Genomic DNA, 121,896 nt, shown 5'->3' with positions numbered 1-121,896 from the left:
TAATTATTGTACTTATTACTTATAAGTACTTATAAGTAAGTTTTATTGTACTTATATTTATCCTTAAAGGGTATAGAGAATGATACTCTAGGTATTCACACTATAAAAAAAAAAGTCTTTAAGAACGTGTTTCATTTACAGGGGAAATAATAGGGGGAAGAGAGGATGAGCTGTTTTGATTGCAAGAGGTATAGTTTGAGAACATACTGTTAATGTAGCCAGCATTATCAGCTCATACCACCATGTACTCATTTCTGATAGAGTAAACACTAGTCAAAGAAATCTCAGCATAATGACTTTCAGCAAAAACCGTTATAATTTGTATTCCTATGTTAGAATGATATTCTTGTTTTACTAGCTACTTTAAATATTCAAGCTTGTTTTATTTTTTTTCAAGTTTTTATTTAAATTCTAGTTAGTTAATATACATGGTAAACTTGGTTTCAGGTGTAGAATTAGTGATTCATCACTTACATACAATACCCAGTGCTCATCACAAATCTCTCTCTAATGCTCATCCCCCATTTAGCCCAGACTGCACCTCCCTCCCTCCATCAACCCTCAGTTTGTTCTTTATAGTTAAGAGTCTTTTATAGTTTCTCTCTCTCTCTTTTCTTTTCCTGTATGTTCATCTGTTTTGTTTCTTAAATTCCACATATGAGTGAAATCATATGGTATTTGTCTTTCTCTGACTGACTTACTTCATTTAGCATAATACACTCGAGCTCCATCCACATCATTGCAAATGGCAAGATTTCACTCTTTCTGATGGCTGAGTAATATTCTTTGAGCTTGCTTTAGTTAAGTAATAAATGATACAGCTGTGTTTCTCAGATAAGTATTGATGAATAAAAAAGATATAAAAATGAATATACAAATAGATTAGCTGAAGAGAGAAGAAGGGAGAGAGAGAGAAGAAAGTAGGAGAGATTAAAACCAAAACGTAAGGATTTAAAAAAAAACAAACTCCAAAATTCCTATGGTAAGAGGTAATTATGAAAAAATTTTATTCAACTTGAATTGCCAAAACTTGGAAGCAAGGAAAATTCTTCCAGTAGGTTGGTGAATAAGTAAACTTTGATACATCCAGACAATATAATGTTTACTCAGTACTAAAAGGAAATGAACTATCAAGCCATGAAAAAGATATGGAGGAAACTTAAATGGATATTTAAGTGAAAGAAGTCAATCTGAAAAGGCAGCATACTGTATAATTCTAACTTTATGACATGCTGGAAAAGGCAAAACTAAGGGGACAGTAAAAAGATCAGTGGCTGCCAGGGGTTGGGGGTGGGGTAGAAATAAATGAACAGGCAGAGTGCAGGATTTTTAGGGCAGCGAAATGATTTTGTATACTACTACAATGTGGATACATATCACTATACATCTGTAAAACCCATAGAATGTACAATGCAGAGTGAACTCTAATGCAAACTGTAGACTTGGGGTGATGATGTGTCAATGCAAGGTTCATCAACTGTAAAAACATACCATTCTGGTGCAGGATGTTTATAGTGGGGGAGGTTGGGGAACAGGGAGTATATGAGAATTCTCTGTACTTTCTGCTCAATTTTGCTATGAACCTAAAACTTCTCTAAAAAGTGAAGTTTAATTAAAAATAAAAAAGAACTTAAAAAAAGAAAAAAAAAGAACTTGCTATGGTCATTGGCTTTCAACTATAATATGTATCATTTCCCCCAAATTCAAAAATACTACAGATGTAAGTAATATTTATCTACTTAACACTTAACTGCTTATTTTTCTCTCAAAAGCAAAATTAAAAAAATATTATGAGATACAAAAACAGTTTCATTAAAACAATTATCTAGCTTTACTTTTATTCTAAATTATAGCTTAATTTTGTTAAGAATTTAAATATTTTCAACCAAAATCTAAGGATTATCATATATAAAAGGCTCAGAGATACAATTAAAACCATTATAAATAAATTGTTTTGACATTTCACAATTGGAGACAGCAGTGTGATAAAACAGAGCATTGAACTTGAACTCTAGAACACCTGATCTGCCACTTGTCAACTAACAACATGTGGGCAAATTACCTAAATTCTGTTTTCTCATCTGTAAAACCTTGGAAATGGAATGCACATGAAAATGCTAGTACTCAGAAAAGGTCAAAAATATCATATCAACTGAAAATTCTGAATCAAATTTAATTTCTTTTATCATCAAAAGTTAAGATACATTTTCTTCAGTCTTAGGAATTTTTACTCTTAATATAAATTATCCCACGTCTTACAAATTTTATATATATAGCTGAAAGTTTCTTCAGTCATCACTGTCACTTCCTGATTCACTCAGCTGCAAATCATTTCCTAAAATAAAAAAAAATAGCAAAACTAGTAATTATTTAACATTTTCATATTTAATATATTTATTTTTGGATGAACATAAATATTATACAAAATGTAACACCGAGTGATCCCATTTAGTTAGCATTTTGTCATTAATAATCAGATTGCTTATTCTATAATTTAGTCACTTCATTAGTAATTTGAAAAATTAATATTGCTTGTAAAGAAAACATCAATCTTCAGCATAGTTTTAGTATCACCTGGCATCTCTTTTAGTCTTCTTTCACATACCAACACCACTTTTCTTTTTACCCCACTGATTTAATTACATCAGGAAATGAGAAAAAATGTGGTTTAGATCAGCCTACATCATTTTGAAGAGTGAAAAAGTTACATAATTTTTTTACATCAAATTCAGTCAAAACATTAAGTAGTATATTTTATTTTTATTTATTTATTTATTTTTTTTATAATATATGAAATTTATTGTCCAAATTGGTTTCCATAAAACACCCAGTGCTCATCCCAAAAGGTGCCCTCCTTAAGTAGTATATTTTAAGAGTAATTCATCATTGGTTCCTTTTGTAATTCATCAATGCGCTTACAGTAATGGAATTTATATTCCAGTGGGGGAAACAGACAGTAAACAAACAAATATATAATATGATGTCAAGTAGGGATAAATATTATGAAAAAATGAAGATTAGTGATGGAAGAGTAGTGGAAGGTGCTATTTTAGATATGATAGTTGTTGGCAGGTCTCCTTGAAGGATGACATTTGAACAGAGATCCAAATGTAGAGAGAAGGTCATAAAAATGTGGAAGGAGAAAAAAAAAAAAAAATGTGGAAGGAGAGTAGGTACTGTCCAGAAGGTAGGCCTCCTTGAAGGGTGACATTTGAACAGAGATCCAAATGTAGAAAGTCATAAAACTGTGGAAGGAGGGCAGGTACTGTCAAGCCTGAACAGGAAATACAAATATCCTAAGGCAGAACCATGCTTGTGTTTGCTGGCTGAAGTGGAATGAATGAGGAAGAGAATGATAGGAAATGAGGTCAGGAAGATGTCCAGAAAACCATGGTTTCTAGGTTATGATAAAAACTTTGGGTTTTGGTTGAAATGTAATGGGATTCATCAGAAAATTTTAAGCAGACAATTGACTTGAACTGTTTTAGATCAGTGAATACACTATAATACACTATAATCGTATCAGAGTTTCTCACATAAGAAATAATACTGGCTTTGATTCAGGTGGCTCAGGTGGAGGTGGTGCTAAGCAGTCAGGATTAAAATATAAAGATAGAACTTACAGGACTATCAAAAGTATTGGATTTAGGGCATGAGAGAAAGAGAAAAGTGAAGAATGATTCCTGGCATTTCTGATCTAAACAACTGGATGGTGGTATCATTTACTGAGATGAGAAATACCAGAGGAACAAGATTATGTGAAAAAATTACAAGTTCAATTTTCAACATGACACATTTGAGATACCTAGTAAATTTTCAAGTATATATGCTATGGGCAATTGGATATATAAGTCTGACATGGTAGAGGTTGGAGCTGGAAATAAAGATTTGGGAGTCACTGACTGCAGGGGTTTATTTGAAGATATGGAATTGGATAATATCATTTGGGTAGTAAATTACAATGGTTAAAAATATTCTTGTATTTTTAAACTAGTCCAAAATCAACAAAAAGCTGGCATATTTTGAAGTTAATACCCAGTTTAAGAGAAGTGGTTTCTAGGCCATATATAAGTTGTTGCAAGACAGCTCAGTTCACTGCATGAACTCCAGAACTATTACATTATTTGATAAAGAAATCTGCTAAAGCTTCTTTTGTGCATGACCATTTTATAATTTTTAAGGATTATGTTTCCATTTATTACACAACTATTGTACGGCATAAGAATGTTCAACTTGACACGATCCCCATAGTATGGGTTTCTTAAGTCAAACCCAATGTCCCGAGTTCTACTTTTGTAATAGACTTCATGCTGTATGGGTTATATGCATAGTATCACCGTGGTGTTGAAATATTCAGTTGACTTGAAGGTATCCAGATTAGCCTTTGAACATGACATACTAGTAAAGGAAATATATTTTCAATCAAAATGGTAACTGTGACTTGGAAAAAAGAGTTTACCCATAGCAAATGCATTCAGATTCCTAAGCCAGTGGTTCTCAATGACAGCAATACTGATCCCTTAGAGATGGCACAGAAATTTATTTGAAGTGTTGTTTGGATGATTTGTAGATTGTTAGTGGCATTTAGTGAGAGGGGAATTTAGGAATGCTAAATGTATTACAATGTAGGAACAAGTCTTACACAATAAAGAACTCTACCACATTGTGCAAAGCTTTTCAAAGTCCACTAGTATATTCATGTACCTGGAAGACCTGTTCGTAATTTTAAGGCTGGAACCTAATTTCAGTTTTATAAACTATTCTTTTGCACAGACTTAAAATTTACTGAAATTTAATGAACTATTATGTAAACTGAAAGAAGGCTTTACATTTTTTTAAATGTTACTTTAAATGTTGTAAGTAATGCTGCAAAACATAGGGTGCACATATCTTTTTGAAATAGTGTTATATCTTTATTTTAAATCTTTACTTCACAAAGATTTTTGTATTTGTTTTGGAAAACATATTAGTGATATGAATGCTTTCTAATCCTTATTTCAACAAGTTAAATAAAGATAAAAATTGTTGACATGGTGTGTTGAATGGTGTCTTGCTCCTCTCAATTCTAAATTTATTCATTAAAGATTTCAAAATATACTATAAAACTATAATAATCAAAACAGTATGGTACTGGCAGAGGAATAGACACATAAATCAATGGAACAGAATAGACAGCCCAGAAATAACTCCACATTTATATGGTCAATTAATCATGACAAAGAAGGCAAGAATATACAATGGGGAAAAATAGCCTCTTCAATAAATGGTGCTGGGAAAACTGGACAAATATATGCAAAAGAATGAAACTGGATCTGTTCTGTCATACAGCTAGCTAGAGTCAGTCATTTTCTTTATCATTATTAATTAACACAGTGAGATTAGCTTTAAATACACATAGAGTCCCATTTTCCTCCTGAGAGTATCAACCTGTATGCTTTTATTAAAAAGTATTTATTGAGCGGGGCACCTGGGTGGCTCAGTCGGTTAAGCATCTGACTTTGGCTCAGGTCATGATCTCACGGTTTGTGAGTTTGAGCCCTGAGTCGGGCTCTGTGCTGACAGCTCAGAGCCTGAAGCCTGCTTTGGATTCTGTGTCTCCCTCTCTCTCTCTGCCCCTCTCCTGCTCATGCTCTGTCTCCCTCTGTCTCAAAAATAAATAAAACATTAAAAAAATAAAAATAAATAAATAAATGTATTTATTGAGCATCTACTATGTATCAGGTTGTGTGCTAGGTGCTAGTACTCAATGATAAGTGAAAAAATAAACAAGACTGGTCTCCTCCTGCAGCTTAAATTTCAGAAGAAAGCAAATCACACAAAAGATATAAATTTATAATTATGACAATTGACATAAGCAAGATATTGCTCTGAAGTTCTGCAAAAAGGAGGATCTGACCTTGTCAGGAAGGTATCCTTGACAAAGTGTGTCTTGAACTGTATTCTAAAGGAGAAAAAGTTAACTACATGAAAAGAAGGAAGTGTTTCTGGCCGAATGAACAGCAGTGTATAAGGGCCCTCATATGGGTGAAAGGTTTGAGTATAGTGGCAAAAATTAGGTAAATGTTACTAGAACAAAAAAAGCAAGACCATTATGTTAAGATGTTTTGTCTCTACCATAGAAGAAATTACAAATGACACTTGATGCGGGAGTGGTTAGGGGAGATGACCCTCTGTTGTGAAAAGCCTGTATATAACTTTTCATTCCGCAACAACGTAACTACTGTTGACCAGAGGCCTTACCGATAATATAAGTCGTTAATTAACACATGTTTTGTATGCTATATACTACTATATGTGCTATATACTATATTCTTATAATAAATCAAGGTAAAGAAAATGTTAAGAAAATTATAAGGAAAAGAAATACATTTACAGTACTGAAAAAAAAATCTATTAAAAAAAAAAACCACGTAAAGTGGACCTGCAGTGTCCAAACCTGTGTTGCTTAAGGTTCAACTGTACTAGTCATTGAAAAGTTTAAAGCAGGAGGGGTGACAGATTATATTTGAATTATGAAAAGAGCAATATGGCTGCAATATATATAATGGATCAAAACTGGGTTTGAGTAGATAAGGGGGTGAACCAGTTAGAACATCACTGCAGAGTGAAATACAAGAAATACGGTAAGTTGAACTAGAGTAATAGCAGTGGAGATGCAGAGAAGTAGATGAATTTGAGAAATATTAAGGAGGTAAAATAAATAGGACTTGATGATGGATTGACTATGCTACAAAAAGGGAGAGGAAGTAAATCCTTATATACAATTAGGCTTCTGGATTGTATTATTATGAATCCTGCCTTTCACTAAGAGGAAACACAGTGAGCCAATGATTATAAGTTGGTTTTTGGACAAAGTGAATTTGGAATGCCTTTCCTAAAAGATGGTGTTGGACCTATCTGTTTCTAGAGCTCAGAGGACCAGGTCAGAGATGCAAATTTACAAGTTATCTATATGTAAGTATTGATTACAACAAAAATATGGAGGAGATTATCTAGGGAAAGAATGTGGAAAAAGGAAAGAGGGCCTAGAATTAAGCCTTGCTTGAGGAACTCCAGCTCTAATGATGGAGTAGAAGATTCTAAACTGGCAAAGGAGACAGAGAAAAGTATCTAGAGAGACAGGAGAAAAACCAATAAGACACAATGTCACAGTGTCAAAAGGAAAGGAATGATTCAACAAGCAGGTAATGATTAATTATAGTATCAAATGAATAAAGTAAGAGTTTTATTCTTTTAATCCAAATTTTAGATCAAAATCACTATGGCTCCACAGTGAATTCTTACTTTTCCAATTACTCATGTTTATATATACTTACTTAAAGTACTCATCAGAAGGCCACTGTTGTCATGAGATCTATTCCGGCCAGCATCCAGATCAGGAATCCTGCACTGTGGCATGGCAGACATGACAGGATATCCTGAGATATAAGTCCCTGGATCAGAAGGAGAGGATCTGCACTCTTCATCGTCTGAGTCACTGGAACTATCCTCACTACTTGAAGATGATGAACTTTTGGAATCCGATGAACTATCACAACTACTCATCTGGTCCATTAGACTAGCTTCTGCCTTCAGTTCTGAAAATAAAGCAGAAATTAATAGACAGGTTAAATAAATAATATTAAACATAGATATTAAATAAAGTAAATTTTGAATGTGTTAGCTTCTAAGAGACTGTTGATGAGGAATAAATAAGATATATATACATTTAGAGCATTTAAAGCATTTTACTTAAATTTTAAAAAATGTTTATTTATTTTTGAGAGAGACAATGTGAGTGGGGGAGGGGTAGAGAGAGAGGGAGACACAGAATCTGAAGCAGGCCTCAGGCTCTAAGCCGTCAGCACAGAGCCCAAAGTGGGGCTTAAACCCATGAGTTTTGAGATCATGACCTGAGCTGAAGTCAGATACCTAACTGACTGAGCCACCCAGGCACCCCTAAAGCATTTCATTTAAAAAGCTCCTCTACCACCAAAACAAGCCATACTTCAATGTTGAGATTAAGAAAATTAAAAGACATAGGCAGTGCCTAAATCGAAATACTACATTTTTATACCATTATACTTAAATATGTATGTAATTCAAATAAAATAAAGAATGTGAAAACTTAAAACTGTAAAAATGAAAATCTATTTTGGCAGAGACAATCCTCCAACTCCTCTTATCCTAAAATATATATAATGCAATGCAATACCTACAGATGAATTTCTTTTTTTTTTTTTTTCAGCTTTTTTGACATATAATTGACAAAATTGTATACATTTAAATGTACAACAGGCTTCTGGCCCTGGCATAAAGTGGCTCGGCCAAAAAAACCACTTTGCCTTGAACAAGGAATCTGGACATTCAGCGTGAACAGCTGAGTGATGCTGGGTGGACAGAGCTCCTGCCTCTATGATTCAGCAATTTGAGGTGGTCAGGCCGGACAACAGGGTCCTCACAGAGGTGTGTTGCAAGGATATTACCTCTGCCCTTTAGGCCAACCCCTCCCTGACCAAGCTTAGCCTTTACACCAAAGAGCTGGGTGATGCCGGTCTGCACCTGGTGCTCCAGGGCCTGCAGAGCCCCACCTCCAAGATACAGAAGCTCAGCCTCCAGAACTGCTGCCTAATGGAGGCTGGCTGTGGGGTTCTGCCCTACATGCTGCACTCAGTGCCCATCCTGTGTGAACTGCACCTCAGTGACAACCCACTGGCAAATGCAGGCCTGTTAGCTGCTCTGCAAAGAGCTTCTGCAACCTGCCAGTGGCCAGCTGTGAGCCCCTAGCCTTGGTGCTCAAGGCCAAGCAGCACTCCAAGGAGCTCATGGTGAGCAATGACAACATCTGCCAGGACAGCCCCAGAGCACTGTGCCAGGGCCTCATGGACTCCACCTGCTCACTGGAGGCGCTGATGATGGAGAACTGTGGTCTCACATAGGCCAATGGTAAGGATCTGTGTGGCATCATGGCCTCCAAGGCTTCAATGAAGGAGCTGGAACCGGGTGACAAGCTGGGCGACCTGGACATTGTCCAGCTGTGCCCCAGGCTGCTACACCCCAGCTCTTGGCTCAGGGCTCTATGGCTCTGGGACTGTGACATCACCACCAAGAGCTGCAGAGACTGGTGCCATGTCCTTAGGGCCAAGGTAAACCTGAAGAGCTGAGCCTTCTGGGCAATGCACTGGAGGACAGGGTGCCTGGCTGCTGTGTGAGAGCCTGTAAGAGCCTAGTTGCCAGCTGCATTCTTCATGGGTAAAGTCCTACAGCTTACAGCTATCTGCTGCCACCACTTCAACATGATGCTAACTCAAAACAGAATCTTGTAGAGCTGTAGATGAGCAACAACAAGCTGGGTACTCTGGCATTCAGGAACTATGCCAGGTCATGGGCCAGCCTGGCACCATGCTGTGGGTGCCTTAGCTGGGGAATGCAACTTGACTGAGAGTGGCTACCGCAGTCTGGCCTCCCACCCACTGGCCAACCACAGCCCATGCAAGTGGGACCTCAGGCGACAACTACATGTGTGACCCAGGCATCTAGCAGCTGATTAGAGCCTCCAGAAGCTCAGCTGTGCCTTGGAACGGCTGGTCCTGTACAACACCTACTGGATGTAGGAGACAGGACTGCCTGCAGGTCCTGGAGGGGCACAAGCTGAGCCTAAAGGTCATCTCCTGAATGGCCTCCTGGCCTAGCTCCTGCAACCTGCTCTCCTGATAGCCCCTACCTGGGCCCCTGCATGAGACTGGCTGCTCCTGGGGGTTCTCACTCTGGGTGTCCTAGCTTTGACTGAAGAGAAATATGCAAATCAATTGACTTCTGTGAGAGAACTTTAGACAATCTCTAACTATTAAAGCACTTTTTTTGGTAGGAGGAAAAAACCCAAAATGCTTTGGTAAACATATACATTGTGAAATGATTATTATAATTAAGTTAATTAACATATCCAACACCTCATAGTTTCTGTGTGTGTGTGTGTGTGTGTGTGTGTGTGTGTGTGTGTGTGTGTGATGGAAAACCTAAGATCTGCTCTCTTAGCAAATTTAGACACCATGCCACTGGCACAAAAATAGACACACAGGTCAATAGAACAGAATAGAAAACCCAGAATGAACCCACAGCTATATGGTCAATTAATCTCTGAAAAAGCAGGAAAGAATATCCAAATGGGAAAGAAGTCTCTTCAACAAATGGTGTCAGGAAAACTGGACAGCAACATGCAAAAGATTTAACTAGACCACTTTCTTACACCATACACAAAAATAACTTCAAAATAGATTAAAGACCTAAATGTGAGACATGAAACCATTAAAATCCTAGAGGAGAACCTAGACAGTATCTAACTTCTTTGACATTGGCCATGCAACTTCCTACTAGATGTCTTCTGAAGCAAGGGAAACAAAATAAAAAATAAACTATTGGGACTACATCAAAATAAAAAGCTTCTGCACAGCAAAGGAAATAATCAACCAAACTAAAAGGCAACCTACAGAATGGGAGAAGATATTTGCAAATGACATACCTGATAAAGAGTTAGTGTCCAAAATATATAAAGAACTTATAAAACTCAACATCAAAAAATCCCCAAATAAACCAATTAAAAATGGGAAGAATACATGAATAGACCTTTTCCTAAAGAAGACACACAGATAGCCAATGGACACATGAAAAGATGCTCAACATTACTCATCATCAGGGAAACATAAATCAAAACTACAGTGAAATATCACCTCACACCTATTAGAATGGCTAAAGTCAACACAAGAAACAAAAGTGTTAGTGAGGATGTGGAGACAGGGAGACCCTTGTACACTGTTGGTAGGAATGCAAACTGGTGCGGTCACTCTGGAAAACAGTATGGAGATTCATCAAAAAGTTAAAAATAGAAGTACTCTATGATCCAGCAATTGCACTACCAGGTATTTACCAAAAGAATACAAAAATATTAATTCAAAGGGATACATGCACCCCAATGTTTATAGCAGCATTATCAACAATAGGGAAATTATGGAAACAGCCCAAATATCCATCAACTGATGAATGGATAAAGAAAATTGTATGTATGTGTGTATATATATATATATATATATATATATATATATATGTGTGTGTGTATCTGTATATACGTATATGTATATACAGATACACACACATATATATATATATATAATGAAATATTACTGAGCCATAAAAAAGAATGAAATCTTGCCCTTTGCAACAATATGGATGGGGCTAGAGAGTATTATGATAAGTGAAATAAATCAGAGAAAGACAAATACCATATGATTTCATTCATGTGTAATTTAAGAAACAAAACAAACAATCATAGGGAAAAAAAGAGAGGCACAAGAAATATACTCTTAACTATAGAGAACAAAATGAGGGTTGCTGGAGAGGAGGTGAGTGTGGGGATGGATTAAACAGGTGATGAGGATTAAGCACCGGGTGTTGTATGTAAGTGTTGAATCACTAAACTCTACATCTGAAACAAATATGGGACCCTGCCCTACCTCTTGCCAGTATACCCTGCTGCGGAGCATCTCTGGGTGGTGGAGTGGAATCTCAGACCTGAAGAAAAAGGAGAGTACTTTCCCTGGTCACAAGTTGTCAGTGGGACTTCTGATCCATCTCTCTTGTTTTTCTTATCTGGGCTACCCTGGTGTTGTTGGACTTTTAATCCAGGGGAAGAATGAGCCTATCTGGAATACCTTCTATAGCTAAGTTGGGGGTCAAGACATACTGGCCTTGAACCATCATCATCTGGGAGGGGAATATTTTATCATGCCCTGACTCTACTATTCCTCTAGTCCTTCCTGAGTTCCCTAACCAGATGACCCTCCAATTTCTACCTTTCAGAGCTGGCCTTTGGTTGTCTTTTGCATTATTTCCAGAGTTTATAGTTTTACTTTGTAGGGAGAAGCAGGGAGTGATAAATCTATGCTGTCTTGTCCCACAATACATGTTAAAAAATTGAATTTATACAGAGTATCTGTTCTGTCAAAACAAAATAAAATTTTAATTTTATAAATAGAACATAATCTTCAAATATTTGTGAAGTAAACACAATTATAAAAAAAATCCATGGACAAAGAAGCAAAAAGATATTAGAAAATACTTCAAATTAAATGAAAATCAAAATGAAAATCTCTGGAATGCAGCTAAAGTACAGCTTAGGGTGAAATTTAAAACATGAAATGATTATATTTTGGGGGAAAAAAGACAGTCTCAATTAAGTGAACTAAACTTGTACCTTAAGAAGCTAGAAAATAAGAAGAGCAAATTAAAACCAAAGTAAGTAGAAGGGAAAAAATAGTAAAAGCAAGAACTAAGGAAAGAGAACAGAAAAAAAATAGTGAAAATAAACTGAAGGCTGATTGTTTAAGAATATAAATAGTATTGACAAAACTCAACCATATTTATCAAGAAAAACAAGACACTAGACATAAATTACTAATGTCAGGAATGAAACAGGTGACAGCACTACAGATCCTAAAGACATTAAATGGATAGGAAGGAATACTGTGAACCACTCTGTGCCCATAAATTTGATAAATAAGAAGAAATACACCAACTCCTTAAAAGGCACAAACTACTAAAATTTCTCAAGAAGAAACAGATAATCTGAATATTCCTAAACCTTCTAAAGAAATTGACTTGTAGTTAAAACCCAACCCCCATCCCAACTCCACACACAAATTTCCAGGCACAGGTGGCTTCACTAATGAATTCTACCAATCATTTAAGTTATAAATAATACCAGTGTGATACAAACTCTTCTGGATTATTAAAAAGAAAGGAATACTTTCCAATTTGTTACTTAAGTTGATAACAGAGTTTACTGATATCAGAACCCAACAAAGACATTACAAGAGAACACACACACACACACACACACACACACACCCCAATGTCCCTTATGAACACAGATGCACAAATTAAAAAAAAAATTAGCAAACCACATTTAACAATATCTAACATGGCTTTTAATCAGGAATGATTTTGTTCAGTAGGGGGACATCTGACAATATCTGGAGACATTTTTGGTGGTCACAACTGGTGGTAGAAGCCAGGGATGATGCTAAACATCCTACAATGCACAGGACAGCCTCTGACAATGTATTTTCCAACCCTAAATGCCATTATTGCTGAGGATGAGAAACACTACTATATTAAAAGTACAATACATCATGAACAAGTGGGGCTTTCTCAGGGATACAAACCTTCAAAAAATCAATCAATATAATTCACTATATTAAAAAATAAAAAGTAAAAGCTATCTCAAAACAGCAAAAAGAACATTTAACAAATTTCAAGTCATTCTTGATAAAAACTCTCAGCAAAAGAGAAGTAAAAGGGAGTTAAACTGATGAAAGACAGCTAGGAAGAATTTACAGCTTAAATCGTACAAAATACTAAGAGACTGTTTTCCTGCTAGTGTCAAAAGAAGGAGGTTTTTCACTCATACCACCTCTATTTAATATTGTATTCGAGGTTCTAATTGGTAGAGTAAGTCAAAAAATAAAATAAAAGCCATCCAGATGGGAAAGAAAGAGGTAAAACTGTCATTATTCACAAATGACATAATTGTGTATGTACAAAATCTGATGGTATCCACAAAAAAACCTATTAAAATAGTGAGTTTAGCGAAGTTAAAAGATACAGGAAAAATATACAAAAATCAGTTGCATTCCTATTGACTAGCAATGAGCAATTAGAAATTAAAATGATAAAATAAGAGCATTTTTTAAAGTTATTTATTTATTTTGAGAGAAACAGGAAGTTTTTTTATTTATTTTGAGTGAATGGGGGAGGTACAGAGAGAGAGAATCCCAAGCAGGTTCTGCACTGTCAGTGCAGAGAGCCCAATGCAGGGTTTGAACTCACAAACCATGAGATCATCACCTGAGCCAAAATCAAGAGTTGGACGTTTGACTGAGCTACCCAGGCACCCCAAAATAAAAGCATTTATAATAGCATCAAAAAATTAGGCTTCTGAAACCATGCAATTAAAAAGATAAAGTTTTCACCTCTCTCTCCTGTATCCTCTTTTTCCTCTTTTTTCCTATCTTGACATTTACTCTTGGAACTCAGCCACTATGTCGTAAGGAAGTCCTAGCCACCTGGAGCATAAACCATGTGTAGGTATTCCAGCTGACAACCCCTGGAAAGGTCTAGGCCAAAGCCAGCATCAAATTGGCAGACATTGTGAACAACTGAGCCCTCAAATAATTCCAGATGTTAGACTTCTTGTCATTCCTGCTGACACCATGTGAAACAACAACGAACTATTTCCACTGAGCTCTACACAAATTGATGATTTATGATCAGAAAATATGTTGTTATTGTTTTAAGCCCCCACCTTCAGATTTTTCTTAAATTCCTCATATTTGGAAACCATAAAACATAATTATAAATAATTGTCAAAGAGTTGAAGTTACACAGATATTTAGAATTCAACTATAGTGGGAGAGCTACTCATCTACTGATGCAGTTAAAGTGATACTCAGAGATATATTTATACTCTTAAATGAATACAAAAAGTAAATTCAACACAGATGAGCTTACCATCCAATTATATGAATAACAGAGCAAACTCAAAATGAGTCAAAGAAAGGAAGAATTTTTTTAAAGAGCAGACATTAGTGAATGAATAAACAAAGAAACAAGAAAAAAAAGGAGTTAAAATAATAGCTAATATTTTAACATTTCCCAGTGCCTGCTTTAGGCACATTATAGGTATTTCTGTATTTAATCTTCTCAACAACCCTAATAATTACCTCTATTTTACAAATGAGGAAACATACACAAAGAGAAATAAGAGGTTAAATAAATTTCCCCAGGCTATACAGCTGCTAAGTGACTGAGCCAGGATTTGAACTTCAACAGTCTGACTCCAAAGATGTCAGTAGTTACCTACTTATTTCTCTTTCTCTCCTCACCTGGCAGTGGATGTTAACAAATGTTTTAGTTACTGCCAAGCTCATAAGTGAAAAAAATATTCCTTAATTTTAAAATTTACATTTTGAAAGCACTAGTGAGTCTGATCAATTTTTCACATATTCATTGGCCCTTGCATATCTTAGGTTGTAAAACAGACTTAAATCCATATTGAAATTCTGCACGTGATAAAAAAGACTTTTTTCAAAGAAGACATACAAATGGCTAGCAGACACATGAAAAGATGCTCAATATCACTCAATATCAAATCAAAACTACAATGAGATATCACCTCACACCTGTCAGAATGGCTAAAATTAACAAGACAGAAAACAACGGATGTTGGGGAGGATGCAGAGAAAGGGGAATCCTCTTACATTGTTGGTAGGAATGCAAACTGGTGCAGCCACTCTGGAAAACAGCATGGAGGTTCCTCAAAAAGTTAAAAAGAGAACTATTCTATGATCCACCTATTGTACAACAAGGTATATACCCAAAGGATACAAAAATACTGATTCTAAGGGACACATGCACCCTGATATTTATAGCAGCATTATCAACAATAGCCAAATTATGGAAAGAGCCCAAATGTCCAATGACTGATGAATGGCTAGAGAAGATGTGGTATATATACACAATGGAATATTACCCATTCATAAAAAAAGAATAAAATCTTGCCATTTGCAATGACATGGATGGAGCTAGAGAATATTATGCTAAGCAAAAAAGTCAGAGAAAGACAAATACCATATGATTTCACTCATATGTGGAATTTAAGAAACAAAATAGATCAGTATGGGGGAAAGAAACAGAGGCAAACCAAGAAACATACTCTTAACTTTAGAGAACAAATTGAGGGTTGCTGGAGAGGAGGTGGGCAGAGGGATGGGTAAAATGGGTGAAGGGTATTAAGGAGGGCACCTGTGATGAGTACTGGGTGTTGCATGTAAGTTATGAATCACTAAATTTTACACTTGAAACTAATATTACACTATATGTTGATTAACTGGAATTTGAATAAAAAATTGAAAAAAATGGTTTTCATATCAGAAGAAATCATGTCTTTATATCATTTGATATATATATATCAATTATATCAATTGATATCAATAAACGGGTATCAATATACACTCTCTAACAATACCATATTTATTCTCTGTTAATACCTATTTATCCATACTCTTGGGGAGGGGAGAAATTTGGATTCTCATCTTTTTTTTTTAAATGTTTGTTTATGTATGTATGTATGTATGTATGTATTTATTTATTTATTTAGAGAGAGCATGCATGTGGGTGGGGGAGGGGCAGAGAGAGAGGGAGACAGAATCCGAAGCAGGCTCCAGGCTCTGAGCTATCTGCACAGAGACTGACATGAGGCTTGAACTCATGGACTGCAAGATCATGACATGAGCCAAAGTCAGATGCTCAACTGACTGAGCCACCCAGGTGTCCCTCATCTTATTTTTTAAACAAAAATCCCAGACAGCTCAAAGATGTGAATGTAAATTAAACCACAGAAACACTAGTACAACTGCCAGACATCTAGTCATAAATTTGAAAAGATGATTCAACCATAGCAATAGACATTGGCATAGAAGGGTCAGGAAAATATTTAAAAGAAGACAGTCTAGATAACATGCTATACAAACATCTCAAGGTAATTTCTTATATAAAATTAGACCTTGAAATCATTAAACCTTATAAGATGATGATAACTTATCCTCTAGAATCCAATGCTTCAATACAATGCTTTTATTAAGGTCTCTGCTAAAAAACAAAGAGGGATTTCTTCTTGCACTGTATTATTATTTGTTCTTCCAAGATTTTATTTAAATTCAAGTTAGTTAACATATAGTGTAGTATTGGTTTCAGGAGTAGAATTTAGTGATTCATCACTTAACATGTAACACCCAGTTCTCATCACAAGTGCCCTCCTTAATGCCCATCCCCCCACCCACTGCCCCTCCAGCAGCCCTCAGTTAGTTCTCTATAGCTTAGGGTTTGCTTCCCTCTCTGTTTTTATTTCATTTTTCCTTCCCTTCCCCTATGTTTTTTGTTTCTTAAATTCCACGTATGAGTGAAATCATATGGTATTTGTCTGTTTTTAAATAATTTTAAATAATGAGCAAATCCTCTTCCCCTTCAATATCTTGATTTTCTATTCCAGTATTTTATTATATACATGAATAGAATGACATCATAATTCAAATCCATTTCGGAATCAGATATGATATAATAATAAAATAAAATTCAAGATTCCTTGTAGAAACAAGGTTTTTAAGTGTGTATATTCTTTGCTGTTTGTAAAAAGAACACTAATATGTTGGGGAACTAATGCTATAGTGGGCCTAGAATGGAGCAAGTGGAATTGGAGAACTATATACAAATTATGAAAGAAAAGTGTAGAAGCAAATATACTTTGTAACCAGGTGACCAGAGTTTTACTCCTACCACAATTAGTATACCACAGACACCCAGCCTGAAGCTAGAAAAAAATAATGGAGATTTCAGTTTCCTTACTTTCAAAAGGACTATGCCTCCCTAGAAACACCTTCCTGCTGAGAAGTGAGCCGCAATTCAGAAGAACTTACTACATGTTATTACATCTCCTCACTTCCCTATTGGTCTAGTGACATCTTAGATATTTACAGTTTGGCTATAAATAAAATAACTTTGACAGAAAAATGCTGTGAGGAATTCAATCTAAATCATCGCAACTGTAAAAAAGAAACTCCAGTACAGATATCTAAACAGTCACTTTTTTTACCCTGGATAATAATAAAAGATATAAATTCTGTTCTACAGATATAGTCTTACTGACATAATACCCTAAATCATAAACTACATTCTTCCCCCAGAAAAACCCATTATTACAAAAAATATTATGCTCTCGATGACAGTTTAAAATCAGTTCTCTCATTAGGGCACCTGGGTGGCTCAGTCGGTTAAGCAACTGATTTGGGCTCAGATCATGATTTTGCAGTTCATGGGTTCGAGCCCTGCATTGGGCTCTGTACTGACAGTTCAGAGCCTGGAGCCTGCTTCAGATTCTGTGTTTTCCTCTCTCTCTGTCCCTCTTCTGCTCTCTCATACACACACACTCTCTCTCTCTCTCTCTCTCTCTCTCTCTCTCTCAAAAATAAACATTAAAACAAATTTTAGGGGCGCCTGGGTGGCGCAGTCGGTTAAGCGTCCGACTTCAGCCAGGTCACGATCTCGCGGTCTGGGAGTTCGAGCCCCGCGTCAGGCTCTGGGCTGATGGCTCAGAACCTGGAACCTGTTTCCGATTCTGTGTCTCCCTCTCTCTCTGCCCCTACCCCGTTCATGCTCTGTCTCTCTCTGTCCCAAAAATAAATAAACATTGAAAAAAAAAAATTAAAAAAAAAAAAAACAAAAAAAAAAAAACAAATTTTAAATCAGCTCCCTTGTTAATTAAAAATTTTCACCTAGTAATTCTTAATAATTTATTATAAGGGGAATTATATATAAACTTAGATTTTACCTCTTTCAATATCATCCATCGGAGATGCTGGGGACATTTTGTCTTCAGATGGAGAATGTTTTACAAGATTGGGAGTTCTAGCTGAATTCCGCATTTGTTGTTGCTGTTGCTCTATACGATACTGAATTTTACTACTTCCTTCAACTCTGTAATTCAGAATATCAAAGGTCAAAACAGGGATGATAGAAATTTAACAATTACAACTAACAAAGTTACTAAAATTGACCACTTATTCTTTTCTCTAGAAATCTTTAAAATGATATTCAAAAATTAAAGCATGAATTTAGTTCATTTTTTAACAAATAGTTATTTAACAAACACTTATTGAACTCTGCTATATGTATGGCATATACACAGATCCACTGAGGGAATACAGATGTGAATAAAAACAAAACTGCTCAAAATTGAAGAGATGAGACATACACAAATGACTAAAATAAACTGAAATTATACATAAGTGTATAAGTACAACATGCTCCCTAAATTCTAAAATTATCATTTGTTAAAGTCACTTCCATATTTAAAAAATTTTTTTTTAATGTTTATTTATTTTTGAGAGGAAAAGACAGAGCACGAATGGGAGAGGAGCAGAGACAGAAGGAGACACAGAAGCCCGACATGGGGCTGGAACCCACAAACCGTGAGATCATGACCTGAGATGAAGCTGAACGCTTAACCACTGAACCACCCAGGTGCCCCTCTTTCATATTTTTTATTCCTAACTTTAAGACACATTACTAAAGGAGATTTGTATACTTTCTTTTCAATGCTTTTGCGAACAGAGTATATAATACAATTATGCTTGACTTCTGTCTCTTCAATTGCCAATCACCCAAATCCCGTCAGTTCTTCCTTCAGAATATTTAGAACCTCACTGTTCTCTTCATTCCTACTTTCAAAAATTGTGGTTTATTCATTTTTCTGTTTCCCACATTGTTTCATTTTAGTCAGCTTGTTTGGTGGATTAATGTTTTAAACAAATGTAAGCATGCCAATCTACTTATACACAGGCACAGAAACAAATTACTGCTCTATTAAACAGATCCTACTCATTGGCTCCAAATAAGTCAGATATATCCCTGCTTTCAAACCTTGCCTACGACTTCATGTTCTCTCTGATCAATTAAATATTTTCTAAACTTTCCTACCAATAAAAATTACCTAAGCAGGAAGGGGATAATAAAAAAGAGCTTCCAAGGGTCCTTCCCTGATCTGAAGTTGAATTTGGAAACTCACATTTAACAAGTACCCATGATAAGCCTTATCAAGTATGTTTGGGAGGAAAAGCCCTAAATCTGTTTTTTCTTTCTTTTTGTAATTTAAATTCCAGTTAGTTAACATATAGTGTAACATTAGTTTCAAGTGTACAATCTAGTGATCCAACACTTCAATACAACAGCTTGTACTCATAAGTGCTCTCCTTAATCCCATCAGCTATTTAAACTCATCCTCCACCTACCTCCCATCCAGTAACTGTTTGTTCTCTATGGTTAAGAGTCTGTTTCTTGGTTGCCTCTCTCTTTTTTTGGCAATGATTGTTTGTTTTTAAATTCCACATATGAGTGAAATCATATGGTATTTGTCTTTCTCTGACTGATTTTGCTTAGCCTGATACTCTCTAGCTCCATCCACATTGTTACAAATGGCAAGATTTCATTTTTTTTGATGGCTGAGTAATATTCCATTGTGTGTGTGTATGTGTGTATATATATATATATATATATATATAATATTATATATGTTATATATATATATATATACACATTCCATTTTGTGTGTATATATATATACACACACATATATATATACATTGTGTATGTATATATATATACACACACACACACATATATATATACATTGTGTATGTATATATATACACACACACACACATATATATATATATATATATATATACATATACACATTGTGTATATATATATGTGTGTGTGTGTACATACCACATACATACATACATACCACATCTTCTTTATCCATTCATCAGTTGATGGGCATTTGGGCTCTTTGCATAATTTGGCTATTATTGATAATACTGCTATAAACATTGGGGTGCATATATCCCTTCAAATTCTTAACCTCTCAAGACATCAATAAAGACTCCCAAATGTTCCAATCAATGAGAACTTCTCCATTCCTTTAAGTCCGAGAACAATTTTGCCTATATTCTTTGTATGGCTATTAGTGTAGGTCTCTTATATTACATGACAATGCACTACCTATTTGCAAACAAGAATTTGAGATAGCTATATTCTTACTGACTTTTTAAATGGAATGATCTGTTAATCCAATTAAAATGCAGACATGTTGAAGCTAGTATTTGTATAGGAAATTTTCTTTTTCTAGTTCTTTACATATTCTAGGTGCTCAATAAGTTTTTACTAATGATGATAAAATTATTTTGGAGAGTGTATAATGGCTTCTTTCAGTTCAGCTTTATGAAAGCATCTACAATAGAATAAAAGGTATACCTACGCATATAGAAAACATTCAGAAACAAAGAAAGCTTTTATATATCATAGGAAGAAGTGATAAAAGCTTTTGGCTAAGGACCTCCGCCAAATTCAAACTTGGAAAAGATTAAAACATTTTGTACCACAAAGAAAGAAACTTTATATAATAATGTGACTTAACCCAATACTTTTTTTTCACTAATATTTCCTTAGCAACTTCTTTGTTGATAAAGTAATTTATTTCATAAACCACATATCTTGTTTTGTTTTTTTTTTTTTACTTTTTTTAATGTTTATTTATATTTGAGAGAGAGAGAGACAGAGTGTGAATGGGGAAGGGGCAGAGAGAGAAGAGAGACAGAATCTGAAGCAGGTTCCAGCCTCTGAGCTGGTAGCTCAGAGCCCAATACAGGGCTCAAACCCACGAGCTGTGGGATCATGACCTCAGGTGAAGTCAGACGCTTAACTGACTGAGCCACCCAGGCACCCCCTACATACCTTGTTTTTTTTACAGTGATGTTGCTGCTGAGTTTTTCTAGTCGACATTCTCCAGTATCATGGTTAATAATTAAAATGCATTCCTTTAAGTAAGGTTTCTTTGAACCTTTGAAAACAGTTACTGGTGGAGTTGAGCCCTGTTTAAAAAGTTAAATATTATTACTTGAAATCTGTCATAGAAAATCATTTGGGAAGGCCTTCAAGATTTTCTGTGTTTCTCAACCTATGTTATACCTCAAGTCACCTAACTACCTAAGTTTACTACTCTGACAAGGATTCGTAGTAAAAAAGAGATGAAGCAAGGCTGAGGTCTCAAACCTGCTATTACTGAGAAAAGGGAACAGAGGAAGTACTTGCCCTGTGTCATTAAAGATTTGTTTCACTGGTCAACAACAGACAATTGGGGTTCAATTCTAATGCATAATATATTTTACAGATAAGGGAACAGAAGCCCTGAATCACACCTCCTACCCACCTTCTTCTTCCTTCATTAGTTTAGTTTTTAAAATCTTGTTATTTTATTAAAGTGGTGCTTCCCTATGCAGGTTACTATTACACTAAACTCACCAATTAATTTTAGCATCATTAAAAGTGGGACAACCAGACATAATATCCTGCACGATGTGATATAAAAGAAAGTAAACAGCATCACCTATAAAGTATCTTGCCTAAAATACACACACACACACACACACACACACACACAGTCTAACTCACATCTGGCCTTTAGATATATCTATCAGTTTACAGGAAATATAAGAAATAGACGAATAAATGAATAAGATACTCCCAGATAGTAACCCAAGGACTCCAAATTACAGTTGATAAGAGATTTGCACCATATTCTTCTTAACGATATTTGCATTTCTACTTAGAATAGAATGTATCTTAAAATTATAATACATTGTTGTACTTTGAATTCCTGAAGAATAAAGACTGGATCATAGTTTTGGTTGTTTTCTTTATTTCTCCTAGTACCTAAAGTAACAAATGCTTCAGAGATACTAAATGGATATTGAATATGAACAATATGAACACTTTGATCCAAAGTTAAATGAAGCCTTCATAATCTCTATACCTGCTGTCCACATTTTGAAAAAGTTTTTTAAAAGTAAAGCTTTTTTCCTGGGGTGTCTGGGTGGTTCAGTTGGTTATGTGTCCAGCTCTTGACTTCAGCTCAGGTCATGATCTCTTGGTTGGTGGGTTTGTGCCCTGTGTTGAGATTCTCTTTCTTGCTCTCTCTTTCTGCCCCCTCCCCTGCTCATGCACTCTGTGTCTCTCTCAAAATAAATAAATAACCTTTAAGAAAATTTAAAAAATATAAAAAGTAGTCTTTTTTTCTTATTAAATTGAGCACCATTCCTATTTTATTTATTTTTTTAAGTTAATTTATTTATTTTGAGTGAGTGAGTGAGAGACAGTGAGATAGCAAGTGGGGAAGAGGCAGAGAGAGAAGGAGAGAGAGAATCCCAAGCAGGCTCTGCACTGTCAGCATAGACCCCCATGCAGGGCTTGAACTCATGAACCATGAGATCATGACCTGAGTCCAAATCAAGAGTTGGATGCTTAACCAACTGTGCCACTCAGGCGCCCCACTATTCCTATTCTAAACTTTAATTCCTGCCCAGCCCCTTATTCCATACCCCTAGAAAAGAGTATTAATGTATTAAAATATCAGGAAACTCCTAAGAATATGAACTGTCTTTGCCTCTCAATAACTTTTGTGAGCAAATAAAACTGAAGTCACAGGCAGCCTGAAATATGAGGACTCAGTCACCGTGAGAACTGGGGGAAGAGAGCTCCAGGAAAAGGGAGCAGCAAGTGCAAAGGATCTGAGGCCAAAAAGATGAAGTGAGAGGGAGGGGGTGTGAGAGAGGGAGATGAGCTTGGCAGATGGATAACTATAGATCCCCACAGGGCCTTGTTGGCCATGGGGGGTGGGGTGAGTTTGAGATTTATTCTGAGAGCCATAAAAAGCACCTGTTGGGATGAGCACTGGGTTGTTGTAAGGTAACCAATTTGACAACAAGTTTCATATTAAAAAAAAAAAAAGAAAAGCATTTGGAAGCCTCTAAGCAGAAGAATGGAACTAGATTTTAAAAAGATTGCCTTGTATGAACATGTGTGAACATCCATAGGGTGCTAGACACTGTTTGAAGTGTTTTATATGTACAATATTAAACTCATTCAATCCTCAAAAAAAAAAAAAAATTAACTACTGAATACATCCAATCATCTCCATGTTTACTGCTATTACCCAACCTCAGGATCCAATCATCATCTCACCTAGGTTACCATTATTCACCTCCCTACTCACCTTCCAGTTTTGTCCCCCATCTGTTGACAGGCAAATTTGATCATGCCTGATTAGGAATACCAGGAAAGGAAATTAGTCAGTAACGGGATGAAAAAGTACAATAGTACTCCCAAAGAAATACAAGGGAAAAAAAGAAAAGAAGAGATTCTTAATGAAACTAATAAAAAACAAAAGATAGAAAACAAAGTAAAATAACTAATAAACATACTATAAGATGATAAATATAAAAATCAACTATATCAACTTTGAACTAAGTGTGGATAGAAATCTAATAAAAACAGAAAGTGTTGAACTGGGTTTAAAAATTATTGTTATCAGAAACCCATGGGGGAGGGGAAGGAAGAAAAAAGAGGTTAGAGTGGGAGAGAGCCGAAGCGTAAGAGACTCTTAAAAACTGAGAACAAACTGAGGGTTGATGGGGGGTGGGAGGGAGGGGGGGGTAGGTGATGGGTATTGAAGAGGGCATCTTTTGGGATGAGCACTGGGTGTTGTATGGAAACCAATTTGACAATAAATTTCATATATTAAAAAAAATTATTCTGTTATCAAAAGATATATTTTAAAATAGTTATATTTAATATATTTTAAAATAGTTATATTTAATATATTTTAAAATATTTTAAAACATCAGCTAAATAAAAGAAAGATTCTACGAACATGCAAACAAAAAGAAAGCAAAGTGGCAATATTAATATTAGGCAAGGTAGTATTTAGGCTTAAAAATCACAAAAACAGGATTAAAAATATTATTATATAATGATAAAAGATATAATTCATTTAAAAATATAACTGCAATAGGATGTTAAAATAAAATGAGTCCTAAAATAGGTTGAGGTCCCAAGAACGTGGTGGCTATTTTCTCATTTGAGCTAAATAAACTCAGTGGATGGAATCAAACCTTCCAGGTTCATCCTGGATGAATGTTGCCCAAGAGGGTGGTTTAGAGTGGCATAGCAGCCCATCTGACATATGGAACTTTCACAAGTCCAGTGTTTGGGGGCTGAAGTCATAGGTAACCTCTAGAGATGCATTTCCTACATAATAGGAAGTGTGGTTGAAAGTTTCCAGTGGACTATTTCATTGAGGCCTACAAAAGTACTCCATAAGGTGGAGTCACCACTAAAGAATGCCAAACTTGGACAGCACCAATGATAAATCACAGCAAGTAAGTAAGTCTTTTCCCTTCAAAATTCAACATTTTGAAATTTTACAGTAGTCAATTATAGAGAATTACTCATAAGGAAGAGAGATTTGTAAATTCCCACTATTAACCAGCTTAACAGCCTCCATTTTTTGTTAGTTTCCTATTTTAATGTTTACTTATTTATTTTGTGAGAGGGAGAAAGAGAGAGAGAGAGAGAGAGAGAAAGAGAGCACATGCACCCAGCGTGTGCAAATGGGGGAGGGGCAGAGAGAGAGGGAAAGAATCCCAAGCAGACTCCATGCTCAGCACAGAGCCTGATGCTGCGCTCCAGCTCACAACTGTGAGATCATGACTTGAGTCAATATCCATAGTAGGACACTTAACTGGCTGAGCACCCAAGCATCCCATTTTTATTAGTTTCTTCTATGTGGTACTACCAAAGAAAACCTAGAGTAATGAAAATTAGAGAATCTATCCTATTTGATGGGCATTAAAGAGGGCATTTGTTGGGATGAGTACTGGGTGTTATATGTAAGTGATGAATCACTAAATTCTACTCCCCAAACCAACACTATGCTATATGTCACCTAACATGAATTTAAATTAACAAAAAATAAGAATTTTGCAAAAACTACTTTACAAAGGTCAAGAATTTATCAATGTCAAGAAGACTTGGATTTGAAATCCAACTATGTGGTTTATAAGCTACCTAACTTTGGGACAATTACCAAACCTCCACACGCCCCAGTTTCCTCATTAGCAAAATGGCATCAGGAAGAGTTCCTAAACCATAGGTAGTTGTGGGGCTTAAGTGAGCTAAATCTTTTTTTTTAAGTTTATTTTTTTATTTTGAGAGAAAGAGAAAGCATGAGAGAGGGAGGGGCAGAAGGAGAATGAGCCAGTGAGCGAGCAAGCAAGAATCCCAAGCAGGCTCCACACTGTCAACACAGAGCCCGACATGGGGCTTGAACTCTCAAACCATGAGATCATGACCTGAGCTGAAGTCAGATGCTTAACCAACTGAGCTACCCAGGTGCCCCAGTGAGCTAATTCTTATAAAGAACATTGAATAGTACTCTTTACATACAACACTTAATAAATATTAACTACTACCATATAAAAAAATCTACTCTTTTGAAGAACTTCCAGAAACTGAAGGTACTCTTAAAAGTATAGTATAATAAAAGTTCTATTTTATAGGATGACTCCTAGCTTTTATTCATTTTTACCTGTATGATGAAAGCCAAGTTCATAAAGAAAATAGAGAATCTAAATGCCTCAAACTAAAATCATTACATTCCTGCAAAATTAAGAACTCTGAAGAAATGTAAAACTCCTACTTGTTTAAAGAAGTTCTTTAATTAAGGGAGGAAAACCCACAAAGTGAATTTGAGAATGTAATTTCTATTACAATTCACAATTGTCCAAGGACTATATGGCCAGCAGAAAAATATATTTGCTCTTGACAGGTGATAATTTTAACTATTCTCTTTCATTTCAGCTGTCTAAAAAGAGTTATAGGATAAAGTTTAAATTCTTTTGCTTTACACATTAAGCCCTTTATTATCTGATTTCTAATACCTGTCCATCTCCCATTGTGTCCCTAGTAGATTCCTTCTGACCTAGCCATAGTGGCTTTATGTAGTTCTTCAAATGTAACAGACTCTTTTGTTGCCTTGTTTTAGCCCATGTATTTTTCTTTTCTCTGCCTAAAACATTCTTCCCTCTTTCCTTTACCTGGGTAACTTCAACTCTCCTTCAAGACAGCATACCCTGGCATCTCCTCTCTCTCTGCTGACTGAATTATTGCTCTTTTGTACTTCTGTAATATTCTACGAATACTTTTATGACAGCCTTTACATTTCTATATTTTGTAATCAGTAATTTCCTGTCTTCCTAACTAAATGGTAATATTTTTTAGGACACTGACTATGTCTAGTCTTCTGCTGTATTCTTAACAGCTACCTAGCACAGAAGTTACCACGTAGAAGGTAAATATATATACATATATGGCCCACTGTCCATCTGTCTCTCTTTCTCATGCACACATACACACACACAAATATTCAGATATATTCTTTTTGGACATATCTCTGGTGTCCTGGGGGCAAGGAGTTACATCTTCCTAAATTATTTCTTTGCTGTTAAAGAAATTTACAATTTGAAGCCTTGAAAGCTTCTTTCTATAATTGTCATTCTTTTAAGAGACATTTCAATTTTTAAATTATTTTTAATTTATTATTATTTTTTTTTTATTTTAGAGAGAGAGAGAGAGAGAGACCATGTCAGTGGGGGAAAAGGGCAGCGGGAGAGAGAGAATCCTAAGCAGGCTTCACACTCAGCACAGACCCTGACACAGGGCTCGATTCCATGATGGGGGAATCATGACCTGAGCCAAATTCAAGAATTAGATGCTCAACTGACTAAGCCAACCAGGCACCCCAACAATTGAGATCATAACACGTGGTGGATGGTAACTCTTAAATGAAGAAGGATATGGGTGATTGAGAAAAGTTTATTAATAAATGTAAAAATCCCCATCTGCTTGCAGTAGAAAAGCAGTGCGGGGGTTGGGGGGGGTGCCTGGGTGGCTCGGCTCAGGTCATAATCTCACAGTTTGTGGGTCTGAGCCCCAGCTGTCTCTGTGCTGACAGCTTGGAGCCTGGAGCCTGCTTCAGATTCTGTGTATGTTTTTCTCTCTCTGCCCCTCTCCTGTGCTCTCTCTCTCTCTCTCAGGAATAAACATTAAAAAATTATAAAAAATAATTTTGACTGATAAAAATAAGAAAAAGATAGAAGACTAGGGGATAGAGAACTTGCTTGCTCTACCTCTAATCATGACAAATAATGTCATAAATGCATATAAGAGAATGTAGATGAACTAGCACAAAACCATTTCCATTAAAAAATTACACAAAGACAAAAATCTCAGTCTGTGCTTTCTCTATATGTTAAAATAAAATGTTACAGTCTTTGTGTTCTCTGAGAATAGGTCAAGTTGGTATAAAAGAAAAAAAGAAACTTAAGTTGAATGCTAAGAAATTTCTAACTCAAAGATTGAGAAAACTAGACCATACAACAAATAATTTGTATATCTGTGTAAACAGTATTTCACAGTGTTACTTGGAAACATCTGGAAATTTTTTAAATAGACAAAACTTTGGTTAAAGACCTAGAGTCTTTCTTCTCCAACTCATTCCCCCAAATTATTGATAAAATCACCCTAAAAGCACAAATCCAATCATGTTACTACTCAGCTTAAAAGCCTCTAAAGGCTCTGTAATACCTATGGGATAAAGTCTAAATTCTACATTAGAACTTACATTAATTCATCTATTCCACAAACTTCTTGTTCTTTCTCTATCAGAGCCATTCACATAACATCCCTTCTACCTAGGATAGTCTACTCCCTTTCTGCCTGATGAAATTCTACCTGCCTTTTTAAGATTCAGCTCAAATAGCATGTGCTTTGTGAAGCCTTTCAAGATTCTACCAGGCAGAATATTTGATTCCACATATGCGCTTGCACAGAATTTTGTACATGCTCTAATGTATAGCATTAGATATTTGTATGTCTTTCTGCTTTAGCAGATTAAGACTAAAAGGCAGGGGATATGTTCTTATTCCTAGTTCAGAGTACAGAATCTGGCTTATAATAATAATTTAATAGGTATATGTTTAGACCTCCAATTGTTTCAAATCATCTGATGTGATAGTTCTTAAAACTTATTAAATGGATCAAAGGTGTTTTTTTTTTAAGTATTTTAAGGGGTGCCTGGGTGGCTCAGTCAGTTAAGCGTCTGACTCTTGATTTCGGCTCAGGTCATGATCTCACTGTCATGAGATGGAGCCCAGTGTCGGGCTCTGTGTTGGGCTCTGTGCTGTGTGTAGAGCCTACTTAAGATTCTCTCTCTTCCTCCCCCTCTACCCCATCCCTACTCGTGCTCACTCTCTAAAAAAAAAAAAAAAAAAAAAATGAATAAATAAAGTATTTTAAGACTATTTTTCCTGAAATAGCTTAAAATAAGTGTTTGTGTTTTTTTTTGTGTTTTTTTTTTTTTTGCTTTGGTATATTTATTAATTACTTTAACTATCACTACATGAATTGTGCAGTTATTTTCATTTAAATTTAGTATAAATACTGCAAAAGGATCCTTTAAGTCCAAACACATGGAAGTACTCACTTCTATATTTGGCAGAGTTATTGTCACCTGTTCACCTTTGCCGACTTCAAGCTCTCCTTCACAAGAAGTGTCAATGGAAGCAGGTTTGAAGTCATCTAAAAATAGAAACAGATATGGATTTTTATAAGATGGAGCAATACCTGGGTACCTGGATATCAAAGGGGTGCCTGTGTGGCTTAGTCAATTAAGCATCCGACTTCGGCCTGGGTCATGATCTCATGGTTTGAGTTTGAGCCCTACATCTGGCTCTGTGCTGACAATGCAGAGACTGCTTCGGATTCTGTCCCCCTCTCTCTCTCTGCCCCTTCCCTACTCATGCTTCCCTCCCTCTCTCTCTCAAAAATAAATAAATAAATAAACATTTAAAAAAGTGTGAGCATGTTTCAGAGTGATAAATCATTTTTTAATAGCCAGTAATTAAAATGGTTTAGGAGAGTCTTCATACTACAAATAAAATCCAAACCAGTTTGGAGATATCTATATCTATATCTATATCTATATCTATATCTATATCTATATCTATATCTATATCTATATCTATATATCTCTATATCTAGATAGGTATATATCTATATATCTAGATATATAGATATATAGAGATATAGATATAGATAGATATATATAACTCTGAGAAAAAAAGAAATAGCTGAACTCTACAACAGTATTCCTCAAACCATGTTCCCTCTGGATCCTGTTTAGACTGCAACCTAGACTAAGATGTTCCACTGCTAAAAACTACATAATGTCAGTGTTTTCACAATTTGCTAAAAACTTATATTAGTAGAATGCTTTCAATTTTCATTCTTTTTCTCCCATAATTTTTCTTAAACCACCTTGGGTGCCTACTATCACTTGCCTGCTGTTCTAGCAGAATACAAAATTAATGAATGCGTGGCAAATACACATTCATGGGAAAACTTAAGAAAAAGCAATCACTGAATTTAAAAGTTTGAGTTTTTCATGGATATATTTGCCACTAAAGGATACATAAATGTAATCAAATCTGCAACTTCAGAATACTTAAAATAGAATTTCATTTTGAGTTAAATCATAATTCAAATGATGTTATTAAAATATATTACCCAGAAGAAATTTAGGGTGCTCAGATATTTCACATGCTGAACAAGTTTAAAACCTCTAAGATATGAAAGCCATTTAAAAATAATTCATATCAATACATATTAAGGACTGATAATTCTGATACAGAATTCCTCCAGTTATATACATTTTTCCCAGGTTAACTCTTTATTAAAATATAGCATACATGCAAACTAGAATGTGAATCATAAGCTTGATGAATTTTCACAAAGTGGCACGAATGTAATCAGCAACCAGATGAAGAAATAGAACATTAGCCTCTGAGAGGCCTCTCCCAATTACCCCTACCCCAAGAGACTGATCTTTATATTAACAGGGAAGTACCCCCAAATGTCTAAATCCAAAGTACTGAACATTTATTAGAATTTAGAGAACTATAATAGGTAGGTCTTGTGAAAGGAGAATCTTCTAGTGCTCATCAAATGATCTGCTGTCTATAAACAAAAGCTGGCCGCTGCTTCTCAATGACAATTATAATGGCTAACATTTATAAGGAACACTTCCTGCCAGGCACCTTGTTAGCACTTCATATTTAATTCTTTAACAACTCTATGAAAAGAAATGAAATCCACTCTTATGTTCCTTAAGCACATACGAGTATAAACAATTCACACTAAGTATTCTTTATAGCATGGTTTATTCTTCATGTTGCTTTAATTCAGAACTGAAAACATGCAATAAGTATCTCTCAAATCTTGATGCTTATTTCCAGATTTTAAGAAACAGATTAAAAATACATAGACAATATGAAAAACATGAAAGAATTTGATTTACAATAATATACCATTGAGGATAAAGATTAGACTGAAAATAAATTGGGAAGTTTGTTAGTAGCAGTAAGGTAATGACAAAGATAAAAAATAATTAAGGTGTTAAGTTTTAGATGCTTGAAAGAAGTTCTAGGGAAATAAGTGTTAGTTAATATCAATTAATGAAAAGACAACAATACTAAAGAAAAAAAATCAGAACTGAGCTTGAGTATCACGGAAATAAAGAAAGTAGAAAGCAGAAGACAGAAATAGCCAAGAGAATAAACAAAGCTACAAAACAAAAACAATAACAGCAATAACTTATGTGTTAATTACTTTATTTTAAATTTTTTCTTAATTACTTTTATCTCGTAGCCTTACGAACATTCTCTAAAGTTGTGAATACTCCTATGTTACAGATACAGCAAATGAGGGTAGAAGAAATCAGGTCCCTTACCCAAGATCATGCAGTTAATATTTGCTAAAGCCAGAATAAGGAACTATCAAATTTAGCTAGATGAAAAAGATAAGAGGTTGACCAACAATGAATATCAGTCTTATTGATATCAACATTAATGGAGAAAGAAAACAAGTTCAATTTGAGCTAGTAAATACCATTTGTTATCCTAAAGTGAGAACTTCATTTTATAAGGATGTATACATAGTAAATGAAGTAACTTCCACTTAAAGTATTTTAATATAAGTAATTTATCATCATGGCCTATGGGATACCCACAGTAACAGACTTTGTTGGTTTTAAAATGTCCTCAACTTCCTAATTTTAACTATCCTTTAAGGTTTTGCTCATCAGTGTAAATACTCATATAAACATTCCTCAATCTTCATCACTCACATCTAATCACTATGTCTTCTTCCATAATATCTTTCAGAGCCATCTCCTATTCCATCTCCTATTCTTGCTGAAGTCAAACTAATTTTCAATTAACAGAAAGCTACAGCTTGACCATCTGCTTTTCTCTGTTTTTGCTCTTAGAATGTGAATCCTATTTCAAAGTCCCCTCTTCCCTAAAGTAGTCACTATGTGGGGCCCTTTCTCTACTCTCCAAAATCTCAAGTTTTTTGGTCTTCTTCTATAGCATTTACCTACCACTCATCAAAACCTAACATAAACTTCCTGGTATTATTTACCTGTTTCTGTATATGCCCTACTGGATTGTAATTAAAAAAAGTTTTTTTAATGTTTATTTATTTTTGAGAGAGAGAGAGACAAAGTGCGAGTGGGGGAGGTGCAGAGAGAGAGAGGGAGACACAGAATCCAAAGCAGGCTCCAGGCTCTGAGCTGTCAGCACAGAGCCTGATGCGGGGCTCGAACTCACAGACTAGACTGTGAGATCATGACCTGAGCCAAAGTCAGACACTTAACCGACTGAGCCGCCCAGGCACCCCAGAACTGTAATTTTTTAAAACATAATGCTTTATACTTTAATTCCTCCTGAGTTATGGCTCCTAGCATAGTGCCTTTAATATAATGGGCACATATGAGATCTTTGTAATTGACCCTGGTTCATATGTTTATCCCTCTCTGAACCAACTCCAAACTTATTTTTAAGTATAAACTTATTTCAGCTAAATTATGTGCAAAAGACTTGTTTTCTAATTGTCTCCTGAGGATCAGATAAACCTGTATTTCAAGACTCTCATTTCTTTAGGGTAGATACTGCCATATTTGTTTTGTACTTTTCACTAGCACATTTCTGTTCTCATAGAGGGCACTCATTACTTAATATTTGACAATAAAGGAATCTCTACGATAAATAGGTAACAGAAATGACATCCTAGAGTGAAGCCAGGGTCTTTTGATCTCCCATATTTTTCTGACAGTGACACAGAGGACAATATTGGGAGACCTGTTGCTTAACTACAGTTAAATAATGCTTTAGAGGAGAAGCCAGAAAGGTAATTCAAGGCAGTGAAGCAGATCAGTGGGGAACCACAGTGACCTAGAGAATGAATAAGCCCAATCTCAAGAAGACAACCACAACTTGGATCCAGCCAACTCCTGTCAAGAGGAGTATGGGTTTGGTGAGGCCAGGTTATCTTCTGATTTTTTAAAGAGAAGCTGGTAATCCAGATTTCTGTATAAAAGATCTTGATTTTTACATATTTACAACTAGTTTATGCTAAAACAATAACTGTGTGGGTCAAACAAACCATCTCTAAAGTCAAACTCAGCCAACAGGCTGTTAATCTATAACCTCTGTTTTAGTGTTTAAAACTGATTATTTTTCTTTGTAACATATCATCACTTTAGATCTTCACAACAATTCTTTGAATTGATTATTCTCACCCACATTTTACTAATAAGAAACTCTGCTAAAGTAATGAAGCCAGTTAAAAATCAAATCAGGAACTCAAGCCACAAACTCTATCCACTCATATAGCCTCTTTGCCTTATTATATATCCACAGTTCTCTTTTTTTTTAATTTTTTTAACGTTTATTTATTTTTGAGACAGAGACAGAGCATGAATGGGGAGGGTTAGAGAGAGAAGGAGACACAGAATCCGAAGCAGGCTCCAGGCTCCATGCTGTCAGCACAAAGCCCAACGCGGGGCTCGAACCCACAGACCGCGGGATCATGACCCCAGCCGAAGCCGGATGCTCAACCAACTGAACCACCTAGGTGCCCCATATGTGTCCAGAGTTCTTAACTTTTGTGTGTGTTGGCAGGGGAGCGGGGGTTGTTAGGAGAGGAGGAATAGTCATAAGTCCCTATGGGAATCTGATGAAAATTACAGACCAGCCATAAATCCTCTCTACAGAAAAAATGCATATATGAACATACATATAAAATACTGTATAATTTCAAGAGATTCACAAGTCTCTGAAGCCTTTCTATATATGTCTATAATATGAGACAACTATAAGAGATAGTAATATACCCAAAATATCTATAGCTTTATTCAATGATAAGCATGAACTCATAATCAATAAATCTATCAAAACTATTCTGAACCTATTTACATTTCTAATTATTTTACTGTTAGAATTAATAAGTTCTACTTTTTATTACTTGTTATATTAATTAGTATTGCCTTTTATTTACCTTCAAACAAGTTTTTTTTTAAGAATACAACTTTTGAGTTTCAATGGATTTAGTTCTAGAATTACAGAATTTAAGTAATCTCACGTTTTCTATATGTTTCCAAATATCAAATGTATTTTCTAGGTTGCTATGATTCCAGACTACATAGTTTATTTCTTTCAGTTCTCCTTGGTTTAGAAACCTCACCACCAGTTTTACCATTTATTTATTCACTGTGGATATCCTTCTTCTATGTTATTTTTTTCAGGTTTACAGTACAATCACTTATATTACATATAGAGGAGAGAAACATTTCCTACTCTGTATTAATACTTTTTCAATCAATGTTGATCACTTTTCTGATTATTTTGGCTGTAGTGTCACATAATGTCAATATCTTCAAAAAAGAATCACAATTACTATCATAAATTTACTTCCTCGTATTTGAACTAATTCAACTAACTTGAAAACCCATATCCTTTCCAATATACCACATTTATCAGAGAAAATTAATTGTAAATATAATTTTAATCCAATTTCTCATTAATGTACTTTCTAATGTTTGCTCACACCAAAGCTTAACAACCACTTTTGTGAGAGTGGCTCTACATGAAGGCTCAATCTTCCTCACTGACCATGAGTTCATCAATTACTGTCAAGCAAAAAGTGGTATCATTTACAAACTTAGGAATTTCAATGTTTATTACCTTATCTAGATAGAAATTGTAAAATTAGCACTAGCCCAAATTCAAAATTTATTCTAGTGGGTCCTGTTATTCAAACTCTTCCACCCAGTGAAGTATCTGCTGCTAAACATTGAGCTTATCACTTACAGAACATCCCATGTCTTCCCTACCACATGCCAGACTATCTTTGTGTTAGGTTTTATTGCCAAGCCTTGATAAATGCTTTTTGAAACTCTAAGTAAATGACATTCATTGGCACTCCTCATACACACATGAATATACCCCTTCAAGGATAATGGTAACTATTATTTATTCTCTATGCACCAAAGACTGTGCCAGGTTGTTTATGCAATCTTATTTAATCCTTACCATTTATGTATTAGAAAATGAAGGCTGAAAGTTTAGAGAATGTTCCAAAAGGTACATTACTTATTTGGTAGTGGAGGCCAGAATTCACAACCTGTTTTGTTAAAAATATTAGGCAGGCATAATTACCCCTGTACATAAACGTAGAATATTACTTTCTCCCAGATTACACTGACTTGAGTGTTTGTTATAAATTAGGTCCACTTGCCCTGTATAAAAGTAAGATTTCTTGTTCTATAGTTTCCATCCCTTACTCTGAGTCATTAAGAGTGAGGATCATAAGGTAGATAAAACTGTCCTCAAGGATAATGATTGGTTTTATTCAAATAAATCTAGAAAGATTCTGCCTCTTTCTAGAGGCTTCAACAAGAAAAAAAACTAAGGCCAAAAACTTTTTGAATGTCTTCCACAGCACTAAGCGTGTATTCAAATATCTGGGTTTATTGTGATGGTTATTCCTATGGTTGTTTTGTCTTTTTTTTTTTTTTTTTTTTTCATTCTTATAGCCAGATCAACTGATTCTCTGACTCTAAAGGCACAATTCCAGCATGGTGAGAACTTTTATAAATGAAAAGCTTTGAAGCACCTGCAGAGAGCCTTTCAAAAGCTGTATTTTATCCTCTTTGTTTGGGATTCATGCCCTTAAAAGAGTATATCCAAATTATGCAAAAATTTGTTCTTAAGCAAATCTTTATAATCTTAAACCTTATGATTTGAAAAATCACTAAAAGGCTACTTTAAACCTGAGAAAGAAGAGGAGAGAGGAGGTACTATTTGCAAGAAAGGCATGGAGAAACCAGGTTATCAGCTTTATCACACTTTTGGAAAATGGAAGTGAAGGAGAGAAACTGCACAGCTAGCACTAGCTGTCTCACTGTGGGTAACCTTGGACGACAGAGAATTGCAAAGCAGAAAAAACAAAGGACACTGTTGAAGATCTGTTGACAAATATTTCCCCTGTTTATTCTACCAACTGGATGTTAATTTTGCTTAACAAAACCCTTTCATAAAATGTAAATATATTCTTGGAGAGTTAAACCCATTGATCTTTATACCTTTACCCTGGGTTACTTTAATTAGATCATCTACAACTTAACCAAACTTCTGGAGAACGTTGCGGGTTTTTTTTTTAATGTTTATTTTTGAGAGAGAGAGTGCAAGCAGGGGAAGGATGGAGAGAAAGAGGGACAGAAGATCCAAAGCTGGCTCTCTGCTGACAGCAGCAACCCTGAGAGATGGGGTTGAAATCATGAACCCAGAGATGATGACCTGAGCCGAAGTTCAACGCTCAACCAACTGAGCCACCAAGGTGTCTCAAGAAAGTTGAGTTTTAATGGGGTGTTTTGATTGAAACATGGAAAATCTCAGAGCAAAAACCATGAAGATCTCTGGACAGTCTAAGAACACGATGAGTGAGAAAGGTGGAATGATGAGACACTAAAGAAGAACAGGACAGGGGAAAGGAAGTGAAAAAATAGCTACTTTACAATTTTGCCACAGAAAAATAAGAGGTTATGATTCAAAGATCTCAAAGTTTCCTTTCCGCTCTATAATTCTGAGGGTTATTATGCAAAGAATGAAATGTTTTACATACCAAATCATAATATGCTATATTTTCCTTCCTTGAATCTATACCATCCAACTATTAAAGCAAAAGAGATCCTTTTTCTACCTGAACATTACAGAGTGTAATTTACCAGAACTACTTCGAGAGGACAACCAAAAGGAAATCAAAAGGAGAGATCATAGGGAAGTAAATACCTTTCTAAAAAAGAAATGCATAACACACCCTCCAAGACTTTGATAATCCGTATTTGATAGCTGAACGAAATCAGGGGTCCAAAAGAGCTACAGATTACTGGAATGGTTTAGAATACCTACCCAGGAACACACTAAACAAGAACTCTCATCAGTCAGCGACAGAAAAAGTGAAGAAGGGAGGGAATATTTCCCTACCAGCCTCAAGGTACTACCTTCACCCTGCATTAATTGTTCGGTCCTTTGCATCCTTCCATCTGTCACCTAACTACCTTCCTATCACCTCTGTATTATACACCAGTCACGTCGTCTCCACAGTCACCCCTGCGGATCTCCTCCACAAAGTTTCCCTTTCTGCTTGTTGGTCTCACTTGAATCTCTCTGCCCAGGGTTTACAACCGACACCTGCTCAACTCTGGCTTCTTCCACGAAACCCCTAGGACTCCAGGCAGGACAGCGGTTAGCGCCGGTCACCCCATTCTCCAGCAGAGTAAGGAGGTTTGTGGGATCACAATTCCGAGAAGTTTAATGTCTCCACGTCCCCATCCCCAGAGGTCCCCCCTTCTCCCGGGGATCGTCCTCACTCACAGCGTACAGTGTGGAAGGCGCAGCGCGGCTGCTTCTCGAAACTCTCGCCTAACTTGAGAACCCGCTCGCGATGATCGATGCGCCAGGGTCCCGCAGCTCCATTCATCATTATCCCCTGGCTCTGACTTTACCTCCTACCTCCGCCACCTGCGCTCACTGTCATCTGCCACCTCATCCTGAAGCAGCTGCACTTGCTGAGGCCAGGGCAGCCACCAGACTCCGCCCCGCTCCCGACGCGCGCGGCCCCCCAGAAGCCTCTAGCGTGCTGATTGGCTGCGTGGAGAAGGGCGCCCCGCCCCCTAACTCCGAGGATCCTGGTCCCGCCTCCAGACCCCTTCCCGCGTTGCGACGCAAGCCGCCTGGGAAAGGCCGCGCCGCTGAGGTGCGTGGTGGGAGGTGGGCCCTTCGGAGGAAGAACGCGAAGACAGGGTGAGGTAACCCGCCTGAGGTGGCGACTGGGGAGAGTGAGAGTCCCGGGTGCTGGGAGGCCTGGTGGGGTTCTGGGCCAAGTATCCCGGTGCTTAGGAGTTCCTAACGGGAGTATCTGTGCCTTTTCTGTGGAGATGTCTAGTGGAAACTGAGGCCCGGGGAGGGGCGGAAGCGGGGCGCAAGGCCTGGTGTTTTGCCCCAAGGCCTGGTAGCGCGGAAGCTGGGTCTAGAATCCGGAGTGAAGGTCTCCAGACCTTGAACATGTCTGGAGGCGACGCCGTTACCTCGCCAATCAACTCCTGATTTCTGTTCCAGAGGAAGTTCTCGGGAGTATTAGGATCGAGACGGGATGAAGAGGATGGGGGGGAAAAGATTACAAGTTAGAAATCACGGTGTTTAGGATCAGTTGCAACGAGATTGCATTCGGTAGCCTTCTTTTATTTACTTCCTTCACAGTGATCTTTGGAGGCAGTAAACGGCACGACCAGGAAGACGAAATTCCCAAAAGATCAAGGTCAGAGTTCGTGGTGTGCAACAGGGTAATAGCATTAATAATTGAAAAATACTTGTTTTTTTTTTTTTTTTTTTTTCCCTGTCAAAAGTTCATGAGTTTAATGGTAAAGATGAGGGAAGTGTTATATTAGAAGAGAAGCACCTAAGAGAAAGTTTACAGATGGTTGCCATAACGGGTGGTTGTTTTTCAGGGTAAGTATGTAATCAAACTCTACCCCGTTGCTTAACCTATACCGTAGCCAAATTTGTCAATTTATTGTTCTAGGCAAGTAGGTGAATGTGTTTCCCTAAACCTATCTGCTTGTGTAAATTCTTTAAAGTGTATTCAGACTGTTTGGTGTGGTAATTAAGTGCTTCAGGTTCTGGAGCCAGAATTTTTGGGTTTGAACCCTAGCTTCATACTTTACAGTGTGACTTCATGCAAACTAAAGTATATTCATCGTTAAAATTAGGGGTGGGGGGAATGATAGTGCTTATTCCTTAGAGTTGTTAAGAGGGTTAAATGAATTAATACATGAATGGATTTAAAACAATTCACAGCACATAAAGCTCTCCAAATGATTATCGTTATTGAAGTATAACTCTATTATCTGGCAACATTTTAGAACCATCCTTGGTTTCTGCTTTCTTTTCTAAATCTTGAATTATTCTAGAAAGTAGGAATTTTGTTTACTGGTAAGAAAACTGGTTCAGAGAAGCCCCGTCCTCTGACTCTCTGGTCTGTTTTCTTATCATCTGTGTCATCTATTTGGCACTTAAAATATTTTATATAATTATTTTACATATACGTATATGTGTGTGTGTACTTTTCTTTCCCAACCGACACATGAACAGGGACTCTGTCCTGTATAAAATCTTTATGATCTATGCATCTAACATAGTGTTCTACACACGTTTGGTGATGATGATAATGTTTCAGTGATCTTTTATTATGTTAGCCAGAGTGCAACAACAGTGCTTTAAGCCTATTTTACATGAAAAAGATTCCAATTAGAAATCTGAGGTTTCCATAATCCTAATAAAGAGAAAAGCAGAGTCAAGAAATTGACTTTTGGAGTGCCCAAAGTTTGTGCATTCATTCATTCTGTCAACATGTTTATTAAGTACTTACCAGGTATGGGCAAAGGCACTAGTCTAGTCTCTGGGAATATGGCAGTGAACAAGAGAGGTAAGAAGGCAGCCACCAAGGATGGTATGAGCTTTGCTGTCATGAAACTTACCTTCTAGTGTGAATTTTCACCAAACGTATTAAAATGAACCAGGTTGTACGAGTCCAAGAATAAAGAAAAAACCAAAAAAAACTAACCAAACAGGTTAATGAACTAAATAGAGTTGGAAAATACCCCAAGTGACATTTCACATTGCTTTGTTTAGGTCTACTGATGACATATTACCTCAGGAATTTATAACAGCTGTATGCATTTGTTCTTTTCCACAAATCTATATCCTCATCTAACTTAAAAAATATTGTTATATTTCTGTCTTACACCATTCACAAATAACTTAAATGTGTATTGAATATATAAAGATATAAGTAAATGAAGATCTAACTAAAACAAACCCATAAACGCACCAGAAAAAAGTTGAGACTATATTTATTTATTTATTTTTAAATTTTTATTTAATTTATTTTTTTAATTTACATCCAAGTTAGCATATAGTACAACAATGATTTCAGGAGTAGATTCCTTAATGCCCCTTACCCATTTAGCCCGTCCCCCCTCCCACAACCCCTCCAGTAACCCTCTATTCTCCATATTTAAGAGTCTAAGAGACTGTATTTCAACTCTTAGGGTTAAGGAGGACTCTTCTAAGAATGATACCAAAGTAGAAGTCATAGAGGAAAAGATTGTTATATTCGACTACGTGAAAATTGTGAAACTGTGGTGAAGACACCATAATGAAACTTAAAAAAAATAAATGACATAAATTGTTTACACCTAGTATAAAAGATAAAGGTTCATATCCATATATGAAAAGCTGAAAGCTTCTACAAAAGAATAATCCAGTAGGAAAATTGTTGAAGGATATGAATAGAAAATATATGAAAGAAGAAATAACCAGTGAACATGAAATGTGCCTAACTTGTCTAATAATCAAAGCAATACAAATTAAAGATGATATCATTTTCCATCTAGTAGATTGGTAGAAATGTATAAGATAGAAGTATGTATCAGTGAGGGCATAGTAAAAAGAACACCTTCATATGTTGTTAGAGGAAGTATAATTTGAAACACATATTTCAAAGAAAAATTTGGTACCATCTAATCAAAATTTAAAACATTTATATCCTGCCACCCAGCCATCTGACTTCAAGGGAAATTCATCCTGCAAGATACTAGCATGAGTGCGTAAAGATGTGTACGTTCATAGTCATTGCAGCATTGCTGGTAATAGCATACTCTGAATGACCTCCAATAGAGGGAATGGTTTAAATATATTTTGATGCACTCTTACAAAGGAAGATAGCATAATGCAACCATTGGAAAGAGTGAGATAACTGTATCCACTCTCTTGGGAAGTAGTATGCCTACTGTGTGACAGGAGTGACACCAGGAGTTGTGCTGGACTTTCTTTGAAATATTTTCAGAAAATTTATATTTTAATGATTTATATTTTACCCAAAAAGGATGACATTTCGATACTTATTTTATGGCCAACTCCTCAATATAAAGGGCAGTTTTGGTGCCAATTTTGAAGAATAATACCTAAAAATAAGTGAGTTAAAAGTATGTCATCTGTGTTTTTTATTATTTTACATGGAAGGGAATATAATGAACATTGTATCTAAAACCACAGACTTTGGAATCAGACTGATCTGGATTTGAATACGGACTCCACCAGATGCTGGTGGAACCATGATAGGGTTCCTTCAAAGTTTATTTTTCACATCTGTAAAATGAGATGATTACAGCCTCTACCTCATAGTCTTGTGAGAAGTAAGATAATGTGTGCAAAAGCACTTATTACAGTGCTTAGTTCATAGTAAAATACTTAATATATGTTGGCTTTTATTGTAAGTGAAGATTGTACTTTTTGTTAAATGATACCGTTGAGCTTTGAGTGTGGTAAACAGCAAATTGAATTGGGATGTGTCTTATATTTAATTTTAAGGTAATTGATTTTATGGTGATGAAAAAGAATGAAATCTTGCCATTTGTAACAACTTGGTTGGCACTGGAGGGTATTATGCAAAGCAAAATAAGTCAGAGAAAGATAACACATGATTTTACTCATGTGTGGAATTTGAGAAACTTAACAAGACCTTAGGGGAAGGGAAGGAACAAGAAGAGAAGAGACAGGGAGGCAAACCTTAAGAGAACAAACTGAGGGTTGATGGGTGGGTGGGCAAAATGGGTGATGGACATTAAGGAGGGCACTTGTTGGGATGAGCACTGAGTGTTGTATGTAAGTTATGAATCACAGGATTCTACTCCTGAAGCCAAGACTACACTAATATGAGGATAATAATAATAATAATAACAAAGATAATTTGATTTACTATGCTATTTATTAATAAGCTTTTATTATCTTATAATTACGTCCCATTTCTGAGTTGTGTGTTGAGGATCCCCAAGACCAACCCAAGGTTCAGTGATTCACTGGGAGGGCTGACACCTCTTAGGATATAGTCGTATTTGTGGCTGTGATTTACAGTGAAGGGATACAAAGGAAAATCAGCAAAGAGAAAAGGCAAATGGGGCAAAATCCAGAGGAAAACAGGTGCAAATTTCCAAAAGTCTTCTCCCAGTAGGTTCGTATAGGACACACTTAATTCTTCCTATAATGAACTGTCACATTTTGAAGTGTTGTCTACCAGGGAAGCTCACTAGATACTCAGTGATAAGGGTCTTTATTGGAGGTGGTCATATAGGCATCGTCTACTACCAAGTACCAGAATTCCAAGCTTTTGGAATGAGAGCAGGCATTCTGCATAAATCACATTGTTTTCACAAACACTTTAGGTACAGTGAGCCACTCTTGTTAGGGAATGGTGGAAACCCTTCTGAAATCCAAGTTCACCAGCCAAGGGCCAGTCTTGGCACCAACCAAGGGCCAACTTTGTCTCAAGCTATGTTAGCTCTTTTCTGCACATTCAGTGTCTCTTTTATGATCAAAGAAATTAATTTCTATCCCAGGATTATTGTGCAGATTAGAGAGAGTGAATGTGGAGTATCTAGCACTGTTCCTGACTCCTAGTGCGCGATAAATAATACCTGCTGTAGCTGTCATAGTAAGTTATAGGAGTCTCTAGCTCTTTATAGGTATTCCAATTAGAAACATTAGAATCTCCTGTAAGGAAGAAATTGAAAAATCTATCCTTCACTTCTCAAAGCAAACAAAACAAATTTTATATTGAAACTATTTTTCAAACATTATTTAGGGAGCAAATGTTTTAGGGCTGTTTGACCTTTATCTTTCTGATTCTGTTAAAATATAGGCGATAAGAAATGAAACCAACAGGTACAGACCCAAGGATCTTATCTCTAGCTGCCGAAGTTGCAAACAGTCCTGAGCAGAACGTCCCTATTATACTGTTGAAGTTAAAAGGTAAGAAAATCTTTTTGTGATTGGCTAACACTATTTAAGGAACAAAACAATTCCATCATGGGTATAATTTTAGCATTTGTTTCTGATTTGTTCAGAAAAATCTTAACATTGTGATAAGAAAGTGCTATGTTTCCTTTTTAAAGTAATTTTAGTTATTATTCAAACTATAAAAATACAAAAGTCTTGGATTTATTGAGCAGAAATAAGTATATCTTCTTTCCTTTTGCCTTAGAAATAATAAACAACACACCTTTAGGAAGCTCAGAGTTGAAGAAAATAAAACAAGATATATATTGTTATGACCTCATTCAGTATTGCCTTTTGGTCCTCAGTCAAGATTGTTCTCGAATCCAGGGTGGTTGGACTACAATTTCCCAGCTTACACAGATATTAAGGTAAAATGAAACAATGAGTCCTCCTGTTCTTGAGGGATATAGTAGTAGATTCTTATTTTCAACATTTGCTTCTCTTTATTCATCTGCTTAACAAGAATTGGCAACCTTCTGTGGTAGGTTATGGTTGTACTTTTCCTCCTTTATACCATATATTACTCTTTGTAATTGTATTTGTGAATATTTCACTATCTAAAATTTTGCTACATAAGTCCTGTGAAGATGGTGATCATGTCTTTTGCTCACCACTGAGTCCCAAGTACTTAACAGACTCTTTATTCACTAAGGAATATATGAAGAAATGAAGATTTTTAAGGCACTGGCTCTATACTGGAAAAACTTACAGTAGACATGGGATGACAGTCATGTGACTTTATCATACAAGGCTAAATGAAATAGGTGCTAAGATGAAAGATGTAAGCAAAGTACTATAGGAGAACAGATACAAAAGCTAGTCATTTTATGTTGTATTGATTTAGCTATCTCAATTGTATATTTCATTAGGTAACCAAAATCCTGTCCATAACATTTAGAAGATCAAAATCTTTTATTTTTAAAGGAGATAATAAAATAAACCAGTTGTTCTCAGTGCCTAAGCCACTTTCTAATTAAGTAACTAAACACCTGTATTACTAATTGGAATCTTACCTTTCAAAACTGCTCATTCCTAATTTGTTTCCACATTGCTGGATTCAATGTGTATAGTTAGAAAAAACTATTAACAGATACACATATCTTGGTGGAATCCAAGTCTTAAGAAATCCCCACGTATGGGGTGCCTGGGTGGCTCAATCGGTTGAGCGTCCAGCTTCAGCTCAGGTCATGATCTCAGTTTGTGGGTTTGAGCCCCACATCGGGCTCTGTGCTGACAGCTTAGAGCCTGGAGCCTGCTTCGAATTCTGTGTCTCCCTCTCTGTCTGCTCCTCTCCCGCTCATGCTCTGTCTCTCTCCTTCAAAAATAAATATTAAAAAAAAAATCCCCATGTTTGTGCATATACAAAAAACATAATTTTTTAAATTAATGTCCACAATCAAAGTAGGTACTCTTAAATAATTTTTAGGAACGAAAGTAAAAAGAGAAACTGATACATGTGAATGTTTGTCCATAAATTTTAGAATTGATGTGCAAAAACAAAAGTACATTGAGTGTTAACCAGCTAAATCTTAGCATACTCATATGTAGTCACTATTGCTTATCAGTGTTATCTTCACATGTTGAAAAGCCTCTAACAGCAGTGTTTACTCATTAGAGATCAGTCTTGGGTTGGGGACTCTTGTTAGTATTAGTCTACACCAATACTTTTTATTATCAAGAGCTTTGAATATACCCATTTCATAACTAGGGAGTGACTTTTATGTGAAGTTTCAAGAGGACTCATTTTTCTAAATGACTTTATCTACTTTAACATAAATTGTAAAGTGTCCCTAATAAAGCAAGGTTTTTGTGGTTTACTCTTCTGATATAAGGAATGTGTAGTCAGATATTTTGCAGTTTAAGAAAATAGATCTATTGGAGAGTAGAATTGGTATTAGAGTATTTGATTTCTTCATCTGTCCCTTGTAGACTAATCCTACCCTGGGTATTTTTCAGCTATCAGATGTCTCAAAGGTATCAACACAAATGTTTTTCATGAATTAGACTCCCAAGGTATTGTATTGCTTTTAGAGTGTTTATAGCTCATTCACTGAAAACTTGCCTTGTTTCTCTTTATTGTGAATCAGGTGTATTTTGTTTCCCGAAAAGCTGACAAGTAGGTTTTTAGGACATATGAGTCCTAGCTCTCAGTACAGACAAAGTTCACACCACTGGACTTACTTCTCCAGGAAGTTGTAATGCTAATTTTCCAGCAAAAGTTCTTTATTGGCTTGACAACAAAAGAGATAACTAAAAATTCTCATTAAGGCACAGTGTTGTCTATAGAAGCTCTAGCATTCAACTGAAATTTATAATTAACACAAACAGTCACAGACTTGTGCTCTTATTTTAGTCATTGCTGTGTGGGCTTGGAGCCAGGAGAAGATGCAGAGGAATTTTACAATGAATTGCTTCCATCAGCTGCAGAAAATTTTCTGGTTTTGGGGAGGCGATTGCAAACATGTTTCATCAATGCAGCTAAGGTATATGTGTTTATTCAGGATTTTAATAGCCAAAATTCTTGAGAAGATGTTCCACATTATTTTTCACATGTGCAGTATTTGGCTGAAAGTACACTTAGAATAGTGGATCCAAACATTTTTGAAATTATAACCAAAAAAGCCTCTATGTGTGAAATTTTAAAGTGCTGGCTGAAGTATACCGTAATATGACTTTTTGAAGAATCTGCTTTGCTTCTCAACTTTGAGCAGCACCCATAGACATTTATTTCCATAGCATCTTTCTAAAATACACCTACTTAACAGTAGAGGAAAGTATTGTTCTGTGGCCCAGCACTTTTCTAATAGCTTCTGTGGCACAGAACAATAAAGGTGAACTTTCTGTTTGATCTTTCAGATCTTCTGTAGTCAAAATATTTCAGCTCAAACATAGGGCTTACTAAGTCCAGCAAGTATTTCTTGGGTGGATTGTGCTAAATGCTGTATGTACTATTTTGTTTTTTAACCCACAGATTACTTAGAAATATGTTGCTTAATATCCAAATATTTGAGAATTTTCTGTTTTTAAAGTTTTTATTCAAATTCCAGTTAGTTAACATGCAGTGTAATATTAGTTTCAAGTGTACAGTTTAGTGAGTCAACTTTCCATATAACACCTGGTGCTCATCACAAGTGCACTCCTTAATCCCCATCACCTATTTAACCCATCCTCCAACCCACCTCCCCTCTGGTAACCATCAGTTTGTTCTGTATAGTTGAGTCTTTCTTGGTTTGCCCCTCTCTTTCCCTCCATGATTGTTTTATTTTTAAATTCCACATATGAGTGAATTTTCTTGATATTTTATTGTTACTAATTTCTACTTTAATTCTATTGTGGTCAGATAACATACTCTGTATCATTTCAATCCTTTGAAATTTTTTCAGACTTGTTTTATGGCTCTTTTATCTTGGTGAATGTTTCATTACAAGCAGTCCTTGCTTTGCACAGTGCTATCTTGATTGAAACTCATGCATATCAGAAACATGTAAAGATTTTGATATGGCACAAGTTTCATTTAACATGGTACCATGCAAAAAGTAAGGACTGCCTGTATACTTGAATGTGAACTCTGTTGTGTGGAATGTTCTGTGAATATCAGATCAATTTAGTTATAATACTTAAAGAAGTTGTAAGTGTACACAGCTGAAACTTCTTTATCTTGTAATATTTCTTGGCTATATGTACATTTGGCCTACTGCTATATTAAATTTTGAACAGATTAACAACTTCTGGGAGTTATGAAGAAAAATAACTAGGTCATCATGGGATATTAAATTTCATTTGAGGTGCTTTAAGTATAAAGAATAGACATAGTCTTATACTTAACACCGAGGCTAATAAAGTCGGCAAGATATTTAGATATTTTTTTAGGAAACATAAGACAGCTCTATTTTTAATTTAAAAAACAACAAATTAAAAAATTATGAATGAAATTGAATGAGACATACAATATGGATGAGATAGTAGTTAGAGTATAAGAAGTATTGTTGACAGGGGCACCTTGGTGGTTCAGTTGGTTAAGCATCCAACTTCGGCTCAGGTCATGATCTCACAGTTTGTGAGTTCGAGCCCCATGTTGGGCTCTGTGCTCTCAGCTCAGAACCTGGATCCGGCTTTGGATTCTGTGTCTCCCTCTCTCTCTGCCCCTCTCCTGCCTATACTGTGTGTGTGTGTCTCTCAAAAATAAGTAAACATTAAAAAAATTTTGTTTTAAAGTATTGTTGACAGAGAATTTAACTTAGTAGTAGAGTATATAGGCTTTCTATGTAATAGGTCACAAATTCTTCCAGCATCTCCATTGGCATTTTGAGGTTGGTAGCAATAAATAAATTTTATATATTTCTAGACTTAATTCAAGTCAGTTAAAGCAGCACAAACTATGGGAATTTGTGTTAGACTTGATTTCTTTTCCTGGCTGTGCCACAAATTAACTATGGGTTCTTGGGCAGATGACTTGATTTCACTGTACCTGTTTTCTCCTTTGTAAAATGATTTCTTTTTTCTTTTAAATTTTTTTTAATTTTTTTTTAACGTTTTATTTATTTTTGAGATAGGGAGAGACAGAGCATGAACAGGGGAGGGTCAGAGAGAGGGAGACACAGAATCTGAAACAGGCTCCAGGCTCTGAGCTGTCAGCACAGAGCCAGATGCGGGGCTTGAACACATGGACCGCGAGATCATGACCTGAGCTGAAGTTGGCCGCTTAACCGACTGAGCCACCCAGGCGCCCCTTCTTTTAAATTTTTTTAAGGTTTGTTTATTTTTGAAGGAGAGACAGAGTGTGAGTGGGGGATGAGCAGAAAGAGAGGGAGACACAGAACCTGAAACAGGCTCCAGGCTCTGAGCTGTCAGCACAGAGCCCGATGGGGAGGCTCATACTCACAAACTGTGAGATCATGACCTGAGCTAAAGTCAGACTCTTAACCGACTGAGCCACCCAGGCGTCCCTGTAAAATAATTTCTATCTCATGAATAGCTCAGACCATTAAGACAGCTTTATGTTTTCTTAAGAGTATTTTTATTTAATATTAGGGGCAATAGTAATTACGGTCTTTTCATTTATATAGTCCTTTAAAACTTTTCATAATACTTTCCTATTCTTTATTATGGTATTTGTATAGAAACGAAAACTCCTTCAGTAATACATTAAAGGGGGTAAACTACAGCAAAAGAGGGCCACTTTACCACAGAACAAAATGAAAATAGATAAAAAGGAGATTACAGGGGTGTCTGGGTGGCTTAGTCGGTTAAGCATCCAACTCTTAATTTTGGCTCAGGTCATGTTCCCAGGATGGTGGGATCGAGCCCCATGTCAGACTCTGTGCTGAGTGTGGAGCCTGCTTAAGATTCTCTCTCTTTCTCAAATAATAAAAAAAAAGATTACAAGAAAACTGAATTTATAAGTTTTATCTACCTAAGTGTTTCCCAATCAAAAAAATATTGGGGGCACCTGGGTGGCTCAGTCAGTTAAGCATCCAACTTTGGCTCATGTCACGGTTCACTGGTGAGTTTGAGATGTGCCTTGGGCTCTGCACTAACAATGTGAAGCCTGCTTGGATCCTCTGTCTCCCTCTCTCTGCCCCTCCCCTGCTCACGTGCTCACATGTGTGCTCTTTCTAAAAAATAAATAAACATTAAAAAAAAAAGCCAAACTCATTGTCTAAAGAACCAAACACATTAAAAAAAATTTTTTTTTTAATTAGCTGACATATAGGTAGTAGATCACATGGTGGGATGTACACAGAATGATCTGGCCTAAACTGCAAAATGGCTAAAATATACACACGTACACATACATTTACATATTGCCATAAGAAAAATACCTACCCCAAAATTTTGAAGTGACTTAGGGTGAATTTTGTTAACCAGTCTCAGAAGCCATGAATTTATGGGTGGCATTATCTAATGGGTTTTTTAAGGAAAAAAGGAAGTCTAAGGGCTCTGCACTATTCTTTGAGATTGACAGCAATGAAGATTACCACGCTCTTTCTGCTGTGTCTTTTGGTGAAACTGGCAAAGGCACTTGACTAAATGCGACCTAATTCTTGACCTAATTCTTGACCTAGGTCCTATTTCTTGACCTAATGCGACATTTCTTTCTTTTTTAGATTTTGGTTTTTTTGATTGTTGTTGTATTTAAGTTAGCACATGTCTATTTAAGCACCTACCTAACCCTGTGCTAAAATAATAGGAAGAACATGCTTTTATTATTATAATAATCATTGCAGTCATAATGCCTTTGCTGTTGTGATCATTACTTTTGTGCTAGAGTACAAATGTTTAAGACCTGGGTAAAATTAGTGGCCTTTATACAACTTTCCACTGAAGTTACATGGCCAGTAAATGACAGAATTGTGAACAAAATCTGTTTCTTATTTGCTATTATGACATATATTCTAATCTACTAATCACCCTATTTTCCAGAAAGGAAGAATGAGAAAAAATTGTCATTTATTTGTAGAATAAATACTGATTGAACACTTACTATGTTTGGAACTGTTTTAGACACTGAGTGTCTAATGGAGAGCCAAGTAACTTGGTCTCTGCTCTCATGGAGTTATAGATTAGAAGCTGCAACTGAAATGTGCTAATAATAATGCTTTACATGCTGACATCTACATTTGCATATAACAGTGATTTTCAAACCTAACTGCATAATCAAATCAGCCACCTAACTTTGTAAAAACACAGATGTTCAGACTTTGACTTTGGAGATTCAAATTGTTTGGGTTAAAGCCTGTACATGGATATACTATATTTAATTTTAAAAAAAGCTCCACAGTGATTCTGATGCATAGCCAGTGTTGAGAAATCCTAATATATCAACTTGTAGTTCTTATACAGTTTATATATTGTCTCATTTGACCTCTGGGTAACAACCATTTCTCTAGTAAGTAGAGTAGGTAGGTATCACCAGCCTGTAACACAAGTTTTATAAATTAAGAAACTAAAGGCTACAAGATCATAAATAACTAAGTAAGATCCAGCAACCAGGTTCTCTTGATTCCCCCCAAGAGAAGTTTCTCATCTTTTTTTTTTTTTAAATAAAGCAATTACAGAAAAGTAAATTGGGTTTGTGTGTGTGTTATGTGTATTTAGGGTGAAGAAAAAGACGAATTACTACGCTTTTTCCAAATTGTGACTGATTCTCTCTTCTGGCTTTTGGGAGGCCATGTTCAACTCATCCAAAATGGTAAGAGAAAAGATTTTTAAGGTAACTGATAATCATTGTAAAGTACCTGCTAACACCTTTTTTTTTCTAAAAATAAATATCTCATTAACTATACAGATAACCACAGTTAAATGAAACTACGTTGAAATAACCACACACACAAAAAAATAAAAGCCCATCTGTACATTCCAGTTTTAAATAGTCAACATTGACGATGTGAATATTAAGGAGAAAATTGCTTAAATATTATTTAAATATAATTTTTTCTTAGCTCTTACTATTTAGCAAATCAAAGATAAGGATTAATGATAATTTTTAAATTTTTTTTAAAGTTTTATTTTTTAATTTACATCCAAGTTAGTTAGCATATAGTGCAACAATGATTTCAGGAATAGATTCCTTAATGCCTCTTACCCATTTAGCCCATCCCCCCCCACAACCCCTCCAATAACCCTCTGTTTGTTCTCCATATTTAAGAGTCTCTTATATTTTGTCTGCTTCTCTGTTTCTATATTATTTTTGCTTCTCTTCCCTTATGTTCCTCTGTTTTGTATCTTCAAATCCTCAAATTAGTGAAGTCGTATGCTATTTATCTTTCTCTGACTAATTTTGCTTAGCATAATACCCTCTAGTTCCATCCACATAACTGCAAATGACAAGATTTCATTCTTTTTGATTGCCGAGTAATACTCAGCAAGTATACTTGTATATATATATACCACATCTTCTTTATCCATTCATCCATCGATGGACATCTGGGCTCTTTCCCTACTTTGACTATTGTTGATAGAACTGCTGTAAACATTGGGGTGCACGTGCCCCTTCAAAACAGCACACCTGTATCCGTTGGATAAATACCTACTAGTGCAATTGCTGGGTCATAGGGTAGTTCTATTTTTAATTTTTTGAGGAACCTCCATACTGTTTTCCAGAGTGGCTGCACCAATTTGCATTCCCACCAGCAGTGCGAAAGAGATCCTCTTTTTCTGCATCCTCGCCAATATCCGTTGTTGCCTGAGTTGTTAATGTAAGCCATTCTGACAGGTGTGAGGTGGTATCTCATTGTGGTTTTGATTTGTATTTCCCTCATGATGAGTGATGTTGAGCATTTTTTCATGTGTCGGTTGGCCATCTGGAAGTCTTCTTTGGATGATAATTTTAACAACTTAAGGGAAAAAGTTTTTTCTAAGCTCCAAAGATTGCATCTGTATTTTAGATTTAGTGTGAGAGAAATCCCTATGTACAGAGCATATATGATTTAATTCATAGCCTAACTATTCATGTAGGAGTAAGCTTTTATATATTGACATTTTACTGAACTTGATAGTTATCTTATAGGATATTTCTACACTTGAGAAATATAAACATGTGTTTTATGTTTTCTTAAGACTGGGGAAGTAATCTTTAATGATAATTGTGGCAACATTCTATCCTTTTGAAAGATTTAATCTAAGATAAATGTAACTATAAGAAAAATATAAGAACACTGACTTTTTTTAGAAGGTGAAAATAGAGTTGAATTTTTATTTTTAATTTAATTTTTTCAGAATATTATGCATGCATATAAAGAATCAAATAGTTCTATAAGGATTGTTAAAAACAAACCCTGGCCTTTGTGCCTCACTTCATTTCCCATTTTCCAAAGGCAGCAACTAATTATTGCAACAATTATTGCAACTAATACTTCGGGTGGTTATATCCTTTTGAAACTAAGTAGACCCAGAAACTAGGTCCTCTGAAACCCTGATGAATAGTCTCTCTCCCACTCTCTCTCTCTCTCTCTCTTTTTTTTAAATACTTAGTTACTTCCTTTTCTTTTAAAGCATTATCTATTAATTTCCCATTATGAAACAAATATTATAAAGTTCTCAATTTAAACAACTGTTTTACCAAAAATATAAAGTACTTAGTTTTACTATACTATAATGGGTGGTAAAAGGCCTAGTAAAATGAGAGATAGCAAGAGAGAGAATACTTGAATAACTTTTAAAATATGCTGTTTTTTTCTTCCAGAAATAGTAATGACAACAAATGTGACTGTTCCTCAGGTTATTCTGTAGATTTAAAATATCAATAAAGTTTGTATTAAAACTAAATTACATGGTTGTGAGATTCATATACAAAAAAATAAATGGGTACAAAATTGGGGTCTCCTATAACTTTTATCTCTAAAAAGAATTAGCTCTTATAGAAATGGCAGACTAAAGGTCTGAGACAGAAAATATGCAAGGTAAGCCTGAAGTATTTTGTATACCAGATAGAAAGGAAGCAAGCAAAATTTATTGGGAATATAAAAAATAAAACAAGTTAATAAAAAAACACACACACAAAATTTATTGGGATTCTGTGAAAAGGATTCAGGAGCCAAAATAAGGAGGCTTCTATTAGCCAAAAGTGGGAAATTAGAACAGTAATAAGGATAAGAACTACTGAGGATAAAAATATATCAACTATGTAAAAAATTACCATTAAAGTCTACTAGGGGACCAATTCATTTTGAAAACTGGTAAATGAAGAATCCAGAGTTTCTCTTGCCTTTTCTTACGTCTTGATGAGGAGAAATTTCTCTTTATAAAACTATTCCAATAGGTGAAAAAGGTAAGATAGATATTGCCATTGTACAACTGTTAGTAAGTGAACAGATTTAGGAATTAATCATCCATCACTGTCAAAATTTGAGAAGTACCTCCTAATGGCTCAGCATAACCTCACATATGAAATGTAGATGTCAAAAATTCAAACCTGAATCATTTTGATCCTCTAGCTCCAATGACCCATTTATAGAAGGTCAGAGAAACACTAAATTACACCCCAGGAATGCAGTTAGCGAATCTAGACTATGGGAACCTCCTAAGACAATTGATATAGTTTTGTCAACAAATAAATTGTAAGAAAAAAAAGAATCCATAGTTTAAAAGAAATTTGAAAGATAACCAGTTACTATGTATAATATTTGTAATTGTGGAACTTATTTAGATCTTGATTCAAACAAACTTTAAAAATCCACAAAATAATTGGAAATTGGAGCACTGACTGGATATCTGATAAAATTAAATCATTATTCGGGGCTTCTGGGTGGCTCCATCGGTTGGGCGTCCGACTTCGGCTCAGGTCTTGATCATGATTTCATGGTCAGGTCATGATCTCATGAGCCCCACTCGGAGCCTGGAGCCTGTTTCAGATTCTGTGTCTCCCTCTCTCCCCCTCCCCTGCTCACGCTCTGTCTCTGTCTCAAAAATGAATAAACATTAAAAAGAAAAAAAAACATTATTCAGTTTAGATATGGTTATGTTTTATTTTTTATTTTTTATTTTTTAAATTTTTTTTTTCAACGTTTATTTATTTTTAGGACAGAGAGAGACAGAGCATGAACGGGGGAGGGGCAGAGAGAGAGGGAGACACAGAATCGGAAACAGGCTCCAGGCTCTGAGCCATCAGCCCAGAGCCTGACGCGGGGCTCGAACTCACGGACCGCGAGATCGTGACCTGGCTGAAGTCGGACGCTTAACCGACTGCGCCACCCAGGCGCCCCTGTTTTATTTTTTAATCATATCTTTTGGGAGTATATGTTGAAGTATTTGTGGATAAAATAATTGATGTATTGGATTAGCTCAAAATAAAATGGGAGGCTGCAAGTGGATAGGCTAGGTGAAAGATGATTGGTCATAAGTTGATCATTGTTAAAGTTGAATGCATGTAGAATCATGATATTATTTTCTCTACTCTTGTGAAGGTTTGAAGCATTCATTATAAGAAGGTTAATGGGCACAAGTATTTTTGTTTGGGGGACCAAATAGTTATCTCACACTCAATAAAAACAACTACAGTTGAAAAACAGAACAGAGGCTCCAAAAATAAATTATGTAATAATATAAAACAGTGTAAAAATAAAATGGAATGACTAAAATTATTTTAGCATGACTTTTTCCAGTATAGAAAAAAGATAAGCTCATACACACACACACACACACACACACACACACACACACACACACACACACACTGCATATCACGAGTTCAGTGAATTCAGAATTACAAAGAGTTACTAAGGGCAAGGCATAGTCAGTTAAGCATCTGACTTTGGCTCAGGTCATGATCTCACAGTTCGTGAGTTCTAGCCCTACTTTGAGCTGGAGCCCTGCTTTGGGTGAGCACAAGCCCCACTTCAGTTGAGTCCTGCTTCTCTCTCTCTGTCTCCCCCTCACTCACGCCCTCTCTCTCTCTCTCTCTGAAATTAATTAATTAATTAAAGAGTTACTAATAAAACATCTTTAAGTAGACAAAAAGGAAATAATATACTTATTCCCGTTACAAAAAAGAAGTCTTTTACTGTTGAAGTAATAGAAAATAAAAAGCTATAGAAATATTTAATAGTGGAATTTTTTTTGAAGTTGCTAAATGTTAAAAAAATTGATGTTTAGTAAAATATTGAAATATTGGACTTTGTAAATGGAAAAACAGTAATTAGTATGTGAAAGAAATCAATATATTCTTTCAGGAGAAAGAAGAGGCAAAGAGTAAAGTTGTTTTGTGGAAGCTAGGATAGTATTCACAGAATTGCCTTGCCTGCACACCTGATCCCACTTTAATTGTAATTCTGATCAGTTAATGGAGAAGGGAGTAGAAACTGACATTTACTGGGAACCTATTCAGTAGGGTAGGTTGTAGGACATTCAGCAGTAGTCTATGAGAGAGCTATTCTTGTTTTACAGTTGAAGAAATGGGAGTTCTGAGAGGTTAAGCAACTTACAGAAGCATCCAGTGTCAGGTCTTCAAAACTGGCTTCTCAGAACCTAAAAATTATAAAGCAATAAAAACAAACGTTGTTTTGTAAATGATAATTTCATTATTATTTAAGACAAAATGTTAGCAGACATGTATATTATATAACAATTGTTTTAAGGATGTAAGCCACTGTTTACAGTCATATGTACCATTTCCATTCCTTCATATTCTCTTTTCTTCACAGGAAATTTGATTTTATTCACTGAAATTTATTGCTAGAAAGGTTCGAATTTAGGATATGTTTTGTTTTATTTCTCATTTAATGGGAGATAACAGTAGAGTCTTAGGGTAGTATTTGTGGATGCTTTCTGTTTATAACTTTCATAAAATGGAATCACTTTTTTATGGTTACTGAAACTGCCCATCTTGGTGGGTATTGAGGAGGGCACCTTTTGGGATGAGCACTGGGTGTTGTATGGAAACCAATTTGACAATAAATTTCATATATTAAAAAAAAAATCTTTTTATTGTAAAGTATACAAAGGCAGGTATTTTAGTAGAAATGGTCATGCTTGGATTTGGTTTTGAAAATAAATGAATCTCGATTGTATCATAGAATCTTTGTTTTAATTTTTTTGTCTTCTTTTAGTACTACAAAGTGATCATTTATTACACTTACTGCAAACTGACAACCTTCAAATAGGATCTACAGTCATGACTATGCTACAGAACATACTACAAATCAACAGGTTTGGTTTTACAAAGTGTTTATTAAAGTATTTATAATTTTTAACTTTTGGTACAGAAGCATTACCAGTTTTATTCCAATTTTGCTGAAATCATCAATTACTTATGACTTGTACATGATACTTCAAGAACTCTGTTACTACCATTGTCTTTCAGAAAAAAGAATATAAAATACCATAAAAGACTGGAAATTAATTATTGAATTGGTATCTCAGAACTTAAGAAGTTTGTAGACAAATCTCAGGCTTAGAGAAGAAATATTTATGGTGTTATCTGAACAAAAATATTGAGACCACAATAAAAAAATGCTTAATCATATATTTATTTAGCAAACTGCAAGCTTACCATTATGCCAGGTGCTTTTCTTAGAATGGCATAAAAGAACTGATAGACAGTTTTTCCAGATTAAAATGGAAAAAGAACTATACACACTTATAATAATTGATTCTTCCAGTTCAGTATGGATTTATTAAATGTCTAAAGTGTCAACTATGTGTCTGTCGTTGGGTTCCCAAAGTTGGTTAATATAAAAAATTTGCTTTCAGATAGCTTACAGTATAGCAGGAGACCAACCCACAGACATGATTATATTATAGCATATTAAGTTACAGTTATAAAGGTGTGCACAAGTGTTAGGCTCCTAACCAAAACCAAGGGGTGATACTTCCTCAATATGGTAACACCTGAGGAGAAACTTTAAGAATGAAAAATTAGCTGGAGAGGAAGAAGAGAAAGGCAGAGGTAATAACGTAAGCAAATGCACAAAGAAATAACATGATATGGATGAAAAGTAGGTACAATTCATCATTGCTGGCATCTACAGTTTGGCATGTGAAGGTGACTAACAAGTTCTGCAGACTTAAGTCATGAAGAGCTTATATGTTGTGTTAAGGAAATTTAATCTTATCCTATAGGAAATGGGACTATTAACAGATTTTTTAAAGTGGATTAAAATAAGTGTAATTCACTTACATTACTCAGGTCACTATGTGGAGGAAGAATTTAAGGGGGACAAAACTTTAGACAAAGAAGGCAATTAGAGGAAGCAACTACAGTAATCCAAGTGAAGTAATAAAATTTTGGCCTTGGGCACTGGTACCAAATAGATTAAAAAAAAATTTTAAAAACTAATGAAAACCATCAAGACTTTACTTCCACTTGTGATTGAAATGGAATAATTGAAATGGATTTACCCTACCACTTGAAGAAAACAAACACCAGGAAAAACATAAAACAACAGTTTTCAGGAAACTGGACTTAAGTCAGTGAAAGAAAAGTGAGCCCTAAGAGAAAGGAATTAATAGGGTGAACCTAATAATTACTTTAACTCCTAGCATTGAGAGGGTTTCCAGACTGTGGCACAGGGAGGGGTATCCTAGCCAGGCTGAGTTGAAAAGGTAGAGGTGAGAGTCTGGGGAGAATAAAATAGCTGGAGTTCATAAGACAGAACACCAAAGAAAAGAGCTACATGCAGAGAGAGCCCCAGAAATCAGAGTCTCCTTCAAGTATTTGGTAGAGTACTGATTGGCATATACATGTGAAGAAACTACTCAATGTCTGCGAAAACAATAATCCAAAACAATGAAAAGGAACAGTATCAGAAGTTCACACAGAGCCAAGAATATTGCCTGACTCCCAACAGCCAGGTGGAAAACCCCATGAGTAACAGAACATTGAGTACTCAGTAAGGTTTCATCTCAGTAGTGGGAGGATAATTAGTACTAGATGGAACACATTCTGGACCTTCCAAACAAAAGCACAACCCAAAAGGATCAAATTATTTACAAGTAACTGCTCTGGTTTTTGAACATATCTTTATCTTAAAAATCTTTATGGTAAGTTATACAAAGTAGGAAGTATGGCAGAAATGGTCGTGTTTTGATTTGATTTTAAAGGGATGAGAAAATCCCACCTGTGCTATCATAGCATCTTTGATTTCTTTTTTTCGTCTTCCTTTAGCAATAATACAAAGTGATAATATCTTACAGTTTCTACTAAAGATGTTCAGGTAGGATCTACAATCATAACTGTGCTATAGAATATACCGCAGATTATAGGTGACTTGGTTTTATAAAATGTTACTGATCTTTTAGTTTTGGTCAGAAGTATTACCAATCTGATACTAATTTCACTAAATCATTGGTTGCATATGATTTGCATATGGAACCTGAAAATCTCTAAACAGAAGAAAACTCAAAAATATTTTTAGGAATGCACAAATACCTGGCACCTAACAAGATAAAATTCATACAAGTACCTGGCATGCAAACATGGAGGAAAACAGGACCAATAATGAGAAGAATCAATTGATGAAGACTGACATATATGTTAGAATTAATAGACAAGGACATCAGGATAGTTATGGGATAGTTAGGATAGTTAACTGTATTCCATGTTTTAAAAAAGTTTAATAGAGACCTATATGATACAAATCCCAGAGTGAACTTCTAGATATGAAAACTACAAACTCAATATGAAAAATACACTAGATAGGATTCATAGCAGATTAACATTGCAGATTAATGAACTTGAAGACATAGCAGTGGAAACCATCCAAAATGAAACAAAAGGAATAAAGAAAAACACCTCAGTGAATTGTAGAGCTGATGTAGGCATAATTAGAGTATATAAAGGAAGTAGTAGAGTTAGAAGAAAATATTTGAAGAAACCATGTCTAAAAATTTTCCAAATTCATTGAATAATAATCTTACAAATTCAAAATTCTCATCAAACTCCAAGGACAGTAAAATATGACACCAAGGTACATTGAGATCAAAGCATTAGAGGGACGCCTGGGTGGCTCAGTCAGTTTCCGACTTTGGCTCAGGTCATGATCTTACGGCTTGTGGGTTCATGCCCCACATTGGGCTGTGTGCTGACAGCTCAGAGCCTGGAGCCTGCTATGGATTCTGTGTCTCCCTCTCTCTCTGCCCCTCCCCTGTTCATGTTCTTGTTCTCTCTCTCTCTCTCTCTCTCTCTCTCTCTTTCTCTCTCTCTCTGTCAAAAATAAATAAACATTTTTTTTTTTATTAAAGCGAGTGATAAAGAGAAAATCTTAAAGGCAACCAGAGGAAAAAAGATGTTACACACAGAAATGAAGATAAGAATGACAGTAACTTTCTCATCAGAAACAATACGAAGACAACATCCTTAAAACACTGAAAGAAAACAACTGTCAAACCTAGAATTTTATACCCAGTGGAAATATGTTTCAAAAACAAAGACAAAATGCTTTTTCAGAAATCACCAGCAGACCCACACACAGTACAAGAAATGTTTAAGGAAGTCCTTCAACCAGGGGAAAGAAGATCTACACCAAGTATTGAAGAATATCAGAAATAGTAATCATAGAAGTAACTATAAAAGATTATTTTTTGCATTATAATGATATATGTAATATAATAACATTTGTTTATACAAAAATAAAATGTATTTGAGGGTTTGTAACATATATATTAGTAAAACGTATTACAACAATAACATAAAGGCTGGGAGGAAAGGAATGGAAGTCTATTATAAACTCTTACACTATAAATAGGTTTCAGGCTATCTGAAAGTTTGCTTTATGCCTCTTTGCTTTTATGAAAGACGTACATTAGTACCTGTTTTTGCTAACCAAAAGAAATTCAAAGACAGTTTTCACTTCTACAAAATGGTAATTGCTTCTTCTCTTTATGCCATTTTAGCTTATAAAAGGTTTCATAAGAACACTCTAGTTTCTGATAGTGGGAGAAACCTGTACATGAAGTAGTATATCAATTAAGGTTGGTAGTATATCACTTGAAGTTAGACTCTGTTGAAGATATATGCTATGAACCCTAATGCAATCAATAAAATAACAAGACAAGGAGTTATAGCTAATAAGCCAAGATAGGCAGTAAAAAATCATAAAGCAATACTTACTCCAAAGTAAGGCATTAAAAAGAAAAAGGCAAGTAAAGGACAATGGAACAAGTAGTCGCCAAATAACAGATGTAAACCTATACTGTATTAGGTACAAATGGCTAGAAACCCTCAGTTACAAGGAACAGCTTGACAGGTTGGATGAAAAAGTAGGAACCAATACATGCAGTCTTCCAGAAATGTACCTTAAATACAAAAACGGGTTCCTGGGTGGCTCGGTTGAACGTTCAACTCTGGTTTCAGATAAGGTCATGATCCCAGCATCGTGGGATTGAGCCCCAGGTCTGACTCCATGCTGGGTGTGGAGCCTGCTTAAGATTCTCTCTTTCCCTGTCCCCAACTTGTGTGCATGCTCTCTCTCTCTCAAAGATATAAATAAAAATTATATAAAAACACACAAATAGATTAAAAGTGAAAGGATGAAAAAAGATACACTCTGCTATCCCTAGTAAAAAGAAAGCTGGAATACCTATATTAATATCAGAAAAAGTAAGTTTCAGAAAAAAGAATATTCCCAGTGATGGTTATTTCATAATAAAGAATCCGTTCATCAGGAAAACATGTTTATTGATCTAACAGCAGAGATTCAAGATACAAAGAAAAAATTGATAGATTTGAAAGGTGAAGTTGACAAAACTACAGGTAAAGTGGAAGATGTCTAAACCCCTTTCTTGATAATTGGTAGAATAAGTAGGTAAAAATTATAACTACAGAAGATTTGAACAATATCAACCAACTTGATTGAAATTTTTAGGACACTCTACCAAAGAAGACCAGAATGCACATTATTTTCAAATGCAAATGAACATTTACCTAGAGAGGCCATTTGGGGGCCATAAAATAGGTTTCAATAAACGTAAAAGGACTTAAGTCATACAAAGTATGTTCTCTAACTTCAATGGAATTAAACTAGAAATTAATACCAAGAAGACCTCTGAAAAATCCCCAAATGTGGGGAAAATAATGCATGTCTAAATAACCCAAAGGACCAAGAAAAAAAATTAACTTAGAAGGTGTTTTTAAATAAATGGAAATTAAAACACCATATCCCAATTTCTGGGATGAATCTAAATTAAAGCAGTACTTAATGGGAAAATTTATACCACTTAATACCAACATAGGTTTCCCCTACTATCTAAAAGTAAAGCAGTAATATAAAACCTTTCCTAAGCAAAGGTATAAAGCAAAGAAACAATTACTGTTAATTTATGTGGGAAAAAATGTTGTGCATTTAAGACCCCCAAAATAACCTCCCAGGTTTTTCTGATAACTTAGGACATATCTTGCTAAAGGTTGCACAGAATAAATTGAGGTACAGCACAGATGCTCACAGACAGTTCAAAGTGATGGCAGCTTGATGCTGAAATACTGAGTGCAGTTTCCAGGGAAGGAGCTTCTTGGTGCCACTCTGGCTTTTTGGGATGTGCATTGCCTCTATAACAGCTTGCTGCAAAACAAATGCTTCCCCCCCCCCTTTTTTTTTGGTAAAAGCAGCAACCTTCAAGTTTCTTTTAGTTAGCAAAAAACAAGTACTAATGTAGGTATTTCATAGCAGTCAAGGGGTATAATGCAAACTTTTGAAATGTTGGGGATACCTGTATTAGAAAAGAAGAAGTGTCAGATTATTGACTTCACCTTCCACTTTAGGAAACTAAGAGGAGGGAATTAAGTTCCAGCAGAAGAAAGAAAATGATAGGGACACGTGGCTGGCTTGGTGGAGTATGCAACCTTTGATCTCAGGGTTGTGAGTTTAAGCCCCATGTTGGATGTAGAGATTACTTAAAAAAATATAATCTTAAAAAAGATGATAAAGATCAAAGCAGAAATCAGTAAAATAGTAACAACAGTATAGAAGATCAATGAAACCATAAGCTGGTTCTTTGAGATGATCAATGAAATTGATAAGTCTGAAACAAGACTGATCAGGGGAAAAAAAAGAATACGACCTACCAATATCAGGAATTAGGAGACAACACAATAAAGTCAATAGGCATTAAAAGTACTATAAGGAAATAATGTGAACAACTTTATGCTTATTAAGGTAAAATGGACAAGTTCTTTGAAAGACACATACTACTAAAACTTGCTCCAGAAGCAACAACAACAAAAAAAGAAGTGATAGATAATCTGAATAGCCTGTAAGTATGAAGAAATTGATTTTGTGGCTAAAACACTTCCCACAAAGAAAACTTCAGGATTGAACAGCTTTTTCACTGATAAATTCTCATAAACATTTAATGAAATAATCCTGAACAAACTCTTCCAGAATATTGAAGAGGAGAAATAGTTTCCAACTCATAATATGGGATCAGAATTACTTGATACCAAACAAAAGACATTATAATATATTGAAACCCAATAATATATTAAAAAGTTAATAAATTTTGAATAAGTTGGATTTATCCCAGGAATTCAGGGCTAGAGTAATATTCTAAAGTCAAGCAATATAATTCATCATATTAACAAAACAAAAAAGGAAAAATACATCATCGTATCAGTAGATACAGAAAAAACATTTGAAAAATCCATTATCCATTCCTGATTTTTCAAAAAGAAAAACAACACGGTACTAGTAGAAGATAGAACTTTGTGAGCCTGATGAAAGTTATCTAGGAAATACTTAATGGTAAAATGCTAAATGCTTTCCCTAAATGATCACGGACAAGATAAGGATCTCCTCTCCAATCACTTCTCTTCAACATTGTGTTGGAGTTTCTTTCTTTTACAGTCAAGCAAGGAAAGGAAAAATTATTTGTACAGACAGGAAGAAACAAAGCTCTCTGTATTTGGAAATGACATTGTCATCTATGTAGAAAAATCAATAGACTGTACAAAGAAGCCACTAAAATTAGTGATTGTAGCAAGGGTAGTAGGATGTAAAATCAGTATAAAAATATAAATTGAAGTTTTATATCCTTCAATTAATACTCAGAAATTAAAATTTTAAGATATTGCAACTTAAAATAGCATAAAAATATGAAATGGGTTAAATCTGAAAAGAAATGGGAAAGACTTAAAACTTAAGACTGCTGAGAGGAATTAAAGAATATGTAAATAAATGGAAAGATACGCTATGTAAATAGATGAGTGGTACAATATTAAGATTCAAATTCTCTCCAAATTTAATTGAATTTAACTTAAAAGACTTTAAATGCAATCCCACTCAAAATCTAATTTTTGTAGAAATTGACAAACTGATTTCTACAATTCATATGAAAACCAAAGAACCTAAAATATAAAATAGCCTAACCAACTTTGAAAATGAACAAAGTTGGAGAGCTAACACTACCCAATTTTAAGGCTTTATAAAGCTAACATAATTAAAACAATGAGGTGCTAATGCAAATATATACAAATATATCTATGTAACAGAATAGAATCCAGAAATAGACTTAACACATATATGAACAATTGATTTTCAAAACAGGTGTAAAGGCCATTTAAGGTGAAAGGATAGTTTTTTAAAGTGTGATGGAACAATTAGCTATTGATATTTAAAGAGAAGAATTTTGATCTATACCTCTTAACCAATACAAAAATTAATTCAAAATGGATAATAGACATAAAAGCAAAATATAAACTACAAAAGTTCTTGAAGAAAATAGTAGAAAGCCATTATGACCTTGGTTTGCATAAAATTTCTTAAATTGTTAGATATGACAACAAAAGTAAAATCCATGAAAGAAGAAATTGATTAGTTTAGACTTCATCAAAAATTTTAAAAATCTGCTCTTCAAAAGACACTATTTAAAAAAATGAAAAAGACAAAACAGACTGGCAGAAAATATTTGAAAAGCATGTATTTAAGTATTTGTATCTGGAATATATACAAACTCTCAAAATTTAAAAAAGGCCCAGTTTGAAAAATGAGCAAAATGGTGCAGGCACTCTGGAAAACAGTATGGAGATTCCTCAAAAATTTAAAAATAGAATTACCCTATGACCCAGCAATTGCATTACTAGGTATTTATCCAAGGGGTACAGGTATGCTGTTTTGAAGGGACACCTGCACCCCAATGTTTATAGCAGCACTATCAACAATAGCCAAACTATGGAAAAAGCCCAAATGTCCATCGATGGATGGATGGATAAAGAAGATGTGGTGTATACACACACACACACACACACACACACACACACACACACACACACACACAATGGTGTATTACTTGGCAATCAAAAAGAATGAAATCTTGTCCTTTGCAGCTATGTGGATGGAACTAGAAGGTATTATGCTAAGCGAAATTAGAGAAAGACAAATATTATGACTTCACTCATATGAGGACTTTAAGACACAGAACAGATGAACATAAGGGAAGGGAAGCAAAAATAATATAAAAACAGGAAGGGGGACAAAAACATAAGACACTCTTCAATATAGAGAACAAACAGATAACATGGGTGGCATTAAATAAGCACATAAAAAGATGTTCAGCAACACTAGTCATTAGAGAGATACGACTAAACACTTGTTAAATGACTAAAATTTAAAACACTTACTGATTCAAATGTTGACAAAAATACGGAGGAATCAACCCTGCTAGCGGGAGTAATATAATAGTACAGTTACTTTAGAAAATAGTTTGTCATTTTCTTAATAAGCATGTACCTACCATATTTTCCATCCATTCCACTACTAGGTATTTGCCTGAGAAAAATGAAAGCATATGTCCATACAAAGACTTGTACACAAATGTTAATAGCAGTTTTATCTGTAATAGCCAATGACTAGAAACAATGCAAATGTCCATTACAGGTGAATTAATTATAGGTATATCCATACAATAGACTACTACTCAGTAAAAAAAGAGATTGAACTATTCATACATGAGATAATACAGATGAATATTAAAATAATTGTTCTGAGTGAAAGAAGCCGGGCCAAAAAAAGACATACTGTATGATTCCATTTGTATAAAATTCTAGAAAACATAAACTAATTTTAGTGACAGATAGTAGATTAGTGGTTGTCAAGGGATAGGCTAACAGGGAGATGAAGGAGTTGGGGTATGACAGTGAAACACAAGGAAACTTTGTGGCACAATGGGTATGTTCCCTATCGTTATATTGGTGGCGAAATGTGTCAAAAAAATTTTATTCAACTTATTTATTAATGAAGGAACCAGTAAGATGTTTATAGGTTCAAAGGAGAATTTGAGGAAGGGAGATTTATTTTATTTTATTTTATTTTTTTAATTTATATCCAAGTTAGTGTATAGTGCAACAATGATTTCAGGAGTAGATTCCTTAATGCCCCTTACCCATTTAGCCCATCCCCCCTCCTACAACCCCTCCAGCAACCCTCTGTTCTCCATATTTAATAAGAGTCTCTTCTGTTTTGTCCCCCTCCCTGTTTTTATATTATTTTTGCTTCCCTTCCCTTATGTTCATCTGTTCTGTGTCTTAAAGTCCTCGTATGAGTGAAGTCATAATATTTGTCTTTCTCTAATTTCGCTTAGCATAATACCCTCTAGTTCCATCCACATAGCTGCAAAGGACAAGATTTCATTCTTTTTGATTGCCAAGTAATACACCATTGTGTGTGTGTGTGTGTGTGTGTGTGTGTGTGTGTGTGTGTATACATACACCACATCTTCTTTATCCATCCATCCGTCAATGGACATTTGGGCTTTCCATAGTTTGGCTATTGTTGATAGTGCTGCTATAAACATTGGGGTGCATGTGTCCCTTCAAAACAGCATACCTGTACCCCTTGGATAAATACCTAGTAATTCAATTGCTTGGTCGTAGGGTAGTTCTATTTTTAATTTTTTGAGGAATCTTGAGGAAGGGAGATTTAAAGAGGGGTTTGTCAAAGGAATGTAGAAATGAATTTGCTAATAGCTAAAAAACCTAATTGATGTCTTATAAAACAGTAGATAGTAACCATTACAGTTACTTTTTCTACTGTACAAATCCATTTGTATTATTGATTAAGAATCTGTTTGCATTGCTCTCAGATAAGAATCACTGTTACTCGTTTTTTGTAAGGTTAGCTTATCAAGGTTAGCTTACAGAATTGCAAAATATCCTAATCAATAGTAAACACATAGTCAAGCAAAGGTACACACCCCTAGAAAATCGCATACTCCTTAGGGGCAGGTGAGTGAAAGATACCCAGTAATTTCTTTTGGCTGTTTCCAAGTTTCAGATAAGTTTTCATCACGTAAGTAGTACAAGAAGATAATTGTTCATGTAATGAAGGAAATACCTAAGGAAAGATAAATTCCTCCTATATTAAGTCCATGATAATTGAATTCCTATAGGATTTTTCTCACATCGTTAAGCAATGAACCATGTACTGTCTTGTGATTTTCCTCTTATTGTTGCTTTTAAGTTTTTAAATCATCTATGTAATATTTTGCGCGTTTATCTTTCCTCTGCAATTTGATTGTAGGTTTTTCAGAGAGGGCATTCAGCTGCTTTGTGTTCCCTGTTTTACCGAGCATGGTGCCTTGCACACAGTAGGAATTCAATAAATAATAATTGATTTAATGTGATACATTTGTGGAACTAAGCTCTATGTTTAAAAACTGGGTTATTTTCTTGCATTTGGCCACAGTTAGGCATAAAGTTGCTAAAACTTTTATGTTTAATTTTTATGATACCTATACATCCATTAGTAATGGTACATTCTTTATCTTTTTATTTTGTTCTATTAGGGGTGATTTACTCCGGATAGAAGGAAAAACACTACATTCAATTTTAGATGAAGTTGTTTTCAAGCTTTTATCAACTCCTAGCTCTGTGATAAGAAGTACTGCTGCAAAGCTTCTACTGCTGATGACTGAAACCCATCAGGAAATTTTGATTTTACTGAGACTAAGTGCCTGCTACAAAGGTAGTGCATATATTCTTTATTTTCTTGAGATTCTCAAAAAGAAATTTTTATTGATGGTTTACAAAATTTCTGTATTTTTTAAGGTTTTATTTAAATTCCAGTTGTTATGCAGTGTAATGTTAATTTCATGTGTACAATTTAGTGGTTAAATAGTGTTGGGGATTAAGAAGTATGCTTGTGATGAGCACTGAGTGTTGTATGGAAGTGTTGAATCACTAAAATTCTTGTACTTTAAAAAACTCAATAACTGGTGTGTGTAGATAAAACCCTATTACAACAGATACCAATTCAGGAAAAAGTCTTTATGTAATCAAGCTATCTTCGTGTCTCAACAGATGGCTTATGGTACTTTGTTGATGAGGTTACAATGGATACTTCTCTGACAAAAAAAGTTGTGTATTGAATATACTATGTAGTATAGTAAAATAATGACCAAAAAGACTGGTGACCTTAATAAGATTAACTTTACTGGAGAAAATACAGCTATGCTTGAGAGATTGACAGCCCTTTTGATCTTTACATCAATTAATAATACTCTTCAGGTCTTTCACTGCTTTTTCTCAAAGCAAACAAAAAGTCTTCCTCACATCCAAAATTATATATGAATAAAAAGTCAGAAATTTGGAGGAGGAAAGGCTCAGCACAATGCCACTCCCATATAATAGCTTTCATTTAATTGAAAATTTACTATGTCAGTCATAGTTCTGCATACCTTATTCTACATTAAAATATTTAAAAACCCTGTGAGATATCTTCATTTAAAAAAAATTTTTTAAATGTTTATTTATTTTTGAGAGAGAGAGAGACAGACCATGAGCAAGGGAGGGGCAGAGAGAGAGGGAGACACAGAATCTGAAGCAGGCTCCAGGCTCCGAGCTGTCAGCACGGAGCCTGACGTGGAGCTCGAACCCACGAACTGTGAGATCATGACCTGAGCCGAAGTCAGACACTCAACCGACTGAGCCACCCAAGCACTCCAAGAGATATCCTCATTTTATAGCAATGGAAGCAGAGCCATGAAAAAATTAGGTAATTTATCCAGAATCCCACAGATGATGGTGTTTTTGGTTTTGTTTTTAATTGCCAAGCAAAGTTCTGTTAGGTTTGTTTTATTTCTTCGCAACCCGGGGCCATGAATTCATTACACTATATTTTCTTATTCAGCATGTTCAGGAAGTAGGTTTCTAGTTCTGAATGTACTCACTAATACAGGGCCATATTATATGGAAATTTTTAAAGATTACAACATTAAATTATGCTTTTAATATCCAGACTGTTACAGTGGCCTTCTAATCATGCTTGATGATTTGGAAAGCACTATTTAGTAGCTTACCTTCCATCAGTCATTACTGTGAACATTGTAATTATTTTGTTATAGGAATAAAGATGGAAAGAAAGTGCCAGTAGTAGTATTCTCCAATTGATATTGTGCCAAATAGTCATTTTTAAATTTTGTAATTTGATTTATTCTATAGAAATGTGAATGTCTAATAGAGTTCATTATAAAGGAATTTCACCTTAACAATTCATCTCCCTTTATTTTCTCAATAGTAGAACTTACTCAGTTTCCTCAAGATATTTTACAATTATTAAACAGAGAGGGAGGCAAACCATAAGAGACTCTTAAATACAGAAAACAAACTGAGGGTAGATGGGAGTGGAGAAAATGGGTGAAGGGCATTAAGGAGGGCAATAGTTGGGATGAGCATTGAGTGAGCATGTTAAGTAATCAATCACTGGATTCTACTCCTGAAGCCAAGACTACACTGTATGTTAACTAATTTGAGAATAAATAAAATTAAAAAAAATAAATTAGAAAAAAAGCTATTTTACAATTATTAATACCGCTGAGAACTTGAGTTTTGAAGAGAGTATAAAGACATGGTCAGATCTGTATAGTGGCCTCCCCAATTATATACACCAAGGACATTTTACTTTATTTACAGTGAATACTACAATACATCATTTCAACATGCTTACAAATAGTACTTACTTTATAGCTATACTACTTCTGTGTTTTATTTTGGAATGAAAATGCAGTATTTATAGCACTTCTATAATAATTGCTCAGTAACCTATTGATTTGCCCCAAATTACATACAATACTGTATATTTTTATTTAATAAATAGCTTTCTTTAAGAATGACTAATAACCTGTTTAAATGCTTCCACAGTATAGTCATTTACTCAGTATGCTATTTATTTTTAAAAGTGTTTCAGTTTAAGGTATTTATGTTGAAACAGGTAAAAAATTCTATATCTCTCCTCTTTGATTTACCACAATGATTCCACTTAAGATACTGAGGAGACAGCCTTTGCATCAGATATTACAAGTGATCACATAAAATCTCTTAGGACAGAGAAATATCCTAAAGACTTCAATCTAGAAGTCTTTGAGAAAAGGAAAAAAAAAAAATCATGTAATTAATCTTACTGTTGTATTCATTTCTTTCTAAACCAGACTTTTTAACCTCAAATTAATCCTGATTAGATAGCAAATCATATTTTATTTTATATGTACCTTTGTTATTCCATTTCAGGACTCAGAAGTCTACGAAATAAGCAGGAGCCTGGGACAGAGTTTAGTCAAGAACTTGGACAGCTCATCGCCCTTTTAACCCCAAAGGTCTATCAGGAAGTAGAAGAACAGGTAATAAATTCCAAAAAAATAACTTGCGTATTTGCTAACATGTCAGTAAACATTTTAGTTTCAAAATACTGGAGAGTGGTAGCTTCTTGAATTTTTTATTTGCTGTCTCTCCCCCATTCTTTACTTATCTCCTCAAATATTCAGAGCAGCTGTAGTTTGATAGGGTAAGGGGTTTCTGTGGACCCGATTTTTAACCTTGGAGCCTTTTTTCTTTTTTAGCCTGTTCAAAGAGTTATTCGTACCCTTGAATGCTTGAATAAATGAGGTCAGGCATAAGAAGTCAAGCAGAGGGGAAAGCATTAAAAATCAGAACTATGAAATCTTTATAAAAAGAGTAGAAGTGTGATTAATTAAGGAGAATCCAGAGATAATCAGACTGTATCTTGAACACATTCTAGATACTGCCTGAGAACCTAGTGTATGTACCTCTTTTGGCAGGTCAGGTTTAATATTCTTAGACCTTACCTGTCCTTGTCCTATGAAATTGCCTCCTCCCCAGTTTATTAGAGGTAGAGATTAATACTTGCCCAGGCCTGATATTTTGAGAGGTAAACTTCTAAACAAGATTTTCCTAGAAATGTCTCTATATTAATTCTGGCCTTTAATTTCAGAAACTACATCAAGCAGCTTGCTTGATTCAAGCTTATTGGAAGGGTTTCCAAACTAGAAAGAGGTTAAAGAAGCTTCCATCTGCTGTGATTACTTTGCAGAGGAGTTTCAGGTAAAAAGTTCTGGTGAGGCATGATGATCTCAGAGGATAGTTATATCTTTTTACACTATAGCTGAGTGAAAACTTAAGCTGTTTTTTCCCTCAATTTTTCTAATATGTTTCTTTTACTCTTTTTTTTTTAATTAAAGGATAGTTCACATACAATATTACATAAGTGTCAATTATACAAAGTGATCGACATTTATATACATTGTAAAATGCGTCATGATGAGTCTAGTTATCAACTGTCATCACACAAATGTATTACAATATTATTGACTATATTCCCTATGCTATACTTTACATCCTTTTGACTTATTTATTTAATAACTGGAAGCTTATGCCTCTTTTCATTTATTTTGTCCATCCCCCTGCCTGTCTCCCCTCTCTGGCAACAACCAATTTATATCTGTTTTTATAGATCTGTTTGTTTTATTTACTTTGTTTTTTAGATGCTACATATAACTGTAGAATCATATGGAATTTTATTTTCTCTGACTTAATTTCACTTAACATAATTCCCTCTAGAACCATCGATGTTATCACAAATGGTAAGATTCCATTCGTTTTTATGGCTGAGTAATATTCCATTGTATTTATTTTATATACCACATCTTCTTTATCCGTCTAATTCATGGACACTTATGTTGCTTCCATATCTTGGCTATTGTAAATAATGCTGGAGTGAAGATGGTGTGCATATATCTTTTTGAATTCATATTTTCATTTTCTTTGGATAAATACACATAAATGTATTTGCTGGATTATAAGGTATTTCTATTTTTAATTTTTTTAGGAACTTCCATACTGTTTTCTATAGTGGCTACACCAATATACATTTTGACCCCCATGCACTATGTTTCCCTTTTCTTTCATATCCTTGCCAATACTTGTTATTTCTTGTCTTTTTACACTAGCCACTCTGACAAGTGTAAGGTAATACCTCATTGTGGTTTTGATTTGCATTTCCCTGATGATTAGTGATGTTGAGTATTTTTTCATGTGTCTTTTGGCCATCTGTATGTGTTCCTTGGAAAAATGTGTATTCAGGGTCTCTACCCATTTTTTAACTGAATTTTTTAGGGGCGATTTTTGGTTTTGAGTTGCATGAGTTCTTTATATATTTTGGATATTAACCCCTTATCAGATATATCATTTGCAGATAATCTTCCCCATTCATAGGTTGCTTTTTGTTTTGTTGGTATTATACCACTGTATAAAAGCTTTTTAGTTTGACATAGTCACAATAGTTTATTTTTCCTTTTGTTTTCTGAGGAGACAGATCCAAAAAAAAAATTGCCAACACTGATGTCCAAGAGTTTATTGCCAGTGTTTTGTTTTAGGAGTTTTATGGTTTCATGTCTTACATTTAGGTCTTTAATACATTTAGAGTATTTTTATATAAGACAGTGGTTTAGTTTCATTCATTTGCATGTAGTTGTCCAATTTTCCCAGCCACCATTTGTTGAAGAGACTATCATTGTATATTCTTGCCTCCTTTGTCACAGATAATTGACCATAGGAGTTTGGGTTTATTTCTGAACTCTCTATTATTTTTCACTGGTCTACATGTTTTTGTGCCAGCACCATACTGTTTTAAATACTAGGGCTTTGTACTATAATTTGAAATCTGGGAACGTGATACCTCCAGTTTTGTTGTTCTTTTTCAAGATTACTTTGGCTATCCAGGGTCTTTTGTTGTTCCATACAACTTTTAGGATTCATTTGTACTAGTTCTGTGAAAAATGCCAATGTAGATAGAGACTGCATTGAATCTGTAGATTACTTTGAGTAGTATGGACATTTTAATATTAATTCTTCTAATCCATGAGCACAGTATATCTTTCCACTTGTGCCATCATCAGTTTCTTTCATCAGTGTCTTATAGTTTTCAGAATACAGGTCTTTCACCTCCTTGGTTAAATTTATTACTAGATATTTTATTCTTTTGATACAATTGTAAATGGGATTGTTTTCTTAATTTCTCTTTCTGCTACTTCATTATTAGCATATGGAAATATAACAGATGCCTGTCAATTAATTTTTTAACCTACAAATTTAATGAATTCATTTATTCTAATAGTTTTTTGGTGGAATCATTAGGATTTTCTATATATAGTATTACATCATTTGGAAACAGTGATGGTTTTCTTCTTACTTCCCAGTTTGGATGCCTTGTATCTCTTTTTCTTGTCTGATTGCTATGACTAGGACTTCCAGAACTATGATCAATAAAAGTGGCAAGGGTGGAATCCATGTCTTGTTCCTGATCTTAGAGGAGAAGCTCTGTTATTCACCATTGAATATGATGTTAGCTATGGGTTTGTCATATATGTCCTGTATTATTTTGAGGTATCTTCCCTCTAAACATACTTCATTGGGAGTTTTTACCATAAATGGCTTATTGGATTTGTCAGATGCTTTATCTACATCTGTTGAGATTATCACATGATTTTTTTCCTTTGTTAATATGGTATATCATATGGATTGATTTGTGGATATTGAACCATCCTTGCATCCCTGGAATAAATCCCACTTGATCATGATGTATGATCCTTTTAATGCATCATTGAATGCCATTTGCTAATATTTTATTGAGGAATTTTGCATCTATCTATGTTTATCAGGGTTATTGGCCTATAATTTTCTTTTTTTCCTTTTCTTTTTAGTGTCTTTGTCTAGTTTTGGTATCAAGGTAATGCTGGCCTTGTAGAATGAATTTTGAAGTGTTCCTTTCTCTTAAATTTTTTGGAGTAGTTTGAGAAGAGTAGATACTAACTCTAAATGTTTGGTAGAATTCACCTGGGAAGCCACTGATCCTGGACTTGTGTTTGTTGGAAGCTTTGTTGATAATTGATTTGATATCATTACTAGTAATTGGTCTGTTAAGATTTTGCTTCTTCCTGATTCACTCTTGTAAGATTGTATATTTCATTTTTTGTGGGTTCTATGTTGTCTAATTTGTTGGCATGTAATTTTCCAAGTAGTCTCTTATAATCCTTTGTACTTCTATGGTGTTAGTTGTAACCTCTCTTTCATCTGATTTTATTTATTTGGGCCCTCTCTTTTTTTCTTGATGAATTTGGCTAAAGGTTTATTTTGCTTCTATTTTTGAAGAATCAGTTCTTAGTTTCATTGATCTTTTTTTTTTTTAATTTAATTTATTTCTGCTCTGGTCTTCATTATTTTTTTCTTCTATTAGCTGTGGGCTTTTTCTTTTTCTAGTTGTTTTAGGTTTAAGATTAGGTTTTAGATTTTTTTTTTTTTTTTTTTTTTTTTTTTTAGGTAGGCCTGTATTGCTATAAACTTTCCTCTTGGAACTACTTTTGCTGAATCCTATAGATTTCAGAATGTTGTGTTTCAATTTTTATTTGTCTCAATGTAATGTTTTATTTCCTCTTTTATTTCTTTGTTGACCCATTGTTTATTTAATAGCATGTTGTTTAGCCTCCACGTGTTTGTGTTTGTTCCAGTTTTTTTTTCTTGTAATTGATTTCTAGTTTTATACCATTGTGGTTGGAAGAGATACTTAATATGATTTCAGTCTTAAATTTCTTGAGACTTGTTTTGTTGTTTAACCTGTGATTTATCCTCAAGAATGTTCCATGTGCACTTAAAAAGAATGTGTAGTTTGCTTGTTTTGGATGGAATGTTCTGTGTATATAAATCCATCTGGTCTAAAGTGTCGTTTAAGACCACTTTTTCCTTATTGATTTTCTGTCTCGATGATCTATTCAGTGACATAAATGGGTTATTAAAGTCCCTGCTATTATGTATTACTGTCAGTTTCTCCTTTTACATTTGTTAATAATTTGCTTTAAATATTTAGGTGTGTCTATATTAGGTGCATATATTTATATATGTAATATATTAGGTGAAAAAATATATACGTTTACAACTGTTAAATCCTCCTGTATTGATTTCTTCATCATTATATAATGCCCTTATTTGTCTCATGGTCTTTGTTATAAAGTCTATTTTGTCTGATATATGTATTGCTACTTCAGCTTTCTTTTCACTTCATTTGCATGAAATATCTTCTTTCCATCCCTTTATTTTCAGCCTGTATGTGTTTTTAGGTCTGAAATGAGTCTCGTAGGCAGCATGTAGATGGGTCTTCTTTTTTATCCATTTAATCATGCTGTGTCTTTTGATTGGACATTAGTCCATTTACATTTAAAGTAATTATAATGGGTGTGTACTTATTGCCATTTTTGTTCATTTTGTTCATTGATTTTGTGGTTGTTTTTTTCTTCTCTTGTTTTCTGTGATTTGATGACTTTTAGTGGTATGCTTGGCTGTCTTTTTATTTTTCGTGTAGCTGTTACAGATTTTGGGTTTGTGGTTACCATGAGGTTCATATATAATGCTCAATTATGGCAGTCTATATTAAGTTAATGGTCACTTAAGTTTGAACACATTCTAAAACCCTCTCCCACCACCATGTTTTTGACATCATATTTTACTCTTTATTTTAGTGTCTCTTAACTAATTATTGTAGATACACTTGACTATTACTTTTTTCTTTTAGCTTTCATACTAGCTTTATAAGTGGTTCATCTACTGTCTTTACTATATGTTTGCTTTTACTAGTGAGATTTTTTTCTTTTCATAAATTTCTTCTAGTTATGGCCTTTAACTGCTTAAAGAAGTCCCTTTTAATATTTCTCGTAAGGCTGGTTTTTGTGGTGATGAGCTCCTTTAACTTGTGTTTGTCTGGGGAACTCTATATCTCCTTCTATTTTGAATGATAATATTGCTGGGTACTCTTGGTTGTAGGTTTTTCCTTTCAGAACTTTGAATATATCATTCAACTCCCCTCTGGCCTGCAAAGTTGCTGCTAAATATCAGCCTTGTGGACATTCCCTTATTACATAACTAGTTTCTTATCTCTTGATGATTTTAAGATTCTCTCCTAAGTTTTTGACATGTTAATTATTGTGTTTCTTGGTATTAGCTTTTTTGGGTTAATCTTGTTGGGAGTTTCTGTGCTTCTTGAACATGGATGTATGTTTCCTTCCCCAGGTTAGGGAGTTTTCAGCTACTATTTCTTCAAATAAGTTTTGTACCCCTTTCTCTTACTCTTCTTCCAAGACCCCTAGTACATTTGATGTTGTCCCAGAAGTCTTTTAAACTATTCTAATTTTTTCAAGTTCTTCAGTCTTTTTGCTGGTTTCTACTACATGGTCTTCCAGATTGCTCTTTGGCTTTTCTGCATTATCTAATCTGCTGTTGATTTCCTTCTAACTTGTTTTTTGTTTCATTTATTTCATTCTTTAGCTCTGATTGGTTCTTTTTTATATTTTCTATCTCTTTGTTGAAATTCTCACTGTGTTCATCCATTCTTCTCCCAAGTTTGATGAGCATCTTTATGATAATTACTTTGAACTCTTTATATGGTAGATCACACTTTTTGTGTAGTTCTTCTGAAGTTTTGTCTTGTTTTTTCATTTGTACCATATTCCTCTGTCTCCTCATTTTGCCTGACTTTCTGTGTTTGTTTCTATGTATTAGGTAGATCAGTTGTTGGTCTTCAAAGAGTAGCCTTATGTAGAAGGTGTCCTGGAGGGGCCAGAAGCACAGTCCTCTCCAGGTCACCAAAACTAAGTGCAACAGGGGTGTCCCCTGTGTTGACTTCATGCACTTTCCTTTTGATTGGGCTGCAACTGTTGTGGGCACACTGGTGGGTCGGGCTGTCTACAGCTCCCCCTACCAGCCAGTTTGGGTGGGCTCCAGTTCAGGCCATTGCTTTCCACTGGATGCAGTGAGGCAGAACATACTTTTATGAGGTGCTAGTCGCAGCCAATGCCACCTGCCAGTTGGTGTGGTGAGTCCACAGGGCAACGCTGGGGAGTGGTATGTGATGTTAACAGAGTAGATGGGAGAGTATCAGAAATGGAACCCACCAGTACTTCCATTCCCAGAGAAAGTTCTTACAGATCCCTGGTCCTCTAGCACATACCCTAAAATCAGTCAGGAAATCACTCAGCTTTCCTTTACATATAGCTGAGGCACTCACTTTTCAAACTGCTGCCTCTGTGCTGGGTCTCAGAGCAAGTAAGTTTGTGCATGAGACCTTTAAGAATACAGTCTTTGTTTCCTATAGCCTCTCTGCTGTCCCAGAATTATGCTCCACTGATTTTCAAAGCCAGAAATTTATGGGCACTTCTCTGGATGAACATCTCCAGGGCAAGGTAGCCTGATGTCGGGTTTGAAACCCTTGCTGCATAGGGAAGACCTCTATACCTGTGGCATCTCTCCCCCTGTGGGTCACTGCAGCAGATCTCGTCTCTGTCTCTCCTACTTTTCTCCATGTGCTTTGTCTTTATACCTTTAGCTGTGGAATAGCTAATCTTTAGGTTGTTCTCAGAGAGAGTTGCTCTGTATTTAGTTGTAGCCTTATTTTCTGGGGAAGGAGATGAACTCAGGATACTCCTGCTCCACCAACTTGCTCCTCCAGCTGTTTCTTTTACTATTGCTTTCATTCTTGTTCTGAAAATACATTTCTGAGTACCAGCACTCCAGTAACTAGATGTACTTTCAAAGCAAAGGACATAATGAAAGACAAAAATCTGATGGACTAAATATATAGTCTTACTCACTTGATAAGACATTTTTTGTGGGCCAAGCCTACAGAGAGAGGCAGTGATAGTCAATTATTTTATTTAACCCTTGAAATAAAAAAGTGCCTTAATTGTTCATATGTAATTATGGTAAAAACATGTATGAGTTCATAATGGTTTTAGTATGTTCACTTGAGTTTTATCAGTAAATATGGCACAGATAGGTATTGTCATTTAGGTATGACACAGTTTGTCATTCATCCTTGTTTCAAGTGGACCAAAAGTGAAAATACTAACAGCATATTATTTATGACTGACCCATCCAGATTCTTAGAGCAAATGGAAAGAATAACACACACACACACACACACACACACACACACACACGTAAATGACTTAGCTCCTAGTCATTTGTGATGAAATAGAGCTATCTCAAAGGTGATTTTCATGTAGCCTTAGACTTAAAGCTAAATTTTCATTTACTAAAGTGAAACTTGCATATTCCAGAAGTCAGTTTTTTAAGAGAACTAAAACTAGTCTTTTAATAACTACAGCTGCATTTCTCAGTTACAAATTTTTTTTAAATAGTGAGCTAAAATTTAGATTTAAATCATTGATGAAAATTTCCTTTAGAGAAGAGTTAAAGATAGATTATTAATATTGGGCATGAGTTTTTTTTTAACATGAATTTTTTAAACATGTTTCAATTGCCTAATATATGCCAGAGGCCATGCTAGGTATTGGAAGAGTTAAACAGACTTGATTTTGTATTCCACCTCAGCAATTTATGGGCTAAAAGACCCTGGACAAGTTGCTCAACCTCTTTCATCCTCAAATTCTCCATCTATATAATGGCGATAATTGTGTACCTCCCAAGATTAAAATAATATAAAGGGTGTTTGGTTTTTTTTTAGCATATTACCTGGAACTTAAAAAAATGATAGCAGGGAACTACATATGGCACATTTTTTGCCATTGAAGATTTACAAATCTAGTTAGACAAACAGATATATTAAATGAATAGTACTTGTGAGAGGCAATTATAATCCATTCCAGCATTGCTCATGGTTTACTATGTATCCTGCAATGAATTTCTTTAAAAACATTTTTAAAAATATTTCTTTGGTCAAATAAATATGGGTAATGATGAATATTTTGAGAGTCACAATGTATATTATTTTCTTCAAGAATCTGAGATGTTCTTGGCATAGCCTTGCCTTCTGTGGTGAACTCAGAGTATTTATTACTTACGAGTTCTACTTGCTATCATTCTCAGCTCTCTGCCCTCTTACATTTAAAGGTACCCCCATAACATGGATTCAGACCTTTAATGTTTAGTCTCACCATAGTTGTCAAATTTGCCCATCTACTTTTTCTTGTAATATAAAAATCTATATTTAAAAGTACCCCAGGATTGCCGATTCTGTTCACTTAAAAGTATAGTTATAGGTTCTTTTTTTTTTTTAATGTTTATTTACTCTTGAGAGAGAGAGAGAGAGAGAGCAACAGAGCATGAGGAGGGGAGGGGCAGAGAGAGGGGGCAACACAGAATCCGAAGCAGGTTCCAGGCTCCGAGCTGTCAGCACAGAGCCGGATGCAGGGCTAGAACCCACGAACTGCAAGATCATGACCTGAGCTGAAGCTGGACGCTTTACTGACTGAGCCACCCAGGCACTCCTGGATTCTAATTAATGTTACACTATTTTAAAATAGAAACTGCATTGCTTTATATAATAAAACCAGTCCAGTTATAACTATTTCCGTTAAAAGAAATTAGCTGTGAAGCCAAAATTATTTAAATCTCATGTTATAAACAGTTTGTTTTTTTCCAGTATTTTGAGTTTGAAGTCTTAGAACAGATTGAAGTATAGTTTTAACCTTTGGGTTTTATTTAATTTTTTAATTTCAAGTTTGTTCAGGCTTCAGTACCTTTCCTCTTTTACTAGTTGAAATAATTTATGCAAATTTTTCTTGCTTCCTTTATGACTGAGCTTTCTGCAAAGGTTATTTCTGTCTCTTTGTGGTCAGGTCATTATCTCAGGGTAATTTTTCCCTCCCATGTTTTTTTGGGGAGGAAGGAACTGCCCACCACTCATAATAATGGACCCAGATTCATCAGAGCTTTTTAAATTCCAGCAAGAGGCACTCTTGTGTAGTCATACCCTTATTGATATGCCTTCTTAGGGGTTTCTTTTCTTTTTTTCTTTTTTATGTTGTGTTAGATGCCTTTTGAACTGTCTTTTTTTTTTTTTTTTTAAACTGAAGTGTGATTATTAGTTTCAGGTATACAGTGTTGTGATAAAATCACTCTATACTTAGGCTGTGCTCACCACAAGTGTAGCTACCATCTGTTACCACACAGGCTATTACAATACCATTAACTGTATTCCCTATGCTGTCTGTACCTTTCATCCCTATTAGTTACTTATTCCATAACTAGAAGCCTGTACTTCCCACTCCCCTTCACCCATTTTGCCCATCCTCTCACCACTTGGGGGTTTCTTTTTTACTGAATCATTTTTTATGGTCAGAAACTTTATTTAATGTTAAGTACTCTTTTCCTCAGCAAGGTTTTCTGAAGCAGCTAATAGCTGCACCAGTTATCTTTGGGAAACCACACAACCTACCTACCTTTATCATAGTGCTGACATTTTGGTGTCTTTTTTTTTTTTTAATTTTTTTTAAACATTTATTCATTTTTGAGAGTGAGAGAGACAGAGTGTGAGCGGGGGAAGGGCAGAGAGAGAGGGAGACACAGAATCTGAAGCAGGCTCCATGCTCTGAGCTGTCAGAACAGAGCCTGACGTGGGGCTCGAACTCACGGACAGGGAGATCATGACCTGAGCTGAAGTTGGACGCTTAACCAACTGAGCCACCCAGGCCCCGATATTTTGGTGTCTTAATTATACTTGTTTCACTTTGTAGGGGAAGAAAAAAATTTTTCCTCTACCTATCTTAGGTTCATTCCCTGGGGCTCTGAAAATTAGACTGACAAAAAAGGAAAACAAAACAGACTAACAAGAGAAAAACAGTTTATTAATGTGTGCAGTACACATCCTGCAGAAGAAACCTCACATAATGAGTAACTCCAATGAATGGTTTGGGCTTGGGTAGCATCTTAACAAAGAATAATAAATCATAGAGAGGTGACAGGTAAAAACAAAAGGGGTTTTAGGCTTCCAACATCAGGAAATTATGGGAAGGTAAATATATTTGGAAAACTAATAGCATATGTGGGTTATATGTCTAGATCCATCTTGGCACCAACTTTCCATCTTCTTCATGGCCATAAAACTTCTTTGGGAGGGGGGATTTATAGCAGTCTTCATTCCTGAGAGGCTTCTGCTTTTAGTTTGATAAAGTATGCTCTGGGAAGACTCTGCACTGGCAGATTCTCATTTGCCTCTCTCTCATTTGCCTGCTCAAAATTAATCTTTATGCCAAAGTAGCATATTCTGCTACCTTTCAAATTCTTGAAATTGAGCTTCTGAAGGGCAGAAATATTATCTATTCTCTGTTCACCTGAGTTGTAGTATCAAGCAGACAGCAATCACTCTTTATAAATATTTGTTGAGTTAATGAACAGAGCCCATCAACTATTTTGGCCATGAACTCATATGGTGTTCCCCTAGTTCATACTTACTATTCTACAAAAGAGGAATTCCTAGAGAATTCCTGATATTTTGGCAGTAGATCGTTTGGTCACTCTTTGATGGTAAAGATTCATGTTGATTAAATGTAGATCATGGAATGTACTTATATAAATTATCTTGCAAATATATCTGATCAGTCATTTCATTTATAGAAGTGCAGTACAGTTGCCAGATGGTCAAATGCCTATTCTTTCTTACAAAGAAACCAGTTAAATGAGTACTCAAATCTTTTAGTGATTAAAGGAACTCCTAACTAGAACTACAGAGTAAGTAGCTACTAGTAACTAACTAGAATGTTCCTAAGTGGGAGGAAAACATTCAAATTCAAAATCACATTAATTCCTAATAAATGTTTTCAAACATGAATAAAGCATGTGAATCCAGAAACACATATTTATCATTTGTCATTTCAATCACTGAACCTCACTTTTCTACTATATTTCTGTGTTTTACTTCTACTGCACACACCATAATCTTTTCATTTTTGCCATATTTTATAGCCTGTATGCTTAAGCTTTTACCCAGACACAGTTTTCTGACAGATTAAATGTCCTAGCAATTCAGTTTTAATGATTACTAGGTTTCTCATACTAATAGTAAATTTAAAATAATGATAATGCAATGTTAAACATGATAATCTATAAACAATTAGACAGTTTAAAAGGAGATTTTGTTTAGGGACAGTTGTTCTCTTTTATCCTCCATAAGTAGGTAAAGGGCAAAATATCCTTACTTATATGCTGTATACAACCCACAATTTTGCAGGGAGAGTTCTATAGGAGAGGCAAGTTTACATCAGCATTGTTTGAGAACGTAAAGACCCTTACTTCAACATCCGGATGGCCAACAGGCACATGAAAAGATGTTCAGCGTCGCTCCTTATCAGGGAAATACAAATCAAAACCACACTCAGGTATCACCTCACGCCAGTCAGAGTGGCCAAAATGAACAAATCAGGAGACTATAGATGCTGGCGAGGATGTGGAGAAACGGGAACCCTCTTGCACTGTTGGTGGGAATGCAAATTGGTGCAGCCGCTCTGGAAAGCAGTGTGGAGGTTCCTCAGAAAATTAAAAATAGACCTACCCTATGACCCAGCAATAGCACTGCTAGGAATTTATCCAAGGGATACAGGAGTACTGATGCATAGGGGCACTTGTACCCCAATGTTCATAGCAGCACTCTCAACAATAGCCAAATTATGGAAAGAGCCTAAATGTCCATCAATTGATGAATGGATAAAGAAATTGTGGTTTATATACACAATGGAATACTACGTGGCAATGAGAAAAAATGAAATATGGCCTTTTGTAGCAACGTGGATGGAACTGGAGAGTGTGATGCTAAGTGAAATAAGCCATACAGAGAAAGACAGATACCATATGGTTTCACTCTTATGTGGATCCTGAGAAACCTAACAGGAACCCATGGGGGAGGGGGAGGAAAAAAGAAAAAAAAAAAAAAAAGAGGTTAGAGTGGGAGAGAGCCAAAGCATAAGAGACTGTTAAAAACTGAGAACAAACTGAGGGTTGATGGGGGGGTGGGAGGGAGGAGAGGGTGGGTGATGGGTATTGAGTAGGGCACCTTTTGGGATGAGCACTGGGTGTTTTATGGAAACCAATTTGGACAATAAATTTCATATATTATAAAAAAAAAATCATTAAAAAATAAAGATTATCAGAAAAAAAAAAAAAAAAGACCCTTACTTCATTTCCAAATTTTGGAAAGAGGAAAAGACACTTAGAAACTATTTAGCTAACCCTACATCCTCTCTAGAACCCCTTCTCCTTTTGGCACACATGAACTTGAGGTCTTCTCTACCTTTCTTAATAGGGTAATAAGAAAGACATTTTGAAACAGACCTTTGACTCTTGACAAAGTGTACAACTAGAAAAAAAACCCTTAAGTTGTAATTGGTAGCAGATAGGGAATACTAAGAAAATAAGCAAAAATCACACACAAAAAATTTTATCAGAATAATTTTGTGAGTTTTCCTCTTCTGTTTTAAGAGATTTTTAAATTGCTTTATGCTTGTTTTTCCTTTTCCAAAAGCAACTGAATTAAAAACCATTATAACTCTCAATAACTATACCATTTTGAAGTCTGCCTGTCTACAAAGCTATAGCCAAGGTACCTCATTTCTGGAAAAAGAATCTAAGAACAAATGCTTTTGAGTGAGGCACAAGCAAATTAAGTCTATAGAAGTAAAATAAATAATGTATTCTTCTCTTCTTAATCCTTTTTTGATTTCTCTTTCTGTGGGTATCTGGAAGCATTTTGAGTATATTTATTATAGATTAATACTTGTGATCTCCTTGCATAGTGATATAGGAAGCAGACTGGACAGAAATGGCTAAGGACAAATTTTGGTGAATAAAAGCAGATAATATACAAATACTAATTAAGTATTTGTGGCCACATGAAAATTTTATAATTGGTTCTAATAATAAATGTTATTAGTCAATAATTGAGAAATAGGTAAACATGAAGAAAATAAAAATCATTCATAATCATTTCATGCAGTTAAAATTGCTATTGAAATTTTTTTTTAATATATGTGATATGTATTTTTAACACAATTTGGAATGTTTTCTATATCCTGATTTTATTTTTACTTGACATTAGATTTGGGTCTTTTCCCAAGTTGCTAAATTTGGAAAATTTTGAATTTTTTATTTTTTTATTCATAGAATCCTGTTCAGTGAATGAACCAGTAATTTATCCAGTTCCCTATTGTTTTCAACTTGTTACAGTTGTAACAAGGCTGCATATATATAATTACTAGTGAGGTTAAACATTTTTTCATATACTTCTTAAATGGGTGCATCATTTATGAAAAAATTACGTATAAGGTACTTATTGTTTCTGTCACAGATCTAAACGAAGCAAGATCTTACTAAAGCTAAAAAGGCAGAAGGAAGAAGAGGATCGCAGATTACAGTTGCACATTCAAAGACAGAGAGCCATGAGACTGTCCCGAGAATTACGGCTGAGTATGCTTGAAATAGTTCATCCAGGTGCGTGGCAATGTCAATTTTCTAAGTGTAAGAATATTTAAAGCATCTTTTAATGAGCCAGATTTCCCGCTACCTGATTTTTTTTTTCTTTTAATTTGGACTGTTTCCCTGTTTCTCCCTTTTCCAGGTAAACCTTGTTAAATCCTCGAGTCAAAAAAAAAAGTTACTATTTTTTCTGATTAAGGCCTATTATTGATGATGAGCAGTCTCTCAACTAGTTTTCGTATCTTTTGGATAAATTAGTGAAACATAAAAATATGTGATAGCTTTACAGATAGCTTTCAGAGACATAGAGAAAGAATCCCCTTGACCCTAAGTAAGGAGTTTGAATATTGCTACATTCTGGCATCTGAACTTTACTCATACACCAGTATAAACCTTGTGACATCTTACCACCTTTGATACACTAAACTGAGATTAATATTACAGTCTGGGAATTGGAATGGTTTTAAGATTGTTTTTGTTCTTCCCCTTCCCCTCCTACCACTCACTCCCAGTGTTCTCCACTACCCTCTTATTTCTCATTTTTTCCCTTAAATATAAATGTTTCATAGTGTTCCATCTTTACTCCTCACTCTCATGTTGCTCTTTCTGCAGTATCTTATCCGTAACTATAGCTTCAACTACCAACTGAGTGAACGTTCAAATCTTGTTTGCATCTTCACCCTCCCAAGCTCTAAACCAGCACTTCCTAATAAACCTTTTTACAAAATGAAATGTTCTTTATTTGCACTGTTTAATATGGTTCCCACTGGCTAGACATGACCATTGAGTACTTGAAATATGGTTAGTGCATGCAAGCACATGAATCTTTAATTTCACTTTATTTAAAGTAGCTATTTGTGGTTAGTGTCAACTGTATTGGACTGCACAGCTCTGTAGCCAGTTCTCTATCGGATAGCTTTACTTAGATATCCACAGGCATCCTAAAACTAGTCATTATCTCCCCACTTCCCCCACCAATTTTCTCTCCCTGTATTCCCCTTCTCAGATAATGGCACCAACAATCCACTCAATTTCCCATCTGTGAGACGCCCTAGAGTTCTTTCTCTTTCTCATGTACAACGAGTCTGAGAAAGAAAAAAAAAAGTCATCTGTAGATAAGAGAAATTCAGAAGTACACAGAGTAGTTAATACATACACACATTTTGCCTTTTCCCTCTCGTGGTATGGATTGAATTCCTACTATGTACTTGGAATTCTTTTTTCTAAATATTCTTACTATTGGATTATTAATATTAACCCTTTGCTCATTACTTTGCCACAAAAAAATTATATGAATCTTTTCTCTAAAAAAAGCGACATAATCTGAGAAAGCTTTTGGAGTTTTTTTTTTCCTACTATGTTAGAACTACTGTAAAATAATAAAATTGGGGAAATTAATGAACAATATTTAAAGAAACAAATAAAAAGACCGTAAGATTGTTGTTATTATCAGTGTCCTGATTCCAGAACTTGAGAAAGCATAGTAGAGTATGTTGTAATAGTGTGTGTCATCTTTCTAGGTCAGGTGGAAAAACATAATCGGGAAATAGAAGAGAAATCAGCATTGATTATCCAGAAACACTGGAGAGGGTACAGGGAAAGGAAAATTTTTCGCCAACAGAGGCCATCTCTCACGGAGTATAAAGCAGCTGTCACACTTCAGAGAGCAGTGAGTCTAATGTAGTAAAAAGATTACTGGATTAGGAGGCAAAAACATGGATTCAAACCTGACCTTGGATATACCTGCTGTAAAGTCTAGTCACGGAGCTTTTCTGAGTCTTAGTTTCTTCCTCTATAAAATAAGAACCTCTTTACCACTGGGCAAGCTGATTTAGACACCCAGTCCTTAGTACTTCCATTGAGCCTTGAACATCATTTATCATACTGCAGTGTTATTTGTTTGTTTTTTTTTTCTTTCTTGGCCTGTGACTTCCTGAAGGGTAAGGAACTCTTATTTATTGTTGTCAGCCTTCAGCATGTGCTTGGTATATGAATGGATGTTTACCGTACCTTTTTCGCTTGTTATGTGAGTCAGATGACCTGATTTTTGGGAAAGTATTTTATAAAGTGCAAAGCCTGTACCAGTTCAGCACATCATATTCTATTTTTTTTAATGTACAGATAATATATTAGATATAATTGGATCACTGTAATTCTTGAATTATAGAATGGTGTTCTTAAATGATAATTTTCCTGAGATTTATCTGGAGCATAGTAATATTTTATTGCCTTGGAAAAGTATAGCAAACAGGCTATTTATTTCATTCAGTGACCAATTTTCCTAACATCTGTTATTTGCTTATACCTGTTAACTTTCAGGTCTATAGGATTTTGGGTCTATAGCAGTTATCTTTATGATACTTTATTGTTGAATTTTAGGTTAATTTCAGTTTTTTACAGTGATAAATTTTGAATAGTCTCTTTGTTAATTCTCCATGATTAACTTCTTACAAAGATAATTAAAAACCACTCTTTAAAAAATAGGAAAGAGTAAGTACTAAAAAAAATAGGAAAAAGTAAGTCAGTAAGGAAAGAGAAGTAGATAGATTTCTGTTGCCCCCTTCTTCCTCAGACTTTTTGGGTGATGTCAGGCTCTGTCTGCAACAAACAATCTTATACCATCACCAAACAACACTCACACCTGCTTTTTACCCTCTGCTACATAAGGCCATCTAAGAACCTATGGATATCCATGTTGGAGATACTTCTTTTAGGGGAGGAACCCTTGGGTGCTTTCTAGTACTTTTTATCTCATGGCTTCCTCCTTTTTAAATTCTTTTCTGTCAGAGAATCAACTAGGACCTTATGAAATTGAATTACTACTTTGACAATTTAGATAAGCCCAATATTTTATAAAAGGATCCTGTACTCTAAAATGAGATACCCCAGTTTGTCCACCGTTCCTTAAAGAAAGAAGCACAGAGGTCATTATAGAGGAGGATATCTGACAGCTATGAAGGCAAAGTCATTTTGGCTTTCACAATTTTTTTTTGGCATAGAAGGAAAAAGATTAGTCATATCTGCCTCATGTCTCCCCCACCCAAAAGAAGGAATACAGGTCTCCATTGTAAGACAAAAAGGGATTGGTCAAGGTCATGTTTTATTGTTTGCAGCTCACTACTAGAAATAATGGTGAAGTCAAAGCAAAGCTAGCCAAAAATAGAAAAGGTAGGAAGAGAATTCCTTTCAAAGAGGGAAAAGAGAAACAAATTATGAAGTACAGAGAGGGAAATGAAAGTAGTAGAGAAAATTAGGATAAGGCAATCAGTGGTCAGTAAACAACACATTTTACTACATTTCAAAGCATCCTTTTTTAAGACATACTAAAGACCTATGTATAGACTATGTCCAATACAGTACCCACTAACTACATGTGAGTACTGAGTACTTGACATGCAGCTAGTCAAAATTGGAATGTGCCATAAGTGTAAAATACCACATTTTGAAGACTTAGTATGAGAGTGTAAAATACTTCATTAATAATTTTTATATTGAATATATGTTGAAGTGCCAATATCTTTTACATATATTGAGTTATATATAGTATGTTTATATAGCTCAGTATTTGCAAAATATTAATTTTGACTGTTCCTTTTACTTTTTTTATATGGCTACTAGAAAGTTTAAAATTACATATGTGACTTCCATTATATTTTTATTAGCACTACTATTGATCTTAGTAAGAAAAAAAAGGAATAATTAATTAGTTTCACTAAAAGTAGTAGGAATATCATTTCCTTGAACTTGTCCTTTGGGAGGAGCTGCTTTTTAGTGTTTTTGGCAGGAAAAGGCCAGAACTATGTTTTGCCTTTCTCCCTTCCTTATTTTTTTGCAAAAGGAGAGGCATTGTTTCTCATGTAATTAGAAATTGAAAAAACCCTATGTAAACTTGCTAATTTCAAATTACACATTTTTAACCCAGATAATAAGTGGGAGTTCTTTGTAGTGGTATAGTGTTGAAATTAAGTTTGAAGAGTTAGCTGCATTTTCCCTTTTAACAGCTCCATGATTTTCTTCTCTTGCTTTCTCATCTCTTAAGAAACTTAGAAGGAAGGTGATGATTGATGGTGTCTGGTCTCTAGAGCCAGAATGATAGTAGTGCTTGCTACTGAATTATAGCAGAAAAGTACTTTGCACTATTATACAAATCCATCACAGACTGACTACAAAAACACTTAGAGAAACCCTTAGCAGTTGAGAAAATAAATAAAAACCGGAAGATAAATAACAATTTCAGAGAGTCCTCACGTGGCAAAGAATGAAGAAATAAAAGGTTAAGGCGGGCTTTTTTGATCTAGGGACAGAAATTCCTCTGTTCTGGTACCTTTACTCTGATGTTCCCAGCTAATAGCAGGAGGTAGAAGAGAGAGAGAAGGAGAAGCAAGGAAGAAGAATCAAGTAAAGGGAACAATACAAGGGAGAGGGTCTCTTAACAGGAGGATGCAAGCACAGTTGAAGGCTCCAGTAACATACTAAAAACAGGGATATTAGGGAAATTTTATATAGTGAGTGAGAATACTTCCAGCTCTGTTCACCACGCCCTCAGGTCCCTGTGTGCCATCAGCCAGGCTTATCTCTTGCAAACAGTAGATTGAGAATATTTTCTTTGGGAAATCTGAGAAGAGTTACAAGTATGCTCACGATGGGGTACTCCACAAAGAAACAGCCCAGTTCAGTAGTTTTATATTAAAATACACAGTAGATAAGGCCTACCCACCAGCCCAGAATTTCTAACAACTTCTTAGTTTTCACTCTTAAATATCAGCTCAAAGTGTCACTGAATATCTGAGGAAAGCTGAAGCCAAAACAAACAATAAAACTACTTGGTGGAAATAGATATATTGCAGGGATAAGAAGACTTTTTTTTCAACGTTTATTTATTTTTGGGACAGAGAGAGACAGAGCATGAACGGGGGAGGGGCAGAGAGAGAGGGAGACACAGAATCGGAAACAGGCTCCAGGCTCTGAGCCATCAGCCCAGAGCCCGACGCGGGGCTCGAACTCCCGGACCGCGAGATCGTGACCTGGCTGAAGTCGGACGCTTAACCGACTGCGCCACCCAGGCGCCCCAAGAAGACTTTTTAAAAATCTGGTAATTCCTCAGAGCTAAGAGAAGATAATGCATGAAACAAAACCAGGATGCTATATAAAGGGGAACAAATAGAAGAAAAATTGGCAGAAGAAAAAAATGAAAGACATAATAAAAGGACTAGGGGGAAAAAATTAGGAAATCCAGAGAGCAGGGCAAAAAGAAAAGAAAACCAGTCCAGGAAGTCAAATATTCAAACATTTGAAACAAAGAACAGAAAAAAACCTGAGGAGAGGAAATCAAATAATTCAATATTTCCCAGAACTCAGTGTCATTAGTTTTAGATTAAAAGGGCTAACTAAATGTCTAAAACAAGGACAGAAATACACCCACATTTATTTTACATTACTGTGAACTACACTGGGGACACACATACTTCTCAGTAGCAACATTGGAAGCTAAAATATATTGGAGTAAGGCTATTACATTTTGGAGGGAAAAGGATTTCCTACTAGAATTCTATATCATCTGCACCATCAGTTAAAGATAAGGGTAAACTAAAGAATTTTCACGTATCACAAAGTCTCTAAAACAAGAAAAAAGACAATGTGGAATATAGTAACGTGCAAAGGAAAGATGAAAAGGAGTCTCTAAGATGATGGTGAATGGAGATCTCAGGATGACATGCATCAGGCATAGAGAACAGTCAATCCAGTTTTGAGCAGGTCAGAAAGCTCCAGAAAATGTATATCCCAGAAAACAAATTTGATAGAATGCCTGATATGTTTTAATGTATTAAGTAAGCATTAGGACAGAGTTTAGATAAATGATCAGGGATAAGTACATAGAAAAGTAATCATTGGAAAACAACACACTTATTTATTCTACAGAAAATAAAAAATGTGCAAGAAAGGAAAAGTAATCATATACTATATGGTTCAAAATTGAATGACCTTTTTGTAGTTATAATTATGTAAGCACTGCACATTGATTTAACTAAATTTACAATAATATTGGATGTTTGGGGATGTGGAAAATATGTGGGAGGGCAAGCAATGAAAGAGAGCTAAGCTAAATCCTTATCTGCTATAGAAGAAGGTGGATAGATAATACCCATACTTGAAAAATTGCAGAAAAGTAGATGAAGATAAACATCAAAAGAAGAAGCTGGAAGAGTTAAAGTTGTCTTTGAGGGCGGGGGCAGAGAGCTGTAGTTGTTTTTTTTTTTATAATAATTCTTATAAAACTGCCACATTAAACAGTAGAATTATATCAATGATTTTTTTTTTCTGGAAAGCACTGAATAGTAAAATATTATACTTTGTGAGCCATGCAGTCTTGCAACTGTTCAGCTCTATAGTTATAGTACAGAGGAAGCTGAAAACAATACATAAGCAAGCATGAAACATCAATAATATGTTATTTGTAGACAATGAATTTTGAATTTCATATAATTTTCACAAGTCAGTATATTCTTTTTAAACATATAAAAGTACAAACCATTTTTAACTTTTAAGCCATACAAAAAGACACAGCAGGCTGGCTTTGGTCTGTGGGCCATAATTTGCCAACCTTTTCCTTAAGGCAATGTGAATATGTAACTTTGATGAAATAAAAAATACAAGGAGGGGAGAAGAGTGAAAAAAATTGGCCGGAATAATTTCAAATTTGTTTCCAAATCTTGCCTGTTTTAAGACTTCTTGTTTTTACCAGGAATTCTTTCTGAAGGACATGAGAAAGAAAATTAAGAAAGTACTTTTGTCAGTAGCCCCATACTTTATAATTTTATAGTATTTCCTCATTTACCAAGCTTTTTCGTACATACTATCCCTTTGATCCTCACATTCTTGTAGTCTAAGTAGAATTGGGGTGTCTTTTCTATAGACCTAGATCCCTTTCTGTAGAGATCAAGTGACTTGCCCAAAATCATACACAGTTTATAAGGGACAAGTATTGAGACAAGAGCTTACTTCCAGTTTTTTCCTCCTGATTGCTTACTATACTATGTCTCAAATCATACAGTTTATAAGGGACTAGAATTGAGATGAGAACTCATTTCCTATTTTTTCCTCTTTGTTGCTTTGTATACAAATAATACATGAATATATCCTTGTAAAAGATTAAAACACTCCAAGAAAATATCATTAAAAAATCATTGTCCTCCCTCACTCCCATCACAATCCCATCCCTCTCCTCATACACACTCAGAGTTAATAACTTGTAATATGTTTGCTGCTGTATGTTGTAAAAGAAAATAGTTCTATTAGTTAGGAATGAAAAATTACAACTCTTTTTTTGCCCCAGACTCTTAAATTCCTAGCAAAGTGTCGTAAGAAAAAGAAACTGTTTGCTCCTTGGCAAGGACTTCAAGACCTCACTGATGCACGCAGAGTTAAACTGAAGCAACAAGTAGATGACTATCTCCAAAGACATCCGGTATGCAGGCTTCTGTGCGTTGATAATCAGTGTTACTTTTTGCCAGTGCGTGATATTCACCAACAAAGTAGTGTATTATATGTGTTTGTGCATTTTTTATTGGTAAAAGGTAATACAGTGGCTTTACCATAGAATTAAGGAGTCTTATAATTACATGTGCCATCGTATAGTCAATAAGGAAGGAGACTGCTTCAATTCAGTCATCTTGCACAGTGTATCAGCAAAACATGGTCATTGCTTTTTTTTTTTTGCAATAGTGCATAAAACTATGTTGAAGCTTCCACAAAGAGTATATATAGCTTCCAGTCAGTAAATATTCATTGTTAACATATATACCCAAACACATAACACATACATGTGGAAACTGACATCTGCTATTAATGAAACTCCAGGAGCCAATATTATAAAACAGTTGGCTGTTTGCCTCTTATGATTTTATTACTGTAATACTGCTAACACCTTTCTCCCAATAGAAATGTCCATATCTTTTACTTTCTGTAACCACAGTACTACATATCAGGTGTTATTTGCTTCTCCCTTCTGAGTTCTTGACCTTATACTCCTATATGTTTTTGAAGATCATTTTCCTTTCTGCTTTTAGAGTGATTCACCACCCTGTCATTAATTTTAATGACCTATACTTCTGCCAATCACGCTCACTTTCTCTTTTCTTGATGTTTCTCCCATACTTCCACACTTCACTAATTTTATGAGGAAAGTTGGGAGATTATACATTTCAGCCAATCAGAATGCTTATTGCCCTCACTCAAACTAATAACCACTCATGAAGGTACCACTTACATACTTTTCACATCCGTTTTCTTGTGCTTCCATCGTTTGTCTCTGGGTTCTGTTTCTCCCTCCTCTCTACCCCCTCCTCCCCACATACGCACACGTTCTCCCTCTTTCTAAAATCTGAAGGTTCTGGGTGACTAATGTTAGAGATTAAGAATAATGTTAGGTAGTCCTATCATTCACCCTTTCATTCTTCCAGAGCTCCCAAAACTAAAGAGCCTTATGCAAAAGAAAACAAAAAGAAACAAAATCTAAAAAAACAGAAAGACCATTATAAATAGGAATTAGAGGACTAACATGTTATAGCTGAGCATGTATCTGATAGATTACCACTGGAACAGAGCATTGGTAAAAGCAGAATTCGACAGCAAGGCTCAGTTGAGGAGGCATAAGTAAGGGCTCCTACTTTTCCTGCCTACTAATCTGAATTTAAGAATTCACAAACTAATGTAGGCCTGTGAAAAAAAAGATGACAAGCCTGCCCTTGTATTTCAGGCCCTCTGTGGTTACCACATAGAGGTAGACAATAGAAAAAAGTTCTGACTTCTGCTTCTATCCAAGATTTAGGAACAGGGACAGAATTTACTTACTGCCCGAAACAACTGGGGGGGGGGGGAGCGGAGATAAAATACGTGAAACAATGGTTTTCAAGTCAGTGGGCATCAGACAGTGAAGGTTAGTAATTGCTGAGAGGGAAGATGGGGTAAAAGGGACTGGATTTACTTCCTGCCTGAAACAACTGAGGGGGGGGTGGGTAGAGATGAAATACATGATGAAATACATGAAATAATAGTTTCCAAGACCATGGACATCAAACAATAAAAATTAGTAATTCCTGAGAGGGACCAGAGTGAGCCATATGATGACCCTAGCTTATTACCCTGAGAGAGTTTCTAGGTCACAGCATAAGGAGGAGGAACAAAGGAGGAGCTCTTTGGAATCCCATGCTGAGGAGATGAAACTGAGAGTCTGAGGAGAACAAGGTAGCTAGATTTCATAGGGCAGAGTACCGGAGTAAAAGGAGATACAAAGAGAACCCCAGATATCTGGAGAATGTTCCCTTGAGTATATTTCAGAATTCTGATTAGGACATGTATATAAGGAAACTACCCAAGGCCAAGGAAACAGTCATCTTAAAAGATAAAAGAGAACAGTGCCTGGTACTCAACACAGGTCCATAGTGCATGTTCCCATCAAACAGACTAGAAAAACTTAATCCACAGGTCATCGGTAAGAATACTCAGGAAGGTCTTGTCTTAGTAGTAGAAAGTAAATAGTATATACTGATGCATTCTGCCAAACAAATCATAAAAGCAAGAGCCAAAAATACCAAAAAAATTTTATGTAATTTAACCACATCTCAGAAAAAGCCTCAAGATTTTTAGAAATACCAAAATAACTAGCACTCAACAAGGTAAAAGTTACAATGTCTTGCATTCAAAGATTAATAAGCATATATAGAGGCAGGAAAACATGACCCATAATGAGGAGGACACTTAAACCACTCTAGAGATTACACAGTTGTTAGAATTAGCAGAGAAGGACATTAAGAGTTATTATTATAACTATATTCCATATGTTCAGATTTTAAGTGGAGATGTGGAAGATATAAAATATACCCAAATCAAACTTCTAGAGGTAAAAATTTCAATGTGTGATATGAAAAATGCACTAGATCATTAATAGCAGATGAGACATGGATGAATAAGATTAATATAGTTGAAGGCATAGTAGTATATACTATGCAAAATGAGTCAAAAAAGAAAAAAAAATTTTAATTGAAAAGAACATTAGTGAGCTGTGAGTCTTCATGTGGCCTATTAAATGAATAATTGGGAGTTTCTGAAGAAAATAGGAAAGAAAGATAGAAAACATAATGGCCAAAAACTTTCCAAATTATAAATTTACCCCCAAGTCCAATGAAGGCACAGGCACATGGGGAAAAAAAAACAACAAAACCTATGCCAAGGCATATTATAATGGGATTCCTTGAATCAGTAATAAAGTAAAAATCTTAAAAACAGAAAACAAAAACATATAAAAAGATGACATATTTCTCAGCAGGAACAATGCAAGTAAGAAGATAACTTTAAAGTAATTGAAAAAAAAAAGCTGTCAATGTAGAATTCTTTACTATGAAAAATTATTTTAAAAACAAAGAAAAAATAACTTTTTCAGACATACAAGTGATAAAGCACTTTGTCACCAGCATACTCACACTACCAGAAATGTTACAGCCTTCAAGTTGTAAAGGATTTACGATTTCTCTTTACATAAAGAAATTAAGAAGCTCTGGAAATGGTAACTACAGGGGTAAATATGTGACTTTTAACTCATCATTTAAATCTTTATAAAATATAATTGATTTAAAAAAATTTTTTAATGTTTATTTATTTTTGAGAGACAGAGCATGAGTGAGGGAGGGGCAGAGAGAGAGGGAGACACAGAATCTGAAACAGGCTGCAGGCTCTGAGCTGTCCGTACAGAACCTGATGCGGGGTTCGAACCCACAAACTGTGAGAAGTGGGATGCTCAACCGACTGAGCCACCCAGGCACCCCATAATTGATTTTTTTTAAAACCAAAATGTCATCAAATGTTCTGTAATACATACTACAGATTAAATATTTCCAGTTTTGTAGACCATATAGCCTTTATCATCATTATGCATCTCTGCAGCTGTAGATTAAAGCAGTCTTAGATAATATATAAACAAATACTTGTGTTTCAGTTGAACTTCATTTTCAAAAATAGGCAGTTGATTATTTGAAACAAAAGTAATAGCAATGTTTAATGGTGTTTGTAACATATGTAAAAATATAATGCTTTGCAACAATAGTATAAAAACCAGGAGAGAAATAGATGTATACTATTGAAAAGTTTTTATACTATATGTGAAGTGAGTGGATTGATATTAAAGATGTATACTCTGAATCCTAAAGCTACCAATAAAGTTAAAGAACAAAAGAGTTATAGTTAATAAGCCTATAAAGGAGATGAAACAATTATAGTCGATTAATCAAAAAGAAAGCAGAAAAAGAGGAAAAATAAAAGAAAGTAATGGGAAAATGAAAAATAATAAAATGATAGACTCAAACATAACGATATCAATAATTATAATAAATTTAAATGGTATGAATACCCCCAATTAATAAGCAGAGATTGTCAGATTAAATGAACAAGTATGACTTGATTATATGTTAACTACAAGAAACACACTTTAAGTATGAAAAAATAAAAAGAACAAAATGTGCAAACACTAGTGAAAGAAATCTAGAATGACTATATAAATATCAAAGTAGATGTCAGAGCACTATTACTAGATTATTACCAGAAGTAAAGAAGGCAATTTCATAATAATAAAAGGGTCAATTAATCAAAAGGACATAAGAATCTAAATGTTTATGCACCTAATAACAGAACTTGAAACTATATGGAGACAACATAGATGAACTTTGAGGCATTATGCTAAGTGAAATAAGCCAAACAGAAAAGAACGAATGTTGTATGATTCTACTTAAATGAAGTACCTAGAATAGAGATGGGAAATAGAATGAATGGTGGTGTCCAGGAGTTGGGGGTGGGAGAATGGGGAGGTAGTGTTTAAATGGTACGGAATTTCAGTTTGGAAAGATGAAGAAGTTCTAGAGATGGACCCTGGTGATGGTTGCACAACAATGTGAGTGTATTTAATGTCACTAAACTATACACTTAAAAAGTGGTTAACATGATAAATTATATATATATTTAGCCACAATAAAATACATGAATCAAAAACTGATAGAACTATGATGAAAAGTAGAGAAAGCCACAATATAGAGATTTCAATACCCATTTCTAAACAACTTACAGGATATATAGGCAGAAAAGCAGCAAGAATATAGTAGACTTGAATGACACTATCAGACAACTTGATCTGGTTGACATTTTTAGAACCCTCCATGGAATGACAGCAGAATACACATTTTTCTCCTGTACACACAGAATATTTACCAAGATAGACCATGTTCAGTGGCATAAAACAAGTCAGTAAATTGAAAAAGACTGAAGTCATACAAAGTATGTTCTCTGACCACAATGAAATTGTTTGAAATTTAAGAACAGAAAGATCTCTAGATACATCATCCCCAAATATTTGGAAACTAAACAACACATGTCTGAATAACCAAAGGATCAAAGAAGAAGTAAAAAGGGAAATTAAAAAATATTTCAAACTGAATGGAAGCATATTTCAGAACTTGCTGATGAATGGATAAGGAAAATGTGTGTGTGTGTGTATATATATATATATATATATATATATATATATAGATGATATAGATATAGATATAGATATAGATATACACACAATGGAATACTACTCAATGATGAAAAAGAATGAAATCTTGCCATTTGCAACAATGTGGATAAAACTAGAGGGCATTATGCTATGTGAAATAAGTCAGAGAAAGACAAAGATAATATGATTTCACTTATACATGGAATTTGAGAAACTCAACAGATCATAGGAGAAGGGAAGGAAAAATAAGATAAAAAACAGGGAAGCAAACCATAAGAGACTCTTAAATACAGAGAACAAACAGGGCTGCTGGAGGGCAGGTGGGTGGAGGGATGAGTTAAATGGGTGATGAGCATTAAGGAGGGCACTTTTTGGGATGAGCACTGGGTGTTATATGTAAGAGATGAATCACTGTGTTCCGCTTCTGACTAGGACTACTCTGTATGTTAACTAGCTTGAATTTAAATTGAAACTAACTAACTAAATAACTAAATAACTAACTAACTAACTAACTAACTAAATAAATAAATAAATAAATAAATAAAAATTGAACTTGCAGATTCTAAACCAGTATTTGGAGGGAAATTTATATTGCTGACCATCTGTATTAAAAGAAGGTTCAAATCAAAGACCTCAGCTTACATATTAAGTAACTAGTAAAAGGACAAGTTAAACCCAAAGTAAATAGAAGAAAGGAAATAATAAACACTTGAGCGAAATCAATAAAATAGAAAACAAAGACAATAGAAAAAATTTAATAAAACAAAAAGCCAGTTATTTGAGAGGATCAATAAAATTGATAAACTTGTAGGCAGACTAATCAGGAAAAAGAGGAGATACAGATTACCACTGTCAGGGATAAGAAAGGTGACTTCATTGTAGATACTACAGATATTAAAGGATAATGGAATATTATGAACAACTTCATATGTCAATAAATTTGATTAATCTCATGAAATAAAATCCTTTAAAGATAAGAATTACGAAGCTTACCCAAGAAGAAAGAGATAAAATGAATAGCCCCTGTATCTATATATATAGGTAACAAATTGTAGTTAAAAACTTTCCTCAGGAAAAACTTGAGGGAAAGATTGGTTTTACTGGTGAATTTAATGAGGAAATAGTGCAAATTCTATATAAAGTCTTCTACCAAACTGAAGGGGAGGCAATACTTCTCAGCTCATTTTATAAGACCAGCATTACTCTGACACCATAACCAGAGACATTACAAGCAAAGAACTTCAGAACAATATTTTTCATGCATACATGAAAAAATTCTAAACAAAATTATAAGAAGTTGAAGTCAACAATCTATTGAAAGGTTAATACATCCTGGGATTATCTCAGGGATTCGGGGTTAATTTAACCTTTGAAAATCAATTAAAATAATTCACCATATTAACAGACCAGGAAAAACAATTGTCATCATATAAATACATGCAAAAAAAATTTCAGCAAAGTAGGAATAGAAAGAAACTTCCTCTATCTGATGAAGAATATCTACAGCTGACAATGATGAAAGACTGGATGCTTCTTTCCTGAAATCAGGAACAAGACAGAATGTCATTCAGTACAATCAAAATCCCAGCAGGCTTTTTTTGTAGAAATTGACAAGCTGATTCTAAAATTCATATGGAAATGCAAAGGACCTAGAAAGGCTAAAATAACTACAAAAAAGAACAAAGTTGGAGGTTTAACACTACCTGATTTCATGAACTATAGAGCTGTAGTAGCCAAAACTGTGGTACTGATATAAAGATTTTAAAAAAATAAATCAGTGGAACCAAAATCAAATCCAAAAATAAACCCACATATATGGCCGCCTGATTACTGACAGAGGTGCACAGTTAATGTGTGGAGAAACTGGAACAATTGGATATCCATATGTAAAAAACATGAACTTGGATCCATATACTGTATCATATATAAAACTTAAAATGGATCATAGTCTTAAATGCAAAATCTAAAATTATATAAAACTTCTAGAAGAAAACATTAGAGAAAAGCCATACTTTTGGTTGGGCGGTAATTTCTTAAATACAACAACAATAGCATAATCTACAAAAGAAAAATTGATAAATTGGTTTTCATCAAAATTTTGAACTTCTGTTCTTCGAAAGACACCATAATAGAATTTTTTTTAAAAAAGCAAATATTGGGAAAATATCTTTGCCAAGTATGTATCTGGTAAAGGACTTGTATCCAGAGTGTAAACTCAACAATAAGAAAACAAAGCAAAGCAAAGCAATTTTTTTAAATAGGCAAAAGATTTTAACAGACACTTCACCCAAAGAAATTGTGGCAAATACATGAAATATTGACATCAGTCAATAAAGGAAATACAAATTTAAACCATAATAAGATCTTTATACAACTGTTAAAATGTCTAGAATTTTAAAAGTTGACTATGTCAAAGGTTGGCAAGCATGTGGAGGAACTGTAGCTCTCTCATACACTGCTGATGGGAATGCAAAATAGTGCAACCCCTTTGGAAACAGTTTGGCAGTTTCTTAAAAACTTAAACGTATATCCATCATATGATTCAGTAGTGATCCCACTCTTAAGTATTTATCCAAGTGGAAAGGAAATATATATCCATACAAGCATTTGTAAATGAATGCTCATAGCCCAAAACTAGAAATAACCCAAGCATCCAAGTTGCTCTATATCCATACAATGGAATACCAGTCCACAGTATAAAGGAATGAATTATAGATACAGCAACATAGATGAATCTCAAAATAATTATGCTATGTGAAAGAAGCCAGACAATATACATTGAATTACCCCATTTATATAAACTTTAAAAATGTAATCTCTAGAGTAACAAAGTTAAGTCAGTGGTTACTTGGGGATGGGAGAGTAGGGAATGAAGGATTACAAAAAGGCAATGACACTTCTGGTGGTGATGGATGTTCATTATCCTGACTGTGGTAATGGTTTTCACAGATGTATACATAGGTCAAAGCTTACCAAATTTGGGGCACTTGGGTGGCTCAGCCTGTTGAGCATCCAACTCTTGGTTTCAGCTCGGGTCATAGCCTCATGGTGTTGTGGGTTTGAGCCCCGCATTGGCTCTGCGCTCCTAGCACTCTTCTCTCCTTCTCTCTTCCCCTCTCCCACTTGTGCTGTCTCTGTCTCTCAAAATAAATAAATAAACTTAAAAATTTTTTTAAAAACCTTACCAAATTGTACACTTTTGATAATTGTAGTTAATTGTATGTCACTTTTACCTCAATAAAGCTGTATGTTTAAAAAAAAAAAAATAACCTAAATGCAAAAGAAAAGAAAAGCAAACCTTTTCTTTTAAAAGAGAGAGTAATCCCTTTATAAAAATAACATACCCAAGCAACACATACACAGCAAGTAATTCTGAATCAGTAGGTTTGGTGTGTCCTCATGTTCTATTTTTTAATTTATTTCTTTTAATTGTAAAATATATAAAACATAAAAATACCAAACCTAAAATTACCATTTTAATCATTTTTAAGTGTACAGCTCAGTGGAATTAAATACATTTACATTGTTGTGCAACTATCACCACCATTCACCTTCAAAATGTTTTTCATTTTGCAAAACTGAAATTATACCCATTAAACACAAATTTCGTATTCTGTCTCTCAGCTCTGTTCATAGCATCCTTTGATGCACAGAAATTTTTAATTTTGATGGAGGTTCAACTTGTCTGTCTTTTGTTGTGTCTGTGTCTTCAGTGTCATATTCAAGAAATGGCCAAACCTAATGTCATGATTTTTCCCCTTTTATTCTGAGAGTTTTATAATTTTCTCTCTTATATTTAGGTCTTTGATCTCTCTCTCTCTCTCTCTCTCTCTCTCTCTCTCTCTCTCTCTCTCTCTTTTAAAGCATTTTGTATGATGTTGATGCATGCTCTCATTTAAAAAACAAGTATTACTTTAGCCATACTCTCGTGCTCCTGTTTAAGATTCTGTGGCTGAAAAGTAAAAGTGTTAGCCAGAGTGGGACTGTATCCCAGATCCAGGAACTGGAATATTTGAGCAAGCTGTGGTGTCAGAAGCTTTATCAGCTTCAGAGTTAAGATTTTCTTATTCTTGTCCAAACTAATTAAGTTCTCTTTAAAGTAGCTGTGTAGCCAAAGGAATATGGTCCTTTAGCTGATTTTTTTCCCTTGTTTTGTGAAACCAGAAGCAGTTATAACATTATGGTTTAGATAAGTTTGGGAGTGGGAGTGAGATAAAAAGCCTGTCAGGTGGGATCTGGAACAGGGGTTGGGCTTGTTATTCCTCTTCCAGGCCAGTATCTTTACCGAACCATTTGTAGTTTTCACAAAGGGCTCTTAATCTTTCCTCTTCTCCCAAAATTCTACAGTATGTGAGGAAGTGAGGTATGGGAATATACCAGAAAGAAACTATCCTCTGAATTTTCATAAAGCTGCTTTTAAAAACCTACTTAATGCTTGAACAAGAGTACAAGGTCGAAATCAATCATGAGATTCATTTGATAGGCTGAGATAGCTAAGCATTCTGGAACCTCTGCTAAGTGGTTGGGTGAAACATATGTCTCTTGTGATAATTTTTTCTCTTCTTTTTTCCCAGAGCTCTCAGATGTCAGATGTGACTAGCAGAGAGCTCCATTCCCAAGCTCAAGAACAACTGCAACACTACCTTATGGGCAGGGTCCTAGAAGAGAGAGCCCAGCAGCACAGGGAGGCTCTGATGGCTCAGATCAACACCAACATTGAACAATTAATGAGTATGTGCTTGTTTATTTTGGTATCCTAAAATGAACAACCTATGCAAGATTTTGTGACATTGAAAATCTTCAGAAGGAAAATACCATTTAATGGTTTATTAGCCTATTTCTTGTCCTCAGAAATTTCTAGATCCAGAACATGCCAGCACATGATCTTTTCAAATAATGCAGATCTCATAACCTCCTTTTTGGCTATTTCTCTAAGCCTTGCTATCATTCATAGATATCAACTTAGACAAAAGTTATTAATTATAAAGATGCTAAGCCCTACTAGCCAAATTTCATTATGTAGTCTCAAAAGCTTTTCATAATATTTCAGAAGTAGATGACAGTAGTTACAGTGCCATTTTATAATTTTTTTTAATGTTTATTTTTGAGAGAGAGACAGAGTGTGAGCAGGGGAGGGGCAGAGAGAGAGGGAGACACAGAATCCAAAGCAGGCTCCAGGCTCTGAGCTGTCATCACAGAACCTGACGCAGGGCTCGAACTCATGAACTGCTAGATCCTGACCTGAGCCAAAGTCGGACACTTAACCGACTGAGACACCCAGGGGCCCCCATTTTACAATTTTTAATGAAGTGTTTTCACAAAATTTAATTCATCTGCTTCTTACAACCATAGATACATTTAGGGAGAGATCTCATCCTACATTTCAGTCCACCTATGAAACACTTTTGGTGTGTACGGAGCAGAAAGGACCAGGGTCTTCTGTTTAGTGCCATTACTTGTGAATTTTGTGTTTTTCAATAGATAGGTGGCTGGAACTGAGCCTCTCATATATAGGATGGGGTTCTGCTATATTTTAAAAATTCATGTTCTTTAAACCATCTAAAAAAACCTACATCTTTTTAAATTATTTTCTTTTACACAGTATGGGGGGTGGGTAGTTGCTGCCAGCCACAGCTTCAACTTATGAATAGTCATATGCCATCTATAGCTAGCAATGATAATAGATTCAGAATTGGAACCCTATCCCTTGCCTACTATAGCAGAGTTCCAACTCTATACTTTCCAAATTCCTACTTGTTTGATACATAACTCTTCTACTCACCTGTTTATTTTCTGTTTACTACAGAGGCACCAAGTCTGAAGGAAGCAGAAGGGAAGGAACCTGAGCTCTTCCTAAGTAGATCCAGGCCTGTGGCAGCCAAGGCCAAGCAGGCCCATCTTACCGCTCTGAAGCATTTACAGGCACCCTGGTGGAAGAATCTTGGGGAAGAAGAAGGAGATGAGATTGATGTCCCAAAGGATGAGCTCAGTGTAGAATTAGGAACTTTATTCATTGGTGGAACCAAACCCCCTTAGGGAGCTACCCAAAGAAATGACACTTATTTCAGGAGATTGTATTGGTTCTGCCTCTGGCATACTAGTAGACTAGAGCTATCCTAACTCATTTCCCGAAATTCCTCTCCAAATAAGATTTGCAGGCAGTAAGCAAGGAGTTGCCTTCTACCTCTATCTCAGTTCTCTTTTTTTTTCCGTATTACCCACACCACACACAAATTAGGATGGCTTTTATTGTGGAACTAACCTCAGCATGGCATTCTGTTGCTTAGATGAAATGTGGTAGTTCTTTTGTTTTTGCTGTTTTCCTACTAAAGATGTTTTCTAAATAAATATTTTCAACAATTCTCAAAAACTTGTCAGGATTACTTCAACTTTTCACATTTATTGTTTAGAATGCATGTGTTTCTACAAATATAAAAAGTATGTTCTTGGCCTAATTTATTAAAGATGAGGAAAAGAAATGGTCATTTGAAGGGCACTGCATTATTTTCTACCAAACAGTGCTTGAACTCATTTTCTATCTTGTTATTTCTAAAAGAACTACATTTATTTTTTTTTTTTTTTTAATTTTTTTTTCAACGTTTATTTATTTTTGGGACAGAGAGAGACAGAGCATGAACGGGAGAGGGGCAGAGAGAGAGGGAGACACAGAATCGGAAACAGGCTCCAGGCTCTGAGCCATCAGCCCAGAGCCTGACGCGGGGCTCGAACTCCCGGACCGCGAGATCGTGACCTGGCTGAAGTCGGACGCTTAACCGACTGCGCCACCCAGGCGCCCCTAAAAGAACTACATTTAAAAAAAATCCTAAGAAAGGTGCCTGGGTAGCTCAGTCGGTTGAGCATCTGACTTCGGCTCAGGTCATGATCTCATGGCTTGTGAGTTTGAGCCCCATGTCAGGCTCTGTGCTGACAACTCAGAGCCTGTAGCCTGCTTCAGATTCTGTGTCTCCCTCTCTCTCTGCCCCTCCGCCACTCACGCTCTGTCAGTCTCAAAAAGAAGTAAACGTTAAAAAAATTTTTTTAATCCTAGGATTCAGCACAAAAAATTCCTTCAGATAAATGCATTTGTTCTGTTAAACTGTGAGAATTCTATAACTTACTGTTTCCCTTTGTCTTATCTCCTATAAATCTCAGCTAAATATAATACTTAGTTTGTGTTATGATCCTAGGTACCTCTAGAGTTATTTGGTTGCAACCTAATACTTTCTAATTTTCCTATTTATCTTTGATTGTGTTTTAGTACCAGAAGCTACTTCTGTTTGTGTTTGTAACAATATAGAATTTAAATTAAAAACATTTAACAAATCATGGACTCAATATCATGAGGAACCTGTATGATACTTTTTGTATAAATGAGTGAAAATACCATTATTTCTGGATAGGAAGACCAAATAGTATAATGTCCATTCCTCCAATATTAAGTTTAGTAAAATTCTAGTCACTATCCAAATGTAATTTTTATTCATAATTGGGAAAGAAATGTACATAATTCATCTGTAATGATCAGTTGAAAGTTCTGATTTCACTTAGAATGTAGAAAGCTAGGTGAAAATGTTGCTCCCCTGTTAAAAATGCCAGATAATCTACAAAAATAATTTTTCTTGAGCCTATCTGATAGTTGAGGCCTCAAGACAACCAAGTAAATAGAGATTTAATATCTGTGAAATGATCTATTTCATCTTTAGCAGAGCACAGGAGACAAAGGTAGCTGGATAAGAAGAAATCAACTAAAATTTTTACAAATTCTTAAAGACCAAGTATGGGGTAGCATGTCAGTTTAGAATATCTAGGAGCCTCAGACGGGAGAATTTAGACCTTCCATCTAAAAACAGGCAAGGTTGGGAGCAGGGCAGTAGGCCTGAAGAGATGCCTTTTGTGATGCAGGCAAACATGTGATAGGCTGCTGCTGAGTGCCATGCCCAAATTCCTGCCTGCTTTCCCAAACCCTTTTCTTAAAAGCTTTAGGCTGCTAGAGCAGGGGTAGCAAGGCTCAGAGAAAGTCCTACTACATGTAAGAAAGAAATAGAAATAAAAACTGTCTCTGGAGGCAGGATAGGAAACACTAGCTCCAGATACTGGTACAGATACAGTTTTGCTGAGGGAGGGACAGAAACAAAATCCCTCTCCTGAGAGAGGAAATCATCTTAGCCCCAGAAATCCTACACAGTACAAGGCAGATGTCTCCTAATGCTGGGGCGGGGGGGGGGGGGGGGGGGGGGGGGGTGGGGACTAGAAAACTGCCTGCCAAAGCTAATGACTGCCAAGGAATAGAAGGATAGGAACCCTGAGAAAGCCCTACCTCCAATCACAGGAGAAGAGACCTGGCCTAAGACTTAGGCCAGATCAGGACAACACCATACCCATGTTCCAGCAACTAGCCTAGCACCAAGTAATAAGCAATGGCACTTTATTACTGGCATGGAGAGAAACCTCCTCTGTGGTAAAGGCAAAAGGGACAGCTGAAAGTGGAGGGTGGAGCTGGAACACTGAAAAACCTTCAAGCTTCCCAGATCCTACTATAAGCAGGTAACAGCAGCAAAAAAATAATTTGAAGTCCATGGTGCATTGAAGATAAAAAGGAAAACCAAACCCAGCCAAAGTCCTGACTACTGAGTCAACCCCACTGCAATCAAATTCTTATATTTTAAATTCTTATTCTGATTTATAATGCTGTTGTGTTTAGTGTATTGATGTAACAAAACAATTCTGCATTACTCAGTGAAAAAAAAATCTAATACATGTGAGAAAGTGATTTTACCAGTCATCAATTTAGATGTCACAATTTAATTTTGTTGGATGACTTGCTTACCCTGTGAGAGTTCGTCTTCTATAGAATATAAAGTACTGAAGAGGGTTTAATACAAATATGAGAAACACAGTTGTTAATATTAGATCCTTATGCATGTAGAGAATGCCTAGAAACGGAAAATTCTGTAGTTCACAAAGTCTGTAGAAAAGCCATTCCCTATTATGTTTTTCTTTTTAGGAATATCCATGTCCATTTAGGTCAGTTTCAAATTATGTCAAAGAGAATCCAAACACACAATTGCTAGACTTAACTTTAATGATTACATTTTTAAGGTCCCCCCCACCCCCCAGCTTTATTAGGTATGATTGACAAAATTGTATATATTTGAAATGTATAATGATGTGAAATGATAATCACAATCAGGTTAAGTAACACATCCATCACCCCACATATTTACCTTTATTTCTATGTGGTGTCAATACTTAAGATTTGCTTTCAGCAAATTTCAAGTATAAATTACAGTATTATTAACTATAGTCACCAAGCTGTGGATTAGATCCCAGGAACTTATTCATCTTATAACTGAAAGTTAGTGCCATTTGAGCAGCATCTCCATTTCTCTCACCTCCCAGCCTCTGGTGTCCACCATTTTACTCTCTGTTTCTATGAGTTTGACGTGTTTTTTTTTTGTTTTTTTTGTTTTTTTTTTTCAGATTCCACATATGTATGAAATCATATAGTACTTGTTTCTCTCTATCTGGCTTATTTCACATAGAATAATGTCTTCTGGTTTCATCCATGCTATGGTAAATGGTAGGATTTCCTTCTTCCTCGTGGCTGAATAATATTCTGTTGCATACATCTTTTTTTAAAAAAATGTTTATTTATTTTCAAAGAGAGAAGGAAGAGGAGAGGGAGAGAGAGAATCCCAAGCAGGCTCTACACAGTCCACACAGAGCCCAATGCAGGGCTTGAACTCATGAACCATGAGATCGTGCCCTGAGCCAAAATCAAGAGATGGACACTTACTTAACCAACCAAGCCACCCATGCGCCCCTCTTTTATTTATTTATTTATTTAAATTCAAGTTAGTTAACATACAGTATAAGACTGGTTTCAGGAGTAGAATTTAGTGGCCCATCTCTTACATATAACACCCAGTCCTCATCCCAACAAGTGCCCTTCTTAATGCCCAATACCCATTTAGCCCATCCTCCACCTCTACTCCAGCAACACTCTGTTCTCTGTATTTAAGAGTCTCTCATGGTTTTACTGCCTCTAGTTTTTATCTTGATTTTCCTCCTTCCTTTCCCCTATGTTCATCTGTTTTGTTTCTTAAATTCCACATATGAGTAAAATCATATGATATGTGTCTTTCTCTGACTGACTTATTTTGCTTACACATTGTTGCAAATGGCAATATTTAATTCTTTGGAATCGTAATATTCCAATTGTATATGTATACACATATACTTCCCAACAACATTTTTTGTATCCTTTGGATAAATACTTAATAGTCCAATTGCTGGGTCATAGGGTATCTCTGTTTTTAATTTTTTGAGGAACCTCCATACTGTTCGAGTGGCTACAGCAGTTTGCATTCCCACCAACAGTGCAAAAGGGCTCTGGTGCTCCCCTTTTTCTACATCCTCACCAACATCTGTTTTTCCCTGAGTTGTTAATTTTAGCCATTCTGATGGGTGAGGTGGTATCTCATTGTAGTTTTGATTTGTATTTTCTGATGATGGGTGATGTTAGTCATGTGTCTGTTAGTGATATTTCATGTGTTTGTTAGCCATCTGGATGTCTTCTTTGGAAAAGTGTCTATTCATGTCTTCTGCCCATATCTTTACTGGATTATTTGTTTTTTGGGTGTTGAGTTTGTAGGTTCTTTAGAGATTTTGGATACTAATCATTTATCAGATATGTAATTTGCAAATATCTTCTCCCATTCTATCGGTTTCCTTTTAGTTTTGTTGATTGTTTCCTTTGCTGTGCAGAAGCTTTTTATCTTGATAAGGTCCCAATAGTTCATTTTTGTTTTTATTTCCCTGCCTCCGGAGAAATGTCTAGTAAGAAGTTGCTGTGGCCAAGGTCAAAGAGGTTGCCTGTTTTCTACTCTAGGATTTTGTTGGTTTCCTATCTATCATTTAGGTCTTCCATCCATTTTGAATTTATTTTTGTGTATGATATAACAAAGCGGTCTAGTTTTTCTTCTGCATGTCACACTGTCCAGTTTTCCCAACACCTTTTCCTGAACAGACTGTCTTTTTTCATTGGATATTCTTTCCTGCTTTGTTGAAGATTTGTTGGCTATACATTTGTAGGCCCATTTCTGCGTTCTGCATTCTGTTCCATTGATCTATTTGTCTGTTTTTGTGCCAGTACCATACTGTCTTGATTATTACAGCTTTTTAATACAGCTTGATGTCCAGGATAGTGATGCCTTCAGCTTTGGTTTTCCTTTTCAACATTATTTTGGATATTGGGGGTCTTTTCTGGTTCCATACAAATTTTAGAATTGTTTGTTCTAGCTTTGTGAAGAATGCTGTTGTTATTTTGATAGGGATTGCAATGGCTGTGTATACTGTTTTTGGCAGTATAGACTTAACGATATTTGTTCTTCCAATCCGCAAGCATGGAATGTTTTTCAATTTCTTTGTGTGCCTTCAATTTCTTTCATAAGCTTTCTATAGTTTTCAGCATACAGATCTTTTACCTCTTTGGTTAGGTTTATTCTGAGGTATCTTATGGTTTTTGGTGCAATTGTAAATGGGATCAATTCCTTGATTTCTCTTTCTGCTGCTCCATTATTGGTGTATAGAAATGCAACCAATTTCTGTATGTTGATTTTATATCCTGTGATTTTGCTGAATTTGTTTATCAGTTCTAGTAGTTTTTTGGTGAAGTCTTTAGGGTTTTCTATATATAGTATCATGTCATCTGCAAATAGTAAACGTCTCAGTTCTTCTGTACCAATCTGGATGTGTTTTCTTTCTTTCTTTCTTTCTTCTTTCTTTTGTCTGATTGCTGTAGTTAGGACTTCCAGTATTATGTCGAACAACACTGGTGAGAGTAGGCATCCCTGTTACGTTCCTAGCCTTAGGGAGAAAGCTCTCAGTTTTTCCCCATTGAGGATGATATTAGCTGTAGGTCTTTCATATGTGGCCTTTATGATGTTAAGATATATTCCATCTATCCCTACTTTCTTGAGGGTTTTTGTGAAGAAAAGATGCTGTATTATGTCAAATGCTTTTTCTGCATCTATTGACAAGATCATACGGTTCTTATCCTTTCTTTTATTAATGTGGTGTATCATGTTGATTGGTTTGCGAATATTGAACCAGCCCTGCAGTCCCACTTGATCATGATGAATAATTCCTTTAATGTATTGTTGAATTCGATTTGCTGGTATCTTGTGTAACTCTCCTTTTTAAAGTGGGATCTTTGGTTTTGGAATCAAGGTAATGCTGGCTTCATAGAGTGAGTTTGGAAGCTCTTCTATTTCTATTTTTTGGAACAGTTTGGGAAGCATAGGTATTAACCCTTCTTTAAATGTCTGATAGAATTCCCCTGGTAATCCATCTGGCCCAGGACTCTTATTGGGAGATTTTTAATTACTGATTCAATTTTTTGCTGGTTATGGGTCTGTTCAAATTTTCTTCCTGTTTCAGTTTTGGTGGTTTGTATGTTTCTAGGAATTTGTCCATTTATTCCAGATGGCTGAGTTTGTAGGCATATAATATTTTATGGCATTCTCTTATGAGTGTTTGAATTTCTGTGGTGTTAGTTGTGACCTCTCCTCTTTCATTCGTGATTTTATCTATTTGGGTCCTTTCTGTTTTCTTTTTGATAAGTCCGACTAGGGGGTTATCAATTTTGTTAACTCTTTCAAAAACCAGCTCTTAGTTTCATTGATCTATTCTACTGGTTTTTGTTTGTTTGTTTCTATATTATTTATTTCTGCTCTATTCCTTATTGCTTCCCCTCTTCTGCTGCCTTTAGGCTTTATTTGCCGTGCCTTTTCTAGCTCCTTTAGGTATAAGGTTAGGTTGTGTATTTGAGACATTTCTTTCTTCTTTAGAAAGGCCTGGATTGCTGTATACTTCCCTCTTATGACTGCCTTTGCTCTGTCCCAGAGGTTTTGGACTGTCGTGTTTTCATTTTCATTGGCTCCCATGTACTTTTTAATTTCCTCTTTAATATCTTGGTTAACCCATTCATTCTTTAGTAGGATGTTCTTTTTTCTACACGTATTTGTGATCTTTCCAAATTTTTTCTTGTGACTCATTTCAAGTTTCATAGCATTGTGATTGAAAAACAAGCATGGTATGATATCAATATTTTTGTACTTGTTGAAGGCTGATTTGTGTCCCAGTATGTGATCTATTCTGGAGATGGTCCATGAGAATTCAAGAAGAATGTGTATCCTGCTACTTTAGGATGAAATGTTCTGAATATATCTGTTAAGTCCATCTGGTCCAGTGTGTCATTCAAAGCCATTGTTTCCTTGTTGATTTTGTGCTTAGATGATCTGTCCATTGCTATAAGTGGTGTGTTAAAGTCCCCTACTATTATGGTATTATTATCAATGTGTTTCTTTGTTTGTTATTAATTTGTTTATATATTTGGGTTCTTACAAGTTGGGGGCATAAATATTTACAATTATTAGATCTTCTTGATGGATAGACTCCTTGATTATGATATAATGCCCTTCTTCATCTCTTGTTATAGCCTTTGCTTTGAAATCTAGTTTGTCTGGGGTGCCTGGCCGGCTCAGTTGGTTAAGTGTCTGACTCTTGATTTGGCTCAGGTCATGATCTCACAGTTTGTGAGTTTGAGCCCTGCATCAGGCTTCACACTGACAGAGTGGGGCCAGCTTGGGATTCTCTCTCTCTCCGACCCTCTTCCATTCCCTCTCTTGCTCTCTCTTAATAATAAATACAATTTTAAAAACTCTGTTTTTTTCTGATATAAGTATGGCTACTTGGGCTTTCTTTTGACCTCCATTAGCATGATAGGTGGTTCTCTATCCCCTCACTTCAATCTGCAGGTATTCTCTCCCAATGAGCCCCAAAGACCCCTACACCATGCTATGCACTCCTGAGCCAGCTCCCTCCTTCTCTCCAGGAGCATGCACCACAGCTCTGCTCTGGAGAAAGTTGTGCACTTCCAAAACCTCTGAGTTTGAGCTCTACATGCTGTTTGCTAAAAAACCTGCAACACTGAAAACTTCTGTCTCCCCAGTCTGTGGTCCAGAAAGGTTTTCCTCTTGTGTGAACTCAATGCCACACTCACTCAATCCCTCTTTCTTTGTCTCCCATTTATCTCTCCTCAGAATGCCCCCCACCCCCAGAGCATTGCAGTTTTTCCTTCCCCCAATTCACTTTCATGCACCTCTCACCTCCACACTGTCTCCCTCCAACCTTGGAGATCCTTCTGCCATTCTGCAGATTGATTTCCTGGGTGTTCCAAGTGATATGACCTGAATATAGCTGTGTTTGAGGGAGGAGGAAAGCCCAGGGCCCTCCTACTTCTCTGCCATCTTAACTCCTCCCCTCTGGGTGCATCTTTATCCATTCCTTCACTGACTGATATTTAGGTTGTTTCTATATGTTGACTATTGTTAATATTGCTGCAATGAACATGGGAGTGCAAATGTCTGTTCGAGATACTGATTTCATTTACTTTAGATGTATGGCCAGAGGTGGGATTACTAGATCATGTGGTAGTTCTATTTTTAATTTTTTGGGGAACCCCTACACTGTTTTCCAAAATGTCTATAACCAATTTACATTCCCACATAGTATATATAAGGGTTCCTTTTTTTCCACATTCTTACCATCATTTATTATCTCTTGTCTTTTTAAGAAAAGCCATCCTAACAGGTGTGAGGTGATATTGTGGTTTTGATTTGCATTTCCCTGACGATTAGTGATGTTTAACACCTTGTCATGCACTTGTTGGCCACTGTTCAATACAATTATGATGTTATCCACTGGAGTTAATGCAAACTCCACAAAGGACACAATCCCCAACAAAACAGCTTTCACCTCAGGTGGCAGCCATAAATTTAGATGTCTACAGGCCACCCACACTTCTGACCAACTGCCTACAAATTTGGGAGTTCCCACAACACTTTCATGTTTGATAATTCACTAGAACAATTTACAGAACTCATAAAAGCAGTATACTTTTGTTTAGTTTTATTATAAAAGTTACAAATCATGTCTAGCCAAATAATGTTTATGCTTTTTTTAAATTTAATTTTCTTTTATTTCAAGTTTTTATTTAAATTCTGGTTAGTTAACATATATGGTAAAATTGGTTTCAGGTGTAGAATTTAGTGATTCAACACCTACATATAACCCAGGGCTCATCACAAGTGCCCTCCTTAATACCCATCATCAATTTAGCCCATTCCCCACCCACCTCCCACCATCAACCCTGTTTGTTCTCTATAGTTGAGAGTCTCTTATGGTTTGCTTTCCTCTCTCTCTCTCTTTTTTCTTTCTCTATGTTCATTTATTTTGTTTCTTAAATTCCATATATGAGTGAAATTATATGGTATTTGTCTTTCTCTGACTGACTCATTTCACTTAGCATAATACACTTTAGCTCTATCCACATCATTGCAAATGGCAAGATTTCATTGTTTTTCATGGGTGAGTAATATTCCATTATATAATATCTATATAGATATAGATATATCACATTTTCTTTATCTAAGAATACTTATGAAAAGGTCTTACAGGCTTCCAAACACGGACCTTCCATGCACTGTCCCCATGGAATCAGGATGCATTGCCCTCCCAACACACTGATATGCTCACCAACAAGGAAGGTCAACCAAGCTTATTTTTCAGAGATTTTTGTTTGTTTTTGTAACAAGTGTTTATTTAGATAAACACACATACCATATTTTTGGCTTACATTTCCTTACATTTCAGGAGCTTCCATTTAAGATTGTGTTTTCTTTTATCTGAAAAACATATCTTAGAAATTCTTTAAGCAAGCATCGATAAGTTAACATATATTTTTAAATTCAAGTATAGTTAACATACAGTGTAATATTAGTTTCAGGTGCATAGTGATTCAACAATTCTATATATTACTCAATGCTTACCAAAATAATTGTACTCTCAGTCTGCTTTATCTATTTCACCCATCTTCCCACCCCACCCCCTGCCTCGTAACCATCAGTTTGTTTTCTCTAGTTAAGAGTCTGCTTTTTGCTTTGTCTCTTTTTTACTTTGTTCATTTATTTTGTTTCTTAAATTCCATATTTGAGTAAAATCCATATGTGAGTATGTGTCTTTCTCTGACTGAATTATTTCACTTAGTATCATACTCTCTAGCTCTATCCATGTTGTTGTAAATGGGAAAATTCCATTTTTATGACTGAATAATATTCCATTGTGTGTGTGCGTGTTTCTTATCCATTCATCTGATGGACACTTAGGTTGCTTTCATAATTTGGCTATTGTAAATAATGCTGCAATAAACATAGGGATACATGTATTCCTTTGAATTCTTTGGGTAAATACCCAATAGTACAATTACTGGATTATAAAATAGTTCTGTTTTTAATGTTTTGAGGAACCTCCATACTGTCTTCCACAGTGGCTGCACTAGTTTGCATTTCCACCAACAGTTTACAAGGGTTCCTATTTCTCTACATCCTCACCAACACTCGCTGTTTCTTGTGTTGTTTATTTTAGCCATTGTGACAGGTGTGAGATGATATCTCATTATAGTTTTGATTTGCATTTCCCTGATTATGAGTGATGTTGAGCATTTTTTCGTGTGTCTGTTGGCCATCTGTATGTAGTCTTTGGAGAAATGTCTATTCATGTATTCTGCCCATTTTTAAATCGGATTATTTATTTTTGGGTGTTGAGTTTTATAGGTTTTTTTATATATTTTGGATACTAACCCTTTAGCCGATATGTCATTTACAAATATCTTCTCCCATTCCATATGTTGGCTTTTGTTTTGTTGATTGTTTCCTTTCCTGTACAGAAGCTTTTTATTTTGATATAGTCCCAATAGTTTAGTTTTGCTTTTGTTTCCCTTGCCTCAGGAGACATCTAGAAAGATGTTATGGCTGAAGTCAGTCTATCAGGCATATTACTTATCTCCATTTTGCTAAGCCTCTTGATGTGATTTTGTTTCTTAGGACATCTCCTCATTTTGCCTGTCTGTTTCTCTGTGCATTAGGAAAGTCAGCTCTGTGTTTTGCTGTTAAAACTAGTGGGCAGGGCATGCAATTTTAACAAGGTGGTGCTGGTCCTCTTGCACAGGGACACACAGCTGCTATGGAGACAGGGCAGCCAGGGCCACTCTGCAAAGCACGCAGGCATGGGGTGCAGTTTTTACAAGGTGTATATGTCCTCCCTGGGAGGTGACCAGCTGCTGCTACCAGGACCAATGCCCTGCAAAGTGCACAGTTGGGAGATGCAGTGTTGGCAAGATTTACACAGGTCTTCTAGGAGAGGGGACCCACAGTGCTGGGACTGAGGTATGCCTAGGTGGAGGGCACAGGGCCCTGTGTAAGCAACCCCTGTGGTGAATGCTGGTTCCTGCAGGTGGCTGTGTGGTTATGCTGGTGGAAACATTGGGTGAGGAAATGGCACCTGCCAGCTCCATTGTTCCTGAGTAAGTCCCTCAGAGAACTCTGAGATCAGTAAATAACTCTCCCTCCCATATGCTCAGCTTGTTTTTCAAACTGCTACTTCTATGCTTATCTCTTCAGGCTGTTTGCTGTCTCTTTAAAGGTGGGAACTCAGCTTTCTTTCACCCTCTGGGCTCTCCCACAGCTGAGCCTGCTGATCTTTAACATTGTAGGCATTAAGTCTCAACCCAATGGTTGTAAGAACTCATGAAATTCAGCCCTTCTAGTTTTCAAATCCAAATGCTATGGGGGTTTGTCTTCCCTGTGCAGGCTCCCTGGTATGATAGTCTGTTTCTCACATTCTCTGCACCCATGGTCCCCTTCCTCCAATGGCCAGAAATGCAGGGTTTAGCTCCCTCCCATGTCTCCATCCTTACTATCCCCTTCAATGTAGCCTCTTCCCTATATTTAGTAGTGGAGTTTGTTCTGCCAGTTTTGGGGTTGTTTTCTTGGCTATTTACACTGATATGAGTGTTATTTAGTTGTACCTGTGGGACAAGGTGACTTTAGGGTCCTCCTACTCCACATCTTCCCCAGAAGTCTAATGTTCTGAATTTTTATTGTTGTTTCATTACATGGGGTGATTGTTTGAATCATTGATCATATGACTGAACTCAATCTCCAGCACTCCCTCACCTCCCCATAGGTTGGGAGGTCAGGCTGATAATATGTGGTTCAAAGCTTCAACCTTTTAATCACATGGTTTGTCTTTCTGACATGATTCACCCCTCCTCCCCATTTTGAGTCCTTTTCTTAGCATAAACTCATGTGTGGTCCAGTGGCCCAACATACAGAACAAAATGCTCCTATCACTCAGGAAATTTCAAGGGTTTAGAAGCCCCATCCCACAACATGGGGCAAAGAGCGCACAAATCCTTTATCATAAAACATCCCTACATTTACCGTCTGATATACAAAGAGTTGTACCCTTATCTGGGCATAAGTAGTGTCTACCTTAGTCTTTTCTATTTTATACATGTCTGAAATTTTGTCAAAAATTGGGACACACAAAAAATATAGGGAAGAAAATAGCTTTTTTTTTTTTCAAGAGATAAACAACTAAACATTAAGATTCAGAGATGATTCAGACATTGGGACTCACAAAAGACCTCAATAGATATTGCTAATATGTTAAAAGATAGAATGCAAATATTGACAACGTGCATAAACAGATGTGGAGTTTCACAGAAATAGAAACCATTAAAAATAATAGATCAGTGGAAATGCTAGAAAAAGAACAATATTAGAGTTTAAGAATTCCTTTGAGAAGTTCAGACTAGTATTGAGCAAAGAATGGTTGAAGCTGACAATGGATCAACAGAAATTTTCCAAACAGAAACATGAAGAGAAAAGAAAAAGAATACAGATGGGGTTGGAGGAGGAGAATATAGCCTTCAAGAACTGTGAAATAATATCAAGTAGTATAACATGTGGATAACTGGAATACCAGATGTAGAAGAAAGAGAAATGAGGCAGAAATAGTTGAAGTAAAAATGGCCAAGAATTTTTTTCAAAATAATGAAACTACAGATCCAAGAATCCCAGAGAACCCCAAGCAGGATAAATAACATAAAATAATATAAAAATTTTAAAACACACCTAAATATATCATAGTCACATTGCTTCAAATCCAAAATAAAAAGAAAATGATTAAAACAGAAAAAAATGTAGAAAAAAGAAAAATTAAGTTCCAAATGAACTTCTTAACAAAAACTTACAAGCCAGAAGACAAAGGAATGACATTTTTAGAATGCTGAAAGAAAAAATTATCAACCCTGAATTCCATGTACAGCAAGAATATCTTTCAAGAACTGAAGGCAAAATAAAGATTTTTTCCATAAAAACAAAGCTGATTATATTCAATGGCAGCAGACCTGTATGATAAGAAATGCTGAAGGAAGTTTTTCAGACAGAAGGAATAAGATATAAGATAGAAATTAGACCTACACAAACTAATAGGGAAATGGTAAAAATAAAAGTAAATATAAAAATTTTGCTTATTTTTAATCAATGTAAAAGTTAATTGGCTGTCAAATTAGTAAGAATGTATGTTGTGTTGTAACATAGGTAGAAGTAAATTGTAGGATAATAATAGCCAAAAAAACAAATCGAAGGAAGAAAATAAAATTGTTAAGGTTTTGAAATTATAAATGAAGAGAGATAGTATTACTTTTAGGTAGACTATGATGAGTTGTGTTTATGCATTGCAAACCCTAAAACAACCACAGAAACAATAAAAGAGGAAGTATAACTTAAGATGACAGTGCAGTCAAAATAGAATCATAAAACAACTAGCATAAAACAACTAAATAATAGATTTAAGCCCAACTGTATCAATAATATATTAAATGTAAATCATCTAAGTTTTGGCTTTGAGAATCTTTTACCAAATGGGTAGATGGGAGATTAAAAATGTTTTCTAAACCTGTCTTGGCCCCATTATGGTCTCTTTAAATTTTGCTTATAAACTGGCCCCTTCTTTCATTAGCTAATTAATTTCTTATAGTCCCTTATCATACTCACCTTGTAGGATATTTTTTTTTCCTGAAAGTTTTATTTAGATAAATTTATTTATCTAAATTCAAATGTTCATTAGATAAGTTTTTACTCTGCCATGTGTTTACAGGTGATAGGTTTATAAATAAAGTTTCACTACTACATAATATGAGTTGCCAGTTTTCCGATCTCCCTGTAATTTTTCCAGCCTATGCCTGCTGCCTGGCCACAAAGCTAGTGCCACATGTTGTATATTTTTTTCATGGCAGTATCCCATATCTAGCTATCAATTTCAGTAGCATTCATTATTGTATCACAAACTACTCAAAAACTTAATGATTTAAAGCTCTACCTAAGATAGAGTACCATATTGACCCCCCACCTAAAAAACAGAAACAAGCAATATATGAAACAACAGGTTTGAGGACACTGAACATCAAGCAACGAGGGAAAGTCTATAGGAAACAAATGAGGTGAACTCAGTGATTGCCACAGCTTAATGTCAGTAGACAGTGTCTAGGTCATGGCACATCCTTCCTAGCTTCTGCCTTCTATCTCATTTCCAACACTCACATGTAGATATCCTCCATCTCATATTTTTTTCATATTCCTAGAAGAATTGGCTGGCATAGCACAGAAAAATTTTGTTCACCTGTTCAGAGAGGAAGGGACTTCTCATATAATACCGTGGTTCTATGGATCTCTTTACAATGTTTTAAAAAGCTTGCTTGTCTAGGGGCGCCTGGGTGCCTCAGTTGGTTGAGCATCCAACTCTTGATCTCGACTCAGGTTATGATCTCATGGTCGTGAGACTGAGCCCCACGTAGGGCTCTGAGCTGAACACACAGAGCCTGCTTGGGATTCTGTCTCTCCTTCTCTGTGCCCCTCCCCTACTTGTGCTCTCTCTCAAAATGAATAAACATAAAAAAAGAAGCTTGTTTGTCTATCATTTGCATTTATTCTCCTTTTAGCTATGATTATGCCCTTTGTACTCATGAGGAAACTGAGGTCCTGAGAAGGGGATTTTGTTTCAGTCACTACAGTCACGTTAATGTTATAATGGAAAGATACTGAGTAAATGCTCAGACATTTGGGCTAGGACTCAATCATGTGGGAGCAGAACAATGACAATGACAAGCTCAGATTTCCACTCTTTCTGACACATTCTCCAGTCAAAGCAACATGTGTGGAAAGTATCTCTTTTCCTGCCTCGTGCCCTGTATGCAATCTAACTCTTCCCAGCTGGTTTTTCTGCCTCACATTTTGACAAGCACTAGCCAATCAAAGCCTATCCCACTTTCTCTCCTCGTACTACTTCCCAGTGACCCAAAGTTTCCATGGTGATGGCAAAGTCAGGCATTGCCTGTTGATGTCAAGAGGCAGGATATAGGAATCCTGCTCTTGTGTGAGCAGAGATGATTGAGGAACAGACAGAACCAGAAACAGGGAGGAAGGGAATGAATGGCAGGTAGTAGGTATGTAAGTGGTGGTCTCTGAATGTGTAGGCAAATGTGTGGGATATTTAAGGCATCTGTGCATGAGGGTGCAAGTGTACAAAGGGATTGTGTGAATACATGTGAGATGACTATGTTCTCATTTTCTTCATCTTACTTTGTCGTATTCAGTATCCTCTCTGGTGCCAGAAACACATGTGGCACCAGCTCAGAAAATTATATTCAGATCCCTCTACCTTCCTCAACCAGTAGAACTACTATCTATAAAGCTTACTACCATCATTTCCCAAAGTCTCTGTCTCTGTCTCAGTCTCTATCTCTGTCTCTCTGTCTCTCTGTCTCTCAATCTTTACCCTGAGGGTCAGGAAATGGGTTTCAGCTTATTATTCTGCTCTCTCCTATACTCTCTTATCTAATCACTGGGGTTATCCTGGCAGGCCAGTTCTACTCTTTCCCATTTAATTTGCTCTCAGAGATGGTTTGATGATAGTGGGGTAAATACTAGAGCCTAAGGATGGGATAGGAGGTGGTCTGCAGAAGAGCTGAGAGGGCCCAGGTTTCTGTTACTCTCCTTCTCCTTTCTGACACACAATCAAAAGCTTATAATGGCCTTAAATCTCCTCTGGGCTCACTACTAAACTTCAGAAAAACACTTATCTAGTCTTTAAAACATCTTATGTGAAAATTATTTTCAATCTGAATTTTACCAAAAGGACAGTCCTCAACTAATTTTGATTCAGGAAACTAGTTCTTAATATCTAATTGAACTCAATAGCATTCAAAATCTATTCTCTGGTTTAATTCTTTGGGTAAATGAGGAAACAACAGGACAGCAACTTTTTCCCCTGGAATCTTTGTTTAATTACATGCTTCAATTTTGACAGTATCTACTGACTCTGCTATAGAAGATACAGAAATTGGGGTGCCTGGATGGCTCAGTCGGTTGAGCATCTGACTTCAGCTCAGGTCATGATCTCTTGGTTTGTGAGTTAGAGCCCCGTGTCGGGCTCTGTGCTGACGGCTCAGAGCCTGGAGTCTGCTTCTGCTTCTGTGTCTCCCTCTCTCTCTGCCCCTCCCCTGCTCATGCTCTGTCTCTCTCTGTCTCAAAAATAAATAAAAACATTAAAAAAAATTTTTTTTAAAAAGAAGATACAGAAATTGGCTCACCATTAGGGTTTCTTCCTTTCTTCCTTTAGGCTTTTGTTAGTTTTCCTTATTTTTTAATTCTAGTAACATCATGTTCTGTTCTATTAATTTAGACTCCATATTGTTCAAGCTCCATTTTATATTGACATAGATTCAATACTAGACTACCAATCTTTTATCAGTATGTATCAATTTCTGAGTATTTTGATTCACCTCTTAGTCGACTGGATTTTCTTTTTCTTTCTCCTTCCTTCTCTCCTTTCCTACCCACTGTCCTTCCTTCCTTCCTTATCTGTCTTATCAAGAGATAGCATTCATAAAGTGCACTAATAATGTACAATTTGGTGAATTTTTACATATGTTTAAAAAAACCAAAAAACTCCTTCAGGATCAGAATCTTTTTGCTTACATTCCATTATAGAGTCTATTGGAAAATTGGTAAATGCCCCACTAATTTTTCTTCCTTAGGTTTAGCAGTTCTAGCCCTTAATTTTTCTTCACTCATAAATAGTATTTTCATTTCTACCAGCTATTCTCTATAGTTTCTCCAATATTTTTTTTCTTTTTTACTTTTTGTCTTAAAGATTCTCCAGTATTTCTTAACTTCAGTGTAATTCCTCAAATATTTTGGAGTACCAATCATATCCCAGTGACTGTGCCAGGTATTAGGAATTCAAAGAAAGAAACAAAGTTCTCTCAAGAGCTCTTTGTCTGGAGGGAGAAAGAGATAAGAAAATGATGACACAGTATGCTAACAGTATAAAAGAAGTGTTTAGGGGGCACCTGGGTGGCTCAGTCAACTCAGGTCATGATCTCAGGGTTCAGTGAGTTTGAGCTCGGAGTTGGGCTTTGTGCTGACTGCTCAGAGCCTGGAGCCTGCTTCACATTCTGTGTCTCCCTCTCTCTCTCTGCCTCTCCCCCACTGGCATTCTCTCTCTCTCTCTCTCTCTCTCTCTCTCTCTCCCTCTCTATCTCTCTTTCTCCCTCTCTTAAAAACAAATAAACATTAAAAAATTTATAAAAAAAAGAAGTGTTTAAGATTCCGAGAGAGGAGAAAGGAAGCATGATGAGTAAAGGGATTGGATAATTGGGAGCTAGGCCTAGGAATGTGAATAGGAGTTTGGTAGAGAAACAGTAAGTTAGATTGGAGAAAAACCTGTGGATCTATCAAGGTTTGATCAAAATTTACTCAGAGTTAAGAAATCAGTGGTTGAAAAGTTTCGTGATACTTTTCTGTTTAGTTCCAAATTTGACAAAAAGCTGTATTCTCAGATTTGGAATGTTAAATTCTGGTTAACTCAATCCAATATTCTGTTTATATCCTTTAAAATAGCCTTATATTCAGGGGCGCCTGGGTGGCTCAGTCAGTTGAGTGTCTGACTTCAGCTCAGGTCATGATCTTGCAGTTTGTGAGTTCGAGCCCCACATTAGGCTCTGTGTTGACAGCTCAGAGCCTGAGACCTGCTTCAGATTCTGTGTCTTCATCTCTCTCTCTGCCCTTCCCCCACTCATGTTCTGTCTCTCTCTCTCTCTCTCAAAAATAAACATTAAAAAAAAAAAAAAAACCACCTTATATTCAATTTGGTCCATGGACTCAAGTCTGGTTCTGCCCTCATATAGCATATGGGCTCACATATGTCATAGCTAAACATCTTCATAGCTAAACATATACCTCAGTGTTGTAGAGAGAGATTCCAGGTTTCTACATAAAAATTTTGGAAGGAACACTCTGCTTTTAGTACTAATTGTTAATTATAAAATAGATTCTACTCCTCACTCTCCAGCAATAACAACAGTTCCAGGTTGTTGTCAGAGCTTTCTCCCCTTTTCAGTCTCTAGTTTTCTCTTCTTCATTGTTTAGCAAACCTTAATCGATCAATAATTAATGCTTAGTAAGCCTTTCTTGGCCTGGGTTCTTAGACCCAGTTGCCTGTACGAATCACCAGAGGCTTGCTAGTAAAACTATGGTCCATGGGCCAGCAGCACTGGCATCACCTTGGAGATGTCAGAAGGCAAAATTTCAGAAGCTACTCCAGATCTACTAAATCAGAATCTGCATTTGAATAAAATCCTTAGGTAACTTGTATTTACATTAAATTTTAAGAAGTGCTCACCTAGGCTGCTTTTAAAAATTCAACTGTTGGTGTACTTGGGTGTCTCAGTTGGTTAAGCATCTGACTCTTGATTTTCCTCAGGTCATGATCTCATGCTTCATGAGTGCTCTACATTGGGCTCCATGCTCACAGTGTGGAACCTACTTGGGATTCCCTTTCCCTCTTTCTCGCCCCCTCCAGTGCACTCTCTCTCTCCCAAAATAATAGATAGATGATAGATAGATAGATAGATTAGCTGTTGTGGCCCACATATAATTTAATTACCCTAGGGTGGGTACCAACCATCAGTATATTTTAAAAGCCCTTTGAGTGATTCTAATTTGCAACCAGGGCTGAGAAACTACTACTTGGTGAGTTTTGGCGTAGAAAGAAGAATATCTACAATTTTCCGAAAAGGCTTTTAAAATGTTTTTGTATTTTAATTACCTGTCTGTGTGAGGCTGTATTTTCTTCAAATACTTTGGGCAAAGCAACATCCAAACAGATTGAATATAGAAGCAGATATGAGAATCTGATTGTCTTCTCTTAAGCCAGATATTAAAGAGCTTTGCAAAAATTTAATAATGTACCCCCCTTTTCTTCAAAACTTTTGTTGGGAAAAAATACTTACTTTTATAAAAATATTTTTTTAATGTTAACATGTAGTAATTTATTATTATTGCTTTTTACTGCATCATTAAATAAGTATTTTTAATATTTATGTTTTAATTTGAATATGGTAAACATCAAGGGAAATAGTTTGTTGGAGTCTTCTCTTACTGTTTTTTTACCAAAGCTGATGTTAAATTTTTCAGGAATATTATGAACTAGCTGTTGCTTAAGAATATATATATTCCTCTTGTATATAGAGGATTCTAAGATAGTGGAGTAGTAAGTAAGGCTCAGGAATCTGTCCTCTCACCTAGACAATTGCCCTGGCAGAATATATGTAATGTAACTATTTTGGAACTCTGAAATACATGGAAGGCTTGCAACTTCTAGGTAAAGGTTTGGCAGGTAAATTGCAGTTAATTTTAGTCAATTTCAGCTCTAAGCACAATAGCAGTTACCCTTCCCTCCACCTTTGCTCCCTCCCTCAGCACCCTGGAAGGTAGCTTTGCACATTTCTGGAGCATACAATTTGCCAGAGCCAGGGTGGGCAAAATGGACCCCGTCCTCCAAATACTGGTGATCTGTACTTTGATCAATGATTGCAGCTTCCAATTACAGATATGCAGACAAAGAACAGAGTGGCCATTGTTGTTACATCTGCCCCCATTTTTTTTTTTAAATTTTTTTTTTTCAACGTTTATTTATTTTTGGGACAGAGAGAGACAGAGCATGAACGGGGGAGGGGCAGAGAGAGAGGGAGACACAGAATCGGAAACAGGCTCCAGGCTCTAAGCCATCAGCCCAGAGCCTGATGCGGGGCTCAAACTCCGGGACCGCGAGATCGTGACCTGGCTGAAGTCGGACGCTTAACCGACTGGGCCACCCAGGCGCCCCATATCTGCCCCCATTTTTGTAAGCCCTTCCCTTCTGGATGAAGGGGATTTAAAGGGATGGTGCCCCTTTTTACCCTCCCTTCATTTTTTCTTTTTCCCCCGTTGGAAGCCAGACATTAAAAACCAGAACTTTCAAAAGCAACTATGCATGAAAATGGCCCATCCACTTTATGGAAAATCTAATCCCTCTTAAGAGCCGGGATGGTGCCCCATATATTTTTTTGCCTCTCCACTCTGCATTATGCAATTTGAGGTGCTCAATTAGTTAATTGTTAAATAACTGAGTTATCAGTATTTGGCCAAGTGTCTATTACGTCAGATGTTTAACCCTAAGATGCAGCTATTCCTTCAATGAATACCTATAAGTAAATACCAAAAGAGACTGTGCTAGATGCAAAAGACAGATACAGTCCCTGGTAATGG

General features: G+C 35.5%; 2 protein-coding genes across 15 annotated transcripts; one reads left to right on the top strand and one right to left on the bottom strand.

The window, feature by feature from the left end:
• Nucleotides 1-983: 983 nt before the first annotated feature.
• EAF2 (ELL associated factor 2) lies at nucleotides 984-37,555 on the bottom strand. Of its 3 annotated transcripts, none has more exons than XM_045502221.1 (6): nucleotides 37,455-37,555; nucleotides 29,027-29,121; nucleotides 21,382-21,518; nucleotides 18,416-18,561; nucleotides 7,317-7,577; nucleotides 984-2,335 (listed from the first exon to the last, which is right to left on the bottom strand). In XM_045502221.1, exons 1-6 carry the CDS (start codon nucleotides 37,489-37,491, stop codon nucleotides 2,289-2,291), a joined length of 723 nt encoding a protein of 240 aa, XP_045358177.1. In that variant the 5' UTR covers nucleotides 37,492-37,555; the 3' UTR covers nucleotides 984-2,288. The 3 variants fall into 3 exon arrangements, with proteins under 3 accessions (XP_045358177.1, XP_045358176.1, XP_045358178.1); XM_045502220.1 differs by having other exon boundaries at nucleotides 37,317-37,542; XM_045502222.1 differs by lacking the exons at nucleotides 21,382-21,518; nucleotides 37,455-37,555 and adding an exon at nucleotides 37,317-37,335.
• An 80-nt stretch (nucleotides 37,556-37,635) lies between these two features.
• On the top strand, nucleotides 37,636-101,903 carry IQCB1 (IQ motif containing B1). 12 transcript variants are annotated; one of them, XM_045502210.1, is made up of 15 exons: nucleotides 37,636-37,750; nucleotides 38,202-38,259; nucleotides 42,700-42,809; nucleotides 43,042-43,204; nucleotides 45,190-45,319; nucleotides 49,935-50,028; nucleotides 55,382-55,481; nucleotides 66,045-66,223; nucleotides 68,764-68,873; nucleotides 69,485-69,594; nucleotides 82,673-82,815; nucleotides 84,321-84,469; nucleotides 90,134-90,265; nucleotides 99,913-100,069; nucleotides 101,145-101,903. In XM_045502210.1, the coding sequence occupies exons 3-15, from the start codon at nucleotides 42,710-42,712 to the stop codon at nucleotides 101,372-101,374; spliced, it is 1,797 nt and encodes a 598-aa protein (XP_045358166.1). In that variant the 5' UTR covers nucleotides 37,636-37,750; nucleotides 38,202-38,259; nucleotides 42,700-42,709; the 3' UTR covers nucleotides 101,375-101,903. The 12 variants fall into 12 exon arrangements, with proteins under 12 accessions (XP_045358166.1, XP_045358170.1, XP_045358165.1 ...); XM_045502214.1 differs by having other exon boundaries at nucleotides 38,202-38,284; XM_045502209.1 differs by having other exon boundaries at nucleotides 37,642-37,698; nucleotides 38,202-38,284.
• The last annotated feature ends 19,993 nt before the right edge of the window (nucleotides 101,904-121,896 follow it).

Source organism: Leopardus geoffroyi, chromosome C2, assembly GCF_018350155.1.
Source record: "Leopardus geoffroyi isolate Oge1 chromosome C2, O.geoffroyi_Oge1_pat1.0, whole genome shotgun sequence".
NCBI classification, from domain to species: Eukaryota; Metazoa; Chordata; class Mammalia; order Carnivora; family Felidae; genus Leopardus; species Leopardus geoffroyi.
This window is presented reverse-complemented; position numbering and strand designations above follow the sequence as displayed.

Excerpts from the sequence above, each read along its gene's own strand:
- EAF2 (XM_045502220.1), bottom strand. The coding sequence starts at position 37,425 with ATGATGAATGGAGCTGCGGGACCCTGGCGCATCGATCATCGCGAGCGG. Across the intron at positions 18,562-21,381 it reads ATCACTGTAAAAAAAACAAG|AGTTGAAGGAAGTAGTAAAA; the intron begins GTATGTAGGGGG and ends TCTGAATTACAG. Across the intron at positions 2,336-7,316 it reads CCTTCTGATGAGTACTTTAA|GAAATGATTTGCAGCTGAGT; the intron begins GTAAGTATATAT and ends TTTTTATTTTAG.
- IQCB1 (XM_045502210.1), top strand. The coding sequence starts at position 42,710 with ATGAAACCAACAGGTACAGACCCAAGGATCTTATCTCTAGCTGCCGAA. Across the intron at positions 50,029-55,381 it reads TGTTCAACTCATCCAAAATG|TACTACAAAGTGATCATTTA; the intron begins GTAAGAGAAAAG and ends GTCTTCTTTTAG. Across the intron at positions 100,070-101,144 it reads CAACATTGAACAATTAATGA|AGGCACCAAGTCTGAAGGAA; the intron begins GTATGTGCTTGT and ends TGTTTACTACAG.